Raw genomic sequence first — 123,236 nt, 5'->3', positions numbered from 1 at the left:
AACAGGGAGTCATTCAATTTTTAATTAGGATGGATAACATGATCAGATTAGATGTTTTACATGACCACAAGACAGTATAAGAACAAACAAATAGATCATTGAAACAGACTAGAAAGTCCATAAATAGACCTATGTATTTATGGTAATTTAGTATGTTATAAAGCTGGTATTAAAATAAAAAATGTAAAAAAAATTAAAAAATAAAATAAAAAATGTAAAAATGTATGGGAAAAGAAAATTGCATTAGAAGACCAAATATTGTGGAGTCATCCCACTAGGGTTAGGATCCTGATTTTAGCAGTTAATATTTGTATAAATTGGGCAAATTACATAAGCATTTGATGCTTTCGTTGCTTCCCTTTAAAATGTTTTATTTAGGGACTTGCTTGGCAGTCCAGTAGTTAAGACATCGTACTTTCACTGCAGGGGGCCTGGGTTCAATCTCTGGTTGGGAACTAAGATCTCGTATGCCAGGGGTAGCCAAAAAATAGAAAAAAACAAAAATGTTTTATTTAATCGTCAAAACAACCCCAATAAGATAGGATTGAATTGAACAGTACCTGATAGAAGTAAGTCTTGTTCAGTAAATGACAGTGATTATTGTATCCACTCTCCATTTGAAAAAAAGTTGACTATCCATCTGAAAAAAAAATTATATTTTTACTTCATATCCTTCAAGTGGATCAAAGTCTAAATATTTTTTAAGCCATGGAAGTATTCAGTTCAGTTCAGTCACTCAGTCGTGTCCTGCTCTTTGCAACCCCATGGACTGCAGCACTCCAAGCTTCCATGTCCATCACCAACTCCCAGAGCTTGCTCAAACTCATGTCCATCAAGTCGGTGATGCCATCCAACAGGGAAGTATTAGGAAAAGAAAAAGGAAAATGTATGTAAGCCCTGAGGAGAATTCTAAAAGAGGGCTTCCTGGTGGCACTAGTGGTAAAGAACCTGCCTGCCAATGCAGAAGACATAAGAGACGCAGGTTCGATCCCTGGGTTTGGAAGATCTCCTGGAGGAGGGCATGGTAATCCACTCCATTATTCTTGCCTGGATAATCCTATGGACAGAGGAGCCTGGCAGGCTATGGTCCATAGGGTTGCAGAGTCGGACATGACAAGTCATGTCATTGAAGTGACTTAGCAGCAAAATTCTTGAAGATGAAGAATGTAAAAGCCATAAAAGAAAAGATTGATAAGTGCGGATACATTAAAATTAGATTTTTATGCAAAAAAGAAATTCCCCCAAAATTAAGACAAATGACTGACCAAAAAATTTTCCAATATATATAATAAGGGTATAAGGACATGGGTAGTCATGTAGTGCTGACAAGAATGCAAATAAATAAAACCATTTTTGGACAGCAGTAGTTTAGTATCCATTGGGCTTCCCTGATAGGTCAGTTGGTAAAGAATCCACCTGCAATGCAGGAGACCCTGGTTTGATTTCTGGGTTGGGAAGATCTGCTGGAGAAGGGATAGGCTACCCACTCCAGTGTTCTTGGGCTTCCCTTGTGGCTCAGCTGGTGAAGAATCCACCTGCAATGCGGGAGACCTGGATTCGATCCCTGGGTTGGGAAGATCCCTTGGAGAAGAGAAAGGTTACCCACTCCAGTATTCTGGCCTAGAGAATTACGTGGACTGTATAGTCCATGGAGTCACAAAGAGTCCAACATGACTGAACGACTTTCACTTCACTAGGATCCATTAAAATAAAAATTACAGATGCCATGTGAGCCTAGTTCTATTGTTTAGTTATTTATAGGTATCAGGTGATTTCATTTAAAATGTATGATCAGTGTGAGATAAATGCATGATAAATGTGTAAACTTCACATATGTGTACAAGGAAGTATATAGAAAGAGGCTTACTATATCACTGTAACAGAAAAAATTGAAAAGAATGTAAATATCCATCTGAAAGTTTTAACTTACATCTATACCATGGAATGTCATGAGCACTTAAAAACAATGAGGTAGAATTAAAAGTAAGAGGACTTGAATAGACAGTTTTCTGGAGAAGACATACAGATGACCAAAAAGCACATGAAAAGATATTCAAGTCACTTATCGTTAGGGAAATGCAAATCAAAATCACAGTTACCACCTCATACCTATTAAGATGGCTGCGGGTAAGCATAACTAAATAACAAGAGTTGACAAGGATATGGAGAAACTGGAACTATTGTGTACTGTTGATGGAAATGTAAAATGGTACAGAAGCTATGAAAAATAATACATTTCCTCAAAAAGGAAGTTTTATAAAGAGCTACCATATAATACAGCAATTCCACTTTGGGGTATATATACAAAAGAGTTGAAAGCAGGATCTGAAAGATATCTGTATACCCATGTTCATTGGCATCACTATTCACAGTAGTCTAGAGGACAGAGCAATGCAAGTGTCCATCAACAGATGAATGAATAACCAAAATGTGGTATATACACACAATGGAAAGTATGCAGCTTTAAAAAGGAAGGAAGTTCTGACTTCCCTAGTGGTCCTCTACACCTTGCAATGTAGGGGATAAAGGTTTCATCCCTGGTCAGGGCGCTAAAATCCCATGTGCCACAACTAACATTTGAAACAGCCAAATAAATAGGTTTTTTAAAAATACAAAAGCAAAATAAATAAAAACAAACAAACAAATACAAAAGCAGAATACACCACTGGAGATCTGTATATTTCACTATATGTAAATTTTAAAAGGAAAAGGAATGCAGAATCAGGTAGAGAAGAAGAAATAACAGTAAATAGAAGACAAAGTAAGTTGGCAGGAAGAAGTCCAAACATTACACATGATGAATGTGACTAGTTAAGTTCCCTTATTAAAGACAAATGCTCAGATTGGATGTTTTTAAAATCTCGTGGCTATATGGTATTTACAAGATGTGCCTAAATCAGAATGACACAAAACTGTTGGAAATAATTAGAAAATACACTGTGTATACAACCCAATAACTCCACTCCTAGGACTATACAGAGGACCTTTGTCTGCAGAGTGATGTCTTTGCTTTTTAATACGCTGTATAGGTTTGTCATAGCTTTCCTTCCAAGGAGCACGTATCCTTTAATTTCATGGCTGTAGTCACTGTCAGCAGGAATTGTATTTGTAAATTAAAGTTGTATTTGTAAATTACACTTCAGTAAATTAAAAGATGGGAAAAGGTATGCAAAAACAATATGCTGCTTAAATATGCAATATGGAAAATATTAAGGTTTTCTTTGTAACCTAACATGAGGTCAATTTCATGAAAATTCCATATACAGCTGAAAATGAGATATATTCTGTATTACCTCGTGTCATCAGGGTAAAAGGTTTGGTATTTACCCATAAGATCTACCTGGTTGTTTTAGTCTTCTGTATCCATATATTTGTTTTTAACTCTTTGATCTGTCTCACACTGAGAAAAAAGTTTTCTAATATTAATATATTTTGTCTATTTCTTCTTGCACTTCTTGAAGTGCACTTGTTGAAAGTTGCTACTGTGTTGTTTTGTGCATGGATACTCATAACTAGTATGCTTTTTTGTGAATTGTAGCCTTTAGCATTATAGTATAACCTTTTAGTCTCATTTGATGCTCTTTAGCCAGAATTCTATTTGTTCTAATATTATTAATAAGAACAGGATCTTTGCTTTCTTTTTCTTTTTTGTAATGCATTTGCCTTACATACTTTAATTTTTTTAACAAACTTTTTATTTAGTATGCCTTATATACTTTTGCCTGTTCTTCTATGTTTAGCTTTTCCGAAAAAGCTGAAGGTGTCCTTGCATGGTTCATCTTGTAGTCAGAATTGCTAGAGACTAGTCACTTCTGTGTGTTTTGTTTTGTTTCCTTTTCTGAATAGGAGTGTTCACTGTGGTTGTCCTGTTAGTATTTCACCAACTGTATATATTTGGTGTATGTGCTTAGTTGCTCAGTCGCATTTGACTCTTTGTGACCCCATGGACTATAACCCGTCAGGCTCCTCTGTCCATGGGGGTTCTCTAGGCAAGAATCCTGGAGTGGGTTGCTATGCCTTCCTCCAGGGGAACTTCCCAATCCAGGGATCGAACCCAGGTCTCCTGTACTGCTGGTGGATTCTTTATTGCCTTGAGCCATCAGGGAAGCCCATGTTTGGTGTATGGGGGCAGATAATTTGCCCTCTGGGTGCAGAAGTCTCGTGATCAAGCCACATCTCCGGATTCTGGTACTACTACACGCACCCCTGGCTGTAGAGACCGCTGCGCCACATGCATCTCGATACCCTGGGCTTTGAACATGATGTCGTGATTGGATAGGACTGTGAGGGTGTGTGTGGGGGGCGGTTGTATGGTGTATACCTGACCTGTGGAAGAGAAAGTGAGATCAACATTTGGGAACTCGAAGGGCAGAGTGTAGCTGTTGTTTGTGCTGTTCACCGAATATTTCTGGCTTTCTGCTATTCATGAACCCAGGGTAGGAAGGCTTTTCTCCACCACCTTTAAAGTGAAGTGTGGCAAAGTGAGTGAAGATGACATATGTCATTTAGGTAGAAGTTTTGAAAGTCATTATGTGGGGCTTCCTCAGTGGCTCAGTGCTGGAGAATCCACCCTGCCAGTGCAGGAGACACAGGTTCGATCCCTGATCCAGGAAGATCCCACATGCCTCACAGCAGCTAAGCCCCTGCGCCACAACTATTGAACCTGTGATCTGCAGCCCAGAAGCACAACTGCTGAGCCCTCGAGCCACAGCTACTGAAGCCCACACACCCTAGAGCCCAAGTTCAGCCACAGGAGAAGCCACCACAATGAGAAGCCCACACAAAACTAGAGGGTAGACCCCGCTTGCTGCAAAGAGAGGAAAGCCTGTGCAGCAATGAAGATCCAGTACAGTAAAAACAGAAATTATTGAAGCCTCATGTGTGATCAGAGGATCCTACTGGAAAGTAATATTAAAAAAAAGAAAAGATCACTGTGTGTTGAGCTAGCTCCCTTTGGCCTGCCTCAACAATCACAAAAACATAGAGCTGCAACCTTGCTTTGCCTGGGTCCCACAGAACATCTCAACCAAATGATGGGAAAACTAGGGTAATGATAAATAAGCATTTGTTCTTTTAGCCACTGGGATTTGGGTTGGTTTTTTGTTTGTTTGTTTTTCACTCCAGCATAACTTAGCCTATGCCAACTGATAAAGCACATGTTGAAAAGTCTGGGTTAGAACAGTTGGAAAAGAAAAAGAAATAAAAGGCATTCAAATTGGAAAAGAAGAAGTAAAATTATCTCACTTTACACGACATGGTCTTATTGGTAGAAAACCCAAAAGAAACCATTTGTAAAACGTGTTAACAAATAATTAATGATTTCAGTAAAGTTTCAGGATACAAAATCAACAAGGAAAAATCAGTTGCATTTCAGTACACTAACAAAGACCAATCCAAAAACAAAAAAGAAAAGAATCAAAGAAAGAATGAAACTAAGGAAACAATCCAATTTGCTATAGCATCAAAAAGGATAAAATACCTAGGAATAAACCTAACTTAAGGAGGTGAAAGGCTTGTACACTGAAAATTACAAAATATTGCTGAAAGAAATCAGAGAAAACACAAAGGAATGGGAAGACTCAATAGCAGTAAAATGTCCATACCACCCAGAGCAATTCAATGCAATCTTAAAAAAAAATCCCAATGATATTTGTTGGCAGAAACAGAAAGGAAAAAAATGCTAAAACTGATATGGAATCTCAAGGGATCCCAAACAGCCAAAACAATCTTGGAAAAGGAGAGCAAACTTGGAGGCCTCATGCTTACTGATTTCAAAACATACTACAAAGCCAAGAAGTAATCAAGACAGTGTTGTGCTGACATAAAGACAGATATATAGACCAATGGAACAATAAAGAGCCCAGAAATAAACCCACACACATGCAGCCTCCCTCCATATTAGCAGGGGATTGGTTCCAGGACCCCCTCAGACACCAAAATCTGTGGATGCTCAAGTCCCTTATATAAACGGGTGATCTGTGTATAACCTACGCACATCCTCCTGTATACTTCAAATCATCTCTAGATTACTTACAATACCTAATGCAACATAAATGCTATGTAAACAGTTGTCAGTTCAGTTCAGTCACTCAGTCGTGTCTGACTCTTTGCAACTCCATGGACTGCAATGAGGTTTCCCTGTCCATCACTGTTGTCAGTGCTTGGCAAGTTTAAATTTTACTTTTTGAAATTTTCTGCAACTTTTTTCTCCCAAATATTTTTATCCCCAATTGTTTGAATCTATAGGTACAATACTTTCAGATGTGGAGGGCTGACCATATTGCCAGATGATTCTCTACAAGGGTACCAAGACCACACGCGGGAAGAGGACAGTCTCTTCAACAGATGGTGTTCAGAAAACTGAATAACCACATAGCAAAGAATGGAGTTAGGCTCTTACCTTACATTCAACACAAAAAGTAACTCAAAGTGGATTAAAGATCTACACTATAAAACTAGAAGAAGACATAGGGAGAAAACTTCAGAAAACTGGATTTAACAATGATTAATTGGATGTGACACCAAAAGCATAGATGGCAAAAGCAAAACTAGACAAATGGGGCTACATTAAACTTAAAAGTTTTTGTGTATCAAAGGAAACAATGAAGAGAGTGAAAAGCAATCTATGGAAATGGAGAAAATATGTGGAAGTCATATATCTGATTAGGGATTAATATCCAGAATTTATAAGGAAATTCCATTACTCAACAATAATAAAAACCAACCTGATTTTAAAAATGGATAAAAGACTTGAACAGACAATTCTCTGAAGATACACAAATAGCCAACAAGCACATGAAAAAGATGCTTGATGTCATTAATCATGAGAGAAATGCAAGTCAAAACCACAATGAGGTATTATAGCTCTCCCATTAGGATAGTCACTGTCAAAAGAACAGAAAATGAGCAAATGTTGGTAAGGATATGGCCAACATCTTATTAACTGAAACACTTTGCACTAGAAATGTAAAATGGTACAGCTGCTATGGGAAATAGTAGTTTTTCCCAAAAAACTAAATTATAGAATTACCATATGATTTGGCAATCTTACTTCTGTGTGTATGTACAATAGAATTCAAAGCAGAATCTGACAGATACGTGCACACCTATGTTCACTGCAGTGTTATTCACAACAACCAAAAGGTGGAAGCAACTGAAATATCCACTTAAAAATGATAAAGATGGCAAATGTAACATGATACATCTTTTATTTATTTTTTTTATTGTTTATTTATTGTTTTATTAGTATTTATTCTTCTAAGCATTTTCAAGAATTAACTATAATCCTTACAACAAGCTCTGAGGTAACCACTTATTCCCATTTCATGGAGGGAGGAGCCTGAGGCCTTGAGAAGCTGTGTGATGTGCCCAGGTTCATAAACATTAGTGCATCCAGGACCCCAGCTCAGGCAAGTCAGCTCCATCACTGATACAGCTCAGTTCCCAGCTCAACTTGCAGCCACTGTGCCATTGGTGGACCATGACTTGTCGGCCTTTCCGATTTTTTTTCTTCTTTGTAATTTCAACACCTAATGAACACTTCTGTGTTCATCTTTATGAACCTCCATCTTTATGTCCTTTTGCTTTTCTGTCTGAAACTTATCTCCTACAAGTGGGATTGCTGGGTCAAAGAATAGTGTGTGTCAGATTTCAATTAAATTTTTTTTCTGAGCACCTAGTAGTTGATAGCATATTTTCCCTTTCACCATCATATTGAACCTTTACAGCAACCTCGTGCATGGGTATCATGGTTGTCCTCACAACCAGTAAATGTTAGGAGATGTGTCCTGAGTCCCACGGCTAATTAGTACATGAAATTCCTGGATCCATATCTTGTATGAATCCCACTGTACACTAACTTTTAGTGCTGTAATTGCAATGGCTTTGTGTGTGCGTGTGGTTTCTTCTTGGGAGTCAGAATTTAAGCTTAAATCACCAGGCCAGTCATGTTATGGGGTCTCTGTTCGGTCTTATCTAAGAGAGGGATTTTTGCTCCTAGGAAAAAAAACAGTATTTCTTTGGAATTCAGTGTAACTAGAACATGCTGATCCTGAAAAATGATTCCTATAGGATTTTTTTCTTCTAGTTTTTGCTGTTTAGTCACTAAGTTGTGCCTGACTTTTTTGTGACCCCGTGGACTACAGCCCGCCAGGGTCCTCTGTCCATGGGACTTCCGAGGCAAAAATGATGGAGTGGGTTGCCATTTCCTTCTCCAGCATGATACATCTTTTACTACAAAAAAAAAAAAAAAAAAAATCAAAAACAAAAACACCTCATTACAAGATCAAAGCAATGCTCAGTGAGAAACAAAAGTTTAATGATCAAATGAAGTCACATGCCCATTAAGAATTGTTTCTTTGTTTGCTACGGTCCTGTGGGACTCATGGACACAAGCTCTGCTGGCTTTTAGAGCTAGGTGTTTTAGGGACTCATCCCAGGGGATTGCTTAAAAGTTGGGGTACTAGATGTGGATCCAAACCCTTCACTCCTCAGGCAGAAGCTGGAAGTTGGGGGTTCCCTCCCAACTGTATGGCATTGGGCTGAGAGTGAGATTTACGGTGAGAGTGTATCCCAGCCTTTCCTACTCATTTTGAGGCATTGTCTATTCATTGTGCAGAAGTCACTGGGCTAGTTTCTGGATTTTTCTCAGAGGGAATTGCTCTGTGTGTGGTTGTACATTCTGTGTGTCCAAGGGAGGAAGGAAGTTCAGGAGCCTTCTGTCACTATCTTTGTCCCTCTTCATAATAAGGAAATTTTTTAATTATAGAAAAATGCAAGGAAATACTCAAAACATTAATGGGGACTTGCCAAAAGAAACAGGAACCAGCCTGAAAAGGCTCAAGTTGGCCAAATTCAAGACAATTTAAGGATCAAAATTAATAACGATAATAGTGGATTATCATGACTATTTTTAAATTTATTGATATATATTTGATCTATAACATTGTATAAATGTAAGGTGTGTAATGCATTTTTTAATAAAGAATCCACGTGTCCATAAGACATTAGAATAAATAAAGAAAATGGAAGAAAGAGAGGAATTTTTTCATATAGGAATTTTACAACTAATAAATATAGAAGGGATGATAGAAATATAAAATCATTTACAATCACCACTGTTATAACTTATTCAGGCAAGAATCATCAGTGGACGCCAGAACCACTGGTGAAAAACTGCAGGGAACAAGGTATTTTCAGATCTTCAAAGTATTACCCCATAGATTATTATAGGTAACTTTACAATAGAGAAATTTGACAAACACTGCCTTACCCAAATGAGCAAAATTGATATCATTACTGATGGAACAAATTGACATAATGTATATCATGATGTGAGGTACAGAAGGATACATTAATTGTGTATATTTCCACACCCCAAGTTAAAAAAAGAAATCTAACTGTAAGGAAACTGAAACCCAAAATTGAGGTACATTCTGCCAAACAGTTGGCTTGGAGTCTTAAAAAATGTCAGTGTCGTGAAAAAAAAAGGGGGGGCTAGAGAACTGTTTTATATTAAAGGGACTAAGTAGGCATGAAAACTAAATGCAGTGTGTGATCCTTGATGACACTCTGAATTTAATAAGAAGAAATTGTAAAGGATATTATTGGGACAATGAGGGAAATTTAAATAATGGGCTGATTGTTAGATAAGGTAATTGTATTTATGTTAAATTTCTTTAGCATGAATATTATGTTGGGGCTTCCCAGGTGGCACTTGTGGTAAAGAATCTGCCTGCCAGTGCTGGAGATGCAAGAGATGTGGGTTTGATCCCTGGGTCAGGAAGATACCCTGGAGAAGGGAATGGCAACCCTCTCCAGTATTTTTTTTTTTTTTTCAATTAGCAATAATCAGGCCTCAGATAAACCTCATTGGCTACGATACTGCCACTGCGCAAAGCTCTCTCCAGTATTCTTGCCTGTAGAATTTCGTGAGTGCTTAGTCACTAAGTCGTGACTCTTTGCAACCCCATGAACTGTAGCCCACCAAGCTCCTCTGTCCATGGAATTCTCCAGGCAAGAATACTGGATTGGGTAGCCTATCCCTTCTCCACGTGATCCTCCCAATCCAAGGATTGAACACAGGTCCCTGCATTGCAGGTGGATTCTTTCCTGTCTGAGCCACAGGGAAGCCCTGTGGTAATTGCATGTAAGGATAGCCTCGTTCCTAGGAAATATGCTGAACATTTAGCTGTGAAGGGTCACAATATCTTCAAGTAACTGTTTAATGGTTTGGGGAAAAGCAGATAGATAGATGAAAGAGGGAAGGAGAAACAGAATGCAGTGAAACATCAACAAATGTTATACCTAAATGAAGAGTATGGGGTGCTTTTTTTCTTTTTTTGGCTGTACCCTGCAGCTAGCAGGCTCTTAGTTCCCTGGCCAGGGATCGAACTTGTGACGCTGCAGTGGAAGTGTGGAGTCCTAAACACTGGATCACCAGGGAGTTACAGTATTTACTTACTCTGACAACTTCTCCACAGGTTTGGCATTTTTGAAAATAAAAAATTTGGTGAAAAAAATAAGTGAAAAATATAGTAGAGAGAAAAAGATAATTGACAGAGTAGGCTCAAGAGATGGGATCTACAGCATGAAGGCCAGGATTAACTTGGGAAAGAAGAGCCACTCCGAAACTGGAGGCTAGGAGGCAGGAAAAATTAGTGGGTGGGTGTGTGAGAAGAAGTAGGAGTTTGTGCCTACTGATATCAACTTTCTCCACTTAGTGATGTTGAAAACATCACATGTTGATCATGTTGATCTCAACTCTGTGATGTTGAAAACAAGGCCATTTATTGAGGGGCAAAGCTTGGGGTAGTGGTGAAGGATTGAAATAGCCATGTGGTGAATGAGAGATGCCAGTGACACATAAATGGCAAAGTAATGTTGAATGCCCAGTCAGAACTGCAGAACCTGAATTAGTAGTGGCACTAGTTGTGTGTTATGTAGTTTCCACAGACATATTTAACAAAATCCTTCTGGATCGGTGGAATGAACTACACTTGAGAGTTTACAGGGCAAGCATGACAGTAGAAAAAAAGAGTTGAGGATGCATGCAAGGGAGGTTGAATGGACATAACACAGGTTCCAGAACTGACACAGGGGGCTTCCCTGGGGGCTCAGTGGTAAAGAGTCTGCCTGCCAGTGAGGGAGACACGGGTTCGATCCCTGGTCAGGAAGGATCCCACATGCGGCTGAGCATCTAAGCCGGTGCACCACAGCTGTTGAGCCCATGCTCAAGAGCCCACGTGCTGCAACTACTGAAGCCTACCCAACCTAGAGCCTGTGCTCAGCAACGAGAAGAGCCACTGCAATGAGAGGCCTGAGTGTCGCCACCAGAGAAGTAGCTCTCGCTCGCTGCAACTAGGGAAGACCCATGCACAGCAGTGAAGACCCAGCACAGTCAAAGATAAATACATTTTAAAATTATTTTAAAAAAAGAATTAATAGGAAAGTGAAACTGCGAGAAGAGTGTTGATTGGGAAAAGGGGAATCAGCCAAGGGACAGGAAGCTCAAGACAGTTGGTGAACAAATATATTAAAAATTAAGAATGAGAGGGCTATAAAAATAAAAGATTGAGATAGGTAATGAAAAAATAAGATAGTAGAAGTGGAACTATTCCAGCAAAGATAAGGGCTAATCCTGTATTATGGGTACCAATTGTGGTAAACATTTTGAGACTGACATGGTAAAAGAACTTTGAGCCTAAATTGTTCAGTGGGTTATTCATCTGTGTATTGAACAGACAGCTAGCATGAATAGTACACCTACAGAGCAATCACCTTCAATATTAATTGCCAAATTGGTACTTCATGATGGTGGAGCTCTACACCAAGGTCACAGGTGTGGAGCCCTGTACCGAGGTCACACAATAAAATCTCTGGAACAGACCAAGCCCCATAGCAACTGTTGCCATGATCCTCTGGATCTAAACCAGCCCATTTCCTGATCCCATATTATGTAAAATACCCACCCTGTTATCCACCTTATAGCATCCTAACTAATCACGTAATGCCACATTCCAGCAGGAATTTTCTCTGTCTTGAGGCTATAAAAGTTGGCTGCTAGCCTGCAAGAGGGTTTGGCTCTCCTACTCTAAAAAACTTTATTCTCCTCTCACTCTGCCTCGTGTCTGGAAATTCTCTTCCAACCCACACATGGACCATGACGATAATCAGCAAACTCAACTACTGTTAATTGAGTCGAGGGTAGGGCATCTTACCCACAAACATCTAACATATAGATTGGCAGGGGGTTCATGAGACAGTGTCTGTTAACAGACACAAGCAGGGATACACTTGCCACAGGAGTAGCAAGATAGCAAAGTCCTGGGATAAGAAGTGATCAAGAACTTACTAATGTCGAGGGAGTGACAGCTAGGCCTAAGTATCTCTTCTGGATTATGACCTTAAAAGGCAAGCTCCTTAAAAGGTATGCTCCGCTAACCCATTCTAGAAAGCTGAGTGCTGAAGAACTGATGCTTTTGAACTGCGGTGTTGGAGAAGACTCTTGAGAGTCCCTTGGACTGCAAAGAGATCCAACCAGTCCATCTTAAAGGAGATCAATCCTAGGTGTTCATTGGTAGGACTGATGTTGAAGCTGAAACTCCAATACTTTAGCCACCTGATGCGAAGAGCTGACTCATTTGAAAAGACCCTGATGCTGGGAAAGATTGAGGGCAGGAGGAGAAGGGGACGACAGAGGATGAGATGGTTGGATGGCATCACCAACTCAATGGACATGGGTTTGGGTGGACTCTGAGAGTTGGTGATGGACAGGGAGGCCTGGCGTGCTGCGGTTCATAGGGTCGCAAAGAGTTGGACAGGACTGAGTGACTGAACTGAACCTAACCGATTCTACCTCCCCATAGACTAGAGGCAGATTTGCTGGCAGGAGCCAGAGCAGCCACTTTGAACCCAGAGATGGAAGCTTTAAGCTGAAGATGACAACTATGGACTGCTTACCTCTAAATTGTTCTATGAGTGAAAATGAACTTTAAACTTTTGTTTAACCTATTGTACTTCAGTTCCTCATTGCTACAGAAGTCTAGACTACTTAATTAATATATTACTATTATACACATTTAAAAATCATTCCTAGTTTACCCTTGCTCAGAAAGCCTGAGTTCATTCTCTCTGAAGATCTTTTGGTGGTGTTCTTTTTGAATTTGATTGATAATGCTAATATTCTTTTCATGCCTGTACTTTGAGTCCATTTGCCTGCAAATGGAGGCCCTTCCCCCAGCAGAGTGGGTATTTCTTGCTTTTGTTTGCTCATATCCACTCCTCCTAACTGTACCTAGATTTTTTTTCTTGGGATGTTAACACTTTCCCAAATTGTGTGCAGTTGTATTAGGATTTGTATCAGAATGCCCAATCTTTTCACCATAGAGGCTGAAGAGAGAACTGGAGACTCCTTCTTCCAGATCCTTCCTTTCACCACCCCACAGATCTAAGAAGGCATTGAGTAGCTAAAGGGGGGAAGAAAGAGTTTAACCTTATTTTGTACAGTATTCAGAGCTTTAATAGTTGGATAGCTCCTGGCTTGGCTTTTTGCTCCTAGACCTAGTTGTAATGGCCTTCTTGTCTATTCTGTGCCTTCTACAATATCTTTCCAAACACATTTCTTTTGAAGTTTTAGCTGCTGTTATATGGACAACATCCAAAGAACTGTAACAGATATAAGTTACAGGCTCTCCTAAACTGTGCAGATCTATTGGAAATGAAGGACTGACCACATGCAGTTGAGATTACTTATGAACACTTATGGGGCTTGCCAGGTGGCACTAGTGGTAAAGAACCTGCCTGCCAAGGTAGAAGACATAAGAGTCAGGGGTTCGATCCCTGGGTCAGGAAGATCCCCTGGAGGAGGGCCTGGAAGCCCACTCCAGTATTCCTGTCTGGAGAATCCCATGGACAGAGGACCCTGGCAGGCAAAGAGTCAGACATGACTGAAGCACGCACTCATGGACACCTATGGTTTTTTTTTAGAATAAAGTGAAAGCATAACATCTTGGTTATAATAAGGGGAAGAAGCACCCGTATTGTCAAGGTTATGTATGACCAGGTTACCCTGAGTATACACACTATCCTTCCCAAATCTTAAGGGTGCATAGATCCAGTAGCAGATAATTTGCCTCTAGATCCTGTTGTTTAGAATGGTACAAGCTGCATTTGGATTTCTATTCCACAAAATAATATGCAAGCCACTAGCCAATCAGAATATGGCTTCAAACCACTAACCAATCAAATGTTATCTCCTCATCCCAGTCCTCACCCAAGACTCCCTAGTAACAGCAAGAATGAAACGTAAGGAGAGAAGTGCAGCTGGATTATAAACCTAATCCAGAGAAGACTCATGCCTTGATTTTGACAGCCTTGACAATTGACAGCTGACTTCCTCTAGAGTCTCCCACACACAACCTTCCATGTGATTTGTGCTTTAATTCATCCCTTACTTCATTTTGAATAAGATTGTGTTTTTATGGCTCTTTAGTTTTTGCATTCTAGATTAGAAAAATTAGTCTCTAAAAAATGGGCTTGGGGTTGGATCGCAGGAGGCCAGGGGTCGATCTCTGGGTCGGGAAGATCCCCTGGAGAAGGAAATAGCAACCCATTCCAATATCCTTGCCTGGAAAATCCCATGGACAGAGGAGCCTGGCGGGTCATGGGGTCATAAGAGTCGGACACGACCTAGCAACTAAACCACCACCACCTTGTTTTTATTGTTCTTTACTTTCTGCATTCTAGATCAGTAAAACTAGTCTCCGAAAAATGGGCTTGAGGTAGGTCATACGTGAAATCAATGTTACTAAAACGTCATGAGAAGAGTGTCATACAAACAATGAGGCTTCTTTTAAAGAATTTTCTTGCTGTGACTTCTGAAAATTAATTGTGCAAGCTACAAGACTGGAATGGCCAACTATACGTTAGTTCCCCTAGAGTAAGAATGTAGGGGATAGGATTTCCTATAGCACCTAGAACAATGCTGAAATTTATCTCAAAACAATGAGGGAAATATGGAAGGACCTGTTTTAAACATCAGTGCTGTTTCCCCTTGTGGAGGAGACGAAAGACCCCTGTTGAGGGAGGGGTTCTGGATAGATGGCCTGGCAGCAAGAACCTACCATGCCAGGCAGGAAAGGAAAAGGCCAAGAGAAAGGTTTTCACCTTTCTCCATCTAATCTCATCTTTCTCAGTTTACCACTATCATCACTTTTCTTCTTCCCACTCTTTCGAAAACTTAAAAATTGTGAGGAATAAAACACACAATCAGAAAGCAGCAAAGGATACATTTACACCTCACTAAGTTTTTCCAGTGGTCATGTATGGATGTGAGAGTTGGACTGTGAAGAAAGCTGAGCGCTGAAAAATTGATGCTTTTGAACTGTGGTGTTGGAGAAGACTCTTGAGAGTCCCTTGGACTGCAAGGAGATCCAACCAGTCCATCCTGAAGGAGATAAGTCCCAGGTGTTCATTGGAAGGACTGATGCTGAAGCTGAAACTCCAATGCTTTGGCCACCTCATGCGAAGAGCCAACTCATTGAAAAAGACCCTGATGCTGGGAGGGATTGGGGGCAGGAGGAGAAGGGGACGACAGAGGATGAGATGGCTGGATGGCATCACTGACTCGATGGGCATGAGTTTGAGTAAACTCCGGGAGTTGGTGATGGACAGGGAGGCCTGGAGTGCTGCGACTCATAGGGTCGCAAAGAGTCGGACGACTGAGCAACTGAACTGAACTGAACTGAAGTTTTAACAAAGGAAACGTTTGCATGATTACCACTTGGTTCAAGAATCAGAACATCGTCAGCCCTTTAAAGTCCTACCTACGGGACTTCCCCGGTAGTCCAGTGGTTACGAATCTGCCTTCCAATGCAGGGGATGTGAGTTTGATCCCTGGTTGGGGAAACAAGATCCCACAAGTCACCCTGCAACTGGAGAAGCCCACGTACTGCGACAAAAAGATTCTGTATGCGGCAAGGAAGATCCCACCTGCCGACACTAAAATCAGATGCAGCCAAATGAATAAGTAAATATTAAATACAAAACAAAAGACCCTACTGGTGACCGGTCCCAGTAACTAAGATTTTCCTTCTCCCCAAAGGCACTACCTTCACTTCAACATTATGATTTCATTTTGCCTATTTTTGAACAATCTGTAAAGTCAATTTTATAGTAAATATTCCTTGGAACTTCCATCTTTCACAGTCTTCCTGGAGGTACATTATTGAATTACACAAACAGTGAAGTGTTCAAACAAAAAATAGTATAGCTTGATGAATTGCTCATAAACCCAACCTAGATATGCAACCAGCACCCAGATGAAGAATCAGCATCAGCAAACCCCTTTCTGCCCCCTTTTAGTCACTGTCCCTCCACTGTCCTAAATTCCAACACTATATATCAATTTTGCCTATTTTTAAATGTATATATGTGCAAACGTACAGTATATATTCTTTTCTGTCTAGCTTCTTTTGCTCAACTTTGTGAGATTCATCTGAGTTTTTCATGTAGTTTTGAATCATCCATTCTCTTTGGTGTTTTGTATTCCATCATATAAATATACAAATTTGATTATCTATTCTAGTGCAGGTGGACATTTGTGTTGCTTTCCAGTTTTCAGTCATTACAAATAGTGTTTGCTATGAATATTCTTGTACATGTCTTTTAGTGAACATATATATATATATATATATATATATATATGTATATATGCATTTCTGTTGGTTATATGCTTTGTTGGAGTGGGATTCCCAGGTCATAGACTCTGGGGCTGTTCAGCTTTACTAGATAGTGCCAAGCAGTATTTCAGAGTGGTCATCCCAATTTACACTCCTACCTGCAGTGTATGTTCCACCTGTTCCATCCCTTGGCTTGCAGCTGCATGACTCCATTTCTGCCTTCAGCATCACGTGGCATTCTGTGTGCGGTCTTCAAATGGCCATCTTATAAGGAGACATTAGATGGGGGTCCATCCTACTCCAGTATGACGTCATCTTAATAAACTACACCTGGGACAAACCTATTTCCAAATAAGGTTACATTCTGAGGTGCTGGGGGTGAGGACCTAAAAATCTTCTGGGGATGGGGGAGGAGGAACAAAATTCAACCCGTAACAGATGTGATAGTAGTGAACATCTGTTCTTGATCTCAGTGGGAAAACTTTCAACTCTTCAGCATTGTGATGTCTGCTGTAGTTTTCTTAGTAAGTACTCTGTGTATAAGATCAAGGAAGTTTCCTTTTATTTCTGACTTGCAAATCTTTTTAAAAATTATAAATGGATGGGACTTCCCTGGTGGTTCAGTGGCTAAGATACTGTGCTCCCCATGCAGGGGACCCGGGTTCCATCTCTGATCAGGAAACTAGATCCCACATGCCACACCTAAAGATCCTGCATGCCGCACCTATGACCTGCTGCAGCCAAATTAATTAATTAAGTAAATATTTTTTTAAAAAGTCATAAATGGAGAACTTCCCTGGTGGTTCAGTGGTTAAGAACCTGCCTGCCAATGCAGGGGACACTGATTTGGTCCCTGGTCAGGGAAGATCCCACATGCAGTGTGGCAACAAAGCCCGTGTGACACAGATGTGTGCCCACACGCCTAAAGTTCTGGCTCCGCAACAGAAGACACTGCAAGAAGCCTGTGCATGGCAACTAGAGAGGAGCCACTGCTTGCAACTAGAGAAAGCCTGCACACAGTGGGCCCCAAGGCAGCCAAAAAAAACCCCCCAAAAAACCATAAATGGACATTGAAATTTATCACATTCTTTTTCTGCATCTAATGAGATGATTTTCTCATTACTCATACAAATCTTTCTCCTTAAGCCTGTTCTACAGGAAATTACATTTATTTCTATAGTTTTCAAGGAGAATTTAAATTGAAAATATTAAAATTACAAGTAAGTGGGTTTCTGAGTTGGGTTATGTTCTGTCTCTTGATCTGAACACAAGTGTGATTGGTTTGTGAAAATTCACTAAGCTGTATGTATGATTTGTAATTTTAGGTATGCACTTTATATTTCAATAAAAATTAAGAGGAACACAACTAAATTTCTATTTGAGAATGAAAAGCTCTTTCTTCTGAAGGATACTTAGTTGCCCCACTTTCTACTCACATTCACCTCCTAAGAGAGGTGAAGATCTGGGTTGTTGGGATAGAAGCAATGTCAAATCTTTAAGTGGTGCACAACTGACACACTGACACACTTAACAGTCTCATAGTTTTTTGTTTTGTTTTTCAGAATTCAGGGTGTATCAGTTTTGTTTTTCAGTGATTCTTTCAAGCCAAAGGAGTTCCTGTTTAGTCTTACATGAGACTGCATTATTTTCTAAATCCAATCTAGTCCTCTCTGGACAATCTTGTTATCTGGCATTTACTCTCTTCCCCTTGGCTGATAGTCTCCAAAGTAAATTTTTCTGCATTGAATTATTCTAAAGATTTCCCCTTCTCCGCTTTTACAATATCTGCAGGAATTGGTGAAGATTTACATTCTGTCTTCAGAATACATCTTCACAGATTTGTTCCCAATTGGATTTTTTGTTAGAACTGACTGAAGCCTATTCACTTAATTTGAGAACTGACATCTTTATACTTTTTCTTCTTTTCATTCAGAACCATGGTAAACCTCTCCATTATTTCAAGTCTAATTTTATTCCATTCGGATATGATTCGCTACGATTCTATAGTTTCCTTTATATAGATTCTACATATTTCTTTTTAGTGTTAGTCCTACCTGCTTCACAGGTGTTTTTTTTTTTTTTATTGTTGTTGTTGCGATCGTTGCTATTGTGAATGGAACCTTTTTTTTTTTCCTCCATTCAAAAATGAACCCGTAGAGCGATAGGATCTCTACCACCGTTTTCAGCGATGAGACTCTATGGTTCCACGGCAATCTTCTACTCGCCCCGACATTATCCTAACCGGAAGAAAGATGGCAACCGAGAGCCGCCGAGGACGGGACCGCTCTATCTCGCCTTTGTTCTCCGCTCTGTGGCCACTGCGCAGGCGTAGTCGCGCTCGTACGTCCCCCCAACCTTCCCGGTCGCGGGCCCAGCTCGGTAGCGCCGGCGCACTGGCGCGCTCGGTTTACACGCTCCGGGGCCTGTAGGCGCCGCGAGTTCCGGCTGTCGCCGCCGCCGCCGCCGCCGCTCCTGGAGGGTCGGTTGCGACGAGTAACGGCGCCGAGAGCGGCGCCGCGGCCTTCTTCTCCCGATATGTACCCGAATTGGGGCCGCTATGGCGGGAGCAGCCACTACCCGCCGCCGCCGCCGGTCCCGCCGCCGCCCCCGGTGGCGCTTCCTGAGGCCTCGCCGGGGCCCGGGTACTCGAGCTCGACGACTGCCGCCGCCCCCTCCTCCTCCGGCTTCATGAGCTTCCGCGAGCAGCACTTGGCTCAGCTCCAGCAGCTGCAGCAGATGCACCAGAAGCAGATGCAGTGCGTGCTGCAGCCCCATCACCTCCCGCCGCCCCCGCTGCCGCCCCCGCCGGGGATGCCGGGGGGCGGCTACGGGGACTGGCAGCCGCCACCGCCGCCGATGCCCCCGCCGCCCGGGCCGGCCCTCAGCTATCAGAAGCAGCAGCAGTACAAACATCAGATGCTCCACCACCAGCGAGACGGGCCTCCTGGTTTGGTTCCCATGGAGCTGGATTCCCCCCCGGAGTCGCCCCCGGTGCCGCCGGGGTCCTACATGCCTCCGTCTCAGTCCTACCTGCCCCCGCCTCAGCCGCCGCCCTCGTACTACCCTCCGGCCTCATCTCAGCCCTACCTGCCCCCCGCCCAGCCGTCCCCTTCCCAGTCCCCGCCGTCCCAGTCCTACCTGGCGCCCACCCCGTCCTACTCCTCCTCGTCCTCCTCGCAGTCCTATATGAGCCATTCGCAGTCCTATTTGCCCTCTTCTCAGGCATCTCCTTCCCGCCCTTCCCAAGGCCATTCTAAGCCCCAGCTGCTGGCCCCGCCACCGCCGTCCGCCCCTCCTGGGAATAAGACAACTGTCCAGCAAGAACCTTTGGAGAGTGGGGCCAAGAACAAGAGCGCTGAACAGCAGCAAGCTGCCCCTGAGCCAGACCCCTCTACGATGACTCCACAGGTAAGAAAACTCCTGCCCAGGGTTGAGTCTTTCACCTAGAGGGCCCTAAGTGAGCTGGCCCTGGGGGCAGTACCTAGTGCTTGGCCTGATTCCCTCCCCCCTCCCCCAACAATAACGAGCAAATCTACACTCCAAAGGATTTCACAAAAGTAAGGGATCTGACACCCCAGCTTTTTAATCCGCTAAACGTGGGTTATTAGAAGAACAGTGTTTGAGGATTTCTCGACACCAGAGTAATTGGGTGGATCAAGAGTTGGTTCCCAGATGCATTCTTTGATTTCCTTTAACCAGCCTTTTAGGTTTTGTTGCTGTTGCAAAGCCCCCCCCCCCCCCAACCTGGCCGAATTGTAACTTAAAATTGTATTTGAGAGGCAGCGTAAAAAAAGGGAGCTTCTCAAAGGGCTGACACTTGAAATGAATATAAATCTTATGACCAGTTAGCTCCTTTAAAAGAAAGTTAAGGGCCACTAATAGCTGTCAATTTCCTGAGTTAATCTCAGCAAATGAAGGATGGGAATCTTGTTCTAATCAGGAACACCCTAATTGTGTTCTTAGATATATATGCCATACCTAGGGAAGTCTACATATTTGACCTTTTTGGGAGTCTATTGGTCATTTCAGGAATTGACCCCATACCTCTCTTTTCTCACATCACTTAAAGATAGTTTTAAGACATGACCAGTTTGCTGGATTGCATTATTGTCACCATTTACTCCAGAGTAACAGCCTTGGAATTTGGCCAAGTTGGAAAAAAAAAAGTTTTCATGACATCTCTCCATTCTTGAGAGAGCTCTTCTCAACTTCTGTTTGAAGTGATGCTTCCATGTCAAAGATTGATAGAGTAGCAGTAATAAATGAATTCATTTCTTAAGAAAGAAGATGAAGTGGAAGAAATCATTTGTTTTGATTTCTTAAAATAGACACTTTTAGCAATTCCTAATCTACCTAGATTCCCTAATGAAAAGAGAATCTTTTAATCTACAAACTCAGATTTGCATATAAAAGATTTCCAAAAGATGGGAATGCAGCACTCTAATTTTAGTGGTTTGGCATTAGAAATTAAGAAAAGAAATGGAGTTGTTTTAAGTAAGTAACATGTTGTGCTTGGCACATCATCAGGAGAAAACAGTTGAGATGCTGGGGTAAAACATTAGAGTGAGAGATTCTGTTAGCTTACACCAAATTAGTACCATCCCATCAGGTTGTTTCCTCAGATTCCTCTATTATAGAGACAGAATTTCTCCCCCTTTACCACCCCTCTCTGAAATTTCCAGTTTTTTTTTTTTTTTTTTGGTGGTGGTTGTTGTTTTTGCCAACCATTCTCAGAGTTAGTCCAAGCCAAAATATGACATTTATATTCTCATCTCTACTAGACTTTTTCTGGCTTTTAGAGAGACAAATGAATTGGGGGTTTTTTGGTAGTGGTGGGGGGGGCGGATCAAGCCAGTCCTTAATATAAACATGAACACTGCTTTTCTGCTTTTGTACCCTTGTCTATGATGAACATCTTTAGTGCTTTGACTATTCAGTGCCTCAAATTCTTTGATGACAGCCAGAAAGAAAGTGGTGGAAGATGAGATTTGAGAGGTGTGAATGGATCAGAACAAGAAGGCCCTTGCTAAAGCCTCTTAAGGTGTTTTTTTTTTTTAAACCTCTCTCTAGAATTTGTCCCAACTTCTTCAACCCTCTGATATCAGGCTGTCTATGAAGCCATGCCTCAGCTTACCCATGTGATTTGGTTCTGTTCTGTTCAAATTATAAGTCCTTTGCAGAAAGAGACTGTCTCACCTTTTTTAAAAAAATTTTTGATGTTGTTTTTTTAGTTTTATTTTTTAATTTTTATTTTTAATTGAAGGATGATTGCTTTATAATGTTGTGTTGGTTTCTGCCATACAGTAATGTCTATCAGCCATAAGTATAGATATGTCCCCTCCCTCTTGAAATTCTCTCCACTCCCCACCCCAACCCACTCCTCTAGGTTGTTACAGAGCACTGGGTTGAGCTTCCTGTGTTACACAGTAACTTACTGCTAGCTGTCTGTTTTACATATGATAATGTGTGTATGATAAAGTGTGCTACTCTCTCAATTTGTCCCACCCTCTCCTTTCCCCTGTGTCCCAAAGTCTCTTCTCTATGTTCACCTTTTTATCCCCTGTAGCACCTAGGACAGTGCCTTGCAAATTGTCGGCTTCCCACAAAGATGTGTTGAGTAAGATACAAGAGTTTTCATGTTCTAGACTTAGGATACTTTGGTTTATTAGATAACAAACATTTTCTTCATGACAGTGCCAATCTCTGACAATTAACGCTTCTTTGTTGATTCATAGTTTGTTTTTGGAGTATGTCATCAAAAATTTTTTTATGGTGAAAGATTTTAAATATGCACAAAAGTAGAGAAAATACTATGATTTCCCCCCCATACCCATCACTCAGATTCAACAAGTATCAAGATTTTGCCATATATGCTTTACCGAGGCCTTAATTGTGGTTCTTGCTTGAAATATTTTTATGTGACTCTTAGATCTCATGTCATTTCATTCCTGCACTTTTATTAATTGACATCTTTTTTTTTTTAAAGGACTTTTTTCTAAGGTAAACACACATTATAACACCTGACAAAATTAACAGGTTTCTATCTATCATCTAATACCTGACCTATTTACATTTCCCCTATTGTCTCATCATACTAATCAAAATAATTCCCTGGATTTATCCATGTTAAAATTCCCAACTGGACTCAATAATGTTTTGAGGGCTTGTTCCAATTGGGATTCAGTTGAGGCATTTTGGGGCAGAATAGTTTTGTTGTAGCGCTGTATTGTGCATTGCAGGATGTTTAGCAGCCTCTCCCTGCTAGATGCCAGTAGCAGCACCTGGTTGTGAAAACCAAAAATATTTCTGGATGTTGCCAAATATCCTGGGGGCAAAATCACTCTCCCTTAAGAACACCTGATTCAGGTCAGTCTCTCCTAGTCTCTTTTTCTGCTCCTGCCATTGATCTTGATGAAAAATCTATGTTGGTTGTCCTAGAGAATGTCCCACATTCTGAATTTGTCTGTTGTCTCATAGTGGTGTTTGGCTGGTTCCTTTCTCTCTCCCATGCGTTTTGTAAACTAGACATTAACGATGAAACCCTCTTAGGTTTAAGTTCACCTTTTGGCAAGGGGACTTTGTAACTAGGGAGCACTGTGTACTTCTTTGGCATCCCTTCAGGAGACACTCAATACCTGATTGTCCCATAGTGGTGCCAAAATTGCTTAGGGCGTGACAGTCCGGTTCCTCCGCTGTAAAGCTTCCCGTAAATACTGCATCTAATGTTTCATCTAGTGCTTCATCCATTGATGGTCTTTGAGTAAGTCATTTCTTAATTAGAGGTTACAATGTGGTGATTTTTTTCTGCCATTTCTTCTACATTTACCATCAGGCATTTCATAAAGAAAAACTTTATCACTCATAAACTAGGGCTATTTGATTGGAAATGCAGTTAGTATATAAAGGATAAATGCTTGATAGTCTTCCATGTAATTTCTAGTTTTCATCGTAAAGTGTTGATTTAATGGAATATGATTTTTGAAGAATTAACTTTTCTCTGAGTTTAATGAAGTAGCTAGGTAAAATGCATACTAGTCTTTTATTTTTTCATGAATTGTAATTTATTTTTTTATTCTCAAAACTTAGGTAAAGTTGTTGACTTTGATTAGAGTTTTTAGTCATTATTTAATATTCAAATATTTGTTAACAACTGTGTGCCAAGAACTGCGCTTAGTACTGGAGATGAGATGGTGATCAAAATAGGCAAGGTACCTCCTGTCATTGGATTTGTTCCAATGGGAGAAAAAGACATTTAAAAAGTAATTAAGAGAAGTATAAAGTGCTGAGGAATTATAAAATAGAGAATGTCACTAGACAGTGCCATAGGAATAGGAAAAGGTGAGCTTTTTTAAGTTCACCATTGTAGTCACAGTGCCTTGCTAGGGTCTAACACATAGTAGATGAATAATAAATATTTTTCGAATGATTGAATATAGCCAGGAGCTCTAACCTCATTGAAGAGATCTCCCTTTACAAGTAGTATTTAAATGAAATCTGAAGAAGGGTTAGGAAATAACCAGATAGGAGTTCAAAGAATTAAGTTCAGTAAGGTTGACTGAAAGGTCAAGGTGAGACTTCATCTTAAGGGTGGTAGAAGCCATTGAAGGGTTTTATATGGGCATTGTGCCAGATTGGCCTTTTGAAAGTTCATTCTGCTTTGGGGAGAGTGGAGTCGAAAAGAACAAGAGTGATCTAGAGAGTGCTCCAGGCAGGAGTTAACAGTGGCTTGGACTTGGATGGTGATGGAAAAGATGGAGAGAAGTGGAAAGACTGGAGAAATATTTAGGTGCTAGAATCCAATTGGAGATTGAGTAGTAGTGGAGAGGGTGGCATCAGGGATGCTTGCTGGGTTTCTGAGATAGGAAACTGGGTGGATGATGGTTCCACATACTAATAGCCTACAGGAAAGGGAACAGCAGGTCTGGGGATGAAAAGAAAATGATGAGTTTAAGTTTTAGATTTACTGAGTTTAAGATCCTTGAGATAAAAGATTCCAAATGGAGATGTCCAGTTGGAAGTTAGGTATAGGTTTGGATTCTAGGAGCCAGATCTGAGAGACGTGATGGACTTGTGAGTCATCAGCATAAAAATGATATTTGAAGGCACAGAAATGGATGAGGTCTCCTGAGGAGTGTGTTTAGAGCAAGAATCAAGTTTAAAGGACATTGAGCCTAGCCCTGCAGAACCGCAGTATCTAAGGGAACCACTAGGAAGAGAGGCCGAATAAGTAGATGGAAAATCAGGACAGCGAAGTGCCACAGAAGTGAGAGGAAGACTGTTTCTAGGAGGAGAGAGTGGTCAACTGTGTCACTGCTGAGAGGTCAAGCAAGATGAAGACCATGAGTTATCTTTTGCATTTACTGACATGTAGATTATTGTTGACCTTGGCAGGAGCAGTTTCATAGTGACTGAAGCCATATTGCATTGATTTGAGGAGTGATGGAAGGTGAGGAAATGGGGATGGTGAGTATAGACAACTCTTTCAAGAAGTTTGACTGAAGAAGAGAGAGAATGTGGGCAGGAGCTGGAGGAAGAGGAAAGTAAAGGAGTTTTTTGTTTTTTCCCTAAAATGGGATAAAGATTATCCGGTGACCTTAATTCTTGAAATAGAGTGTGAACTTTTAAAAATACTGTAAATAAATATATTTTAAGTGAATTTTTCAAATGGAAATCCGTTTCATCATTTTACCAAGTCTTCTCTCCCCAAACCACTTGCTTTAGGATATGGCATTGAATATTTAGTGTTACAGGCATTTATCCTAATCAACCTGGATAGGAAAGGCAACTTTTCAGAATTAATCTTTAAAGCATCACATACATATACACATATATTCATTCATTCTCTCTCTGTTCCTCCTTCTTTATATTTCCCTACTTGGAGAATCACTCAGTACCTGGTTCCTTACTGTACTGGTAGCAAGTAGTCAGTGAGTACTTGCTGAATTAATTAGCATCTTTTTTGGTAATGGTATTTGTGATGAATACATCCTTACTTTTGAACTCCATTCAGTCTCTTTTTGAATGGGACATGTACTATGTTTTTCCTCTACGAATGACCTAACATCCTATATGAAATGAAGTTGTCTGATACAATGGGATATTCAGAAGAACTGGCTACTATTTCAGCTTCATTATCAAGTCCAGGCACGTTTTTATTCGTTTCTAAAATAGAGATAAAGCAAGCAGCCTTCTCTGGGATCACTGAGGACATTTCTGAATGATTTCATCATCATTCATTTGTAGAGCTTTAAAGATGTGCCAGAACCTTGTCCTAGGATTGAATTAGAACTGGGTTCTGCTTATTGGGTTCATATTAAATGGAAATAGACCTGCAGTGCATGCTATCCATAAACCAACAAGTACTTGAGTTCCTAACAAGGTTCTTAATCTTAGACTAGGTCTAAGACAAAGATAGAAAGCATGAAAATAAGGTTGGTGCAGATTGATAAAGAATCTAGACCTGAAGAATCTTCATATCTATAGCCACTGGCTTCTAGTTTTAGGAAAGATGGTTTGCATCTTTGTATCTTTTGGTAATGCTTTCAAAGCAACTTTAAAAAGGGAAACTTTTAACTTCTACTTGAAAGAGTTTATTAATTTTTTAAAGCTAGAAGATAAGTGTTTTTCAGTATTTTCATAGAATAATGGAAGAAAGTTAAAAATGTTTTAATACCACATTATTGTTGACTGTCATAGCAGTGTGATTTTTTTTTCATGTTGGATAGTAAAAGTAATTACATTCCAGGAGCTGATGATTATGTGTATGATAATCAAAAAGAAAAAAAATCTAGTTGTGACCCAAACTTCAAGATGAAGTTAGTGAGATGGCATTTATTCTTCTAATGGATTGCAGCAAGTTTCAGGTCACAGAAATTAGTAGCCTAGAAGAGCAGTGTTTAGCTGCTCAGCGGGTCGCTTACTGACTTTCTACCGTGTACTCCAGCAGTGTGCTTAAATGCCAGGTAGGATACGAGAAAAGCACGAAACATCTCTCTCCCAAGAAAATTACATTCTGTGATTGAAAAAACAGATAACAGTATGTTTAGTGAGAAAAGAATATAATGTATATTTGTGTGTGGAAAATTAGAGAGGATATACAATAAAATAATAACAATATAGGAAATTCTGGTTATCCAAAGATAATGAATCCCAGTGAATTCAAGTAACATGAATCCGTTTAACACAGAACCAAAAGTTTATTGTAAAAGGTAAAAAAAACCCTTGATTTGGGACACAGTCTTGAAAAATAAAGCTCAAAAATTGTAAAGAATAGCTGAATCTTAAGAGTTTATAAAGAACAAAGTGTAGATCAGGTTTCTGTACTGTAATTTTTTTTTTTTTTTTTGTACTGTAATTTTTGTGACAAAATTGTATGACAGCACTATACTGTCGTCATTTGTTTTTGGCTATGTTGAAAAAATATTTTAGGGATTTATACATTTTTCTAGGGACTTTTTTTCAACCTTTGATGTTCATACTCTTGCAGTTCCTGTTATAAGAATTCTTTCTGGTTGTTAACTGGTAGTACTGCTCCATCCTCCCCTCCAATATCATTTTCATAAAATCCTGCATCTTTATAATTGTAATAGAAGTATATGCTGTTGTTAATTATAGAAGTATATAGGGCAGTTCATTAGTGAATATTTTAGTGTTATGACAGCTTTTTTTTCCCCCTTATACAACCTTGTAACCATGGGGAATTATATAACACTGGGAAAATGAAGATCCTGTAGTTATTTCTGAGTGCTGAGTTTTTTAAGTTGATTTTAATTATTGTTTGTTTACTTATTTGTAGTTGAGTCTCTTTATTTGAGATGTTTTATGTTTTATTAAGTTTTCAAGAACACTGAATTAGTGAAATCTGAACCATTGCTCCTAGTTGGGAAATACAGGGTTAGGTGTCTGTGGGCCTTTGGTCACGTGGTTGATTCCATCAACCAATCAGTACATAATTTTGTTTCATATGTGTTTCTGTTTAGACACCGTGTTTAATGTATACTGTTGGTTCACGAACATTGAACTCAGCAGCCGACAGCACTATAGCACACGCCTGATGGAAGCTTATCCAGGACAGATGCATTTTCTCCATAAGGCACACCACAGTCTTCTTGCACTTAGGACAGTAGACAGCAGTTCAGCGCTGTGCTTGGCGGTGAGGGGGCGGGGTGCATTTTAAATAGGAAAATCCTCAACAAAAAGTACAGGAATATGAAAAATGTGGCTTTAAAGAGACCTTGAAAAGAACACTCATTTACAGTACAAGAGCTCAACAAAAAGGCCAAGCATGGCCATTTTCTGCCTCAGCTGGGAACATGCAGTTCGGGTAACTCAAATTTTTTGCCCATCTCTTTGAGTGTCCACAAGTGACTGTGAAAGTTCCCTGAGCATTGATTTTGGAGTTAGGGATAAATTTTAGCAAATAGGCAATTCACAAATATAGAATCCATGAGTAATGAGGATAGACTGTATCTTCTAATTTTTTTCCACATTACACTTATTGTTGTAGTTTTTAGAAAGTGGAAGCATGAAATAAGCATACAGAAAATCAAATTACAGTAATATTTGGCAGACAGAGTGAAACTTTTGCAATACATAGAAAGCATTCTGAAACAATGTATCCCTTGGTGTGGCAAGATTAATGATACCGGGCTCCGCTGGTGGCTCAGTGGTGAAGAATCTGCCTGCCAGTGCAGGGGCCACAGCCTCAGTCCCTGGTCTGGCTAGGTCCCATGTGTCACGGAGCCGCTAAGCCCGTGCGCCGCAGCTGTTGAGACTGCTCTAGAGCGCGGGAGCCACGGCTACTGAGCCCCTGTGCTTCAGCTACGAGAGCCTGTGCTCCACAGGCGGAGAAGTCACCACAGCGAGAGGTCCACGCCCTGCAGCTGGAGAAAAGCCTGCTTAGCCACACAGACCCAGCACAGCCAAAAATAAGGAAATACAGTTAAAAGAGAAAGATTAATGATACAGCAGGGGCTTAAAAGAGGGAAGGACAATGCCAAAGAGAAGACTGAGAAAGGAGGTAGGACTGTTGGTTATATTCGTTAACCATGAGACCGCTATGGATAAAACTTAACAAACTAAAAGGCAAGTTAAAAACAAGTAGCTGTGAATACTGGAAGGATTTACTCTGGTCGTTTAGAGAAAGACTGCTTTCACCTCCAAAAGCGTGTTTGTTTGTTTTTTAAGACAGTAGAGAAGTATATTGAATTAATATATATGGTTTAACTTCAGTTCAGTTCAATCGCTCAGTCGTGTCCGACTCTCTGCAACCCCATGAACCGTAGCATGCCAGGCCTCCCTGTCCATCACCAACTCCCGGAGTTTACCCAAACTCACGTCCATTGAGTCGGTGATGCCATCCAACCGTCTCATCCTCTGTCGTCCCCTTTTCCTGGTTTAACTTAATTATATACATTTGGGGGGGAAATGGAAAGATCTTGTTTATTTGCCTTTCTCAGTTCAGCTTTACCTTTTATTATGTATAAGTACGTGAACACAGACACAGATGTAGCTCTCTGTCAAAACCAAATTGCAGATATATAGGATTGTCAACTAAAATTCTTAAGAAAAAAAAATGGTTTCTCTTGTAGGAACAGCAGCAGTATTGGTATCGACAGCACCTGCTTAGTTTGCAGCAGAGGACGAAAGTGCATTTGCCAGGACACAAAAAGGGTCCTATTGTAGCAAAGGATGCAGCTGAGCCAGTGAAGGAAGAAGTTACTGTACCTGCCACCAGCCAAGTACCAGAACCCCCTGCATCTGAGGAGCCCCCATTACCACCCACTAATGAAGATGTAGCACCTCCTCTCCCACCTGAGGAGCCCCAGGTAACCATGAAATTAATTACTTGGTATTTTTAAATTGTTCAGCTTTTTTTCTGATTCATATATATGTATGTATGTATGTCTGTATATATACCTTTGTTTTAAATGGATATATTTTTTTTCATTTTTTTTTTAAGTTCATGTAAAATTTCTTCTGTGGAATAATCAGATATATGCCTCAAGGTATTTAGAAAAGAACATTTTTTTCATGGTTTAAGTGAAATTGAAGAATTAGACACTCTTCTGAATTGAGCATCTAAGCACTAAAGGGATGCCAGGGTGGATGTTTTTATGTTGACAGCACAGGCAATAATTTAAGAGATTCAGCTTTATTGTCAAACTGCCTGGGCTGTAGTCCAGGCACTGCTTCTTACTGGTGGTGACTCTGAGCAAGTTAATTCACCATTCTATGCTTCAATATCCTCATCTACAAAATGGACATATTTAAATTGTAGCTTTTTTATAGAGCCAGTGAAGCATTAAATGTGAGTGATAATCCGTGAAGCTTAACCTACTGACTGGCACATGGAAAGTCCTCACATTGGTCCAAAGGTCATTGTTCTCCCAAGAGCCTTATGTGGAAACATTAATGAAACATAATGATTACACTGTAGTCAGCTGGTGAAAAGTGACTAATGGTGAAAAAGAGGTTTCTCATATAGTGGAAAGGACACTAACTGTGGATCACTTTCTGCTGGGGAAATGGTAATCCTGTTTAGGAGCAGTGAGGTGATTATTCTAGCAAAGACTGTGGGATTTGTAAATTCCTTTGTGTTAGTATTCATGATCACAGGATAAGACACTAAGATTTTAACAGAACTAAGTATTTTATCTAAAGATAGAATAGCTTTTCTCAGCCAGAGTTGCAGGGATTCTGGACTTTATGATACCAAACTATTATAGCATAATACTTTATTACATATTCAGGTTTCTTGTAACTTGGTTGCTGTTTATGACTTAGAAAAAAGCATATCCCCTCTTTGACCTTCAGTCTGAGGACCCGGAAGAGGACGCCAGGTTAAAGCAGTTGCAGGCTGCAGCCGCGCACTGGCAGCAGCACCAGCAGCATCGAGTTGGCTTCCAGTACCAGGGAATCATGCAGAAGCATACTCAGCTCCAGCAGATCCTGCAGCAGTACCAGCAGGTTATCCAGCATCCCCCACACATCCAGGTGAGAGCTCCCCGGGACGTGGGGGAGTTGTCCCAGGTGTTTAAGGGATTTGTTTCTCATGAAAGAGGTTTAAGTGTGACAGAAGAGAAGGATCAGATGTTCCCCCTGGAGTGCCCACGTAGTTGTCACATTTGTCCCCTGTGGATTTTAAAAGATAACACACTACTACTGTCTGTAAAACTGGTAAATACTAAGGACTTAGTGTAGAGCACAGGAAATTATATTCACTATCTTATAGTAACCTATAATGGAAAAGATTTTGAAAAAGAGTGTGTGTGTGTGTGTATATATTATATACATATATACATATATCTATATATATATAGCTTTGCACCTGATACACAATATTGTCAATTAACTAGACTTCAGTTTAAAAAACACAGGGAATTCCCTGACAGTCCAGTGGTTAGGACTCTGAGCTTTCACTGCTGAGAGTGTAGATTCAAATCCTGGTCAGGTAACTATGCCCGCCACCCCCACACCCCCCAGAAAAAAAATAGAAAGAACCAGAACTTCCTATGTTGCTTCAAGTGTGTTTTGCCTAAAAAAATACAAGCAAAAATCTACCAACAAGATGAAAGCAACCACCCCAGAAAGCCTATGCAAATATACCACAAAAGATGAAGTGACTTAGATCCTTGTATGTCTTGTATCTTTGAGGTATAAACTTATGTCTATAACAGATCATTTTCAGTTATAGTATTAAAAGGATCTATAGTAATAGTAAAAACTTGAAAAATACTGCTGAGATAGGTATTTGCTTTAGTGTTTATTTTTTTTTTTTAAAGCATATCCTTTTATTTTTTAAAAAATCTATCTATTTTTGGCTATGCTGGGTCTTTGTTGCTGTGCAGGTTTTCTCTAGTTACAGAGGGCGGAGGCTACTGTAGTTGCGATACACAGGCTTCTTATTGCAGTGGCTTCTCTTGTTGCAGAGCACAGGCTCTAGGCGCATGGGTTTCAGCAGTTGCAGCATGAGGGCTCAGTAGTTGTGGCTCGTGGGATCTAGAGCACGGTCTCAGTAGTTGTGGCACGTGGGCTTTGTTGTGGGCATATGGGGTCGTCCCTGAGCAGGGATCAAGCTCAGGTCCCCTGCGTTGGCAGGCAGATTTCTTACCCACTGCGCCACCAGGGAAGTGCAGTTGATTTTTTTTTTTCCAACTCTGTGATAACTTACATAATTTAAAAGGAGAAAGGCGAATGGTCACTATTGAAGGGATTTAACAAGCTTATCCTTAGCGTTCCTTAGTGTTGTGCTCCAAGTTCATAAGGCTTCAAGTGCCCTTGACTCCTTGATATTTCAGCTTAAAATTACTTCTCTCCTGTGAATGTCTTAAGAGTCATCTGCATCCCTCTGTTCGTAGACCATGTCCGTAGATGTGCAGATGCGGCACTACGAGATGCAGCAGCAGCAGTTCCAACACCTCTACCAAGAATGGGAGCGGGAGTTTCAGCTGTGGGAGGAGCAGCTCCACTCCTACCCTCACAAAGATCAGCTCCAGGAGTATGAGAAGCAGTGGAAAACGTGGCAGGGACACATGAAAGCCACTCAGACCTATCTCCAGGACAAAGTCAGCGCACTTCAGAACGTGAAGAACCAGTACATGGGGAACATGTCCATGCCGCCCCCGTTTGTCCCCTATTCTCAGATGCCTCCGCCCCCGCCAACGATGCCCCCGCCGGTGTTGCCGCCGTCGCTGCCACCGCCAGTGATGCCCCCAGCCCTGCCAACGTCAGTCCCACCACCTGGCATGCCCCCACCCGTGATGCCACCGTCGCTACCGAGCTCTGTGCCCCCACCTGTGATGCCTCCGTCTCTTTCTTCCGCGGGGCCGCCGCCCGTCCTCCCCCCGCCTTCCCTGTCCTCAGCGGGGCCGCCGCCGGTCCTCCCCCCGCCTTCTCTGTCTTCGACTGCACCTCCCCCTGTCATGCCCCTGGCCCCGCTCTCTTCAGCCACACCTCCTCCAGGAATCCCTCCCCCCGGAGTTCCCCAGGGGATGCCTCCTCCCTTGACAGCAGCCCCAGTTCCACCCGCCTCCAGCTCTCAGAACTCACAAGTCCCCGAGAAACCTCGACCAGCACTGCTGCCCACCCCTGTGTCTTTTGGTTCAGCCCCACCCTCGGTTTACCATCCTCCACTGCAGTCAGCCCTTGGCCCGTCCGACCAAGCCAATTCCAAAGCTCCTCTGGGCAAGTCTACTCTGCCGTACAGTTCGTTCTCATCCGAGCCAGGACTCGGGGAGGCTTCAGCTGCTCCATCTCAGCCACTCACCGCAGTCAAGGATATGCCAGGGAGGTCAGGTGGACTGCTTCCAGATCCTCCTAGAAGCAGTTACTTGGAAGGTCCAAGAGGCCCAAGGTAGGTCTGCCTTTTTATTTGGGGAGGGGGTGGGAAGTGGTGGGGGGTGGATGATGGCTGTTTTGCTGGTGTAGGTTGAGTAGGCTTTTACATTCTGTTTGTACTTTTATATACATTCCTGGTTTACAATGAATAATGTTAGTATTGTTCACTCTTTAGACATGGCATAATGAAATCTAGAAATGGCAACATACCGCCTTTCCTTGATGTCGCTGCTTTTGTCCTATATGTAGAGATTTTATTCCAGGATGAATGTAGTGGTTTTAAAGTAATGCTTACCAATTTCTTAGTGACTTTGACTTTCAGCTTCAAAATCATTATTTATTTATTGATCTTTTTTACTCTTTGTTGATTTGACAAATAAATGGATTGGTAACTTCTTTTTGTGAGATGATGTGCTAGCTGTAGCAGATAAAAATGAATAAGTGTCTAGTGAAATAGGCAGTGAAATTTAAGGGTAAACAAGACTTTTATCCATTTGTTCAGCAAATATTTATTAAGTTTCTGCTCTGTGCTTCTAGCAGTGAACATAACAGATAAAATCCCTGCCCCCATGGAACTTTTATCCTTTATATTTTCCTCTATTTAAAAGATGTTTTTCTCTTGTCTGAACCACATTTTTATTTAGAAAAGCACAAAAAATATTTACCAGTAGTTTCTAAAGTTTTTCTTTTACCTTTTAAAAGGGGTTAAATGTATTTTTCAAAATTTGTAGAAATATTTTTCTCCAAAGTTGGCCTAAATGATGATTTTCTTATAGAAAAACACTTTCAATCAGAATTTTTTCCAGTTGGAAATTGTACTGGAAATATATACTCCTTACACAAAATTTAGACAGGCTAGGAAAGTATTGAAAAAAGTAAATGTCACCTAATTCTACCATCTGGACATAATTTTTAAAACGTATGTCATAAAAAATTGAATCATACTAAGTAATATTATTTTGTAACTTGATTTTTCACTTATCAGTATTGGTTAGTTTTCCATCTCAGTGTCGATGGATCTACATTACCTAAATTCAATATTTGAAAACAAAATATGTCTTTTATTTATTCCCCAAGTTTATATTCAGAAAACAAAACTCCATCCAAAAATGAAAGCTAATTAGAGGCAATTGACATGAATTCCTCTGAGTACCAGAAGCCTTGTCAGAGGCATTACATATATTATCCCATGGAGTCTTCTTGATAGCCTGTGAACTTGACAGGTTTACCCCTACATTTACCCTTTACAAACCAGGGCTGGAGAGGATTCGGTATCTTGCTCAGGATCGTGAAGTGGGGGAGGTGAACCCGCATCCAACAGAAGGGGCTGAGTTCAGAGGGTCCCACGAGCAAGAGTGCTAGTTAAGCACTGTGTATAATGCTGTGATTCAGTGATGTTCATCCTGTCAGTGATTAGAAGTGCATCTGTAGTCTTGGTTCATTTGGCATGTGTTTCATCTTGATTTGAATTCCTACTTAACTCCTGGATTGAGAGCATTACCTTTTAGATCTGGTAATTGACTTGTTGTGTGACATTCTTGTAACCTATGTCGTTCCTATACAACATAGGTTTCCTGCTCCCTTTCTTTCTGGCATAATCATGTTTTCTCTCTTCTGCCTACCAAAATCTTAATTTTGTAAATTTAGGACCTGTTTTAAGTTTTTTCTTGCCTTAAGATACAGTTAATAATTTCAGCGCTAGGAGGATCTTATCAATTATCTAGTGTAATTTTCCCTCTATAACAACTCACCTTGGTGTTGCGTTTTAGTTTATCATCCTGGGTCTTGCACGTTACCTTATTTGTTCTTCTCCGTCATCTTATGAAGTAAATGGGTAAAGGGAGCTGAGATTTGGAGAGGTTATATATAAATTGCCTCGGATGTCATAGCAAATATGGCTATGATGGCTGAGATGGGGTTAGAATCCAAGGCTTTCTGATCCACTCTTAAGTCCGTTGCTCTTCCTGTGACAAGCAGTTGATGGACTCTACTTCAGCATTGCCACTGCAATGAGCAGCACTGCCCTATACGGTGTTGACAGTTTTCTAGAGATTTTATTTCTTACACTGAGCATAAATATGTTACTTTGACTCCTACATGTTGATTCTAGATCTGCCTATGTGGTGCAATACATAGTGGCTTACCCTGTTCTTCTTCAGGGTGTACCTGCCATTGTTTAAAGACCATTCTCTTGTCTCCACGGCCTTACCCATTCTGCTCTGCCATCACATAAGCTGAAGTTCTGTTCTTTTCACACTTAACATTGGTTCTAGCTTTCTGCTGTAATGTTCATGGTCCCTAGCTTTCTCCTGCTTTATTGTTTATGGTCCTTTGAAGAGCTCTTGGTTTGTCAGTCTGCCTCAGAATGAACACGTACTTCAGATGGAGCAGACCATAGGCTTGTTACTGACTTTGACATAAAGAATGTACTTATATAGCTGAACATACTGCTTTTTTTGGTGGCGGTTCAGTACTCCATGGTGTTGACTCGTGTTGAGCGAAAAATCAGTTTGGCCTCCTAGGTCTTTTTCATCTTACTGTTATTAAACCAGTTCTCTCTCACCCTGAACTTGTACAGTTTTTTGTCTTTTTTATTTTTTCTTTTTCTTTTCTTTTTCCAAGACTTTACATTTTGTCTAGTTAGGTTTGGGTCTGCATTCCAGTCTGCTGAAATCTTGGTGAATGGAGGTTACATTGCTTTTAGGTATGAGATACCCTTTCCCAGCTCTTTTCCACCTGCAGCTTTGATAAGAACGGCATTTTTTGTCCCTGAATTAAATGCTGCTCACATTTTTTACCTTAATCCTGCTCACAGTTTTCTGAAAAATCTGGATTTAGACTGCTTTTTAAAAACTGAAGGTTTACAAGAAGTCGAGTAACATAACTGCATTATATGTAAATAGCATACCACATTTGTTGAGCATCTGAGGCAGCTTTTTGAAACTGTATATATGTGTATGTATCATTGAATTCACCAGGCCTTGTAGAAGACTACCCCTGCTCCAGTAAACTGTCATGTTAGTAGATGTTGGTTTCCAAGAGTCTTTTAGTTTCAGTAATAAAACTTTTTTATTGAAGAGTAACATACAGAGATCATATGTACAAAATCATAAGTGTATACCTTAGTAAATTTTCACGAATAGCTAGGCCCTACTCAAATCAAGAAATAGAAATTAATGGTGTCTGATGCAGTCTCAAAAACGATAGAATGATCTCTCTTCGTTTCCAAGGCGAATCATTCACTATCATGGTAATACAAGTCTGTGCCCCAACCAGTAATGCTGAAGGAGCTGAAGTTGAACAGTTCTATGAAGACCTACAAGACCTTCTAGAACTAACACCCCAAAAAGATGTCCTTTTCATTATAGGGGACTGGAATGGAAAAGTAGGAAGTCAAGAAACACCTGGAGTAACATGCAAATTTGGCCTTGGAGTACAGAATGAAGCAGGGCAAAGGCTAATAGAGTTTTGCTAAGTGAACGCACTGGTCATAGCAAACACTTCTTCCAATAACACAAGAGAAGACTCTACACATGGACATCACCAGGTGATCAATACCAAAATCAGATTGATTGTATTATTTGCAGCCAAAGATGGAGAAGCTCTATACAGTCAGCAAAAACAAGACCGGGAGCTGATTGTGACTCATATCATGAATAAGAATATTGCCAAATTCAGATGTAAATTGAAGAAAGTAGGGAAAACCACTAGACCATTCAGATATGCTCTAAATCAAATCCCTTACGATTATACAGTAGAAGTGAGAAATAGATTCAAGGGATTAGATCTGATAGACAGAGTGCCTGAACTATGGATGGAGGTTTGTGACACTGTACAGGAGACAGGGATCAAGACCATCCCCTAGAAAAGGAAATGCAAAAAAGCAAAATGGCTGTCTGAGGAGACCTTACAAATAGCTGTGAAAAGAAGAGAAGCAAAAAGCAAAGGAGAAAAGGAAAGCTATACCCCTTTGAATGCAAATTCCAAAGAATAGTAGTGAGAGATAAGAAAGCCTTCCTCAGTGATCAGTGCAAAGAAATAGAGGAAAACAATAGAATTGGAAAGACTAGAGATCTCTTCAAGAAAATTAGGGGTATTAAGGGAACTTTTCATGCAAAGATGGGTTCAATAAAGGACAGTGATGGTATGGACCTAACAAAAACAGAAGATAGTAAGAAGAGGTGGCAAGAATACACAGAACTATACAAAAAAGATCTTCACAACCCAGATAATCACAATGGTATGATCACTCACCTAGAGCCAGACATCCTGGAATGCGAAGTCAAGTGGGCCTTAGGAAGCATCACTATGAACAAAGCTAGTGGAGGTGATGGAATTCCAGTTGAGCTGTTTCAAATCCTAAAAGATGTTGCTGTGAAAGTGCTGCACTCAATAGGCCAGCAAATTTGGAAAACTCAGCAGTGGCCACAGGACTGGAAAAGGTCAGTTTTCATTCCAGTCCCAAAGAAAGGCAATGCCAAAGAATGCTCAAACTACTGCACAATTGCTCTCATCTCACACGCTAGTAAAGTAATGCTGAAAATTCTCCAAGCCAGGCTTCAGCAGTATGTGAACCGTGAACTTCCAGATGTTCAAGTTGGTTTTAGAAAAGGCAGAGGAACCAGAGATCAAATTGCCAGCATTCGTTGGATTATTGAAAAAGCAAGAAAATCCCAGAAAAACATCTATTTCGGCTTTATTGACTATGTCAAAGCCTTTGACTGTGTGGCTCACCATAAACTGTGGAAAATTCTTAAAGAGATGGGAATACCAGACCACCTGACCTGCCTCTTGAGAAACCTGTATGCAGGTCAAGAAGCAACAGTTAGAACTGGACATGGACCAACAGATTTGTTCCAAATAGGAAAAGGAGTACATCAAGGCTGCATATTGTCACCCTGCTTATTTAACTTATATGCAGGGTACATCACGAGAAATGCTGGGCTGGAGGAAGCACAAGCTGGAATCAAGATTGCCAGGAGAAATATCAATAACCTCAGATATGCAGATGACACCACCCTTATGGCAGAAAGTGAAGAAGAACTAAAGAGCCTCTTGATGAAAGGGAAAGAGGAGAGTGAAAAAGTTGGCTTAAAGCTCAACATTCAGAAAACTAAGATCATGGCATCTGGTCCCATCACTTCATGGCAAGTAGATGGGGAAATGGTGGAAACAGTGACAGACTTGATTTTTTGGAGCTCCAAAGTCACTGCAGATGGTGACTGCAGCCATGAAATTAAAAGACGCTTACTCCTTGGAAGAAAAGTTAATGACCAACCTAGGTAGCATGTTAAAAAGCAGAGACGTTACTTTGCCGACAAAGGTCCGTCTAGTCAAGGCTATGGTTCTTCAGTAGTAAGGTATGGATGTGAGAGTTGGGCTATAATGAAAGCTAAGCATGGAAGAATTGATGCTTTTGAACTGTGGTGTTGGAGAATACTCTTGAGAGTCCCTTGGGCTGCAGGGAGGTCAAACCAGTCCGTCCTAAAGGGAATCAGTCCTGAATAGTCATTGGAAGGACTGATGCTGAAGCTGAAACTCCAATACTTTGGCCACCTGATGTGAAGTGACTCATTTGAAAAGACCCTGATACTGGGAAAGATTGAGGGCAGGAGGAGAAGGGGACGACAGGATGAGATGGTTGGGTGGCATCACTGACTCAATGGACGTGAGTTTGAGTAAACTCCCAGGAGTTGTTGATGGACAGGGAAGCCTGGCATGCTGCAGTCAATGCGGTTGCAAAGAGTCGGACATGACTGAGCGTCTGAACTGAACTGACAAGTCTTGCTCATGCCCCTTTCCATTTTTCCTTATCCCAAGGTAACCACTATACCAACTTTTTACGTGAATGGTTATTTTTGCCTATTTCTGAACTTTTTATTTTGGTAAATGGACTCATGCTGTATGTACTTTTTTAAGTCTGGCACCTTTTCCTTGTTATATTATATTGTTGTGAGATTCGTCGGTGGTGGTCATCCTCGTTCCTGTACGGGGTTTTATTGTGTGAATATACCACAGTGTGTTCATCCATTCTGATTTGATGGTCATTTGAGTTTTCTGGCATAACACTGCATTGTGCCTTTGGTGCTATATATGTCCCTTTAGATACGCACGTATGTATGTGTGCATGTGTGTTTGTACTTAATTTTGTTTAGATGTGTACACCAAGGACTAGAATTGCTTTGTCATGGGAGTATGAATAATATTCTACTTTGATAAACATGGTCAGTTGTCCAAAGTGGTTGTGTCAGTTTATACTCTCATCATCAGTGTTTCTGTACTGCAATTTTTTTATACTCTCCTCAGCACTTGGTATTATTGAACTTTAAAATTTTAGCAGTCTTGGTGGGTGTCTAGTGATACTGTAATATGGATTTAATTTATATTTCCCTGATGATGAATGGAATTGACTTCTATTTGATTATCATTCAGTTGGATTTCCTCTTGTGAAACACTGGTTCAACTCTTTTCCCTATTTTTCTGTTGGGTTATGTTTTTTTTCTTACTGGTTTGTAGGAGTTCTTTATATAGACTAGATGTCAGTTCTTTGTATATCCTGTGTCTAAATTGTCTTGACTATTTCTCACTCTGCAGCACTTTTTGCATTCTTAACCTTCAGATAAGCAAAGTACTACTACTAGAAAAGTACTAGTCTTCACTATACCATTTAGATGGTCCAGTGGAACCTTTTTATTTTTTTTAATTTAAAAATAACTCTACAAATAACTTACAGAAGTAAGAATAAAGGGATAAGGAAAACAACTTACTAGAAATTTTAATAAAACTTTAAAAGGCTAAAAATTCTTGCATCCAGTAAATTTTGGCACACAGACATTATAGAAGATGAAATAATTCTGTCATGTATTCTTTTAGCAAAGCAAAATGGTCTAGGTTCTTGCCAAAGATATATGAGGAAGTCTTTTTCTGTTTAATAGCTGGATGACAATGCCATATTTCCTTTCTGTCCTTAGAAATATATTGTTCACTCATCCTCTCTTGAGTTGGAGAATATTCATCTAGAATATTGTCATCTAAGGACTCTTAAGAGATTGGCTTGTATGATTAATTTCACATTTTTATTAGAACCTAGAGTATAGCTGTCTCTGCATTTATCTTTAATTCATCTAATAATTTTGACACAACTTTCTCTGACACTTTTCTTTGTCAGGATATGAAAATTTCTCAATTCTCAATTGTGCTCAATGAAGCCTAAAAGCAGACAGCAATATTTTGGGCAATACAGGAGGGGTGACAGCTTATTTCACAATTCTATCATTCTTTTGTTGTCTTCATATTTTAACCTTTAACATAGTTGGAGGTAATTGATAAGTAATGATGAATAATAATGAATTCTAGGATTAGAAAATCACAAAATATTTCATTATATAGGAAAAAAAGTCACTGAAGATCCCATAATATATCTTAGATTTATGAAAGAATTCAGTGGACCTATGTGGTAATTGCAAGATAACCTTTGTTCTGTTTTTCAAAAGGTGAATTTTCTCTGTGTTCTTAGGAAGGCCTGTAAGAGATAAAGTCACGAACTAGCAATCCTTAAAAACAGAACTGTTTAAAAAAAATTTAAAAACTAAAATTGGATCCAGTGAGCCAAAATGAACCCTAAGAGTTAATGGTATCTTTTGATTATAATAGATATTCTTGGTTTTTTAATTTAGTAGTCTAATTTACTGATCTTTTCTTTATGATTTGTGCTTTTTCATGTCTTGTTTTAAGAAATCTTTGCTTACTCCAAGGTCATAAATACATTATTATCTTTTGTCTTTTATTGTTTTACTTTTTATTTTAAAACCAACGATCCATATAGTTTTTTTTTTTTTTTTTTGGTTACCATATGGTATGAGGCAGGGTATAAATTTCACTGTTTTCCATATGGCTATCAAGTTGACACCAGTACCATCTATTGAAAAAAAGCATCTTTTTCTTACTACTTTGCAGTGTCTCCTTCATCATAAGTGAATATATGTGTGGATTTGTCTGTGGACTCTCTTTCTTTGGTTTGTCTGTCCTTCCACCAGTGTCATACAGTTTTAATTTCTATAGCTTCATAATGAATCCTGATCTCTCTTAGTGTAAGTCCTCCAATTTTGTGTTTCTAGATCAGGGGTGACCAAACTGTTTCTGTAAAGGGCCGGATGGTAAATGTTTTTAGGCTTTGTGGTCCATATTTAGTCTCTTTCAAACATTTTTCTTTGTTCCTTTCATTAGCCTATGAAATATTTTAAAAATTACTCTTAACTGGGTTTGACGCATGGGCCATAGCTTGCTGACCCCTGATCTAGATTATCTTGACTATGCTTGGTCCTTTGTATTTCCCCTATAATATAAGTAGCTTGTCACTTAAAAAAAAAAAAAAACTGCTGGAATTTTGATGAACATCGTATAGATTCTATTGATGATATTGAGGAAGAACTGACATTTTTATAATATCAAGATTTCTGATCAGTTTTACCCACTTGTGGTTAGTTTTAGGATTGGAATTATGACCTCTTCCATTCTGTAGCTGTCTTACTAGGATTAGCAAGGGTCTATTAATACCATACTTTTTCTTAATGCTTCCATTTTTCATGGCTGTTTCTATCTATAATGTTTACTTCTCTTTGGAATTTTGATTTTAAAATCTTAGTTATACATATTAGAAAATGATATTTCACATGAAAACCAAAAGGGCAGGCATTCAATTCCAGAATTTAGCGTCTTGTGATTTCCATGATCTGCTGATGTGAGTATGTTTATATTAATATTGTGATAATCAGACATTATTATCTTGTTTAAGGGTATTTATATTTCTATATCCCTCTTAAGTTTTTGTACCCAATTTGGATTGTATTTTTTGTATCACATTTTGAAATTTTTGTTCCTAGTTCTAATGGTCTCATGCCTAGCTTTAGGCATGAGTTTAATGTTTACAGTAAATATTTAATGACATAGAGAGATGCTTACAAATGAAGCTAAGAGGGAAAAAAACAGGATTAAATTTATCTTTTAGAAGTTTCTGAAATACCTAACTACACAAGCAAAAATTTTCAAAATATTTAAACACCAGATGTTTGTCTATTTTTCATTTCATCTAGCCAGTGTACAATGCGTGTGTTTTGTGTGATTGTATTGACCAAGTGTATACTATGTTTGTACTTTATTTCCAATACGTTTTTATATGTTAAAAAGGTCATAGTATTTCATTGTGTTGATGTGAAGATGGCTTATTTTTGTATGTATGTTTAATATGAGTAACTTTTAATGCATTTATTCCAAGGGCCGAAAAGGTCTTTACTTTATAAATCGAAAAGGTTTTGATAGTTTGACATTTTGTAACATCCTTCAACTTTGAAAAATTTCAAGTGCAGTATTGATAACTATTAGTGGTTGCCGTTTGTATGTAATGTTGAAAGTATATTTCAGTTGGTTTAACATATTTCTGACCACCAAAATAAAAATAAAATGATGATCCTTGGCTGCTGGTCAGCAATTTTATGTGAAAGCAAAACACCCTCCCCTTTCATGGACACTGTATTATATATGCAGGCATGAGGTTTACAGAAGTGATTTCATTACCTTTTACAGCTTTTCTACCTTGTTCATTTCTTTATCTTCACACCTTTTAATGCTTCCTGCTTCCTTTATTCTTTCCTCTGGCCTTTGCACGTGCTCTGCACTTTGTTCGTAATCCCTTGTCTGTCGTCTTTTGCTTTATTGATTCCTATTTTTTCTGCCCTGGGGATGGGACTTCTGCAGTTAATGTGTTGAGAACCTTCAGTGAGTCAGACTTTGGGAATACTTCAGTGAGCGAGACCAACATGCCCCACATTTATCAAATTCTGTTCTGATTGTTGATTTACTTGTCTCATTCTTCTTATGAACTCTGAACTCCTTGCAGTTAGGTATCAATTTATTTACAGCACTAACATAATACTTGACAATTAGTAGGTGTTCAATAAATGTTGCCTATGCCAAATATCTCAGTTATGGGTAAAATACTTAGGGCATTCACAGATTAGTTAGAAAGTAGTTCATTCATATTCTGAAGTTGATTATAATACTACCTAACATATTAAAGAATGTTCTTATACTGATTTGTATATTGTGTATAGGCGTCTCTTACCAGTGATAGGAACTAATAATTCCTGGATTGAATACAGAACAGATGATTTTACACCTTTTTAATGGCCTAATATGTTATTCTAGGCACTTTAATAAATTAATGAATGTAACTTCAAGAAAAGGAACCAAATCATCACAAAGCCTGAAATGGCATCCTTTTTTTCTTCATAAATATGTGGTCTCTGTCCTTAGCATTGAGACATACTGTTTTTTGGCTGGGCCATGCGGCTTGTGGGATATTAGTTCCCTGACCAGGGATCAAAGCGGAAATGTGGCATCCTAACCTGGACTTCCCTGCGGTGTACCTTTGACAAGCATTTGGTCAGCTCCTTTCCCCTTTGTCCAACCACAGCTGTGTCAAGCCTTCACTATTTTGCATAGATATTCTGTGCTAATGCTGCCTTCTCTGTCTCAGCAAACATTGTTTCTCCTTGTATCCTTAATTTTGCTCCCTGCCCCAGAGAGAGAAGCAAGGCTTTCAGGCCCATTGAAACTTTCTTCTCTGCCTTACCACTACTTAAGTTGCAATCCTCATTGTTCTTGTGGTCTCAGAAGAAGCCCTTTTCCTGGTTAAAGCTTACACTCTTTGTGTGTCTGTTAAAGAAATACATTTTTAATCAAAATGATACATACATATGATTTTTTTAAAAATCAAGAGAAATAACTGCCCACTGCTCCAAACCACCCTCGATGTGTTTAGATGCTAACAACAGCTTCTAATTCTTCAGCTGTTTCTTTTGGTAATTACCTCATATTACTAAAGAATGTGCTGTTCCTTTTGTCATTTATACATTTTATTTATTTATTTATTTATTTTTCCTGTCCCTTCCCACCCACCCCCTTTTTTTTTCATTTATATGTTTTAGATACTACTTATTTACTTCCTGTTCTGATAGGTAAAATTTAGTTCTGTAACCCCATCTGCCCAACATATTTATATCATTGTTTTTAAATAAATCAGTAAGTAATGTTGTTCATAGAGGTAAGCAGTATACTGTGATTACGTTTTCTTTAGTGTAATAACTTTTTTTTTTTTTTTTTTAAGAATTTCCAGTTGCTGTTCTTCTTGCAACATCTTTAAAATAATCCTGTTAACTCCAGTCCCAAAAGCACATCTTTTTCTCTTGAGATCTCTCTCCCAAATTCGTGCCATCCTCTTGCTTTTACCTGGGTTGGTTGGCTGCTCTGAAGATCTGTCATGTGGCTGTTATTCTATCATTTCCTTTGACTCTTATTCTAGATTGGATTCACGGTTTGTTGAGTCTCATGGCTTTCTGTTTATGGTTTAGTGCCTCCTTTTCCTGGAGTGCTTGTTCAATTAACTAAAAAATTGTGGGTTGGAAGTAAGTTCCCTGAACTCTTGTATGCCTGAAAATGTTTTAATCTAACTTCACACTTGATTAATAATTTGAGTATATAATTTGAAGTTGAATATATTTTATTATAATTTATTTAAACTAAAAAACAAAAGAAAATAAAAAGTTTACCCATTTCTCCCACCTTCCACACCCCACCTTTGGCAACTATCAATGTGTTCTCTGTAACTAAGAGCTTGGTTTTTTAATTAAGTAAATTTGTTCTCTAAGAGTCCACATCTAAGAGAGGTCATATTTAACTTAGTTAGCATAATTGCCTGGTGGTCCATTTATATTGTCACAAATAGCAAGATTTTATTCTTGTAACATTCCATCCAGTATATGCTACATCTTCTTTGTTCATTCATTCATCAGTGGACACATAAGTTGTTTCCATATCTTGGCTATTGTAAGTAATGCTGCAGTGAACATGGTGGGGGGCCGGAGGGCATGTATCTTTTTGAGTTAGTTTTTTCGTTTTCTTCTCCAATAAATACCCAGAAATGGAATTGCTGGGTCATATGATAATTCTATTTTTAGTTTTTTGAAGAGCCTCCATACTGTTTTTCATAGTAGCTACACCAGTTTACATTCCCACCAAAAGTGCACAAGGGTTCCCTTTTCTCTGTATCCTTACCAACACTTGTTATTTCTAGTCTTCTTGACAATAGCCTTTCTAACAAGTGTGAAGTAGCATCTCATTGTGGTTTTGATTTGCATTTCCATTACTGGTATAGGGCATCTTTTCATGTACCTCTTGGCCAGCTGTGTGTCTGCTTTGGAAAAATGTCTGTTTAGATCTTCTGCTCATTTTAAAATCAGGTTGTCTCATATTTTGCTATTGAGTTGTGTGAGTTCTTTTTATATTTTGGAATTAGCCCCTTATCAGATACATGAACTTGCTCAGTCGTGTCCGACTCTTCGTGATTCCATGAACTGTAGTCTGTCAGGCTCCTCCATCCATGGAATTTTCCAGGCAAGAATACTGGAGTGGGTTGCCATTTCCTTCTCTAGGGGATCTTCCAGACCAGGGGATCGAACCCAAATCTCCCACTTTGCAGGCAGATTCTTTACCAGCTGAGCCACCAGGGAAGCCCATCAGATACATGATTTACAAATATTTTCTACCATTCAGTAGTTGCCCTTTCATTTTATTGATGGTTTGCTTCACTGTGCAGAAGCTTTTTAGTTTGATGCAGTCCTACTTTTTGATGTAGTCCTGCTTTCGTTTCTTTGCTTTTGATGTTTAGAATCAAAAAATCATTGCCAAGACCTGTGTCAAGGAGCCTGCTGCTTTTTGTTTCTTCTAGAAGTTTCATGATTTCAGGTCTTACACTTGTCTTTCATCCATTTTGAGTTAATTTTTGTGTATAATATATGGTAGTAGTCCAGTTTCATTCTTTTGCATGTGGCTGGCTGTTCTCAGTAACATTTATTTAAAAGACTATCCTATCTCCAGTGTATATTCTTGTCTCCTTTGTCATGAATTAGTTGACTGCATGCGCCTGGGTTTGTTTTTGGGCTCTCTCTTCTGTTCCATTGATATGTATGTTTGTTTTTGTACCAGTGCCACACTATTTAATAGTTTTCAGTTCAGTTCAGTAGCTCAGTAGTGTCCGACTCTTTGTGACCCCATAGACTGCAACACGCTAGGCCTCCCTGTCCGTCACCAACTCCCAGAGTTCACTCAAATTCATGTCCATTGAAGTTGAACATAATTTAGGATCAGTGTTTAGGGTCAGCAAGCATTCACTTTTCTTTTGTTACCTAGTATAACTGTTGTGCTGTTCTGATTCATTTCCTTTTTAGATGGTTTCTCCCTACTACTAGGAAATTTTTATTTAATCTTCATTATTTTAATATTTTATAGTGGTTTTTATTTGTTCAGTATTATTAACTGTACTGGATACTGAGTGAACTGGGCCCTTTCCATCTGGAAATTAGAGTCTAACTCTGGGAAATTTCTTCATTTATTTCTTTATTTTTTCTCTTGTTTTCTGTTTTTCTGGAACTCCTCATTTGTAGGATTTTGAACCTGCTATATTTCTTTCTGTTCTCTCTCATTTTGTTAAACTTTCTGAGATACTTCTGGTCCTTTTGTTGCCTGTTTTATTTTGAGAATTAAATAATTTCTATAGTTCTTCTGGTTCTGATCCTTTTTTATATATAGCAAATTGTTCTTGATTTACTGATACTATATCTGAACAATTCTCTCTGAGGATACTAACTTGAGAGTTCTTTTTTTTTTTTTTTTTAAGTTCTCTTCTGCTTTTTTGCATTATTGCTCTTTCTTCCAGATCCATATTTTCTTCCTTTCATTTTGGAGGCATTCCTCAAATATATTGTGATCTTTAATTGTCCATTTATACTTAAGAGAGGGAGACAGTGAAACTGATGGGGTGCTGTTTATGCGTGTGGAGGGGGCCTCATCAATTGTCAGACTTTGCTGTAGGAAATAGGCCAGAGGATTGTCTGCTAATGCTAAGTGAAGTCACTCAGTCGTGTCCGACTCTTTGCGACCCCATGGACTGTAGCCCACGAGGCTCCTCTGTCCATAGGATTCTCCAGGCAAGAATACTGGAGTGGGTTGCATATAGCAGGGGCTCCTCAAACTCAGGCATTTAGAGACAGTTCAAGCCCAGGGAATGGCTGATCGATGGTTTAGAACATGGATTTTAATTTACATCATTTTAGCCCCAAGTCTTACCTAATCTTTTCCCCAGCATCCCTGGCATCTGAGAATCCTGACCCTCCCTGGGTTTCTGTGGGCAAGCCAGCCCCATTTTGATCCCAGCACTCTAAACTGCAGCTCCATGTGTTACCACTCATGTTTGTTCTTTGTCGTCCAGAGTTTAAAAACAAAATTCTCATCTGCCGGCGGCCCCTTCTGTTTATAGTGAGTTTATGCATTTTTAAATTCCTTGTGATGACTCTGTGTCAGCTTAACTGGGCTGAAGTACATTTCCCAGAGTTCTTTTGCTTCTGTGTTTCTGGTTAGGGTGGGTCACGGGGTGGGGGGGATTTTGTGTCTAAGATGAAATATTTATCCCTGGACAAATTTCCCCAGAAAAGATTATAAAGTCTCTCTTTTTTTGTTTTTGGGGAAATGGACTTCGTTCTCCCTATCTGGCTCACATCCCCTCTTTGATAGTCTGTGACTGAAATTCTGAGATGTAAAGCTAGCTAGTACTAATACACGGAGAAGGAAATGGCAACCCACTCCAGTGTTCTTGCCTGGAGAACCCCAGGGACGGGGGAGCCTGGTGGGCTGCCGTCTGTGGGGTCACACAGAGTCAGACACGACTGAAGCGACTTAGCAGCAGCAGCAGTGCTAATACATCTTATGTTAGATGATTAGGAAGAAGAATCAATCAGAAATATCTGACTAATAAATATGTATATATTGAAACATTTCATAGCAAATGTTAAGGAAGAACTACTCTATCACAGCCCATATTTCTGCAACTGGTCATGTAATTTCAATTGGTGTTTATAACTACCTTCTTTCTCTACTTAATCCATATTCTCTTTGCTCTCAGCGAGCACCTCAGCTTGTCCAGGTCCCCTGCCTGGTGAAGTGTCCCAAACGTTCATTCTTGAAAGGTATAAGGTATTCTCAGCCCTGCCTGGATTGAGTAATTGTAGTTTTGTCTTGACTTTAGTCATAGGACATAGAAGGTAGTAAGAAGTGTCCTGGAGGATCTCCTGTATTCCAGACATACCCTCACCCTCATTGTATAAAAAGCACCCAGTTTCCCCTTGAAAGACAGTATTACTCACCCGAGCCAGTACAGTAATAACTCCCTTCTTTGCCTGTCGATTCAGAACCCGAAGTGGCCAGATGGCAGTCTGAACTGAAGCTTTAATAGAGTCATTGTTGTGTCCCCCAATAGAAGCATTCCTCCCTTTGAAACTAAGACTTCCAGATCAGCAAAGCCTAACGTCACAGGGATAGGAAGTCAATATTTTGCTGAAACTGAATTTATTACTCTCATTTATTTCCCTAACAAATGAAAGAAAAACCCTTCTATTTCTCTTTAGAGGCATGAAAGGCATTACTGTCACCTCAGCCAGAAACCCTGGAACCATCCTAGTTCTTCTTTTTCCAGTATTTTAAATTGCACCTGTTAGAAGATTTATCAGCTTTACCGTCCTTCACATCTCTCACTTTTATCTCCTTTTCATCCTCATATCAGTTACTGTCTTAGAACAGACTTCACCTTCACTTACTTAGACTGTAGAGACAGTGTACCGTCAACTTTTCCCACTGATCCAACTGCTGCTTTTCTGCTAGAGCAATCTTTTAAAATAAGATATTTAGTGTCTCTGAGTGCTTAAGGTGATCTCTAACTCTTTGTACAAGCTCAATCACTTCAATCATGTCCAACTCTGCGACCCCATGGACACTACAGTCCACGGGGATTCTTGCATGGCAAGAATACTGGAGTGGATTGCCATGCCCTCCTCCAGGGGATCTTCCTGCGTCTCTTATGTCTCCTGCATTGGCAGGCGGGTTCTTTAGCACCCATGCCACCTGGGAGGCCCTCTAACTCCTTACCCAGCTGAATTAATTCATCTGTTACAACAGAGATCCAAAGTCACATGGCTTTAACAAGTTGGAGGTTTGTTCTCTTTTAGGACTTATGTGGTTACGCTACAGTGTCAAGAATCCAGATTCCTTCTCATTTGTTACTTTACCATCTCTTAGTATGTGGTCCATATCTACATGGTTCAGGATGCCCTACCACCTATCAGAGCCAGCATGAAAAAGAGAATATGGTGAAGAGAAGAGTGTGTTCTTCCCTTTAAGTTTACCACCCAGAAGGATGTGTAAATCATTTTCACTCTCAGCTCATTGGCCAGAACATGGCTGCCAGTTCTCCCTGCAAGAGAGTTTGGGAAAGAGAGTCTTTAGTCTGGCTATCCTTATGTCTTGCTAAAAATGGAGAGGTTCCATTACAGTGGGAAGAATGGAAATGCATACTGGAGGAGTACCGGGAGGTAGTCTGTGGCCCCGAGGTGCACAGGATCTCCTGGAAGCTGGCCCTGGCCTGTCCCTTTGCCTTATCTCTCAGTGTGCTGCTTTCCCGCTCCTCCTCTCCCGGCTGTCCTAGACTTCGTCTCCTCTTTCCTTCAGCCATGCCAGACTGTGTGCACTTCCAAACGTGCTATGCTGGTATGTTTCTCTGCTTTTCCTCATAGTACTTCCTTAGCCTGGGATGTCCTTGCCACCCACTTGCATCATCTCCAGTCCTCTCTGTTAGCCTGGTCTCTGAGAATTTGTTTCTCAAGAGTTAACTAAAGCATCTTCTGTTATAGAAAGCTTTATTGGACCGCACTACCTTCACTCTCGTAGAATTGACCATTCTCTCCTCTGTTATCCTTATTATGTGCAGATAGATGTTAGTCATTGCATCTTTTGTCAGTTATTTACACTTAGATTCTTTCTCTTCAGTTGTAAGCCCTTTGAGGACAAAGAACACATTTTATTCTTGTATCTCTTGGATTTAGCGTAGTACTTGATAGAGGATATATGCTAAATATTTATCAAATGTGCAAGTGGGTCCATAGCAGAATATCTTGGTCCAGATTTTTTAATGTTGGGGCATGCTTATAGGACATAGCTGGCTGCTGTTTTTAAACTTTTGTCAGTCAAGATGATAATGTTAGCTCCAACAGTATTTATACTCATCCTGTGTTACGTTGCTAATTGTTTCATTTTTAGTTTTTAGTTATAATTTAACTAAAAGTACTCTCAGATTTAGCTATGGGACTTTTTTTTTTCCCTGTTTGAAATGAGTGGACTTTTCTGTCTATTAAGGTACAATATTAATCATTGCTTTTTAACAATTCAGTATATCAGTGACTTGCTGCAGGAGATTTGTCCTAAGACCTTCTGAGCTCTGCCACCTTAACATTAACGGTTCTAGGATATTGGTATCTCAGGATTTGTTTAATGACTAGCAGTCATTTTTGTAAAAAAATTCTAAGGCAAGATTGCCTTAAATATTTTTACATGGAAAAAAAATTTTTTTTCGCTTTACTGTCTTGAGTAATATCTTTTGTTTTACTTGTAGATTTGATGGTCCTCGAAGATTTGAGGATTTAGGGTCAAGGTGTGAAGGACCGAGACCCAAAGGGCCTCGTTTTGAAGGAAATCGCCCCGATGGGCCAAGACCCAGATATGAAGGTCACCCAGCAGAGGGCACTAAAAGCAAATGGGGAATGATTCCCCGGGGGCCAGCATCTCAGTTCTATATTACCCCCAATACATCCCTCAGTCCTCGACAGAGTGGACCACAGTGGAAAGGCCCCAAACCAACTTTTGGACAGCAACATCAGCTGCAGCCTAAGTCACAAGCAGAACCAGGAAACAAAGAACCATTAGCAGACACCAGTAGTAACCAGCAGAAGAATTTTAAAATGCAATCAGCTACATTTCCCATTGCTGCAGATGTAAAGGATGCCAAGGCGGCTCAGTCAAATGAGAATCTAAGCGACTCTCAGCAAGAGCCACCTAAAAGCGAAGTCTCGGAAGGGCCCATAGAGCCTTCTGATTGGGACCAGAATTCTCAAAGTATGGAGACTCAAATGGACAAAGCCCAAGCTGTTACTCAGCCTGTACCCCTTGCAAATAAAGCTGTACCTTCTCAATCTACTTTTCCCTCAAAAACAGGGGGGATGGAGGGAGGAACAGCAGTAGCAACATCATCATCACTAACTGCAGATAATGATTTTAAATCTTTGGGTATTGGTCTGCCCCATTCAGAAAACAACCAAGATAAAGGGCTACCTCGGCCAGATAACAGAGACAATAGGTTAGAAGGCAATCAAGGCAGCAGCTCATCTTACAGAGGTCCTGGGCAAAGCAGAATGGAAGATACACGGGATAAAGGACTAGTCAGTAGAGATCGAGGCCAGGCAATCAGCCACGGCCCAGGGTTGGTCAAGCAAGAAGACTTTCGTGATAAAATGATGGGTAGAAGAGAAGACAGTCGAGAGAAGATGAGCAGAGGAGAAGGCAGCCGGGACAGAGGGCTGGTGAGGCCAGGAAGCAGTCGGGAGAAAGTGCCAGGTGGTCTGCAAGGCAGCCAGGACAGAGGTAGAGCTGGCAGCCGGGAAAGGGGACCACCCCGGAGGGCTGGCAGTCAGGAGAGAGGACCCCCTCGAAGACCTGGGAGTAGAGAGAGAATGCCACCCCGAAGAGCTGGGAGCAGGGAGAGGGGACTACCTCGAGGGCCTGGTGGTCGGGAGAGGGGTCTGGGAAGACCAGAATTTGGTCGTGACAGAGGTCCATTTAGACCAGAACCAGGAGACGGTGGGGAAAAAATGTATCCGTATCACCGAGATGAGCCTCCTAGGGCTCCTTGGAACCACGGAGAAGAGAGAGGGCACGAAGAGTTCCCATTAGATGGTAGAAATGCTCCAATGGAACGAGAAAGACTTGATGATTGGGATAGAGAGAGATACTGGAGAGAATGTGAACATGACTATCAAGATGATACTCTAGATCCGTATAACAGAGAGGACAGGTTTTCAGCCCCATCTCGATCTCATGATGGAGATAGACGAGGCCCTTGGTGGGATGATTGGGAGAGAGATCAGGATATGGACGAGGACTACAACAGGGAAATGGACAGGGACATGGACAGGGATGTGGACCGCATCGGAAGACCTATGGATATGTATGATAGAAATTTGGATAATGAGTGGGACAGAGATTATGGGAGACCACTGGATGAACAAGAATCGCAGTTTCGTGAACGAGATATTCCATCTCTTCCACCTTTACCACCCCTCCCACCTCTCCCACCTATGGATAGATACCGGGATGATAGATGGAGAGAAGAAAGAAACCGAGACCATGGGTATGACCGAGATTTCCGTGATAGGGGTGAGTTGAGGATCCGAGAGTATCCAGAAAGAGGAGATACCTGGCGGGAAAAGCGAGATTATATTCCTGACAGAATGGACTGGGAAAGAGAACGATTGTCAGACAGATGGTACCCATCTGATGTGGATAGACATTCCCCCATGGCGGAACATATGCCCTCACATCATTCTTCTGAAATGATGGGGTCGGATGCAAACTTAGACTCTGACCAAGGCCTTGGAGGGGTAATGGTTCTCAGTCAGAGGCAGCATGAAATCATTCTGAAAGCTGCACAAGAACTGAAAATGCTTCGGTAAGTTGACTACTTAAGATCATTTCTTCTAGAACAAGCCACATGCATACTGCTCTTTTTAAAACGATGTGATATATTTGAATGGAATCATTTTACTTCACGTTCTAACTACATAATTTTAATTTCTAGTCATTGCGTGCTGTTTTAGGGTAGGATGGGTATTTGGGAACTGTGTTAATTATAAACTTAGGTTCTGAAAAAGGAAAATTTGGTAGCCATTCTTGACTTTTATAGATATGCTGCTGACATGTCATGCCTGTGATTATGTCAAGTTCAGACTTCAACTCTCCGGTACTGTGGGTTTCACAGAACTCATATGTAATATCCTTTATTTCCCCCTCTGTGTTACTAGATCTGATAGACTTCATATTCACTAATCTTTGGTATAACTTCAGAAAGTGGTGGAAGGACTTATATTTTTTCTCTTTTGAAGCTAAGAATGGTTTACCTGGGAGCAGCCTCAGATTTGTCTAACCACTGATTCTTTTGGGAATGTTTTATCTTTCATTATAACCAGAAGCAGCTATCTCTGCTTGAGGTTGTTACTTGTTTCTATATAATCAAATATTTTCTTTGTGAAATGGAGAATAGAACTTAGATTTCTTGATTAACAATCACCTGTGTATAGGTATAGGTATAGTGTATAGGTAACACTTCCCATTAGTAGCAGTAATGATAAAGGTTAACATTTACTGCACATTTGCTATATACCAGGGACTGTACTAAGTGCTTTGTATGTATTGATTCATGTAATCCGTATACCAACTATATCTTGAGAGAAGAATTTAGGAGTCACTAACAGATTACAATGAGAAATTACTTTTTGAATAATTTCTTAGGAATTAGCAAAGTTTTGCAAAAATAAACTAATGGTTAGTTTTTTATATATTCTAGTGTATTGGGTTTCTTTCATTTTTCAATTCTGGTCTATATTTGTGGATTATGCCAATTAAAATTATAGTTGAAGCTTTATGACTGGGAAAGTATGATGAGGAAAAATACATATAAAATGAAAGATGCCTCAGGCAACACAACAAATTTCTGTGGTCTACAGAAGATTGGCTTTCAGGGATTTGGCTTTTCCAGATTGCTCATGAAGACGTAGAAAGCATGTTACGGAACGCTTAACTGCTACTATTTTCACTTTTAAATTGTGGATACCTTTAACACCTGCTGTGTGCTGGTACTGTGCTGATAATTTACTACGTTATTGTCTCAATCCTCCTTTTTCAAATCCTTATCTCAAAGGACTGCAAAGATAAGTAGTAGTATTCTCGCTTCACTAAGACTCAAGAGAGTACCACTTGGCTACTAGAATTGGTAAACCTAGAATGTGAAGTCTGTCCAACTCTAAAGTCTTTTTTGTTCATGGAGAACACTAAGCTGATTGATGTTACTCAGCTACCAAGGTTTCTTTCCTTTTTGAAATTTCCTTTTCATCCATTATTGCTTTGTATAGAAGTGCTCGATAAGAATTACTTCATCATTCCTTTTTAAAAGCTCTTTCTAGGCCACATAATTAAACAAAATATGTGAAGTGATGGACAATAATGGTCACAGTTGAATACAAGTCAGCCATGTTGTGTCAGGAAAGTCATAATATGAGTTACATGAGGCAGAAAGTCATCTTTTTCTTACATTTGACCCTTACTTTGTGTTCACTTGGTCATTACACTTTGAAAAATGGTAGGAAGAAAATCGTAAAAGGTCTGAAGAGGTTGTGGTAGGTGTTGTGTGTGTTTATTGTGGGTATAAGACAAAGTGAAAGGAATTTGACCAGCCATTTAAAGAGAATCTTGAAGAGTTACCTAATTACTCTTTAGGAACATGAAGTGTTGTTTTTAAAGGTATAGGCTAACGGTTGTTCTCACCGTATACAAGAGGGGCCTTGAACTAAAATGCCCACAAGAACCAGATAGGTGACTGAAATGAGTGAAAGCTGGGCCAGTATAACTCTACCGAGTGTGAGGATTGTAGCAAAGCGCTTCATCTAAGGAGGGCAGCACCACTCCACTGAGCTGCTTGCTTGCATGTGGGAGTGTAGGCCCAGTGTTTCCAAATTGCTTTAAAGTTTGAATTTATATTGAAAAATATGTATTTTTTTGCTTTGTAAATAGTGTCAACTAGCACGGATTTTTAAAACTGATAATGAAAGTCAAATTGTAAAAAGCCTTTTTGTGTATCCGTATATATCCAAATACATTTGGCCCATGTGCCACCATTTTTTCAACCACTTACCTAAAGACTATTGAACAAAAAAAAAATCAGCAAGAGATTTTGGTTGGATGAATAAAAAACATGACAAGTAGGTGAGATACTAAAATAGACTAAAGAGGCAGGTTCTAGAATTGATCCCTTCTGGGTCTTCAATAACATCATTATTTATAGATAACTGATAAGTTAGCTCGTAAAGACAAAAAGTATTACCCTGGAGATGTTTTATGGGTACTGTAGAGAGTTTGAAACAAGGTTTTTAGTTTCCTTTTTTGTTTTTTGATATTAATTATGGTTATTTAGGAATGGAGAACACATGCCTTAAATACAACGGTAATTTTATTTGTTTACAGAGAACAGAAAGAACAGCTTCAAAAGATGAAAGACTATGGTTCTGAGCCACAAATGCCTGACCATCTACCACCCCAGGATTCAAGATTGCAGAATACACCTTCAAGACCTGGATTGTATCCGGTATGGGAAAAGAATATACTCAGAAAAATGAAATGGTTCTTACTTTGTATGTTTGTGTGTCGTTTGATTTTTTTGTTGTTGTTGTTTTACAGTAAGTATAATTGTCCTCTGTAAAAAATGAAAATTTTGGAAAAGTGAAAAACACTAATGGTAATGGACTTTTGAGAATGTTACAAGTATGGTCGCAAGTGTGACAGAAATGCTTTTCCCCTTACAGTTTAAGTACACCGAGCCCATCCGAACTGTGTATATGGCTCTGTGTTCATAAAATTGTAGAATTTTCTTGGTAATCCTTCTTGTTCAAATAGTCCTGTTTTTCATCTGGACAGCACAAGGATTCCCTGTGAGCCCTGCTCATGTGAGCTTCCTAGTCTCCCTACCTCTTCAGACTACTAGTCCTTAGCTAAGGGAAGGGATAGAACATGATACCCCAGTTCAGGCAGTGAAGTTATGTTAAAGACTCACGTGATTACGTTCTCTGCCAGAACCCTTATTGTCCTGTATTTTGATTGTTTGTTTTCTTGTCTCTCTTGCCTTCTGTCTTATTTTGCCTATTCTTTATAAGGATAGGAACTATGTCTTTTATATTTATATCTCTTAGCAAACAGTATAAGCTCTAGATTATAAATCCACGTTTCTGCTTTATTTACTTGATAAATCATAAGCATTTTAATGTTTTGCTACATGCTTTATATTTTTGATGCATAATAGTTTATTAAAACTATTCTGTTTCTGTTAGACCTTTGTTTCTACTCTTTTATTAATGCAATGTTAATGAATGTCTGTATCAGATTCATAATAGTTTTAGTATTTTTTATTGAAGTATAGTTGATTTACAATCTTGTGTTAATTTGTGCTGTATAGCCAAGTGATTCATATATATATGTATGTATATATGTGTATATAAATGTATACACATTTATACATACATTTTAAAACTTTCCTTTGTGTTGTGGTTTGTCCTGGGATATTGAGTAGTTCTCTATGCTGTACAGTAGTACCTTGTTGCTTACCCATCCTATATATAAGTTTACATCTGCATTCTTTGTTTCTACAAACCACAGTGCATTATGCTTCAAATTCTTATTTTAGATATCTTCTTAAAAGTACTTTTAAATTCCTAAAGTTGGATCCTTTTAATGACTAAAGAACAAGGACATTTTTCATGATTCCTGTAATGCAGCCAACAGCTCTCTAAAGCTATGTTGTAGCCTTGCAATCATCAGCTACTTAATATTTTTGGTAGATTGAATGGTTTAATAAAATGTTACAATATGTTTGGTAGTTTTGATAATTAGTGAACATAAATATTTTCCAATATTTGTTAATTACATTTCTTGTAAAAAAAAATCCTATTTTTGTTATCTGTTTGACTCTTCAGGTTTTTCTTATGAATTTATGGTATAGATATTAATCCTTTCTAATGTAGCTGTAGGGGTGTTTTGCTTTTCACAAATGTATGTGTTGCTGTCACTGGGTACTATGAAGAAAACACTTTTTACTTATAGTCCAAAGAGTTCCTAAGATATGCATAGCATGTCTGGACAGCTGTGCTCCGGATATGGTAGCTTTGTCATATAAAGGCATTTTCTAACACAGTTGAAAGTGTCATAATCTAAAATTTATCTTTAGGTAGTAGTCGTTTGTCTTTAACTCTAGCCTGTATTGGCCTCTTGTTAAATAATATTCCTAACATATTAGCCAAAATGTAATTTTGCTACTCAAAATGTTTGTTTTTAAAGCCCAGCCTGTGTATGAGTAAATACGTAAGTAATGTGCATTATTGACTTTCCAAGGCCTGAAGTGAAACACATAACTAAATGGATAAAGAGTATTCAAATCAGAGATTACTTGCAAAGATTAAAATAAAATTTGACAATTGGGTTTCAGTATTAAGTAGATAGGACCTGTCTGCCCAGATATTCTACTATTTCCATAATACACATTTCAGTTGACATCCGGTGCTTGTCAGAGAGAATACTCAATGTCCGTTTGGTTTCTTTGTTTTGTCGTTTCCCGTCACTGATGTCGTGTGTTGCCACAGACAGCTACTGTCAACCAGGTGAACTGGATAGAAGTGAGGGAGCTAGCTAGAGTTTGTTTCTCTCACTGGAAGTTCACTATTTTTGTGGAGGAGATAGGTCACTAGAGTGGAAAGAGAGTTTATAGCAGAGATTCTTAAACCAGCTGGTGAATATGAGAATTACACATGGAGGTTTAGTTTTGTTTGTTTTAAACCAATGCCAGAACCTCTTTCACAGAATTTCAGTAGGTTTGAGGTCAGCCAATTCAAATTGACTACCACCCTAAATTTTCTGGAAGAAGAAAAAGAGGGTGGTTCATTGCAGAGGGAGAGAGGAGGGTTTTAAGGGCAGTTTTTTTTCCCCCCTGTTTTAAAACCAACCTAATTGAGGTATAATTTACATACATCTAATTTGTCCATTTTAAAGTGTGTAATTCAGTGATACTTAGTAAATTTACTGAGTTGTGCAGCCATCACCATAACCCAGTTGTGTAACATTTTCATCACCCCAGTAAGATCCCTTGTGCTAGTTTGCAGTTAATCCTCGTTCCTACCCCAGGTCCCAGGTGAGAGCTAATCTACATTTTCCAAAGTGGCTGCGCCATTTTACATTCTTACTGGAAGTCCTGAGTGTCTTCATGTTTCTTTATATCCTTGCCATCATTTGTTATTGCCTGTTTTATCAATTGTAGCCATTCTGTTGGGTATGAAATAGTACTTCATTGTGGTTTTAATTTGCATTTCTCTAATGACTGATGATGTTAAATTAAGCATATTTTCATGGGCGTATTGGCCATTCATACATCTTCTTTGGAAAAATATATGCAAATCTTATGGTCATATTTTTTGATTGTCTTATAAAAGATTTTTATATTCTCAATAAAAATATTCTCCTTTATCAGATATGCGATTTGCATATAGTGTCTCCCTGATGGTGTATTTTAAAGTACAGAAAGTTTTGAAGTTTGGATAAGTTCAATGGAGTGAGAGCCAGATATCTACTGATATGTGAACGTATGGTGGTATGCTCCTTCATTGAGCCATTTACCCTGTTCTCCAGCCTCCAGGGTCCTACAGACCACCGCCTCCTATGGGTAAGCCACCAGGTTCAATTGTAAGACCACCTGCTCCACCAGCAAGATCATCTGTTCCTGTGACCAGGCCGCCTATCCCAATACCGCCACCACCACCCCCTCCTCCTCCTCCACCACCTCCTCCTCCAGTGATAAAGCCACAGACTTCAGCTGTGGAACAGGAACGCTGGGATGAAGATTCTTTCTATGGCCTCTGGGATACAAATGATGAGCAGGGACTGAATTCAGAATTTAAGTCTGAACCTGCAGCAATGCCATCTGCTCCAGTGTTACCACCCCCACCTGTTCACCCTTCCATCCCTCCTCCTGGCCCAATGCCTATGGGTATGCCACCCATGTCCAAACCACCACCAGTGCAGCAGACTGTTGATTATGGCCATGGCCGAGGTAAGTAAAAATGGCAAACTTGTATTTGGGATTCTAGAGGAATTGTTAGCTTCAACTTTGGCTTCCTTAAGCTTCACTCTTAGGGTGTTTTTATCCTTGTTTTTGTTTACCAGACATATCCACTAATAAAGTTGAACAGATACCCTATGGAGAAAGAATAACTCTGCGTCCAGATCCACTACCTGAAAGATCAACTTTTGAAACAGGTAGAGGTCCCAGGGAGATCAGTATTTTTCAACCTTTTTGAACCTATTTATCATATGATTTTCCTTTTGGTAAGATTATCTGGGCCTCCCTTTAGTATAGCTAAAGGATTCATAAGTTGAATTTAGGGCAGCAATTTATATTAGTTCTAAATTTAGATTTGTACTTTTCTGCTTTTATTTCAGAAAAAAGGCATGTAGTTCTTAACTTTAATTGTTTTTCCAGAGCATGCAGGCCAACGAGATCGTTATGATAGAGACAGAGATCGTGAGCCTTATTTTGATCGTCAAAGCAATGTCATGGCAGATCATCGAGATTTCAAAAGGGATCGGGAGACACATAGAGATCGAGACCGGGATCGTGGTGTTATTGACTATGACCGGGATCGATTTGACAGAGAACGCCGACCTAGAGATGATAGGTATGCCAAAATATCTTTGCTGGGTGTGCAAATTACTATATACTTAAGTTCAGCAAAAGTAAGTGTAGTTAAGGGAAATTTAGTAAATGATGTATTTTTCTCAGGCATGTGTGTGTATAATTTGGAGAGGGAAGAGTACCAATTTTCAGGAGACTTGATTCTTGAGTTTTGCAAGCTTGAATTTCAGAGAGTTAAATGGGAGATGGAGAAAGGAAAGAGTATTGTCAACAAAGTTGTAGTCTTTCCTTAGTTAATAGGCAAACAGTTAATTTTTGCTGTTGTGAGCTCTGTGGATGTGTGTGTGCAAGGCAGATGTAAATGGAAAAGCAAAATAAAAATATAAATATTGACTATGAATGGTAACTACCCACAGAGAAAATTGGGTATATAGTGGTGTTGCATTATAAGAGACTGCCATATGTTTTTTATTTACCAAAGCACTTCCTGTTAAACTTTCTAGGACACAGTCATATCGAGACAAAAAAGACCATTCCTCATCCAGAAGAGGAGGGTTTGATAGGCCTTCCTATGATCGCAAGTCTGACCGACCAGCCTATGAAGGACCATCCATGTTTGGAGGTAAATTAGTGCCTTACTAACAATAAAGATGCTGAGAATTGAAAACTACAGGAGATGCTTTTGATTGTAGCTGTGGGTTTAAACTTTCAGAGTGAAATACACTCACAGGTTTCTCAGAGATGGCAACAGTATCACCAAAAGGAGTCATGTAATTGATGAAATAAAATGTAAATTGCTTTTTTTACATTATTAAAGAAATTTTGGAAGACAGAAACAAAATCACTTATAATCCCACCACCTACCTACCATACCACAGCCGTTGTAATTTTGTATATTTCCTCTCATTCTCTGTTCACATACATATTAATGAAGTTGTAAACAAAGTCTGCATACAGTTTCTTTATTGTGCTTATTCTCATTGATACTATATACATTTTTCTGTATGTAAATCTATTATATTAATGGCTCTATGATAGTTCATCAAGTGAATAAGATGTAAGACTCTTATTTTTGAACACTTAGATTGCTTTTAGTTTTTCACTGTTATAAATTAGACTTAAACTAGAAATTCATACCTATTTATATGAATAAGTTTTCCTAAGCTGGTGACTCGTTCTCATATATATTAACATATATATATATATATATATACACACATATATATATTAGGAGGAGTGGAGAGCATTAAAATTTTATAAATAGTTTTCTTGTTCAACTGCTGGCATCCTAGGAGAACGAAGAAGTTACCCAGAGGAGCGAATGCCCCTGCCAGCTCCTTCAATAAGCCACCAGCCACCTCCAGCTCCACGGGTTGAGAAGAAACCCGAATCTAAGAATGTGGATGATATTTTGAAACCACCTGGCCGAGAGAGCAGACCTGAGAGAGTGAGTCCTATGTGATTGACTAGTTTTATTGCAAATCAGAAGGTGATGAGAGATCTTTTTCGTATCCTGAACGGAATTTCTATACTTTTCTGTGACATGGTATTTTTTTTTTAACTTTTCAAAATTTATTTTATTGGAGTATAGTTGATATGCAAGGTTGTGTTCATTTCTTCTGTACAGCAAAGTGATTCAGTTACATGTATAGATACATATTTTCATATTCTTTTCCATTATGGTTTAATCACAGGATACTGAACATAGTCCTCTGTGCTATACAGTAGGACCTTATTGTTTATCTCATCTATATATAATAGTTTGCATCTGCTAATCCCAGACTTCAATCTGTCTTCCCCCATTCCCTACCTGGGCAACCACAGGTCTGTTCTCTATGTATGTGTGTCTGTTTCTGTACTGTAGGTAAATTCATTTGTGTCATATTTTAGATGCCACACATAAGTCATATAATAATGGTATTTCTTTCTCTTTCTGACTTACTTCACTTAGTAATAGTCTCTAGGTCCATCCATGGCATCATTTCATTTTTCATAGCTGAGTAGTGCTCCGTTGTGTGTATGTATCTTCTTTATCCATCCATCCATCAGTGAACACTTAGGTTGTTGCCATGTGTGACATAGTATTAACATCAGATTCAGGGACTCTTACCATCTCCAAATCATCGTAAAATCTCATAAACTGCCTACCCTTTAGAATCTAAGAAATTAGAGCTTAATTGCTTGGCAAAAAGAAAGTGTTGATTATCCTCTAATTAAAAAATTTTTTTTAAGTGTTGAAAATTATAAAAAATAATTAAGAACTCAATTAATGCACTTTGAAGAAGGGAAAAGAGGATTTGGTCTTATGGCATGTGGAACTTAAAAGGAAGAATTAGGAGAACTTGGTTAGTTTAGACTTACTTTCCTGGTGACCTCCGTATATACATACATATATATATATAGGTACATAGATATCTATCTATCTATCTATCTATATATATATATATATATATATACACACATGCTTACATTTATCCTGTGTTGCAAAATAATTAGATTCCATTTAAATAAACTGATACTGGGATTTCTATCAGAGGTTTGACTCCATGCATGTATGTATGTCACTGTTTTAAAGTCTAATTTTATCTGTTATTGGTGTAGTTACTGCAGCTTTCCTGTGGTTGCTGATAACCTTTTTCCATCCTTTTAATTTAAATCTATTTGTGTCTTTCAATCTGAGATATGTTCCTTATAGATAGCATACAGTTTAGATCATGTTTTTTAGCAGTCTGATAATTTTTGCTTCTTAATTGGATTGCTTAAATCCATTCATGTGTAATGTTATTCATGTAGATGGCTCAAGTGCCCTGTGGTTAGGATTCAGTGATTTTGACTGCTGTGGCCCAGGTTCAGTCCCTGGTTGGGGAACTGAGATCCTGCAAGCCACACGGCAGGGCCGCCAAAAAAAAGAGATATGGATGGCTTAATTCCATTCCTGGCTTGCTCAGGTGTATTGAAATACAGTTGGTTTTTGTATATTGATTGTATATTGCTCAACATTGCTGAACTCATTTGTTGGTTCTAATAGATTTTTAGTGGATTCCTTGGAAGTTTTCCTGTATGTGAGATGATATAATCTTGCAGATGGAGATAATTTTACTTCTTACTTTTCAGTCTGGATGCCTCTTTTCTTTTTCTTGCCTAGTTGTTCAGTGTTGAATCGATATGGTAAGAGTGGGCATTCTTGTTTTATTCCTGAACTTAGAAAGAAAACTTTCAGTCTTTCACCATTAAGTACTGTGTTAGCTGTGCATTTTCATTTGTTGTCCTTTATCAGGTTGAGGAGGTTCCCTTCCATTTCTAATTTGGTAAAACTTCTTATCATGAAAGGATATTGGATTTTGTTAAACGCTTTCTCTGCATTGGGATTTTTTTGCTTTTTATTGTATTGATATAATGTATTATTACATTAACAGATTTTAGATATTAATTGGTATCTCTAGGATAAATCCTACTTGGTCATGTTGTGTAATTCTTTTTATATGTTGCTGGATTCAATTTGGTAGTATTTTATTGTGAAGTTTTATATCCATATTCGTAAGAGATACCTAATTTTCTTGTGATGTCTTTGTCTGGTTTTGGTATCAGATTATATGCTGGTTTGAAATACTGGCCTCATAAAATAAGTTGGGAATTGTTCCTTCCTATTCTTTTTTTTTTCTGAAAGTGTTTGTGAAGAGTTGATATTTTTCTTTAAATGTTTGTTGGAATTCAGTGAGGAAGCCGTCTGGGCCTGGATGTTTCTTGTTGGCAGTATTTTGACTGTTAATTAAGTCTCTTCACTTGTCATAGGTTTGTTCAGGTTATCTGTTCTTCTTGAGATCATTTCAGTAGCTTATGTGTCTCTTAAGAATTTGTCCATTTTGTCTGAGTTATCTAGTTTGTTGGTATGCAGTTGTTCATAGTAGTCCTTTATAACCCTTTTAAAATTTTTGTAAGGTTGGCACTCATGTCCTCTCTTTTTTTCTGATTCTAGTAATTTGAATCCTATCTCTTTTTTTCTCAGTTTCTCTAAAGGTTTGTCAATTTTGTTGCTCTTTTCAGACAACTACCTTTTGGTTCCATTGATTTTTCTTTAATTTTCTGTTCTCTATTTTAATAACCTCTGCTCTAATATTATTTCCTTCCTTCTTCTTGCTTTACATTTAGTTTGTTCTTCCATTTTCTTATGTTGTGTCTTCCTTTTTGTTAATCTCAAAGTATTTTTTAATTGTTGTTTTGATTTCTTCTTTGATCTATTGGTTATTTAAGAGTATGGTGTTTCATTTTTACATGCTTGTGCATTTCCCAAACTTTTAAATTTCTTTCCATTGTGGTCAGGGGTAAGCTTTGTATTATTCCTGTCCTCTGAAATGTATTAAGGTTTATTTCATGGCCTATGGTATGGTCTCTCCTGGAGAATATTAGGTCATTGTTAACGCTAAGATCAATTCATTGTGGGGAAAAAAAAAAAAAACTAAGTGATTTTTTTTTTTTAAATGTGTTTCAGATTGTTGTTATAATGAGAGGATTACCAGGCAGTGGAAAGACACATGTTGCAAAACTTATTCGAGTGAGTATGGAAAAGTGAAAGCATCACTTGCTTTTGTTAGCCGCTTGCCTTCTTAACAAGCAGCGTGATGTTGACACAGGTATTTCCTGTTTGTTCTGCTCTAGTTGGCCCATCTGGCAGGTGCTGTCTCATTTTGATCTGCTTAGACAGATACTTTTGCCCCAGCTTGATTTGAAACCACAAGAAGATTGCGTGGTATTTAGCCATAAGAAAAAACTTTGTGCACATTTATTAATTTATTCCATAAATTCTCTTTAACTTTCTTGAATATCTGATTTTTAGGATAAGGAGGTAGAATTCGGAGGACCTGCACCCAGAGTTCTAAGCCTGGATGATTACTTCATCACTGAAGTAGAAAAAGAAGAAAAAGATCCAGATTCTGGAAAGAAAGTGAAAAAGAAGGTATGGTATATTCCTCTCGGATTACATCCTAATTCATAAATAGTATTGAAAGCATGTTCAGAGAGAAATTATTGACTTTTTTGAACACAAACGTTAGTGCTCAGGTGTGAAGGAAAAGACTACACCTGAGAAAGGAGGAAAGTTGTCTTTATCCAAATGCTAACCAGGGAAGAGACTTAAGGTGATTCCTGCTTTTGCTAACTGTGCATCTCTTTTGTGGGGAATCTTAGGTAATGGAATATGAATATGAAGCTGAGATGGAGGAAACCTACCGTACCAGCATGTTCAAAACTTTCAAAAAGACTCTGGATGATGGTTTTTTCCCTTTCATTATCCTGGACGCCATCAATGACAGAGTTAGACATTTTGACCAGTTTTGGAGTGCAGCAAAAACCAAGGGATTTGAGGTATAGATTTAAAAGAACTTCAGAGTATTTTGTATTATCAAGTAAGCCTTGCCTCTGTTTGCTTAATCATTATTCATTTCTTCTTAGGTATATTTGGCTGAAATGAGTGCAGATAACCAGACTTGTGGCAAGAGGAATATTCATGGACGAAAGCTTAAAGAAATAAATAAGGTGATTATTATTATTATTTTTTTTTTTTAAAGAAAGCATAGAGGGCATAGCATGGTCTCTTGGTCTTTATTTGAGTAGCTTCCAGAGATAACTTGAGCTCCTGAATCTCTCAATTAGATGGCTGATCACTGGGAAGCTGCACCTCGTCATATGATGCGTCTGGACATTCGTTCTTTGTTGCAAGATGCCGCTATTGAAGAGGTGAGTGTCCTTTGGCTCAAAAGCAGTGCAGAAGCCACCTTTTTCTCCGTTTTTACTTTGAAAAAATTTTAAATTACAGAAAAGCTGCATGGTTAGTATAAGAACACCTGCATGACTTTCATTGAGATTCACTGATTGTTAATATTTTGTCACATTTTTCTCTTAGATTTCTTCTGTTTCTTCTTGTTGTTACCGTTAGTACTATTCCTATTATTGTGAAACCATTTGAGAGTAAAAATGCAGACCTCATAAACTCTTATCCCCTAAATATTTCAGAAGATACCTCCCAAGAGCAAGGGCATTCTCTTACAGAAGTAGAAATCTCAGTTAACAAATTCAAGAAATTTAACATTTGATAAGATCCTGTATTAGGTAATATAAATTTCCTGAATTCTTTCATGTACAGACCATATTCATATTTCGCCAGTTGTTTCTGTAATGTGCTGTATAGCAGTTTCTTAAAATCCAGGATCCAATCCTTTAAAAAATGGTTTCTCAGCTATGTCACAGTCGTGAAAGACAAAGAAATCTTGAAGCATATTGGTCAGTTAACTGTTTTGTTAGCTCCCCTCATTGTGGGTTTGTCATGATTATCTTTAGGTTAAACGTTAGCAGGAATGCTACATAAGTGACGTGTTCTTAGTGCATCATATCAGGAGTCATATGATGTCAACTTATTTTGTTATTGTTGATTAAAATGTTGATCACTTGGTTTTGGTGATATCTTCAAAGTTTTCTACATTTTTCTCTTCGTAAGAAGTGATCTGTAGGGAGATACTTTGAAACTGGTAATATCCTGTTCCCTGACAGATTTTCATAGATTGATAATTCTTATCTAAAACTATTATTTGTTTGGTAGAAATAAATCTTTATCATGGAAAAGGAGAGATCTTTCTCTTTTAATCAGTTATATACCTCTGCTTTATTTGACTTCTTCCTGTGAATGAGAGTTATCGATACTCAGTGTTTCCACTGTATTTTTATGTGTTTTTGCCTCCCATGCCACTTGTCAACCCATTTCCTTCTGACTCCTGTCTCAGCCATTCTCTAGAGACTGTCTCACCCGAGAGTTCCGTGACAATGAACAATTCTCACTTCTCCTGTTGTGTAATTTTGCAGCCACATGTGACTATGTCCACCTTCTTCAAAACATTTTTTCTCCACTTGTATGAGTTTGCCCTCTCCTGATTTTCTTCTTGCGTCTCAGGTCATGATGCAAGTCTCCTTTTCAATCTCCTTTCCTGGCTTCTCTTGCTATCCAGTCCTTAAATGTTGAAATTCTTTAGAGCTGTATCCTAGGCTCCTCTTTCAGTCTGCACATTCTGTATAGATAGTCTTTCTGGTACCTTGAATTGCCACTTATATGCCCTTAATATTAAATTGTAAAGCTTGGAATGAATTTTATCAGTATCTTAACAGTAATTTTATCTGAGCAGAGAGGTTGTGGGTGATTTTTACAATTCTACTATTACTTTCCAAATTTTGTACCAAAAGATATGTATTACTATTACCTTAAAATACGTCAAACTCAATCTATTCAATGTGTAATTCATCTAAACCTGTTCCTTTTCTAATAATCTCTTTTTTAGTAGCTAGACCCATCAATCACTTAGTTGCTGAAACCCTGACATTTTTACTCTCCATTATTTTTGACTCCCTTTATACCGCTGTTTGACTCTATCCCTCCACCATGTCTGTACAGACTATAAACTTTTGTCAGTTTTATCTTATAAATACTTCTGTAGTCTATCTACTCTCTATTTGCATTGCTACTATTCTGGGCCAAGCTCTCATCATGACTTTTTACTATACCCTTTCTTAAATTTTGAGATTTGAATTATACATGTTTCATGTGATTGAAAAAATACTTGCTAAAGGTTTTCAAAAGAAATCCTAGTAATCTATAGTCATTCAAAACAGATAAGCATCAACTTAGATCATTATATTCAACTTCACAGGGAATTATGAAGATAGATAGATATCCCAGGAAAATGAAAGGCAGGAATATCATGTTGTCTGTCAGTTCTGTTTCAAAGTTTAGGGTATTAGAAATGTCTTAGTATGTAACTGTGAGTCTATGCATCTTCCTCTGGGCAGCTGTGCTCATATCAGATCTCAGTGAAGGACTCAACATTTTCCTGAATGTTAACTCAGTCTATTTTATGTGTGATTATTGTGGTGGTGTAGGTGGAGATGGAAGATTTTGATGCAAATATTGAAGAACAGAAGGATGAAAAGAAAGATGCAGAGGAAGAGGAAAGCGAACTGGTAGGAGACAGAACAACCACTTTGAACAAAGTGTCTCTTTATTAAAATTCTTAAGGGTTTAAATTCATCTCTGTGGTCAGATTACTATTGTTGATATGCACCTTAATGGTAAAAGTTTCCAGAATCATCTTCACGGAGACTTTTGGATACTTTTTATTTTTACCCCGACCAAAGGAAAAGAACCCTCTACTGTGTTGTTAACAAGAAAATTTTAAGAATGCCAAGATACGTACCCTTGTATTCACTCAACTATTTGTGGGTGGCTCTAGGGGAATATACTTTTTAAGAAAATCAATTACATATGAAAGAGCATTTTTACATTCCAGCAAATACATGGTACAGCCTATCCAACTTATGCATAATTGTCTCTTCTTTGCCATAAGAGCTCATAACTGAGTTTCTATAAACTGAGGCAGAAGAACTTATTGAATGAGGAGGCAGAGGGTTGCCACTGACTCCTGGATTTGTTCTTCCGCATTTTATCCTATTAAGTGATGGGGAAAATGATTTGACTGTGTAGGCAATGCATTTTGCTTAGGCCAATTAAAGGCTTACGTAAGTGTGAATTCAGAATTCCCGTGTACCTACTGTAAATGCTTTTGATCACACCTCTGTTGTGATGTCTGCCTTACCCTGTCATTCAAGAGTATGCGACTTCCAGACTTATGTTATTTTCAGTGTTTGCTAATGCGATACAGAGATTAGCAATGCCTTGAAATAGTGTTGCTTTTTTAATTCAAAATATTATTTGTTTTATTTAATACTTCAGCCCTTGCTAAAGTTGCTTTTCATATTCTTCTGAAAATGTACAAAGTGAGAACCCTGATTCTTCCCCCTAGAGAATACATGCTAAGAAGTGGTTTCATTAACCCCCATGTGTGTTATAGAGGACTCTGGATAGAAACTGTGTGTTTGCATAGAGATGGTGTCAACCTCTACATTCCTAGATTTCGTATGTGGATTAAAAAATAAGCTTTAAAGTTAATGGCATTTGAGTCTCAGTATGTTTTTTTTTTTCCTTTAAACAAAGTCTTTTTATTTAATTAGATTGTATTTTAACATACATGACCTAAGGTGTAGGTAGAAAATTCACTTAAAGGTCCACGCTGTCCTGGAATATGGCTAATGACAAATTTAGTTACTTGCAGCGTGCATACTAGAAAGTCATCATATGAGAAATCTATGTCAGCTCTCTGAAACTCTGTCTTCCTTTGTAGAGATTTCAGTTCAGGATATGGTTCATAACATCTGACTTGCTTAGGTATAGGTCAAAACTTGGAACTTTTAATTGAATGTACTATTATTTTTTAAAGTGAAACACACTGTAATACAGTATTTTTTCACCAGAAACATGGCATTGAAACTTTAGAACTCTACCCTGCTGAATTATCTCTTTTATTTCCAAGTAACCTAATGTTTCATAGAGTGAGAAAATGATTTTAAGTTTTAAGGAAGAAAAGGGTAGTTCCAGCAGGGAGAGCTTAACGTACTCATTTTGCTTAACCTTTATGTTATAAAACTTCTCTTAACCTTTTTTCAAAATGCAGAATCCAGATCTCCTATTCTTGGGTTCTATTCCAGGAGTAAAAGATTCTTGGAAAATTTTAATAAAAGGGTTAAGAGCAAGTATCTTGTCATTCAGACCATTTTAATGGAATTTTCACTCAACTTTGTTTTCTACTCTGTACTGACTACTACAGCTGTGTGAAATCCATACTTTTCTTGGTCAAGAGACTCCTTTGGGGGGAATCATTGGTATGATACTTTGTCTTCTTTAATGCCTCAGTGAACCTTGTAGCTATGACTCAGAATTTTAAAATATATTATTCTAGTGACACTTAAGGTTTTCAGATGATTTTTGAGATATAACAGTACAGATTCCATCAGTACCAAACTTTTAGCACCATCACTTCAACCTTTGTCTTGGTTTGTTCTTGAAAATGTATTTGGAAAAGATAATATAATTTATAATCTGAAATACTACCTAATTAGTTGAAGTTGAATTATTAGTCTGGCTTAAAGACTACAAATGTATAAAACCTGTTGATTTCCTGGAAGATTGATAATGCTCTAGTAAACTCTTACACAGAAGCTATTGTCATGAACTGTTCACCATACTTTCCAGCTTTACCTGTGTGTCAGTCTGTTCTATGAACCTCAGCATTCCCAGTAGTAGAAAGATACATTAATTCTTAAAAGAAGATGCTGACACCTTTGATGAATCTGTCCTATATAGTGAGTCCTAATATTAAAGTTCTGTATGTAAAGATCTAATAGAGAAGACCAGAGTCCAAATGAAGTGAAACCTGTTTTACTTCAGTGAATTATATGGAAATTAATTATAAATCAGTGAATTATATGGAAAAGGCATACATGTGCTAGGCGAATAAACTGAAAGGCTTTACTGCATAGTTAAATAGGTACATTGGGAAATTTGCAAATCTTTGTAGGACTTTGAAATAAACCACTCAGTTATTTTACTAAATAAGACACAAATTGCTTATGGAGATTTCTGGTTTTTCATATAATAGAAAAAGTGTAATTTTTAAAAAACATCAGAAATAATAATCTAGCTTCCAGTTGATGAAAAAGTAATACTCTGAAATAGATTCAGTAAAATTAGTCTTTTTAAGATCTAACTGGTAAATGGATTGAATCATTTTAAAATGAGATTGAACTTAATAATTGTGTTCAGTGATACCCAGTTTCCTCCTTTCTTCTGAGTATCTAAAATTACACTGGAATACAAAGTAACTGTCTTGAAGAATACTCCTTGGACCTCATGGCTACTGTCACTTGATAATAGCAGTTGTGTTTAGAAATAACCTGGCTAGTATTGTAAGTTTTCTGCTCCTCTGAACAATGTTACTTAGCACAGTAACCACCATGCATTCTTACTGTGTTTGCTATACAGCTGTTTTCCAGACTACAGTTGTGTGTCCTGAACTGTAGTTGCCTCAAAGCGCCTTCATGATACTATTCTAAAGTGCCTGTCCTAAAATCTGGGTAGTGAAGTTCGTGAATTTGGTAATTCAGTTTCTTCAGAGATAATGAGACTGTTTTCCCTAAGGATATATTTATGAATAGTGAGTGGAAACTGAATCCATTCCCAGTTGTAATGCTTTTCCAATTCAAAAGTGATATGCATGTATGTGTCTCTTTCTAACCCTTCGAGCTTCTCTCTGTGTACGATTTAGGGTTACATTCCGAAAAGCAAATGGGAGATGGACACATCTGAGGCAAAGCTAGGTGGGTATTTCCTTTTTCCTGTTTTTATATGTGATACCTGATGGTAATGGTCATAGATCTTTCTGCTGTAAGAAGAACAAATTCCCCCGAATCTCTGCTTAAACAAAGATTTTAGGCCTACCTTACTACATCCTCAGTCTGTTTTGCTGACTTTCATTTATATCTTGTGACAGAGTAAATGCAAATATGTGATAAATTTAGTAATAAAATATTGTCACTCCTAAAATTCATTCATTTATATTAATCAGAAATGTTGGTGTAGATGAGATTTCTACATTTATAAAAGAATATTTAACTGAAGTTCAAAATTGAACTTGATTATGAATATTTTGAATAATAGTGGTAGTAAAAATAATAAATAATTGAAGTTTAAAAATTAATTAAAAGCAGTTATTTTCTTTGTATAATAAAAGTTTATAAGTGGGGGAGGTAGATATGTAATTTAGGTTTTTGAGGAGCCTGGTTTGTAAGATTCCATTTAAATTTTCCTCCAGCTGGTCTTTAGTGAAGGTTGCAAGGTAAACTGGTGAAAATTATTGTTTAAATAAAAAATTGGAGTTGCTTAATGTGGGGTTCTTTGTCAAATAGAAAATCACATATATCCAGTGGATTTTCCACCAGTATTTCATGGTAATATTACAGAACTTTTTTTTTAATCTCACCTAAAGAGAACCATTTAATATGTTGATTAAGATGTATTAGTAAATAATTTAAGCTGGTGATAAAAGATGGACCATGCTACTGTATGAGGTATGACTGTTGGTCTCTGCATTTTTCTTCTGTAATTATGCTGTAACCCCCAGAGCCGAAGTAACCATAGAAACGTACCTTAAATTTATAGAACAGTTTGAATAATTTAGCTGCTTCACTGTTTGGGATATACTGTCTGTGTTTCTGACATCAGAGGGATGCATTTTATACACAGTTGCATAGACTGTGCCTTTTATTTTGCCCATTTGATCATGTGAGCCATTGATGTTGACCAGATCTAATGTTAAAAGATAATTCTGTAAACAGTAGTATTACCATATGGTTGGGATAGATGCTTTGTTGCAAAGTCTAGTTTTTTTTCTCGTGTACGGCATGTGAAAATTTTATGTGGTTATTGACATATTCTTCCATTCATCCTTCCTCTGTGGGAAATCCATTTTAATAATAACCAACTATCTCCTTCCTTGAACTTTTAAAGCGCTTGAAAGTACTTAAGTGCAATTAAATATGTAGGAAAATAATAATCACAAATTAGTTTTAAATAATAATGCTTTAGATATGTTTGTTTTAACATTAGTTTAAATATGAAGTTCTGTACTTATAAAATAACCTATAAGACTATAAGATCATTTTCCTCTTTCCTGCTTCTCTAAGTAGTGATTATCTTTTGGGGCAAAGAGAAATGGTAATTAAAGAGATACGGGAATTATACAATGTTTTAGCTAAGCATATAATCTTTAAGAGGCCTTTGTAATATATTATCTAGGATAATGCTTTTTTTAACTTGAGCTGGTCCACACTCTTATTTTCCTTTCTAATATCTAAAGAGAAAGGAAAATATATAAAGAGAAAAGTTATGATGATTATCCAAGATAATACGACATTAATCTTGATATCACTTTCCAGAAAAAATTCTGGCCTGTCTGCTATTTGCTTCTCAGAAAATACATTTAATACAAATTACTCCATTTTAGGTTTTTTTTTTTTGGCTGTGAGGCATGTGGGATCTTAGCCCCCTGACCAGGGATCAGATCTGCACTGCCTGTATTGGGAGGCCAAGTCTCAATCATTGGACTGCCAGAGAAGTCCCACAGATACAGACCATTTTAAAGACAATTCCAGAAATAGAGTTGTTAAATAAACCATTTCAGTTAAAGGCACTGAAGATCTAGTAATGAATCTAGGAAATAAGTTCTTAAATGTTTGCAGCTGGGTTTTTGTTTGTGACAGTGATGTTCCATATAATGACTCGCCTCTTGCACCACTTTGTTATCTTGAGAGCTAAATCATCTGTCTAGGAAGGAGTGTGAGCCTTCCTGAAAGTACTTCTTTGATATTGGTCCATGGAGCCAATTGAGAAGAAGAGCCTAAAGCATGAGGCTCTGTTCTTTTATGTCACCTTCCTTACCGTAACAAATTCAATAGATTTGACTACCAGGTACAACTTTATTTTTCTGAGTACTTTACCAACATTTCTTAAATATCTCTTGGTAACATGATTATGCTGGGTGGACACATGTTGAGCTTTCGTAGTATCATGTATTGAGCTAGACAAGCTGAATCTATAACGGAGAAATGAATTGGTCAAAAAAAAAAGAAGAAATGAATTGGCCAATGAGAAAATATTCACTTACTTGTAATCTTTCAAGCAGCTGTTAAATCTTATTGTTGAGTCTTGATCTGTGTTCATTAAGTATAGTATTCAGTTCAGCCTCTGTGTGTGTGTGTGTATGTGTGTGTGTGTGTTAAAGCACAAGTGGTGTGATTTTAGGAAAAATCAGAACTAGCCTGAGTTGCATCTGGCTTGGCTCTCATGGAGTTGTTGAAGACTGACTGTGACCCACTCTCAGTAGCACTTTCTTTTCCAGCTAGGACACAAGCACCCTAAGGCAAGGGTGGATGTTATATGCCACATCAAATGCTAGGATTCAGCATTCAAGCTGCTTAAATTCCACTGACATGATTTTGGTTTCTCAAACTGAAAACCAAAAGCATACTTGAGACTGTTGTCATCCTAATTTGGGTTTCTTCATGTAGCTTACTTTTGCTTTCCTCATCTCACTGTCATTTGTCTCTGTTACTGAGTTACTGTGGACTGGCCTTCTACATGTCAGGCAGTTTCATCTCTTCCCAGTTGGAATGTAATTATTATTGTATAGGCATGTAACCCTTGTGTGTTCACCATGAGCAAATTTTCAGAAATATCATTTATGTTTAGAAAACATATAGATGTATCTAAAATTCTTTTTCTGTTGTGCTATATATAATATACTGTTTTGAAGATACGGTAAAATTCTGTGACCTGCCGAGTTGGATATTTAAACTTTCATCTTCATCTTAAAACTTCATCTTTTGAAATTCAAACCTCTGAAAATCATTAGTATGAGTGTATTGGATACCAGTCGTCTTCTGTAACTAACAAATGCCCCAGATTCCTCTTCCTTCACCTTATGCCATACATCTGTGTGTTTGAGTTTCCAGGATGCCATGTGGAGGAGGTATGAACCTTTCTTCAGCTCCAAGAAGGAAACTTTAAACTTGTTGTGCACAATAAAATTTCAAATTAAACATTACAAACAAGGGTGTTCAGACTAGAAATACATACTCTTCCGAACTTCCATGTTGCAAATGGGGAACTCCTGGTGTGTAACTCCTGTCATACACCCAGTGTATGCGGAAGAGTTCTTGTAGTTTTCACATTGTCCTTCTGTAATTGCTGCCTGACCATGTTCTGTTCTTGGAATTGACATATGAAATTTTCCTTTGAAGTATGTTAATGTCGAAGTTGCTCTTATTAAGTTTGGAAACCCTTTGATGTTTGTTCAGTAAGTGTTGGAGCGGCTGATACTTTACACTATCCAACTGAGAACAGTTTTACTGTTTGTGGGGCTTCGTTGGTTTTTCTAATACCATATTCTATGTCCCTGTGCAATCAAGGTGTCACCTGTAAGATCTTGTGTAATATGGCTTGTCCTATACATGTAGGTTAGAGTCCCTTGGTACAGCATGTGATTTACAGAGGAGGTTAGAAGACTGTTTCTGTTGCACTCATCCATGTTAAAAATTTGCCAAAGTGATATGATAAAAATTTCTTGAGTTTTGTAAAGTGTTGTAGTTTGCCTTGCTGATTTTTCAATAATATTGCTTTTACGGGGGTGGGGCTTAGGAAATAAAAGCTTTGACAAGTATGCAAAATCTTACTGGTTTTTGAGATCTGTATGGTATGCACAGTTAGTTGTGTGTGTAACTTTTACATTTGAAGCATAAACTCACCTTGCCTTCTGCTTCCATTGTACTTTTATTTAAGGTTCTGTCTGCCTTGATGCCTAAAAGATTTCTATTATATACACCCTTCACCATTATGGAGTTAAATGGAGTGTGGTTATTGTATGTTTCTGAAGTGTGTAGCTTTTCCTTTATTGACCTACTTAATAATAGTGTATTTTTATAACTGTAGATGATCCAAAAGTTTAGTGCTTCAGTGTAGTTTCTATTTATATATATGTACATATATATGTGTGTGTGTATATATATATATAAAACTCAATATTTCACGTGTAGAATTCAAGATCACAACTAACAACCAATGAAAAAGACCATACACATTTCCATCATGTGTTCTTGAAGACACCTAAACTCATATCTCATAATTTCTGAATCAGCAATCCCTGTTAATTTAATTGATTTAAGTTTGGGACCTTTGGAAAACCTCTCAGATTGAGAATTCAGAAAGAAAATTCAGATCCAGCCACTTTGGCTGACTAGCCCTCAACCTCAGAATAGTCAGCAGCACTTTAAAGTATAACCAAAGAAAGTGGTGATTTGTATGATTGACTTACTCGTAAACATTAACTTACGGCAAATCCTGTCACAGTGTTCAAAATCCCAAGAAACTGTTCATCTAAAACTTTCCCAAACATTAGCTTGTCTCATTAAGTTCTTGTACTACCTGTTTTTCATATAACATGATAACACACATGATTGCAGATCGAATGGGTGGTGTTAATGTTGTGTTGAAGAAACAAGAACAAAAAAGAATGGAAGAAATTGCTTTTGGAAAAACTCAACGTTGCTTTTTGTCAGAACATGAGAGCTGAAGTGTGATTTTAGGTGGGTGGGGAGGATAAGGAGGCCAGGAAACAAGTGTCTTCTCTTGCTCTGCCCATATTTGTTACTTAAACCAGCATAGTAATGTAAAGACTGCCGGTATGAACACCAGATAAAGAGTGGAAATTGCACAGAACTTGATAGTATCTCAGCCGAGAGGAGAGCTCGGATCTGCAAGCGGTGCTGCTCTCAGGAATGTGGCCATGCCCTGCGACGGTGCTCCAGCCTTCTCTCCCTTGTGTGTGTGTCGTGTGCAAACTCACACTCCCCCTTAATGCTGCGGCTCTGTGTTTGTCCCTCAGACAAGCTGGATGGCTTGAGAACCGGCACAAAAAGGAAGCGTGACTGGGAGGCTATTGCCAGCAGAATGGAGGACTACCTTCAGCTCCCTGATGATTACGACACTCGTGCTTCTGAGCCTGGGAAGAAGAGGGTGAGAGACCATGAGTGATCCCCAACAGTTAAAGGCCTGTTTAGACATCTGGTTTTAGAAAGTTAAAGTCAGATAAATACGGATGCTATTTTTTAGAGTGGTTTGGTTTATACTGCACCGTATTACACATTTATAAAAGAGACCTTACAAATTATCCGATCAAAATGTACAAATAATTTAAATAATGGAGGACAGAGCCTCACATGGTTAGCACATTATCAGCCTTAAGGGAGTTTGGAATGGCTGCTTGTGCCATTTTGTCATGGAGCAAGAGAGTCAGGTGTGAAGTATTGAAGAGAATCTGTGGGACTTCTTAAAGGATCAGATGTAGAGGGTCCAGGATGGATGGGATCAAAGGTGACTTTTCAGGATTCTGGCCATAAGTATTCCGGGTATGCGATGCCATTTACTGAGTTAGCGTAAAGTAGGGGAGACTTAAGTTTGAGAGTGAAAACGCAGTTCAGTGAGGTACCAGTGAAGTTAGAAGTGGTAATAGGACTCAGGACTGCAAAATTTAGAAGTACAGATAGAGGTAACTGTTTTAAGAAGGAAAGAATAGTCCATTGTTAAATGATACAGAGAAGACAAGTAAACTGAGAAGAGAGAACTCATCATTGAATTTGGCAGCATGGTGATTGTTGATGTGTGATCAAAAAAAAAGTCAAGCTTTCTTAAGAGAGTTGAGGAGAGAAGCCAATATCGAGCAGATTTGAAGAACAGGAAATGAGGAAGTGCAGAACAGCAAATGTAGATAAGTTTCTGAAGAAGCTTAGCTATGATAGGGAGCAAAATAATGAAGCCATGATGTTGAATAGGTCTTCCACACAGATGGGAAATTCAATAAATGTGTATTTGTATACATCCTTTAAAACACAATAAAGTAAGAGTTATAATATTGTACATGATCCACATAAAGCTTTTCCAGCCAGTCTGTCTTGATCTTTCTTTTAAGTATATACAGACCTACCATTCTTTTTATTTTATTTTTGGCTGCACCGCACAGCAGTTTCCTGACCAGGGATTGAAACCTGGGCCCTTGGCAGTGAAAGCGCTGAGTCCTAACTGCTGGACTGCCAGGGAATTCCCTACCCTTCTTTTTAGATGGCTGCCTAGTGTACCATCATTGGTTGAATAATCAGTTATTTATCCATTTCCTTATCAGTGGATGCTTATGCTGTTTTCGTTTTATTGCTAATGTAATACTGTAGTGTAAGTTGCATACGTTTGTCTTGGCAACCTTTTGACAGTGTATCTCTAGGGTGTATTTTTAGCCTTAAAGCTGCAAACTCATAGAATATGATGTATCATTCTGACAGCTCTTATGAGATTGTGTCCCAAAAAGGTTGTACCTATTTATACACCCACATGTAAGTAAATGCCTGTGTTTTCCGCACTTGCACCAGCAGTGCTGTTACTGAACTTTTTAACTTTTGACAATCTGATAGGTAAAAAATGGTATTTCATTTTTCATTTCACCAAGTAAGAATGAAGTTGTTTATCATTTCTTTATCTTTACACATCATTTCTTTTTTTATGAATCCCCTCAGTACTTTAATAGTAAAAGGATGTTTATTGTAAGAGAATGAAAAATGCCACTTCATTACAGTGGAAACCATTACAGGGGACTCCAGGTTTCAAACAGTGCAGACAGTCCCTGGGCCTGCCCTTGTTTGTGTGTCTTGAGGCCTGATTAGTGGCCTTCTGTATCTGGGTGGTCCAGCTCCACCCAGGGACTACGTGTCCTGATACCCCTTATTCCAGTTTTAAGGTTGGGGCAACAGAAGCAGAAATAGCTCTTTCTTGGGATTAATAATTTGGTGTAACAGTGAATAATCTCAAGTGAGAAATGTTTTTCTCTAGTTCATTTTTAGTTAGGTAACTATTACTCTCTTCAATAGGGAGTGTGTAATCCCATATAATTTACTCTGTAAGCTGAGTGGACAAAAGCGTGAGCTGTATACATCCTAGTTCATTAAGTGGCTCCCCTTTTCACTCCCCTCCCTGCCTTCCTTCCTCATTTCAGATTGTTTTTAACATTCAAACCATTTTCCAAAATCAACTTCTGAGCACAAGGAAATCCTGCAGGTAGCATGGAATGCAGGACTCATTACTCATTCCTTTCCCGGAGTCGCTTGATTTCTATAATACAGCTTTTTATAAATATTGGGTAGATTCCTGGGATTTACACTGAAACACAAAGGTAGTTCTGTAGAATTGATCGTACTAGAGTTTTACCAAAATGGCTAGGATTTAAAATATAATTTAAAAAAATTTTTCCACTTGCTTAGCTTTGTATAAAATGACTTTAATTTGTGTTTCTTTGATAAGTGTAGAAAAGTGAACATTTCCCAAGTTTTGTTTGAGAACTGAAATGTTTTAGAGATATTTTTGGTGACAGTGGATAAAATGTACACATGTAAACTTCTGAGTATTGGTTAAGAGTGTTCTTTACTATACCCTCTTTTTTTTTTCCCCCTTAACAGCTAAGGTAAATGGCAAAAAACTGAGATTGTAAATCTCAATAAAAGTACCTCTCTAGGAAGGTTAGGAGGGACACTTGACATTTACCAAGCCATTCTTAGTTGCAAGTCATTATTCTGCTGCTTACTTTTTTTTTTTTTGTAATCATTCATTCCTTTTACAGAATTGTATGTCTGTGTGTCGGGTCTGTGCAATTGCGGCCTCATAATATTTTCATTTCAGCTTTAAAGTTTTGGGCATTTGTGCTGAAACATATTGCTTTTTTAAAATATAACTACTTTTCTTTCTAATTCCATATTCTTTATTTTATCTGAGTTTTAAAGACTTAGAATTTAAACTTCACATTTAAAACAACTTAGTTTACGCAGGGCAAGATTGATTAGTGTATTTAAATTCTGTGCTAAGGATGTCCTGTGGACTCTTTTCAGTCTGTTTCTTTGTTCAATGGCCACAATTCATCTGTCTGTCCATCCATACATTCTTCATCCCCCTTAACCATAGTCATCTTTTGCTAAAATGTGTACTCTTGATCCCAAGGATAACTGAAGAGAGGGTACATAAATTTGTCAGAATAAATACATCAGCATTAATGAGCAGAAAGCCCAGAGATCTTGGTATTCAGAAATCCACATTATTTATTAGGCTTTTTATTAAGCCCCATGAAGGAAATTGAGCCATAGGTTTTCTGCCCACAAATAAATCTACCCTAAAAAGAGTCCGGTATTATCAATTTTCCCCCACAGCTGTTAACTGTGTGTATTGTCTTTAGCCAGTGGTTGATAAGAGCAATTATCAGGGGAAGAAATAAAAAAGAAGTCAGGCCTTTGATTACCATCCCTATAGACAGTAATAGGGAGGGTCATTTTACCTCTTAGAGCAGTTGCACATTTCTAGGTACAGCGTGGATGAACGTGCTTTGGTTCCCTCTCCTTGTTATAGATCACAATCACAACAAATCACAAGCCATATTTAAAATACCATCTCTGCAGACTTTGGTACTAGGCAACTGCAAAGCACAGTTATAAGTATTTTATGTTTTACAGGTTAAATCTGCTTATATTTTTAAAATTATTACTATAGTACATACAAATCCATATTTTAAAAATATCAGAATACCAATAGAAGATATCCCTGATTCATATATTTATAGGGATAATCTTGCCATAAATGATATCAACTGAGTCTATCTCTTGGTCTCTTTATCTCATCAGTAAAAGTAATGATACCAGCTCCCTGTTTTCTAAGAGTAAATTTCAAAAACTTTTATTATGTGGAGATGAGACTCAGTCTTTGATCTAGGATGCTTATGGTCTGTTAGGGAAGGGAGATCTGTCAGTGGATAATTGCAATATAATGTGAAAGTTCAAAACTAGACATGTCAAATCTGGAAGTAACTCCAGGAAAGCAATGATTATTTGATTGGCAAAGGACAAGAGGGATAAAGCGGGTTTGATGACTAGATTCATGCTAGGTGGATCAGGTCAGAGCAAAGGCATTTCAGGAAGAGAGTCTAGTATATGTAGGTTTACAGAGATGGGAATGGCCCAGTGTGCTCTGAGAGCTGAAAGTAGTTTTGTAACTGGTGAGCTACAGTCCCTGGGTTTACAGAGAGTCAGACACAGCTAGCGACTGAGCACACATCTGTAAAGTGTCATCGGTACTGCCCAGAGGAGCTGCAGGAGGACAGGGCCAGATCCAGAGGGGCCTGTGCGCTTGGATTTTATTCTCTAGGTTGGGCAAGGATTTAAAGCTGTGGCAGAGTGGACCAGAGGAAGTGAGAATGAAGGCAGGGAGACTAGGCAGAAGTTGGTGCTTTATATTTTACTTCAGCTGAAAAATGAGGCTGGTGAACGGAAACAGGGTGACAGGAGGTGGCGGGACAGGGCTCAGCTGTTGAGCTGGTGTGGCGAGGACTGTGACTGACTGAAGTTTTCTTTCTGTAGCTTAGGATGTATGGCTGTCTTCAGTTCTCCAGTTAACTTCTAATTTTTTAAACCCCTGGCCTCAGATTAGTTATCCTACCCATTACACTATTCAGAAAGCTAAGAGACTCTTTGCATATTTATTTTTTCCTAAAGCCCAGCCTAACACTGTTTTCTTTTTAGGTGAGATGGGCAGACCTGGAAGAAAAGAAGGATGCAGATAGGAAAAGGGCCATAGGTTTTGTGGTCGGACAGACTGACTGGGAGAAGATCACAGATGAAAGTGGTCACCTGGCTGAAAAAGCCCTCAATCGAACCAAATATATATGAAACTTAGTTTTTGAATGGAGTCATTACTCCTCTAAGGTAAGGGTACACGGTCATATAAATAGCCTACTGTGTGTTGTTTTGAAGAGTTTGAGATAAAGAAGACAGCATGCTTTGCTAAAAATGCTTCTCTTCTTATATTATTTTGTGGTTCCAAGAGTAAGTATGTGCCAGTTGCCAGCATTTACAGTACAAGGTATTAGAAAAGGAAGCAATTTTCTGCAACCTGGCTTACTTATAAAAAATACAAGACTTAAGATAAGCTTGAATTCTGTAGATTTGGGAAGGAGTGGCATGATGAGAGACTGAGGTCTGCTGAAATTTCTGTCTGTCCCTTCCTGCCGTGACAGCCTTTTCTTTTCTTTGCAGGTGGTTCGCGTTGAGGTGATCTGAAGCCACGACCTCATGGAGCTTCGTTGTGTGTCCCCTTGCTTCCACGTTTCAGTTTTTGTTTTGTTTCTACTGCTTTAGTTTTTTAAGGTTCTCCAGTGTCCCCAAGAGGTATTAGAGTCTTGCTCTACTTGAGCAAGACATTAATTTTTCTTTTTAACTACTTTGGGGAGGGAGGGAGGGATAGCGTAACTGCTGAAGCCAGGTGGAGATCTGCTGGAGGACTCCAACAGACAGTGTTTCCTCCACTGTACAGTTGTCACAGACTATCTCTATCATCATTGCTTTGTGGCTGTTTTTGTTTTTTACTGTATGTAACTGGTAGCTGATTGTACTAGGATTAAAAAAAAAATAAACTTTCATGATAAAGCCATGAGATTCATGGGCTATACAGCATGAGCCCCTTTCTCTTGTTTTCTTAATTTTATTTTTATTGCTTTTTTACTATGGTGTGTTCTGATTACATGCTAGTTGAACGTCTTAAAAACCTCGTTCGCATCTATGATTCCATAACGCATGTTATAAACACAAGGCTCAGCAATGTTCACAACACTTATCTTTGTTTTATAGCTGATTTCTTTTTCTGTCTTTGTGTCTTGAAGACTCATAGAGACAATTTTAAATATTTGTCTGTTCCCCTGGAGCACATCTGTTCTGTATCATGTTTTATTGTTATTGGGTTTTTTTTTTTGATCCTTTCTCTTTTCCTCCCTATTTTCTTTTCCTTCCTCTTTTTACTTTCTCCCTTCATGTTCTCTAATGTTTCGATTTTTCTCTAATCTGACTTTGATTCCTGGGTGGACAAAACTGATGTACTCTATGAAGCTTTGGAGCTTGTTGCCTGACTACTGAATTTGAATTGTTGGTTTTTTAAGTCAGGATTGCAGGGCAGGAATATGGCAATGCAGAGCGCTCTGGCAGGCAGCCTTTAAGTCTGTCAGGTTTTTAGGTTCTTGCCAGATTGCTCATTATTGGAAAGCATGGCCTTCTGCTTAAAATTTTATCTCTTGTGAATGATACCAGGTGGAGCCTAGAAATTACATAGAGCTAAAACCCAAGTATCGTTCCTGTTTAAAATCGGAAAAGGAGCTCCTTTCCCTTTTTTATTCTGTAAAGAAAAAAAAAGTTGTTTCCAGCATGAGAGAGGACCGAGAAGAGACTTCTTTCTCAAGTGTCATTTCCACTCTGTAATCTTAACTCGGCAAGCTGCACCTCTGTTTACAGAAGGCTTGAATATTTTGAAATGTTTACCTTTGTCTAAAAAACCAAGAACCCTTTTAGTTTTATTACCTACATTAAATGTTGTGTGAATAGAGATAATATTGCCATTCAAGTATTAATAGTATTGTTTTGGGTTCAAGAACTTCATAGCACTGAGGACTAGTGGGAAATTCTGATGAATCTCTATACTTTTTAATCTTTCCTACAATTCTGAATGTTTAACGTAAGAGGCTTCATGTTATTAACAAGTCAATATTGAATGTATAATTTGCTACACTAAGTAACTTCTGGTGTTGGTAGTATTTGAGAAACTACTTTGGTTGCTTACTGGCTGATGGTACCTTTCTATGTAGTGATCTTTATCAGCCACCTTTATTATGTTGAGTGAGGTACGTCACAAGATGGTCAACAGAACTATTGTTTATACAAAGACCAACTTACTAATTATTGAATCTACCAAATGTCTGTTTTCAACAAAAACAAAATTTCTAGAATGTGTTCTTTAGTTCAGGAGGTAGGTATATATATATGTTCTTACAGAAGATGCTTTCCTTCAGTTTCTTAACCTTTTTAATGTTCTGACAGCATTCAGAATGCCAGTGAAATGAGAAGTGGCAATCACTCACGAATCACTTTAAATCCGTCATGTTTTTGCCTTGCAGCCATGGCTTTGTGTCTGCGATCTTGTGCCAAGAGGTGGTAGGGAGAAGTGAACAGGGTCAGAAATAACCTCTGCTGATTTTCAGAAGGCACTGATTAATATTACTGGTAGGTGTTGAACATAGAATGTTTCCTGCTTTAGGAGATTGGTATACTATAAGCCAGTGAACAGGATTAATAAGAGAAAGATCAGGCACCAAAAAGCAAGTATTAGTCTGTTGACGTTTGAGTTTGCTAGTCTGATATGGAACTGGTAAGAAATTCTTAAATTTACTATATCACTTGAAGCAGAATAGAAGAGAAAGATCAGGACTATATTAGAGAAATTTGGTGTGAGCACAAGTTACCTTAGAACACAAATATTTTAAGTTTATTAAGAGATGCCCTTGGAATACAGAGGACTGAACTTTGGTTGCATTTATTTGCTAGCATTTTACAAACATTGTTTTCCTTAGCTCAGAAAGCTGCTTGGTATGTTTTTTTTAAATTTTTTATTTTAAGCATATTAAGTTTATTTAAAATTGGTACTTGCCTTAATACAAAATAGTCTGATGTTGGAAAAGTTCCGTTATCTTTTAATGCTTCAGATCTTTTAAACTAAATGCAAAACCTCTCTCTTCAGCAGTTGAATTCTACCTGTAAACTCCTTGTGCAAGGAACGTGGATGAGATGCAGAAATCTTTCTATTTGGGAATCATTTATTTAGAGTTAAGCTGGCATGTTCAAACTGATTACAGAAACTGAAAATTGTTGGGTAGTCTGCTTGTTGACACTTACTTGATTCACATAGTTTTCTAGAAGTTTTTTATTTGGTTAAGATATCAATGGTTAATTCAGAAGGTTTTTTTCTCTTGGATAAAGATAAAATCTTAAAATTTACTGGCTGGATCTTAAATTTACTGACTGTGTTCATGTTCCTTGTGAAAATCCTGATTGTTGATTGGCCAGATCAAAGTAAGCTCCGTTTCATTTGGAGACCAAGTATTACATTCTGAATTGGAGTGACTAAAAATTTATTTCTTTGAAGGCACCTCTGCTTCTTTTGTAAAGTATTTTATCTTCTAGCTATGCAAGGTGCAGATATTTTGGTTATAGTAGACATCTGGAGTCAGCTTACTACTAGGACTGTAAAAACAGCAGGTTGTCAGCTATAAAGAGACCATTCAGATGTTTCAGACTGGATTTTAGAGTTCAAAGTTAACCAAAACTGAGATGAATTTCACTAGGCTAGAGAAAAATGATTCCTCATTTCTAGCCTTGACTGGTCCTAATACACATTCAGGTTCCTTTCTTGAAAGCTGTGTAATCTTAAGTTATTTACTTAATCACGTTAGAAAGTAAAAATAAATGAAACTCACTTATCAAAGGTTTCTGTGAGGAGCAAACTAGATAATGCTTGTAAAACTGCTTGGCATAGCACCAAGCTCAAAAATTGGTAACTGGCCATCATCATTATTTTTTGACTTGTTCTTTCATATGTGCTTTTAAAATTAAAATTTTTCACTTGGCTTGAAGATAATTGTCACCTTTTATAGTTAGCTACCATAACTGAGCTAGGCCATATGAAATAGTGCAGTGAGTGAGGGTTGGAAGAGTAATAATTTAGAAGCATTTTCAGGTAACCACTGAAACTGATCTTTAGAACCAGTATGGAGGTTTGTTTAAAGGAATCACTAAGGTGCAAAGGCTAATAATTAGTAAGTACCCAGGAGGAAAGTGAAAGTGAAAGTCACTCAGTTGTGTCCGACTTTCTGTGACCCCAGGGACTGTAGTCCATGGAATTCTCCAGGCCAGAATACTGGAGTGGGTAGCCTTTCCCTTCTCCAGGGGATCTTTCCAACCCAGGAAGGGATGAGTACTAATGGAAAGCTGTTGCCAGACCACACATGTGAACAAAGGTGAAGGCGCTGAAGCATTGATTTGCCTTGTCACATATTCAAAAAGAAAATAGTAATTTTTTATGAATAAGTAATACAGTCATATGTTATAAAATTCAGAAGGTTTGAGAGTATGTATAGTAACATCTTTCCATCCCCGTCCTCAGCCTCCCACTCTCCTGTCTACAGGGACAACCAATGTTGACTTTCTTTTGTGTCCTTTCAGAAAAATCCTGTGGCTAAGCAGTTAATTTCGCTTTACCCAAATGGTAAAGTGCTACCCACACTGCTCTCTTGTTTTTTGTTACAGTGTCTAGGAGGTCTTCTGGTCACACGGGAACAGTCCCATTCTCATCCGGCTCCTACTCTCCTCTCCTCTCCCCCTTCTTCCTCTCTTCTCTTTCCTCCTCCTCAATCTTCCAAAGGTACCTTCTAATTGGAAGGAGCTTCACTGACAATTTTTAGAAATTTACCTGTATTTCTGTTCTTTACAGGTAAATGGCACAGAATATGTATGTATTTTATGGAGCTGTCTCTATACAGTTTTATCACATGTGTAGGTGTTGTATATCGACCCTCATCTTTCTCTCACTCCTGCCACCACCTCTGACCCTAGGCAACCACTAATCTGTTCTCTATTTCTATAATTTTATCATTTAAAGAATGTTCTGTAAATGAAATCATATGGTATGTAACCTTTGGGGATTGGTTTTTCGGCCTTTTTCACTTGCTGTAATTCCCTTGACATTTATCCCGGTTGTTATATGTGTTATCAGTAGTTTGTTTTCCTGTTTATTGATAGCATTCATAAATGCTGTTAATGGATGGAATCAATAGCATTCCATCCCATTCTCTTTTATGGCTGTAGAATGTTTTATGTCTTTATCATAATGTAGCTCACCAGGTCTCTGTTGATGGATATTTAAGCTGTCTTTTGCTGTTATAAATTGTGACTTTTATATACTGTTATCATTACACCACTCCTGTACTTGCCTGGTTTCTAGCAATGAAGGAGTACTAGTTACGGCATCGTTTACATAGGTATCCTTGAGGGTGACAGGTGCTTAAGGGCCAGCACAGCATATCACAGTGATGAACTGTCAAGGGAAGTGACAGTAACGAAATGAAAAAGGCAAATCTTGTTTCCTGGAAAATCCTACAGTATAGAATTCTGACAGAGTAAAGAACCCCAGTGTGTCTTTGAGAGCTTAGAGTGGCCAGAGACTGATGGGTTACTGGTCCACACAAAACAGAGTTTAGACCTTAGTTCACTCTCGTCTTACCTAGGTATTTATGCTTCTGCACCTCCGTAGCTGATCTGAACTCAGTTCTCAGGCTCTATTGTCTTCATATCAGACTGTAGTCAGGGAGCATCCTCAGGACTGAGTTATGGACAGCCCTCCGCCTGCCAGCAGGAATTTGCACTTGTGAGACTATGAAGAGCCATAGACTTAGTGGTTTACTTTGTAGTTGACGAGACTTGACTTTGACTCCTATACCCAAGCTAGAATTTTCTACCAGATACTCACATTCTTAGGTTTGACAGTACTGATGCAGATTATAGCTCCCTTTCCTATGATATCTGAAGAATTAAAATAATTTCTTCCACCATGACTTGAAATCCCACTCTCAGGTCCGTTGTTCCTGACAGTGAGTTCCTACTTCTTGGCATGTCTAATTTTTTTTTTTTTTTCTTTTACAGCATCTAACTCAGTGCATGGCTCATTTATCTGTAGAGTGATAAATAGAGGGGATGTCTCCTATCTGTATGGCATTGGTCACTCACTCAGAGTCGGACAGGTAACATGTGTGAGGCAGAGGGTGGAGATTGTGGCAAACTGGAGAACAAGGTAGGTCCTGTTACAGGGTGCACGGCACCTGCCCGGCCACAGCAGGCTGTGGCCACCTGGGGATTTGGGTCTTGTGTTGCCAGATTTTTCTGGGGCTTCCAGAGAAGTGAGAAAACTGGATTTTTATGTGAGATCTTCAATATATTAGCACCAGGAAAATTTTGTTTCTTGTTTGGTTTTTTGGTAAGAGCTTCAGCCCACACCACCTACCTGTCGTTTCATACTTCAAGGCTGCCAAGTTGATATTGTTGATACTTAGATAAAGAGGCTGAAGAGGCCTTAAAAGTTCCTCCTTGCCGAGTTCCTTCATTTTACAGATGAGGCTTCTAAGGCTGAAAGAAGAGAAACGACTTGCTCAGTTACTTGATGGCAAAAGAAGGCTAAATCTTAGTTTTCCTGGTCTGTTTCTTATAGGAGTAAGTATGTTTTCTGTACTTTATAATTGCTTACATAATGAAACTAGCCTATTTGCATTGGCTCCAATGACAAGTGTTATTCCTTCACTGAGAAGTTCCTTATTACCTGCCTTACTAAGGACAGATGCATTCAGCTTGGCAGTGAAGTCTGTCAACAACATCATCCAAACTACCTCTCCAGCTTCTTTTTCCACTTTTCTTGCCACATACACACTACACTGCAGGTGCACTGTGTGACTTACCCTCGACACTCCCTAAAACTTCTTGGTTTACTGCCTCCTTTTTATCTTATCTTCTAGAAATTGTAACTGTCTTAAGGCCCAGCACACATGCTGCCTTCTTCCTGAAGCTTTCCTGTCTTGCTCCCTCCAGCTCTCATAGGACTTTGCTTCTACTGATATTTGTTCCATGATCTTCTCTTACTTTGCCTTTCCAGGAGAGTAACTTATATACCTCTCTATTCCTTTTCCCCCATCCGTTCCCACTCCCAAATGTAAGCTCCTTGAGTGTAAGAACTGTTTTATTCATCTTCATCCTTATAACACTGAATATGCAGTATCTGTTAGGTATAGTTGGTGCTCAGCAAGCATATTTATTTATTTTTATTTTTTGTTTTTTTCAATTAGCATATTTAGAATTGATAGCATGGTGTATTTTAAATATGAAGTTAATTCATATCAGTAAAAATATATGTAATTCACAAAACTCCAATTTTTGTTTGCTTCTTCACTGCCTCTGTATCTTTTGGTTGGTGACATATGCATAAGTATTATATAAATCAGACCTCAGATATTCAAATGCCTACTATGGACAGGAAGATGCCATAAGTGAGGGAATTGGCCAGTAGTTTTATAATGGCATGCTAAGTTCTATTCTTTCATCAGAAACATACTGTTTTGCTATTGGACCTGTCAAAATATTCTTTATTCTTACAGAGAAATACCCCCTTTCCCATTTTTCTTGAAACATCTGATATTCTGTATCATTAGCTTTCCCACATTTGGTAGGAATGTAAGTACAAGTATTTTCTTCCTAACCCTACTGTGACAAAAACAGCAATGGGAGTAGAGTGATATAGGCACCTGACTGTCAGCCTCAGTGTTGGAGAGGCAGTAGGGCGTGGTGGGGCCTCGGATGCTGCAGAGTGCTTGCCTTGTTTCACTGCGATAGTTCTTCCCCAGCCCTGGTTGCCATGAAGTAAGGTAGACCCGATGTAGGTCTACCTTAAGTAGACCTTAACCTTAACCTTAACCTACCTTAAGTAAGGTAGGTTACCAGATGAAGGTGAAATGGAAATCTGGATCTTTGTGTGAAGTAGTCTTTTCAAAGTACCATGGGGACAATACAGTAGATGTAAAACAAATCACATCTGGAAGTCACATACTTCAGCCATCATTTTGGGACATATACCATAATGGATGGTGAATCCTGCAAGGCACTAAAGAAGATATCTATAGGAAAGGAAACATCAAGTTACATCACATAGATGGTATAAAAATATTTTGACGAACACCTTTTAACTGATATTTTGGAGTGAGCAGTTCTGTTTTCCTTGAGCCAGATGGTAACACATACATAATGTACTGATGCTGAATTTGCAGTGGGTTGATTTTTGTCCATTTCTTGCTGTGACGTGGAAGCATGTGAATTGCCCCCCTCCTTGGCTAACATCCTTCCAATGACTCCATTTATCAAGATGCAGGTAAGCACCTTATGTGTGCACAGTTAAATAGTGGGCACACACTCCTGTCCCAGAGAAAGAAGACAGCAAGAATTCCCTTTGGTTAAGTGAAACAGCTAAGAAAGCCATACTTGGATGCAAATTTGAACCAGAATGTTCTCTTAATTCTCCATTGCATTCTACTATTTCCACTGAGGGAAGAGGATACATGTCATTACAGCTTCTTTGGCACCTGTCCGTGTCAAGGTGGGTATACTTTTGATATGTTTGATTTCTTAAGTATGTTTTGGGGCATTATCTTTTCCAAATTCTCTTCAGCCATAAAATATAACCTCATTATTTTTAAAAGTGTATCAGAGATAACACTAAAATCCTCCATTGAGCAATAAACACCTTAAAGTCTTAGAAGTAGTTAACTGTTATCATTTTGGAATGTGGCTTTCCAAACCATTTTCTGCGCATCTTAATGAACCAGATAACCATGATGGTGTGGTCACTCACCTAGAGCCAGACACCCTGGAGTGTGAAGTCAAGTGGGCCTTAGGAAGCAATACTGTGAACAAAAAACTAGTGGAGGTGTTGGAATTCTAGCTGAGCTAGAATTAGTGATTTTAAGTCCTAAAGATGATGCTGTTAAAATGCTGCTCTCAATTTGTCAGCAAATCTGGAAAACTCAGCAGTGGCCATAGGACTGGAAGAGGTCAGTTTTCATCCCAGTCCCAAAGAAGAGCAGTGCCAAAGAATATTCAAACCACTGTACAATTGCACTTATTTCACATGATAGCAAGCTAATGCTCAAAATCCTTCAAGCTAGGCTTCAACAGTATGTGAACTGAGAACTTCCACATGTACAAGCTGGATTTAGAAAAGGCAGAGGAACCAGAGATCAAATTGCCAACACCTGTTGAATCATAGAAAAAGCAAGATAATTAAAAAAAAAAAAAAAAGTCTACTTATGCATCATTGACTATCCTAGTATTTGATGGTGTGGGTCACAACAAAGTGGAAAATTCTTAAAAGAGATGGGAATACCAGATCCCTACTTGTCTCCTGAAGAACCTGTATGTGGGTCAAGAAGCGAGAGTAAGAACTAGACATGGAACAATGGATTGGTTCCAAATTAGGAAAGGAGTACAACAAGGCTATGTATGGTCACCCTGCTTATTTAACTTATATGCATAGTACATTGTGAAATGCTGGGCTGGAGGAATCACAAGCTGGAATCAAGACTGCTGGAAGAAATATCAGCAACCTCAGATATGCAGATGATTCCACTCTAATGACTGAAAGTGAAGAGGAACTGAAGAGCTTCTTGATGAGGGTGAAAGAGAAAAGGCTGGCTTGAAACTCAATATTAAAAAAACTAAGATCATGGCATCCAGCCCCATCACTTCATGGCAGATAAAAGGGTCAAAAGTAGAAGCAGTGACAGATTTTATTTTCTTGGGTTCCAAAGTCACTGTGGACAGTGATTGCAGCCAGGAAGTTAAAAGACACCTGCTTCTTGGAAGGAAAGCTATGATAAATCTAGACAGCGTATTAAAAAGCAAAGACATTCATTTTACTGACAAAGGTCCATATTGTCAAAGCTACAGTTTTTCCAGTAGTCCTGTACGGATGTGAGAGTTGGACCGTAAAGAAGACTGAGCACAAAAGAATTGATGCTTTGAAATTGTGGTGCTGGAGAAGACTCTTGGGAGTCCCTTGGCATGCAAGGAGATCAAACCAGTCAGTCCTAAATGAAATCAAACTCTTAATATTCATTGGAAGGACTGATGCTGAAGCTGAAACTCCAGTATTTGGCCACCTGATGTGAAGAGCCAACTCATTGCAAAAGACCATGATGCTGGGAAAGATTGAAGGCAAAAGGAGAAGAGGCGGCAGAGGATGAGATAGTTGGATGGCATCACCAGCTCAATGGACATGAACTTGAGTGAACTCCAGGAGATAGTGGAGGACAGAGGAGCCTGGCTTGCCGCAGTCCATGGGGTTGCAGACAATTGTACATGAACTATTAACTGAACAACAACAAATATATGTGTATCTGTAAGGATATATTTTTATTGAATGAGTGATATCCTTTACACATTGTTTTACAGACCCACTATGTCATATACACATACACATATGTATATATATGTGTATGACATATATACACATATATATCCTATTATATGTATATAACAGCTTATTATATTTTCCCTTATTTGTGACAGTTTTTACTGTCATAACAATGTTGCATTGAACATCCTTGTAAATGCCCATTTTAGGGGTATAATTTCCTGTTTTCCAGATAAAAAAGTAATTGAATTACTGGGGTACAAGGAAACAATTTTTTTTTTATGCCTTCCTAATAACTATATGTGTGTGTGTGTTTTAGAGAAAGTCCTAACTTAATATCCAGGGTTTCAAAAGAAATACTTTTGGGGGGTATTTTAGAATCTTAGTTTTATATACTACTCTCATTTGATGTCTGCCTTTTGAATCAATTTGGAATTGATATAGGTAAGCAAAATAGGCTCTAAGAAGTAGCCATGTTCAAAATTAGTAAGCTTTTGAGTGATGTGTTTTAATGGTGGGGAAATTAAATTTTCAGTTGAGAAAATAATCTCCCTTAATCATGAAGTTCTTTTTACCAAATATTTTTCTGCTCCCTTTGTAATTAGAACAACTGGACCCATAGGGGCTGTAAAGATATTCTTTCACATCACACATTTTAAAAAATACTAGTTTGAATAATCCTGGAAAGTGTAGGTTTTTCTACTGTGCCCTTACAAACCTTTTTCAAAGAATGTTCCTTAACACAAGTTACTAATACCAGAAATGAAAGAGGATGTCACTACAGATTCAGTGGACATTAAAAGGATAACAAAGGAATACTGTGAACAACTCTTTGCCCACAGGTTTGACATCTAGATGAAACAGATCAATCACTTGAAAGGCACAATCAACTAAAACTCATGCAAGAAGGTATAAATTTGAATAGACCTGTGCAGTATCTATTGGTTTGTCCAAAAAGTTTGTTTGGGTTTTTCCACATGACTGTACAGAAAAACCCAAAGGAACTTTTTGGCCAACCCAGTATTTTAAAAATCAATAATTATTAGCCTTCCAAACCAGAAAGCACCAGGTTCAGATGAATTCACTGGGAATTTTGTCAGACACTCAAGAAATAAATTACATCGCTTCCTTATGATCTCTTCCAAATGACAGAAACAGAGGAAATGCTTCTTAACATTATGAGGGCCAGTATTATCCTAATATCAAAACCAAAGACATTACAAGAAAACTGCAGACTACAGCTCTCTCACATGACATACAGAAATCCTCAACAAAACATTAGCAAATCCAACAATGTAGGAGAAGAATTATATACTATGACCAAGTGGGAAATACACCAGCTGTGCAAGGCTAGTTCAACACATATGAATAGATGTGGTAGAAGCATCTGACAGATTCCAACACCCATTTAAGATAAAACCTTCAGTTAACAAGGGATACAGGGGAACTTCCTTCTTCATAAAGAATGTGAAAACCCTACAAACTAACATGTTTCATCATACTTAATGATGAGAAACTTGAAGCTTTCCCACTAAGATCCATGAGCAAGACAAGGAAGTCCCCTCACACCAGCACTTTTCAACATTGTATCTGATGTCCTAGTTAATGCAGTAAAGCAAGGAAACAAAATGTCTATACATTGGGAAGAAAGAAAGAAAACTTTGTGTATAGAAGATGTGGTTGTTTCTGTAGAAAATCTGAATCAACAAACTCCTGGAACTGAGAAGCAATTATAGCAAGGTTGCAGGGTACACAAGATTGATATATAAAAGTCAGTTGCTTTCCTCTGTACCAGCAATAAACAAGTAGAATTTGAAATTTAAAACAATACCATTTACATTAGCACCCCCCCCCCCAAAATGAAATACGTGGTATAAATCTGACATGACATGTACAAGATCTATACAAAGAAAACTAACTCTGATAAATGTTGATATTCCATGTTCATGGATAGGAAGACTCAATATTGTCAAGATGTCAATTCTTGGGTTTCCCTGTTGTCCAGTGGTTAAGAATCTGCCTGTCAATCCTGGGGACACAGATTCGATCCCTGATGTAGGAAGATTCCACATGTTGCAGGGTAACTAAGCATGTGTGTCTCAAATACTGAGCTAGTGCTCCGGAGCCCATGAGCCACACTGCTGAGCCTCCGTACCCTAGAGCCAGTGCTCCGCAAGAGAAGCCTCTGCAATGAGAAGCCCGTGTACCACAACTACAGAGTAGCCCCTGCTCCCTGCAGCTAGAGAAAAAAGCCTGCTCACAGCAATGAAGACCTAGCGTGGCCAAAAATAAAGGAAGAAAGGAAAAAAATTTTTAACGGATGTCAGTTCTTTCCAAATTGATCTATAGATTCAGTGCAATCTCAATCAAAATCAGCAAATTTTTTTTGTGGATGTCGACGATTCTAAAGTTTATACAGAGGGGCAAAAGATCTCTAATAGCTAACAGTATTGAACAAAACTCAAGGACTAGTACTACTTACTTGAAGCTGGACTTCAAGACAGTGTGGTATTCATGAAGGAACAGACAAAAATAAATAAATGGAACAGAATTGAGAGCCCTAAATAGACCCACATGAACATATAATCAGCTGACCTTTGACAAAGGAGCAAAGGCAATGTAATGGAGCGAAGATGGTATTTTCAACAGACAGTGCTGAAACAGCATTGACATGCAAATAAGTAAATAGATACACTTACACCCTTCACAAAAATTAACTCCAAGTGGATCACAGACCTAATTGTAAAACACAAAACTATAATTCTTCTAGAAGAGAACGTAGGAGAAAAGATAGATGGTCTTGGCTTTGGTGATGACTTTTTAGATCAAAGGCATAACTCATGAAAGAAAGAATCGATAATTTAGACTTCATTCAAATTAAAATTTCTGTTCTGTGAAAGACATGGTCAAGGGAATAAAAAGGCCACAGACTGGGAGAAAATACTTGCAAACTGCATATATCTGGTAAAGAACTATTATCCAAAATCAAGAATAACTCTTAAAACTCAACAATAAGAAAACAACCTGATTTAAAAATGGTCCAGAAACCTTGGCACCTCACCAAAGAAGATAAACAGATGATAAGCACATGAAAAGATGTTTTACATCTTGTGTCTAGAGAATGCAGGTTAAAACAATGAGGTATGTGGGTCAAGAAACAACAATTAGAACCAGACATGGGACAACTCATTGGTTGGAGTATGATAAGGCTGTATATTGTCACCCTGTTTATTTAACTTACATGCAGAGTACATCATAGGAAAAGCCAGAATGAATGAATCATAAGCTAAAATCAGGATTGCCAGGAGAAATAACAATCTCAGATACGCAGATGATGCCACTCTAATGACAGAAAGTGAAGAATTAAAGAGCCTCTTGATGAGGGTGAAAGAGGAGAGTGAAAGAACTGGCTTGAAGATCATAGTATCTGGTCCCATCACTTCATGGCAAATAGGAGGGGGAAAAGTGGAGCAGTGACAGATTTTATTTTCTTGGGCTCCAGAATCACTGCAGACAGTGACTGCAGCCATGAAATTAAAAGGCGCCTGCTCCTTGGAAGGAAAGCTATGACAAACCTAGAAAGAGTATTATTAATAAAAGCAGAGACTTTGCTTTGCTGACATAGGTCCATATGGTCAAAGCTCTGGTTTTTCTAGAGTCCTATACAGATGTGAGAGCTGAACCATAAAGGGTGAACACCAAAGAACTGCTGCTTTCAAATCATGGTGCTGGAGAGTCCCTTGACTGCAAGGAGATCAAACCAGTCAATTCTAAAGAAGTCAAATCCTGAATATTCATTGGAAGGACCGTTGCTGAAGCTGAAGCTCCAATACTTTGGCCACCTGATGCTAAGAGCCAACTCTTTGGGACAGGCCATGGGAAAGATTGAAGGCAAAAAGAGACTGAGTGGGAGAGGATGAGATGATTAGAAAGCATCACTGATGCAATGGACATGAGTTTGAGCAAGCTTCAGGAGATTGTGGGGGACAGAGGAACCTGGTGTGCTGTAGTCGCTGGGGTCACAAAGAATCAGACACGTCTCAGCGACTGAAGAAGAGCAGCACAACTACACATCTATTAGAATGGCCAAAATCAAGAACGTTGACATTATCGAGTGCTGACAAAGACATGGAGCAACAGGAACTCTCATTCATTGCTGGTAGCAATGCAAAATGGTATAGCCACTTACGAAGACTGTTTGGCAGTTTCTTACAAAAGTCAGCATGTTCTTAACCATACAGTCTAGCAATCACATTCCTTGATATTTACCCAAAGGAGTTGAAAACTGCAACCACACAATAACCTTCACATGGTTGTTTATAGCAGCTCTGTTCTATAACTGTCAAAATTTGGAAGCAACCAAATAACTTTCTGTAGGTGAGGGGATAAATAAACTGTGGTACATTCAGACAATGGAACATTATTTAGCAGTAAAAAGAACTGAATTTATCAACCCATCAAAAGACACGAAGGAAACTTAAATGCATATTGCTAATTGAAACAAGCCAGTCTAAAATGCCACACACTGTATTAGTCCAACTATATGACATTCTCAAAAAGGTAAAATTATGGAGATACTAAAGATTAATGTGATTGCTAGGGGTTAATGGGAAGGGAGGGATTTTTAGGGCAGCAAAACTATTTTGTATGATACAATAATGGTGGATACATATCATTATATGCTTGTCCAAACCCATGAGATTTACAACACCAAGAGAACGCTTATTAGACTGTGATGCAGATGTATCAGCATAGATTCATCATTTGTAACAAATGCACCACTCTGGTGGGACTGTGATAATGGAGAAGCCTGTACTTACATGGAGGTAGGGAGTATATATGGGAAATCTCTGTACCTTCTGCTCTGTTTTTCTGTGAGCTCAAAATGGCTTGAAAAAATAAAGTATGTACATATATAGAGAGTGAGGATTTCCTAATTTTCATATGAGCCTTCTGCTCTCATTAGATATGGACCTGAGTGTGATCAGTAGGGCCTCTACAAGATCCGAAAGGCAGTCCCAAAGTTTATTGTCAAGGAAGGGTATTGACAGGAGGCCCTAAGCCCAGAATTGGTATAGTTCAAGTTGAATAATTGATAATTGCTTATATTCCATGACCACTGAAGCATATGATTACTCTTTTCTTTATGCGTGTTTGGAAGAATGATGAAATATGAGAAGTGTTCTTTGTGAAGAGTTGTGTGCTAAAAGCAGTAGTGATCAAACTGCATGTAAGAATTACCCTAGGGATCTGTTAAAACTCCCAAAGTTCAGGCTAAAGTTCACCAGGTAGTTCAAGTGGGTAGCCAAGTTTGAGAACTGGTAGGCCAAAGGAGATTTTAAACGTTATCTCTGTCCGAAGATAGTTTTATTAGTCACAATTCCGAAAGGCCCTTGTCAGTAACTTTGCAAGTGTGGAAGAATTTGGAGGTGTAGGAATGCTGTTTGTTAATAACAAACTCCTAAAGTGAAAAATAAAATCCACTTAGCCTGAAAGAGTTAATGTAGTTTCCAAAAGTGCTTGATATAGCCAAGAAACAGCTTAGGCACAGGAAGAATCTGGCTTATACTGGGAGCAAGTAAAGCCAGTGTTTAAAGTGTGTTTTAATCTAAAACACATATGTGCCCCTGGGCCTGAAAACAAGCCAAAACTTTCACAGTTGTGGTGAAGTTTCCTAACAACAGGTAGAAAGGAGTTGCTGTACAATGTTACTTAAACTTGAAAGTTTAGAGGGAAAATGTGATTTGTGGAGGGATGTTGTAGACAGGGGCTTCCCAGGTGGCTCAGATGGTAAAGAATCTGCCTACAGTGAAGGAGACCTGAGCAGAGGAGTGAGGTGAGCACGCAGGACAGGTTATTATTTTGTGACTTCTTTCTGATCCCAAAGAGAACAGAACTAGCTGATAGTTCTAATTATCTGTATACTTAGAACAGAAAAAAAACAAATAAACCCTACCAAAATGAAAATTGTGTCCTTTTAGAAGCACTCCAATCTGTGCCGGGTATGAAATTTTATATGCATCTTCTTAGAATATATTACTTCTTCAGTAGAACCCTTTCTTAAAGATTCTGATTCTATGTAGGTTTTTTTTTTTTTTTAACTTTTTATTTTGAAATAATTATATAGATTCATAGGAAGTTAAAAAAAAAATGGTGCTTGCTTCGGCAGCACATATACTAAAATTGGAACAATACAGAGAAGATTAGCATGGCCCCTGCGCAAGGATGACACGCAAATTCGTGAAGTGTTCCACATTAAAAAAAAAAAAAAATGCACAGCGAAGTCCTCATGCATCCTTTACCCAGTCTCCACTATGATAACTCTTACATAAGCAGAGTTTATGTGTCAGAACCAAGAAATCAGCATTGATATACTCCATGGAGGTTGTTCAGACTTCACCAGTTTTATAAGCACTCAAGTGTATATGTGTGTGTAATTCTATGCAGTTTTTCATGTGTAGCTTTGTGTAACCACTACCATAATCATGATATAATACTTCACAAGGGATTCTGAAGAACTGCTAAGGGCTATGGAACAAGTCACTTTGCTTGTAGTCCCATCCCCAACTTGAGTTCAGAACTTTGTATTGCTGGGGGCTGCCACATAGCTTTTGAAACCTCAAATGGCTTTTGATCTTTTTTTTTCCCCCCATGGGATCATCAATACAGATGTGTGTCTCAGTTACTATGCTTTGAGGAGGTAAATTGTGATCACTTATATTTAAAGAAAGTGAACTTATAAGTATACCCCAAAGAATAAAAGTCTGCTATTGATCTTCATTTTGGGGGCAAATTCAACAATTCTGGCACAACAAAGGACTGAATGTTTGGAAGTTCTTTTCCTGCCAATTTTTAGAACATGTGAGATTTGCTCAATAAAGAGTGTGTCTTTCTAATTCCTGAAACAGAAGACTGTCCACCTCCCAGAGAAATGCCCTGATATATTTGAAGTGAATAGGCATGATTCTATTAACACATGAAAACTGTTAACAGCATATTCTCAGCATTGTCAACATATTAAACTCTGCCTCACATTGTTTAGGTAATTCCTGTCTCCAGAGCTGAATGATACATAATCATATTTACCATTTACATGGTATGGGAATTTTAATTATCTTTGCATCCAGTATGGCAAAACTAAGGTGTTTAGGAATGTAAGTCCAGTGTTAAGCTTTCTGTTCCCAGGATTCGCAGATAAATCTACAATCTAGCAAAAACTGTGTACATGTGTGCTCTGCACCCCATTCTCTTCCATAGAAACTCTTATTTCTGACAGTCTTTTTGGCAAGAGTTCCATAGGAGAGAATAATTCTGGAGTTGTTCTGGTTGGTTCAGTCAGTGAGCTCAGCCCTGATGAAGTAATGGGGTATGTGATGAGGGATGAAGTATCTAAACACCAAGATAGTCATCTTGAACAAAAGCAGCTTTGGGGTATTTATAAAGAATATATTCTTAAAAAAAAGAATATATTCTGCCCTATAAAATTGTGGGATATTTGTTAGGGATTTAATAGACTGTGAGTTCAGCAAAGCATCAAGTTGATAATCCTTTTGTCATAGAGAAAGCAAGAGAGTTCCAGAAAAATACCTCCTTTTGCTTCATTGACTATGCTTAAGCCTTTGACTGTGTGGATCACAATAAACTGGAAAATTCGTAAAAGAGATGGGAATATTATCTTGAGAAACCTGTATGTAGGTCTCTTGAGAAACCTGTATGTAGGTCAAGAAGCTCCAGTTAGAACCTTACATAGAATAACTGGTTCAAAATTGGGAAAGGAGTGCAACAAGGCTGTATATTGTCACCCTGCTTATTTAACTTAAATGCAGAGCGCATCGTGTGAAATGCTGGGCTGGATGAATCCAAAGCTGGAATCGATTGCTAGGAGAAATATCAACAAACTCAGATATGCAGATGATATCACTCTGATGGCAGAAAGTGAAGAGGAACTAAGGAGCCTCTTGAGTACAGTGAAAGAGGAGAGTGAAAAAGCTGGCTTGAAACTCAACATTCAAGAAACTAAGATCATGGCAGCCAGTCCCAGCACTTCATGGCAAGTAAATAGGGAAAGGGGGAAGCAATGACAGATTTTTTTGAGGGGGGAGGAGGGCTCCAAAATCACTGTGGACAGTGACTGCAGTCATGAAATTAAAAGACACCTGCCTTTTGAAGGAAAACTGTGACAAACCTAGACAGTGTATTAGAAAGCAAAGACATTACTTTGCAGACAAGGTCCATATAGTCAAAGGTGTGGTTTTCTAGATGTGCAAGTTGGACCATAAAAAAGGCTGAGCACTGAAGAATTGATGCTTTTGAATCCTGGTGCTGGAGAGGACTCCTGAGAGTCTCTTGGACTGTAAGGAGATCAAAGCAGTCAATCCTAAGGGAAGTCAACCCAGAATAATCTTTGGAAGGACTGATGCTGAAGCTGAAGTTCCAATACTTTGGCCACCTGATGCAAAAGGCTGACTCTGGAAAAGACCCTGATTCTGGGAAAGATTGACAGCAAAAGGAGGAGAGGGCAACAGAGGATGAGATGGTTAGATAGCATCACCGACTCAATGGACGTGAACTTGAGCGAACTCCAGGAGATAGTGAAGGACAGAGAAGCCTGGTGTGCTACAGTCCATGGGGTTGCAAAGAGTCAAACATGACTTAGTGACTGAACAACAACAAATTGTCTCATAAAGCTTGATTTGAAAAAGTCAGTTTATTTAGAAACTGTAGGCAAAAAACTAGAGTCTTAAATATCCTGAAAAAAGAACCAACCAACCCACATTCATAAAAGAGCAGAGGAAGAAAATAATCAAATTTAATGACTCTAAAATGAAAAGAACCAGAAGAGACGTCAGATTATTTTCAATAAGAAAGCAAGCTTATCTTTGCAGAAATGTAGATTTTAAATATTAAGAGAGGAAATATTAAGGAAATATTAATTTCCGCTCTTAAATATTAAGAGAGGAAAGCTAGGGTTATGTCAGTAAATGCTCCCTGAACCCACCCACCCAATCAAGAAAGGAGTAAGACAGCCTCTTTAACAAGTGGAACAATTCAAAGATGTTTTGAATAACTGTACAGAAGTTAATTTAGAAAATAATCAAGCCAAGAACTGTCTAGTGGACACTGATACAGCTTTAAAAAGCAGATGCTAAAGACAGCAAGTAGGATAATTTTAGAAATGCTATCAGTACATCAGTCACAAAGTTTATGGTTAAAAGAATGTCAAAAAAGCAATGTATTGGCCTATAAAAAAGAAAAGCCGGTTGATGTATTAGCAACCAACTAGCAAATAGCAATGATCGTGTCATATGTCTAGTAAGCAGCATGTCAACATGCAGTTTTTACAAAGAGTAAATGAGGATGCATATAAAGTTCATAGCACAAGGCTTTTTTTAAAGCTGGATTTCATTTACCTCTCAGGAGATACCACTTTAAAGCTATGTTTTATGTTATCATCCCCTAAATCAGTGCATGTTACTGCATGGTTGAAGTGAAAAGAAAATTTAGAATATGTTTTGTAATGTCAGTAATGTCACACAGCAGCGCCATTCTTAAGAAATAATTATTTGTCACTGGTAGGAGTACATATTCATGATTTTGCCAACAGTTTATGACTGCTGAGTAAGAACGTAACTACTGAGCACCTACTGTTCACTCGGATTGTGCCGAGAATTTCATGTGGATGACTTTACCTAAAACTTAGAACAGTTTTACTGAGGTAGTTACTTTTTTATTATCTCTGTTCTACAAATGGGAAAGCTGAAGCCAAGGGAATAAACAGTTTGCAGAGATCATAGCTGGTAGGTGCTTGAGCCAGACAGACACTCTAGAAAAGACACTCTAGAACTCATGCCCCTAACCACAGTAGTCTTCGGAAAGGTGCTGGTTGAGGGGGAAAGTGAAGATAGGGAGACTGCAGATCAGATCACTGAGAGTAAAGTGGAGGAATATGAGACATTCTGGCTTTAGACTGGCTTTCTAGCCTAAGGTACCCAGTGCTTGTTTACTTTTCAAACTTAGTTAAGGAGAAGCAGTGATGAAGGAGATAGGAGTCTGGGTGGAAGAAATACGAGGAGACAAGTAGAAGGGCACAGTAGAGGACAGAAATGGTGTGGACCCGACAGAAGCAGGAGATACTAGGAAGAGGTGGCAAGAATACACAGAAGAACTGTACAGGAAAGATCTTCATGACCCAGACAACCACGATGGTGTGATCACTCCCCTAGAGCCAGACATCCTGGAAGGCGAAGTCAAGTGGGCCTTAGGAAGCATCACTATGAACAAAGCTAGTGGAGGTGATGGAATTCCAGTTGAGCTATTTCAAATCCTGAAAGATGACGCTGTGAAAGTGCTGTACCAAATATGCCAGCAAATTTGGAAAACTCAGCAGAGGCCATGGGACTGGAAAAGGTCAGTTTTCATTCCAGTCCCAAAGAAAGGCAATGCCAAAGAATGCTCAAACTACCGCACAATTGCACTCATCTCACACGCTAGTAAAGTAATGCTCAAAATTCTCTAAGCCAGGTTTCAGCAGTACATAAACCATGAACTTCCAGATGTTCAAGCTGGTTTTAGAAAAGTGAGGAACCAGAGATCAAATTGCCAACATCTGCTGGATCATGTAAAAAGCAAGAGAATACCAGAAAAACATCTATTTCTGCTTTATTGACTATGCCAAAGCCTTTGACTGTACGGATCATGACAAAACTGTGGAAAATTCTTAAAGAGATGGGAATACCAGACCACCTGACCTGCTTCCTGAGGAATCTGTATGCAGGTCAAGAAGCAACAGTTAGAACTGGACATGGAACAACAGACTGGTTCCGAATCAGGAAAGGAGTACGTCAAGGTTGTATATTGTCACCCTGCTTATTCAACAGAGTACGTTATGAGAAACGCTGGGCTGGATGAAGCACAAGCTGGAATCAAGATTGCCAGGGGAAATATCAATAACCTCAGATATGCAGATGACACCACCCTTATGGCAGAAAGCAAAGAACTAAAGAGCCTCTTGATGAAAGTGAAAGAGGAGAATGAAAAAGTTGGCTTAAAGCTCACCATTCAGAAAACTAAGATCGTGGCATCCGCTCCCATTACTTCATGGCAGATAGATGGGGAAATGATGGAAACAGGTAAGAGACTATTTTCTTGGCTCCAAAATCACTGCAGATGGTGACTGCAGCCATGAAATTAAAAGACGCTTACTCCTTGGAAGAAAAACTATGACCAACCTAGACAGCATATTAAAAAACAGAGACATTACTTTGCCAACAAAGGTTTGTCTAGTCAAAGCTGTGGTTTTCCAGTAGTCATGTATGGATGTGCGAGTTGGACTATAAAGAAAGCTGAGTGCTGAAGAATTAATGCTTTTGAACTGTGGTGTTGCAGAAGACTCTTGAGAGTCCCTTGGACTACAAGGGGATCCAACCAGTCCATCCTAGAGGGAATCAATCCTGAATAGTCATTGGAAGGACTGATGTTGAAGCTGAAACTCCAATACTTTGGCCACCTGATGCGAAGAACTGACTCATTGGAAAAGACCCTGATGCTGGGAAAGATTGAAGGCAAGAGAAGAAGGGGACGACAGAGGAGGAGATGGTTGAATGGCATCATTGACTTGATGGGCATGAGTTTGAGTAAGCTCCAGGAGTTGGTGATGGACAGGGAGGCCTGGCATGCTGCAGTCCATGGGATCACAAAGAGTCGGACACGACTGAGCGACTGAACTGAACTGAAGGGAAGACTAGGATCTGACGTTTAAGGGGTGACTATGGAGAATTCCAAAGTGGCAAAGCAAGAGTTTATGAGTATGAAGGGTAAGATTGTGAGGAACAACCCCAAGGGACTCAGTGAAAGAGAAGGCAGGTTCCTCAAGGAATGTATGAACATGTGAAACTGGTGGAGTTTGGAGGTGGGTGGGTGGGTGTTCCTGTACTGTTTTCATTATCTGTACCTGTCCTCAACGTTTCATCAGACATTCCCGTTTGTTCTCTGGGGCCTCACATCTGATTTTCTAAAACAACATGATTGAGCATCAACTCCTGGGCACTTGGTTGTACTATTTAAGTTTATATAATCTGAAAGAGCTTCTTCTGGTCTGTAGGAATTGTCTATCCTTTAAAAATGCCCTTTTCTTTAATTATCTTATTCTACAGCTGAGCACTTAGTACATCTTTTTAAGTATAGGTACCATGATCTACCTCAGCATGCATTATCAATAATCTCAAATAGGTAACCAGAGCTCATTCCTTACAGTGTTATATATACTTAAATCTGACCAGAAGTATACTTGCCATATTGTCAGAAGCATCAGCGTGACAGAACTATAACTTTAGCTCTCCCTCACCACTTTATTTCTCTACCTTTTCTGATTTTCTCAGTCCTGAGAAAATGATCTTACATTACATGAAATCTATACAGGTACCTAATAGAGTGTGTGTAAAAAAAAAAAAAAAAAAAGATTTTTTTCAGATTTCTATTTTGTTTTGGATGCATGCATCATCAAACTATGTTCAATTTGCTTTACAGAGCAAAGCTTCTAAACTATTGAAACAAAAAAGGGATCAGTGATGATGAGCATTTACACTTTGCTCTACACCAGGAACTAACAAACATCAGCTGTACTTCACTTTAAAAAAGAGACTATGAAAAATTTAGGATAACACTTCATCCAGGAAACCGGTCACCAAAATTTCAGCAATTTAAGGATTTGACTTTAAAAGACGTATTTTCTTAAAGGCGCATGTAAAATTATGTTATGGAAGCCTTATTTTAAATTATTTATTTCTCAAGGTTCTACATCATTGAAAACAAAGACACGTTTTAAAGAGTAGACCTATGTACCTCCGTGGGTCTGGGGTATGCAACTTTTTTAAAGAGTGGTGTGCTATCTCTGCCAGGTGTACACTTTCTCTGATGGAAAGAAAATGGTTCAGGTGCCCCTTATATACCTAGGAGATGCCTTTGGCCTCTTTACTGTATGAATCTGGTTTGGAGCTGTGTATGCTAAATGCAACCATGTTTGAAATAAAGGGTCCTAATGAGCCTCTTTCTGCATGGAATGCCAATTAACTGCCTGCTTTTAATTGATAATTGGACATTAATCCCTCAGTAGTGCCATAATCTTAAACCACAGTCCAGCCCCTACTGTCCATCAATGAAGGATTGGACAGTTACGCAGTATTTGACTAGACACTGAGCATGTTTAATTTGGGAGAGAATAGTACCCACGTGCACCTTAATGGGAAGGAAAAGGTGAATAGACAATTGACCTTTGGCAATATTATGACTGCTAAAAGAACACAATAACCAGCTCAGCTTACACTCCAAATGTGTTCCCTCCATTCTTGGTAGAAACAGAAAAATATAATAAAATAGAAAATTCTTCTGTTGGCAGAGAATATGTATTTATACATTCTTGTGTGTTTAGCTCAGTGGTTAGAGAACACTTCCTGGAAAGACTGCGGCACACACGTGTTTTCAATTTGAGCTTGTACATTTCAAGGTTCACTGCCCTGGAGGTGGCTTGGCTCGGTGTTTAAAACACACGCTAATGAATTTCAGGTTTGGGACAGAAAGTGGCTGTTCCACATTGGATAATCATGTGAACTTGGAATTGCTTCCCATGAATGTCTTAAATAACTATGTAATGTCACTCTGGACAGCAGGTTCTCCTCCTGTCTCCAAACACAGATAACTGATTGCCTTTGCTTGGGATACTCAGTGCTTGCTTACTTTTAAAACTTAGATTTGGCAGAGTCTTTCATTTTTGTAAAGGGAACATTGTGGGAGAAAATAGGGCAAAGATCATCTGAGTGCAGTTGGATGTACTGAAGGACACTTAGAAATAACCTTGAAACAACCCCAAAAGACTGGTTTGGGCTGAGTACTTTTCTTTTTCTTTTTTTGGTTTTGTTTTTCCTCTTGGCTGTTTGGAGTAAGAGAAAATTCAAAAGAAAGTCACCTTTACTACCTTTTTGTGTTGATACATCTAGCAATAATTTAGAAACTTCATCCTATCTGATCCAGCTGACTTGAAAAGTCGAGAAAGTAGGGTAGTTGATATAGTAATTTCTGTACAGGAGAAAGCAGTATGCTGATGAAATCACAGACACCCCTTAGTCGGAATGAGCTCTGAGTGATGCCTGCCCTGGCCTGTGTACTTTTGGCATGCTTTCAAAGACTTGATTCTGACTAGCTGAGATGCTGCAATTACCCAGCATTCCAGAGGTCTTGCTTATATGCTCAGAGCAAGTCACCATTTGTGTTGGACCAGCAGGGGGAAAAGAAAAAGTTGATTTCCTGAATTCCTTTATCTGTGAAAGATTGACCATGGGCTGTAAGGTCCTTATGGAGCAGGGGAGTTTCCATTTCTGTGTGATGCCGTATTTGTCTCAGTTACGCCATTCATCATCTGTGAGGCTATGCGCAAGCCTCCCGTCTGAGCTTCAGTTTCCTTCTTCCTCATTTAAGCAAGCTGGGCCAGATGAGCCCCTCAGGCCCTTTCTAGCTTTCACAGCCTGAAGTTCAGTTTCTTCGGCACATAGGAGCTTGAGGCATTCATTGCATTGGTCGACTAGAGACAGTTTGGGTTATTTAACTGCTGATAAACTCCAGCAGATGACTGTGAATGTATAATAACACTCAAGTCCTGCAGAAAGTTTGTATTGGCTTTGCTGAAAGGATCGGTGGACATCCGGGTGACAAAGCACTCCTAAGTGCCAGGCAGGGGTTGTCAGAAGACAGTGCCGCATCAGGGCTGGATGCTCACCGGGGACGGTGGCCTGTGCTGAGCATGGGCGGCAGCACCAGGCGGTCCCCGGGCAGCCTGGCCTCAGAAGGTCGTGGGTGCCTCCGTGCTCCTGACCACCCCTCCTGACCCAAATGCCCTGGCCTCCTAGCCTTTGGCGACTTACCTCACAGTACAAGTGCTCGGGCCTGGTGCACTGGGAAGACCCAGAGGAATCGGGTGGAGAGGGAGGTGGGAGGGGGGATCGGGATGGGGAATACGTGTAAATCTATGGCTGATTCAAATCAATGTATGACAAAACCCACTGAAAAAAATAAAAAAATAAAATGAAGATAATATCTACTTTTTGGGATAAATAGCTTAAAGGTAATGCATTTGAAAGTGTCTTGCACATAGGTGAAGCTTGATAAATAGGTAACTAAAAACAGCACTTTGTAAAAAAAAAAAAAAAAGACTCCAAATAAGATAACTTTGTCTGAAAGCTGAAGGGGGAAGAAAAGAACATTTGTGTAGTGAGTAATAAACATTTCACAGAGTTCTCTAAGATGTATCTCTCTATCCTTACAACCTCGTTTTACAGATGCAGAGACACCTGCAGGTTCCCAGGGTCATGATACCTGGAAACAGTGGAGTGGAGATTGTTCTGGTTCCAAACCATTGTATTCCTTTTACAGTATTTTATAGTTAATGTTAAACCTCTGGTAATTCTGGAAAAGGAAGTAAATGATCAAAAAATGGTCATAGTACCTATTTGAGGGATTTCTCCTTATGCCCTCTTTATATGACTACAGATGTACTGATTGCCATTTGACAACCAAACCCAGGAAAGCCAGGCCAGTCACTCCTCACTTTGTGGGATCTTAATTCCGAAACAGTTCCTGGGGATAGCTGGAAGATTTGAATATCTCTGGGATGTCACTGTCCAGTTTCGAAATAATTTTATAAATGGGTTTCTTCCAGGAAGGATCTGCGTCTTTGCCTGTGGAGACAGCCCTGAAGAACTCCTGTAATGTCAAGCTGGCGATTTCCAAGAAGCAGTCTGGGACCTGCGTTCCCAAAGAGACCCACGAGAAAGAAAAAACGTGAGGCTGTGAAGCCTGGCGCCATCCAGACCTCACTGCCTGACGCTGCCAGTTCCTTGGGTTGCAGGCTGATCAGAGCACCCCTACTCTCCTGGCCCCTGACTTTTGCAGCCCCAGGAATCCGTTGCTCCCTCATCAAATACAGACCTTAAAATGATGATCCTAATGAGACAGCCCTGGGAAAAAATGGATTAAGGACACTCCCTCTGTAGCAGTAGCTGATTCCGTTAATGGGTGACATTTTTAGCAAGTGGGAAATTCTGACTCTGGTTGAAATGAAATCTTTGGTTCAAAAGAGGTTTTTAGTATTCTTTTCCTTAGTGTCTCACGTAGAAAGAACCGCCCCCCAAGCTTATGACTGTTGTACCTCATTCCACCTTCTTTGGGGACTGGATTCAAAGGACTTGGAATCATTCCTGCTTCCAAAGCCAACCATTTGGCTTGGGGGTGGAGAGGGCTCAAGACTATGTTCCAGGACCTCACCCAAACTGGCAACAGTAACGATGGGACATCCCACAGGGCCTCCAAATCCAGCCTGGCTGGGGGCTTGCCCCCACTGCCTGCCAGATGACCACCCCCACATGGAAGGACGCAGCGCTGTCCCCCACCCACATGCCTGGACCCCCACGAGCCTCTCAAAGGAGGCATGGCCCATTTTTCCCACAGGTAGGCTTAGGTTTCTGAACATATTCTGATGGGGCATCTGACCAGCGGATGCCAGCAATTCTTCGCTTTCTTGGAGGCCTCAATACACTGCTCTTTGTGACCGCACAGTCACATGAGAAATGCGAGAAGAGGGCACTGTGCTCAGTAACCAGATGCACCGGGCACCGCAGAACAAGATGCCAGCCGAACAGAGCTGTTGGCCACACGCAAGGAAGATTACAAGCTCTCACCGATGACCCTTGGGCCACTTGCTCACCCTTCACCGATGCTTTACCTCTAAGGTGCCACCAGCGTGCCTTCATAGGGACCCCCAAAGGACTGAGCAGCTTAAGTATTGTCTATTACTTCCAGAAAGGATTTGAGATGACTTGCCATGGAAGGCCCACAGATAAAACTGTTCAAGGGAGAATGAAGATAAGAACCAAATGATGCGCAGAAACTGCAGTAAAGAAAACCTTGGCCAAGAAGCAGTGCTGCAGCGAGAGCCCGGTATTTATCCTGGGCCTCCTGGTGCAAAGCCAAGAAGGTTTGCAGGGTGTCAAACCCGGTCATTACAGAGTATTGTCTAAAACGGCATAACACCTGATCTCTGCCCATGTTTCTGAATAAAGACCGGCTGGAGATTCAGTTTGTGGCATTTACCTGCTGCCTACGAGAAGATGCGGAGGTTATCATCTTTGTGGATGGTACAGAGGTGGGTCCCAGGCTGCTCTGCTCTCAGTGACGTAAGGACAGACATGGAAGGGGATCTTTTCTAAAACTCCAGTGACAAAGGGAAGGCGCTCGTCAGACCTCCTGGGACCCAAGTGCACGGTCTTACCTCAAAGTCATTTCCCTTGTTATAGTGCATATTGAGAGCTCGAAAAAGTTCTGAGTCGCGGAGAACCACCAGCATTTTGGGATTTGTGACACCATCGGAAATCGCTTGCCGGGCAAATTTCTCCATCTGTATGTAATAAAACTCACGGAAGTTGCTGAACCACTTGATCATCTGGGAGGTGATGCAGCGGTTGAACTGTGCAAACAACAGGATCCGTGAAATCAGACATTTGTCACAAGGTGCTCAGAGTCAGAACTGTCAGCTTCCAATTCAACACAGGGGTTAGCAAGAGTGGCTTCAATTCACACTAAACAGGGCTTTCTTTAAAAAAGAAGTCACAGCTATTTTCTAAGCCTATACAGTTATACATGGAAAAATCTGAATTAGCTGTAATGCCCAGTAGAAAACAAATGTATTTTATAGCCTAGACTTATAAAGGTTTTTCACTCCTTAAATGTGACTTTGGGAGGGCCCAAGGTCAAGATCCGTGTGGTCCCATTTTCTGCAGCCACCCAGGTAGATTACATCATAGCCCCGGTGCGCTCTGCAAGGTAAAGAGCCAAGGGAAGGGGTAATGGTATAGATCGGAGGACTATGTATTGGCAACTCAGAGTTGCAGAATGAATCAAAAAATGAGAACTTGGTTCAGAGATGAACCAAGCGATTGGGTATGAGGGAAATAGCTCAAAAAAAAAAAAAGACTGGGGGTGGGGGTGGGATGATTGAGATACAAAGTATCAGCAGGCCCTAACCCAACCCCCAGGGTAAAGGAGGCCCTCTGAAACTATGGAAACATGCATGGCCTGGTTCCAACCCCCAGAGCTTGATTTTCTTATTGTCACATTGATTTGTATGCACCTTCACTCATTTTTGAAACACAAAAGTTCAAAGATAAATTTAACAGTGACAGTGTCCAACTCTCATACATTCTTTCTTTTTTATAGTGTCTCCAGCTAAGACAGAACACTAGGCTAAAGATGCTATTTACTCTTGGTTCTGTAACCCTGCCTCCCTCCCCAAGTGTTTCTGGGTCTTAGCTATAGCTCAGAAACTTAAATTCAGAGACCCAACCTTCCCACCCCCAAAGTTACCCCTGTTTATTCAGTTTCCCAGCCCAGGACAAAAATGCCACAACAAGAAGAGGAGCTAAAGTGCGCAGATGATGACCTAGGATTTGACTCAACGTGGGAAACACCTGCGGCCACTTGGGAGTTTTGCAGAGACTGGAACTCAGTTGAAGGACTTTACCTGAACATCGGGGAAGTAAGCCTTCAGGAGGTTGGAGCTGGGGTAGCGTGTGAAGAAAAACATTAGTTTGGCCTTCTTCAAGTGACCAGGATTTAGGCCCTCCTGGATTTGGCCCAGGGTCAAGGAAAACTAAAACCAGTTTATCAAATGATTTTGTCAAATTATCCAAATGGTAAATTGTCCTGTTCCTTATGGTTTCTATTTAATTTTTTTCTGGTTGAATGATGTATTTGCTCCATTATTCTCTCTCTAGCAAGTATGATCAGATAAACTTAGCAAGTATGATCAGATAAACTTCTTTCTTTCCAGATGCTGAATACCATCTATGTACAGTAAAGTTGCAGAATTTAAAAAAACATTTTGATGTGTTAAAGATCTATGGCATGTGTGATAGCAGATACAATTTGTTGTACTCAGTGTGTGTGTCTGTGTGTGTGCATGCGCGTGCGTGCACGGTATCACAATAGAGTGGGAAGAGATGGCAGCTGTCCCCCAGATAAACCATTTCAAAACCCCAAGTAGAGACTTACTTCTCCTCTCTATCTCAGTTTCCTCATCTGTAAAATGAGAGGAATCAACTAGATGGTCCCCTTTCTGGCCCTCATTGTTGAGTTTGTCGTGTTGATGCCAACAGGCACCTAACCAGACTGAGTACCAGATCACAGTTTGCTTTGGCTCAAGAAGCTCGAATTGCCGGGCTGCACTTCTCTCCATTTGCCTGGCAGAAGCTCCCCCTCACCCTCCCCACCTCAACCCAGATGCCCCCTGTGCTATGAAACCCTTCCTTGCCGAATTAGGCCTTCCTTACCCTGGGAAGCTCTTTGTATAAGCTGTTTTTTGTAAGAATGATGTGATAGGGGTTTTTATTGCATGTTTGCCTCCCCATTTAGACTGTGAGCTCCTTGAGAGCAAGGGCCTTACCCGTTCATCTTTGTATTCCACGTGCCTAGCCCGGTGCTAGGAGCAGAGTAGGTGCTCAATAAATGTTTGGTGAATGAAGGAATGAGTGATTGAATTGTCAATTTTAATCCATGATTAAGTATGGCGATTCTATTCCAACCCATGCCTCTCACTCTGGGAACAGATCCCTCCCCCTTTAGTAAGAGCAGGGGGCTGTGGCATGAAAATCTAGCACCAGGGTGGTAGGGAAATAAAGAGTCTTACGCTAGAACACTTAGCATTCCCAGGAACAATCCTAGGGCTGTGTGGAAAGCATTCAGGGTGACCTTGGAGCTGAAGCCTGAGAGCTGTAGCTTTAGGACAATGAAGAGGACTTGTCAGTTTACCGGAAGGAAACCAGACAACTGGTTTCAACTATAGCTGGCCCAGGCACCCAGGCCGCTGTCCAGGAGGCCCCTGCCCCCTGCCTCACTAGCCCTACTTCTTATCCTTCGTAAGTGCTATGGAAAGAATCCTGGATTGGAAGTTCAAAGACCCAGCTTCAGATCATAGATTTTGCCACTTAGTCCTGTATAACCCTAGGCAAGCCGCTTACCTTCGCTGGGCCCTATTTCTAAACTGTGGAGTGTAGTGGTTGAAACGCGCTTGGCAGTCAGATGCTGGCTTTGAATCCTGGCTCTGCATGTGTCTGTCTGACTCTGAGCAACTTAGCCTGCTTCTGTCCCTCTCGGATACTGATCTAGAGTGGATACTTGAGGATGGTGAGGTAACTCGGGCTCACAACCCCTTCTCTGAAACAGTGGGCCAAATGGAAGCCAGGTTTCAGAATTTATCTTGTCAAGGCAATATGGTGTGTGTATGATGTGTTAGTCACTGTCCACAGCAGGGTCTGTGGCAGCTGTCTAATCAGATAGTTTAAAGTTCCCACAGCAAAATCAAAGACTAATTGTGCTAAGTGAGATAGTCTATAAAAGGCCTCCTATCAGCACACGTAGGGCTTCCCAGGTGCCGCTGGTGGTTAAGAACCTGCCTGCCAATGCAGGAGACACAGGAGACGTGGGTTCCATCCCTGGGTCAGGAAGATCCCCTGGAGGAGGGCACGGCAACTCACTCCGGCATTCTTGCCTGGAGAATCCCATGGACAGAGGAGCCTGGTGGGCTTCGGTCCATAGGGTCACAAAGAGTCGGACATGACTGAAGCGACTCAGCGCGCAGTGCAGGTCAAAACCTGCGCTTTGCAGGGTTTGCAACCAAGAGGATTTCCCATCGACCTTAGGAGAAAGAAATCAGAGTTTTTCAGAGCGTTTTGAGTTTCAGAACTGTGGCTAGGTGGGAACTGCCGGTCCCAGTGCCTGCTGCCCAGGAGGTGTGCGGTCACTCATCATTGCCTCATCATCATACCCGTTCCACCTGGTCACAGGGGTGTCATGTGAATGGAAAGTTCTTTTATATGTAAGCATCTTGCTCTTCTGGGCTTTCATGGCCCCAGAAGAATAAATCTATAATTCTAGAATGAGGGAATAATTGGGGCCAGGATGCTTCCTGGGGGCCCCCAATTGTTGCAAAGGTAGCCCAATACCTGATCAGGGCAGCCAGGCCCTGTGGGTGGCCCCCCAAAACCCCCTGAAGCTCTCGGAGCCCAAGCCTCATTTCACAAGGCAGGTCCAGGCACACAGGAGGTGCTCTTCTGAAATAACAGAATACCCTTCCCAGGGGAAGATCAGCGGAGAATCTTTGGGGACTGAGTTCTTGAGGTTCTTCCACAACCTGACTCTGACAGGGAGTCTTAATCAGTGGCCTCTTGTCAAAGGCCTGCACAGATAGCTTCTCTCACTCAGGGCTTTCACCTGACAAGAAAATCTGTCTACAGTGATCTCTCTGTGTCTACTGCCTGAAAGGGGTACTGGTGGCTGGCGAGATGCTCTCAGCATTGGGTTTGTTTGTGGCTGTTGCTCCCGGCCTGCCAGGAAAAGAACCCGGGGGTGTCCAAGCTTGGGCTGTGTTGCCAACACTTGTGACCAGCAGGTGGCGCTCATAGCCTAGGACACAAGAGCCAGCCTGGTGTGGCCGTGAGCGGGTTCCACCCCATCCTGCCGCCTTCACCACAGCTTGCCAGGTAGAAGGGGCTTGACTATTCACCCCTGCTTGTGTGACTCCACAGGCACAAGGAGATGCAATTTAAGGCTGTCCCTGAGAAGCAGCAGCGTGAGCTTGGCTCACTAAAAAAGCCACATCCAATAAATATGTTCTCAGGAACTTTAATCTCACAAGATGCTGGTTGAAAGAGGGCTCTTTGGTTAGATGCGTGTGGGACTGTATACATTCTCCTCTTAGCGGTTTTCATCGGACTTCATGCTAAAAAGGCTCTGAGAAGTCCCACAGAAATGGAACTAACCCAGTGTTTACCCAAGCAACTTCTCTTGCTTCAACAACTTTTACATTCCTGAGGGAGGGTTACTCTGGAGAAACATCTGCTTCTGAGGGGGCTCTCCCTAAGGCCTGCAAAGATGATGCAGTAAGATTCAGACCCTCTGCAGACCAGCCTGGGCCCCACAGCCTGCCCGGCGGGGGACCCCCCCAGCCCCACTCCCTCCACTCATGCAGCACCCAGCTCTCTGCTCAGCAGCAGCTTAGAAGCTAGTCCTTAAACTGAAGTCTTCTTACCCCTTTCACCTGGCCTCAGGTCTTGTCCCTGAAGAAAATCTCCCCTTTTCCCATCAGCCCCGCAAGTTTCTGGCCCCTCATGTATTGCCCATGAGTTATCTAGTTGGTGCAGGTAGAAGGGGCATGACTATTCACCCCTGCTTGTGTGACTCCACAGACACAAGGAGATGCAATTTAATGAGATGTCTCATTTAAGGAGATGTCTCTTTTTGCCTGAAGAGACAAGAGGTTCTGGGAGCCACATCTCAGGTAAGGCCATTGCTTAGGTGTAGGCCACTGCCAAGGTGTATGAGCAGCTGACGTCTCAGTGATGGGGTTCTTCCTTCCACAGGTTGTTTTTGTCATATTTTGGGAGCCCATTTGGGTTTAAAAATAAATAAAACCCTTCCAGACCCAAAGGATTAATTCAGTAGTGGTAGAATCTATGTTACAGAAGAAGGTGAAGGAACCCTCCCAGACCCTTGGATCTCAGAACACGGCCACCACTTTCTCAGGAACCTAACAGCTATGAGCCACAGGGGACGGAAGCCCCAGAACGAACATTAAGAAGACGCCCCTCTCCTCCGGGAGAACAGAGCAGTTCCCCGAGCCAAGCAGTTGTTTGTCCCCTAGCCTCCCCTCAGCATCTGGAGTTCCTGTCTCCCTGGGCTGGGACAAATGAGAACCCCGATTACCCGAAAAGGATATGTGGGCTGCAGAGAAAGGAAGCGTGTCCGTGATAGCCTGCAGGCCACCCGGCTCCATTTTCACTGGGGGAACGAGGGCCAGTCTTTCCAAACAGGTGGACGTGAAGGGCCAGGGGCACTGCCGCTGGCCCGAGGCCAAAGGTCGCAGTCTGGCAGCTCCCCAAGGTCGCAGGGCCACCTCCGAGGAGGGCTGGCTCCGGGCAGACGGGTCCTGAGGAAGACCGCCCCTCCAGCTGCCCCCGGGCCCATGGCCCAGTAGCTGGCCGAGAATCTGCTCCTTCTGGATGTGGGCAGGTGCAACCGCCAAGGGACAGTCTGTTGGGGGAGCCTGATAGGGTTTGGGGATCATTCTCGGAGAGATGGGGTACCTGGGAGGATCTAGAGACTTGGCCAGCGATAAGCTTCCCAGTGGAGCCCCTGCTGGTGGCTGGGCCCGCCTCGGCAAGGCCGCCAGAGGAAGCGGATCTTTACGGGCACCGCCCTCAGGAGGCGAGGGCTCACTCCTCCCGTCTGGCACGGGCCCCTGCAACTTCCCGCCCAGCTGAGTCAGGCGCCCCGATGGATCCACCAGTACCTTCTGTAACACCGAGTCCACAGCCTGGGATATGGCCCCCGTCAGTTCTTTCTTCAGACTCTCCAGCAAGGCCCGTGCTTCAGAGGGAAGAAACCTGGGCCCCTCAGGCAGGTACTGGACCTCAGACACTCTGTGTGTCTCCAACCTGGAGAGGTCCCCGACGGACCCCGGGCAGTGGTGGTGGTCGCTGTCCACCCCCCAGGGCCCAGGCCCAGGGCCGTTCCTCTGGTCTGCCGTCGCAGGGCCCTGGGCTGCGGCCCTGGGCTCCACGGCCCGCAGGACGCGTTCCCGCAGGTGTCTCACCTGCTGCCTCAGCAGGTGGAGCTGTCCTCTCACCCGAGGGCCCCCCTTCCTGCCACCGCCCCGGTTCCCTGCGGGGCCTGGCTCCAGGGGGCCTTGCTGCGCGGGAAGGCTCTGCTTCCTCTTCCGCCCCCAGGCCTTCTCTGGGCAGCTCAGGCCGTCCCCGGCGGGGGCCCTGCCTGGCCCCAGAGGGGTTGGGGAGAGGAACATGCCTCGTACGATGGTCTCTACTCTGGCCCTCTTTGCCTGGATGTGCTCATCCCCAAAGCAGTCAGGGTCGGAGAGGCTGGAGCCGGGGACCTGACTCCAGGCAAAGGGGGAGCATCTGCTCTGCTCCCTGGGGGATAGGCTTCTTCCACCTTCCATGCAAGGTTCTGTCGGATATTGGGCTGGACCCGAAAGCAAGCTGGAGTTTGGATCCATCTCTTGGCTCCACAGACACCGTAGTCAGGGTTCTGCGAGAGAGTTTCTCTGGAGGCTCTCAGCTGGAGGTGCACCTCCAGGGATCTGGGGCTTTCTCCTCTCCACTTAGAGGAAGGATTCAGACTCTGGGATTCCGGGCGCTCACCCACCTCCTGGGCAGACTCTGAAAATAGAGACAGGAGAAAACAGGACCCGTGACTCTGAGCGGTACTTCTCCAACTTGACTGTGCAAACAAAGCTTGAATCCTGTTAAAAGGCAGATTCTTGAGTCAGCAGGTCTGGAGTGGGGCAGCGATTGATTCTGTATCCCCAGCCAGCTCCCAGGTGATGATGCTGCTTGTCCCGACCACACTTTGAAGACATTCCCAAGAGCAGGCCTCCCAGGAGAAAGTTCTTGTCCTGCCAGGACATAAAAATAAAGTAATCCATAATAATGATTGTGGCAGCCAGTTGCGTAACTGGCATTGTGCCAATAACTTTACACCCATTACCTAATTTAATTCTCATAACAGCTCCGTGGGAATGCTGTCAGTCCTATTTTACAGATAAAGGAAACAGGCTCAGAGGAATTAAGAAGTTACCTCCCTAAGGTCATACAGTTAGTGTCAGGCTGGAGTCAGAATAAGATTTATCTTGATTTAGAATGACTTTCTGCAATAGAATCACCCTGGGCACTTGTTAAAAATAGCAGATCCAGTAGGCTCGCCAGTCCTGCTTAATCAGAAGTCCTCAGCACTGTGTTAGGGCACCTGCCTCTGAAACAAGCAAACTGAAGTTTGAGAACACGCTGTTTGACCACTATGCAATCCTGCTCCTGAAAGAGTCGGATCATGCATTTATCTTTCAACCTTCTCACAGCTGCTTTTTAAGCATCTACTGTACATCAAGACTTCTTCTGGACACTTGGACAGTGTGTGGTGAGTAAAACAGCGTAGTCTTGCTCTCATAGAGCAGGACATCTAGCAGGGGAAGAGAGAATAGAAAAGTACATTTTCAGGTCGTGATAACTGCTATGAAGAAAAAGCACAATAAGGACTGGGATGAAGATATGGGAGAATGAGGGAGCAATTTTAGAAAAGACTGCATAAAGCTGTTTTATTCCCATGAATATCAAAATGCGCTGCACTCGAATCAGGAGCTAATGTGTGTGCAGGAGGCTTTGGGTAGCAGGTATAAGGCACTTGGAGTTTATGAAACCTTCATATATGTAAAGTCATTACATCTCACACCAACCTTGATGGCTGGTGTAATTCTCCCATTTTGTAGACAGGGGAATTGAGGTTAAGAATGGCTCTCAGTTACTAATGTTCCAAGTCTTCTAATGCAAACACACTTAAGCTCCCTCCCCAAAGATAAGAAGACCTGCATTAAGAGACTGACTTCTCTGTCTTTTAAGCAGATTCATCCTTTCCTAGAAAATTTAAATGAATTTCTTTTTTCTCTACAGATTTCCACTCTTGATTGCTTCTTGAGTACAAATGCTGGTAGGAGAGATTTTGCTTTCTTTCCATTTTTCATCTTGAAGCTTGCTTAGAATTCTATACTTTAGGAAATCTCAGCTCTTCTGGAGCCAGGGGGTTCTAATTGGTAGACTTGACCACAGCCTCCACTTGGAGCTGGCTGGCAGCTGGCAGACACTCAACACAAGCTCTCCAAGGGCAACTTCATGTCAGCACCAGGGTGAAGGGTAGGAGGCAATGGCAGCTGCAGTGCCATTTTGAGGGAAATGCCACTGAAAGAAGGTTAGGTTCTCAGGTCAATTAGAAGATTCTGGCTTTGAATAAGTAAGACATTTGTAAATTACTAAAAATAAAAATCACTGATTTGCCACATTAATATAAATGAAAGAATTTGCTATTGCCAAGTTTTACCAACAGTTTTGATGGTTTACCACCTCTTGGAGAGAGAAACATTTAACTTCCTGTGATCATTTGGCAATGAATATACACTATTTGTATAATATGAAAAAAAATTTTTAAATCATATCATCTAATAAGCATAAGTGGATCATTGCATATACATTAGCTGCCTTCTAAGCAATAATGATCACTACACTGGCACAATTGATATTTTAACTTAGAGGGGCTAAACAACAATAACACAAACCATGTATATTTTCAGTTAAAAGGGGCTTTTCTGGTAGCTCAGCTGGTAAAGAATCTGCCTGCAATGCAGGAGACCCTGGTTTGATTCCTGGGTTGGGAAGATCCCCTGGAGAAGGGATGGGCTACCCACTCCAGTATTCATAGGCTTCCCTGGTGGTTCAGATAGTAAAGAATCTGCTCACAATGCAGGAGAACTGGGTTCGATCTCTGGGTTGGGAAGATCCTATGGAGGAGGGCATGGCAGTCCACTCCCATATTCTTGCCTGGAGAATCCCCATAGACAGAGGAGCCTGGTGGGCTACAGTCCACGGGGTCGCACAGAGTCAGATATGACTGAGTGGCAAAGCACAGCACAGCTTCCAAAAAGAAGAAGGGTTTGGTTACAGTTATTCTTAGTGAACATTTCCTAAACTCAATGTTTTCAAACCCAGACTCCATGGCTGCGCTCTGCCTTTCCTCTCTGCCACCTATCTTCTTGCTCAGTCCAGAAGCTAGAGAGCCTCTTTGACCCCTGCCAATCTTCTTATCCTCAACATTCGGTCACTATGGCTGGTAAATTTTGGGGAAAAATGGCTCTGAACTACATTCTGCCATATTGTTCCCATTATGTTTTCCTGACTTCGCATCTCATAAGTTTTCACCTGGGCAATTCCAATACCTCATGACTGGTCCCCATCCTCTAGCTTCTCACTGTGGTCCTTTTTCTACATTCATTCATTTATTCATTCAACAAATACGGGCTGAGTGGTGACAACAAACAAAATCCTCTGCCCAAGTGGAGCTAACAATCATGCAAAGGGAGGCAGATGTAATAACTTAGCAAGGAATGGAAGGCCAATATACAGGGCCTTGTTGATAACTGTGAAAATATTGGCCTTTACTCTGAGATAAATGAGGACCCATTGGAACGCTATGTGCAACGTGACCTGACTTAGTTTTAAAAGGCTCGTTCTTTACTGGGTGGGGAATAAACTAGGCGTGGCGAGCAAGGGTTGAAACAGAGAGATGGCTTAGGAGGCTCTTGTGATCATCTAGATGATAATAATTCAGATGAGATGGCTTGGACCAGGGTGACAGCAACAGAAGTGGGAAGTGGTGTCAGATCCTGGATATATGTCAATGTTGAAACCAGTGGGGTTTACTATTAATAACAGATTGGATGTAAGGAACAAGAGAAAAAGAAGCATCACTGATGATGGCTCCAAAGTGTTTGGCCTAGAAGGATGGAGTTGCATGGACTGAGACGGGGAGGGCTACAGAAGAAGCAGACTTGAGGAGGAATATCAGGAGCCCAGTTTTGAAAGTGATAAATTTGAAATAATGATCAGACATATCAATGAGGATGCTGAGAAAGCAGTTGGATAACTAGGCCTAGGGTTCAGTGGGGGAGATTTGGGTTCAAAATAAATAATTAAGAGTTGCAGGTATGTAGATGGATGTACTTATCAAGGAGTGAATGTAGGCAGAGAGGAGCAGGGGGCTGAAGTCTGAGTCCTGGGACTTAATAGCATGAAGAGGCTGGGCAAGAGGGGACCCAAACAGGAAACATAAACAACAATCAATGAAGTAGGAAGAAGTTTAGTGAAAGAAGTGTTTCTAGGAGACGGGAGAGGTCAAGTCACATAAGGATTGTGAATTGACCATTCAAGTTAGTAATTCCAGATGTTATTCAGAGTCACTTGGGGTCCTTATCAGAGCAGTTTTGGTGGAGTGGAGGGCAGGGGAAGCCTGGTTGGACTGAATTTTAAGGAGAGGCAAGAAAAGGAATTGGTGACATTGACTGTGGCAACTTTTTCAAGGTGTTTTGTAAGGAAGAGAGAAACGGGAAAGTAACTGGAAAGAGAAGTGAGGTCAGAGAGGGTTTCTTGAAGGAACCCTCCCACGCCATTGGTGGGAATGGAAATTGGTGCAGCCACTGTGGAAAACATCATGGAGGTTCCTAAAAATAGTTACCATATGATCCAGCAATCCGACTCCTGTGCATATATCAGCAGAAAATTCTAACTCAAAAAGATACATGCAAAAAAAAAAAAAAGATACTTGCAGGGAGTTCCCTGGCAGTCCAGTGGTTAGGGCTCCAACCATCCACTGCAGGGGGCACAGATTCCATCCTTGAATGGGGAACTAAGATCCTGCTTTCGTGTGGAAAAAAAAGAAAAAAAAAAAAAGATATATGCACCCCCCATGTCTGTACTACTTACAGTAGCCAAGATATGTAAGCAACCTAAATGTCTGTCAACAGATGAATGAATAAAGAATATGTGGTACATACATACAATGGAATACTACTCAGTCATACAAAAGAATGAAATAATGCCATTTTCAGCAACATGGATGGGCCTGGAGATGATCATACTAAGTGAAGTAAGTCAGAGAAAGACAAATATATGATATCACTTATAAGTGAAATCTAAAAAAATGATACAAATGAACTTTTTTACAAAACAGAAATAGACTCACAGACATAGAAAGCAAATTTATGGCTACTAAAGTGGAGCTGGAAGGAGGGATAAATTCAGAATTTGGGAGTAACAGATACACACCACTACATACAAAGCAAATGACAAACAACAAGGACTTACTACATAGCATGGGGAACTGTAGTCAATATCTTGTAATAACCTATAATGCAAAAGAAGCTGAAAAGGAATAGTATACATGTATAACTGTACATCAGAAACTAAGACCACATTGTAAATCAAATATACGCCAATAAAAATTAAATTTAAAAAAAGATAATTTCTCAGGATAGGAGGCATCACAGGATATTTGTAGGCTAATAGCAATGCTGTTGTGGAAAGATAATATTTGTTAATATAGACAAGAGGGGGAGAATTTCTGGAGCCTAGTCTTTGGGTAGGAAGGAGGGGGTGTGATGTGGTGCAGACGAGGAGGGCTGACTTTAGAGAGGAGAACCCTCAGTTCATTGGTGGTGGAGGAGAAAGGCAGGTATGTGGGCAGGTGCTGGCAGGTGGGTAGATGCGGTGATGGGAGCTCGGTGGGGGAAGTCCCTTTTGATGGTTTCCGTTTTCTCAGCAACATTGTCATTGACATTAATTTTCTAAAGTGTAGGTCTGCTGACGCGCCTCCATGGAATCCAAGCCTTTGCTAGCTTCCTATTTACGGTAAGGTGCAGATATCTGGGCTCCTGGTAACCACGGTCTTACTCTAACTCCTCTGGAGCCCCTGCCCTCAGCCATTACCTGTGTTGCGCTGTCCTGGGCTGTGTTTCCTGAGCTCACCAAACTGCTTCATGCCTCCAGATCTTCACACCTGCTGTTCCCTCCACCTGGAAGGCCCTTCTGCTTTCCACCTGATGAACCTGTACTCCTCTTTTAAAATCCAACTGAAATGCCCGCTCCTTTCTGAAGCAATCATTGTGTCTCCCCCCACCCCCGCCCTCTGCTTCAGGCTCTGAGTTCCCCAAGTAGTGCCTGATCACCAATTGTCACCAGACAGGTTTGTGCTCAGTTACATATTCTCTCAGCACTTTATTAGGACTGACCTTTGTCTCCTCATTAGAGGTACGGTATTTCAGATCACTCCAACACCAAGCGCAGAGCCTTGTGCGTGAAACAAAACCAACACAGCCAGACCGGGAGACAGAAACAGACAGAAGGGCACAGAACCACCAACTGCCAAATCTCCCTTGTGGGTTATTGAAGGTATTGTTTCTGGTGTGGTCCGTGTGCCCGGGACGGCACAGCTATTAGAGTCAAGGACGGGACTCCGTGTATTCGATGAAGCAAAAATCAGCAAGAATGTTTTGATGTCAGAAACTGGAAGTCCAGCCAGACACTGCTGTGGCCAGTTGCCCAGAGACGGTCACGCTCATCTCTGTAGGACAGCCATGGAAACTCTGCATCCGGGCAGCCAAGAAACAGGAAACCTCTAATGCTGGGACCAGCCTGCTGCCCGCGCCCTGGATCTGGGTGTGGCTTGAAGCAGCGATGCTGTCTGTTTGCAAATTAACTAGTAGCACTCTCACACTCACTGACAGACGTGACCATTGTCACAACCCTTTAAAAATAGGTTTACTGCTTTCTTTGAAAAGTAAAAGTCATGAAAGTAATACAGGATCATTTTACTTCCCAAATACAGAAATGTGTTAATAGGAGAAGAAAGACACTTATAATGCTGCCTCCCAGAAAAAAAAATCACAGCCAACATTTTGGTGTTCATCATTTTTTCCAAATTTTTTGTCTGTGTACAAAGTTCCATAATTTTCATAATTCTAGTTATTTAAAAAAATAAAATGGAATCATACATAGTTCTGTAGCTTTCCATTGTTCCCTTTTTTGTGTGTCAAAGAACATTAATCTACAGCAGCATTGTAAAAGCTGATAGTAGTCCATTGTATGGATGGACCATAACTTATTTGGTAAATTCTCCTCCTGTGTGTGTATGCTTAGTCGCTCAGTCCTGTCCAACTCTTTGCAATCCCATGGATAGTAGCCCGCCAGGCTCCTCTGCCCCTTTCTAGGGACATTCCTCTGTTTTCATTGTTATAGCCATAGAGAGGAGTTAAGAGCAGGGACCCTGGAATCCACTTGGATTTTTTTTTTTTTTTTTAATTTTTTGCTGGTTGACTTTCCACTTGGTGCCAGGCACAGAGTTATGGGGTGTTGGGAAGGTTCTCATGTGGCTTCAACAGTAAGGAAGGAGATCCTCTGAACTGCCTTTTTGGCGTTTTTGCTCTTTTGATGTTAAAGAATGGAGCTGCTTCTGCTGGCTACTGTCCGTGAAGTCTTGAGGTGGGGAGCTGGGGGAAGGGGAGGGGTGGGGCAGGGCTCTTAGCACCTAGGGCCTTGGAAGGAAGCCCGGTGGCGGGCGGTGGCCACTCTGGACGGGGGCCTGGTGCTGGTTTTATTGGGCTGGCCACCAGGCTGCTGCTTCTTCATGGTTTTCCAAGCCAGGTCACAGGTGACCATGTCGCTGGACGCTGGGGTACTGAGGACTTCAACACCGTGGCCATGAATAGGGGTGTGGACTTCTTGAAAAAGAAGGTGGCCCATCCATGCCCGAGTCGGCCTTGAGGGGACTGGAGTGGTAGGGGCTGGCGTCCCCGGTACTGGGCACCTCCGCAGGAGCTGTTACTGAAAGTGAAACCCAGGCAGCACTGGTGGCACTGGCGGTCATGGGTGGCCACTGGCCGAGACGCTGGAGGCGCTGGCTGCCTTGCTCTTGCTTGTGGGCTGGTGGGAACCTCAGCAGAAACCCGTGGTCATGGCTGGCAGGGATGAGGGCGCTTGATGATGGAGCTTGTCTGCAGAGGAGACCACGAGTGGCCACTCCGTGCCCCAGACATAGGGCTGCCTGCCCAGACTGAATCCCTAGAGCCACTTACTAGCTTTGGGACCTCTTGGTACTCAGCCTTCCTCTCACTTAAACAGGAATAACCATAGTATGCACCGTTACCATAGGGCTGTTGTAAGGATCCAATGAGTTAACGTATGTCATGGTCAGAACAGTTCCTGGCACATAGTAAATTGCTGATGTGTTAGCTATTGTTATTATTATTATTGGTGGTATTGAGATGAACACTCCTATCTATATCCTTGGGAACATATTATTTTCTTATGTTACATTTCTGGAAGTGGAAATTCTGGGTCAGAAACTAGGTGTATGTTAAACTTTCATACTTGTCACCCACCTGCCCTCCAGAAATGTACCAACTGATTAGGGGTAAATATGAGGGTCTGAAGAAGAATTTTTAATTTTAATTTTAACTGTATTTCTGTATTAATAGAAGTTTCCTCAGAAGGTACTCATGCATTACTTGTACATATACTTTTAAATAGTCAGTTTGCTCTCTTAGCAACACATCTTTAAAAGAACACATATGATCTCATCCTCACCAACACTGGGCATGTCAGTTCTTTGTCAGTGTCAGTCTTTTAAATCTTCACCAACATGATAGGTGAAAACGTTATCTCACCATTTGTATCTCTTGCTCATTTTTCATATATTTTGGGAGAAATAGTTATGTTGCATATATTATGAAACTTAAACATGTTTATGTCATTTGAGTCAATGACTCTATATCTAAGAAGTAAAATCAAGACATTATTAAAAAATAAAATACATTTTTAAAAATTAAAAAAAGAAAATTGATGCAATACCCACAGATTTATGTAACAATGACTACCTTAATATTATTTATAAGGCTAGAGAATGGTTAAAT

General features: G+C 39.9%; 2 protein-coding genes, 1 long non-coding RNA gene, 1 other non-coding gene and 1 pseudogene across 8 annotated transcripts; 3 read left to right on the top strand and 2 right to left on the bottom strand.

The window, feature by feature from the left end:
- Positions 1–9,771: 9,771 nt before the first annotated feature.
- On the bottom strand, positions 9,772–9,900 carry LOC133067595 (U4 spliceosomal RNA; annotated as a pseudogene).
- A 9,153-nt stretch (positions 9,901–19,053) lies between these two features.
- YLPM1 (YLP motif containing 1) lies at positions 19,054–81,468 on the top strand. Of its 3 annotated transcripts, XM_061156618.1 has the most exons (21): positions 19,057–20,087; positions 29,270–29,506; positions 30,495–30,674; positions 32,039–33,033; positions 50,569–52,677; positions 55,245–55,365; positions 58,449–58,869; positions 58,983–59,075; positions 59,299–59,494; positions 59,955–60,073; positions 60,744–60,898; positions 63,941–64,003; positions 64,286–64,405; positions 64,636–64,812; positions 64,900–64,983; positions 65,101–65,184; positions 67,372–67,452; positions 70,650–70,701; positions 75,822–75,952; positions 80,539–80,721; positions 81,052–81,468. In XM_061156618.1, the coding sequence occupies exons 1-20, from the start codon at positions 19,215–19,217 to the stop codon at positions 80,683–80,685; spliced, it is 6,438 nt and encodes a 2,145-aa protein (XP_061012601.1). In that variant the 5' UTR covers positions 19,057–19,214; the 3' UTR covers positions 80,686–80,721; positions 81,052–81,468. The 3 variants fall into 3 exon arrangements, 2 of the variants coding, with proteins under 2 accessions (XP_061012602.1, XP_061012601.1); XM_061156619.1 differs by lacking the exon at positions 50,569–52,677 and having other exon boundaries at positions 19,055–20,087; XR_009695056.1 differs by lacking the exons at positions 70,650–70,701; positions 81,052–81,468 and having other exon boundaries at positions 19,054–20,087; positions 80,539–80,676.
- Positions 81,469–96,991: 15,523 nt separating this feature from the next.
- On the top strand, positions 96,992–97,098 carry LOC133067484 (U6 spliceosomal RNA). The gene has a single exon (XR_009695276.1). It is a non-coding gene; the product is annotated as a U6 spliceosomal RNA (small nuclear RNA).
- An 8,900-nt stretch (positions 97,099–105,998) lies between these two features.
- On the bottom strand, positions 105,999–120,388 carry PROX2 (prospero homeobox 2). Of its 2 annotated transcripts, XM_061156621.1 has the most exons (5): positions 120,256–120,388; positions 113,652–115,346; positions 109,401–109,508; positions 108,153–108,347; positions 105,999–106,630 (listed from the first exon to the last, which is right to left on the bottom strand). In XM_061156621.1, the coding sequence occupies exons 2-5, from the start codon at positions 114,945–114,947 to the stop codon at positions 106,445–106,447; spliced, it is 1,785 nt and encodes a 594-aa protein (XP_061012604.1). In that variant the 5' UTR covers positions 114,948–115,346; positions 120,256–120,388; the 3' UTR covers positions 105,999–106,444. The 2 variants fall into 2 exon arrangements, with proteins under 2 accessions (XP_061012604.1, XP_061012603.1); XM_061156620.1 differs by lacking the exons at positions 105,999–106,630; positions 108,153–108,347; positions 109,401–109,508 and having other exon boundaries at positions 110,261–115,110; positions 120,256–120,379.
- LOC133066015 (uncharacterized) lies at positions 114,249–121,266 on the top strand. 2 transcript variants are annotated; one of them, XR_009695059.1, is made up of 3 exons: positions 114,249–114,335; positions 116,395–116,431; positions 119,295–121,266. It is a non-coding gene; the product is annotated as an uncharacterized LOC133066015 (long non-coding RNA). The 2 variants fall into 2 exon arrangements; XR_009695058.1 differs by lacking the exon at positions 114,249–114,335 and adding an exon at positions 115,384–115,864.
- The last annotated feature ends 1,970 nt before the right edge of the window (positions 121,267–123,236 follow it).

This window comes from Dama dama, chromosome 12 (assembly GCF_033118175.1).
Source record: "Dama dama isolate Ldn47 chromosome 12, ASM3311817v1, whole genome shotgun sequence".
NCBI lineage: Eukaryota > Metazoa > Chordata > Mammalia > Artiodactyla > Cervidae > Dama > Dama dama.
Note: the sequence above shows the minus strand (reverse complement) of the source record. Positions and strands in the feature narration are given on the sequence as shown.

Coding starts and splice junctions, on each gene's coding strand:
- YLPM1 (XM_061156618.1), top strand. CDS start 19,215: ATGTACCCGAATTGGGGCCGCTATGGCGGGAGCAGCCACTACCCGCCG. Junction 64,406..64,635: donor GAAAGAAAGTGAAAAAGAAG/GTATGGTATATT, acceptor GGGGAATCTTAG/GTAATGGAATATGAATATGA. Junction 67,453..70,649: donor AGGAAGAGGAAAGCGAACTG/GTAGGAGACAGA, acceptor TGTACGATTTAG/GGTTACATTCCGAAAAGCAA.
- PROX2 (XM_061156621.1), bottom strand. CDS start 114,947: ATGGATCCAAACTCCAGCTTGCTTTCGGGTCCAGCCCAATATCCGACA. Junction 109,509..113,651: donor TTCCTTTCTCTGCAGCCCAC/ATATCCTTTTCG, acceptor ACCCTGGGCCAA/ATCCAGGAGGGCCTAAATCC. Junction 106,631..108,152: donor ACAAGGGAAATGACTTTGAG/GTAAGACCGTGC, acceptor TTGGGAACGCAG/GTCCCAGACTGCTTCTTGGA.